This window comes from Crotalus tigris, unplaced genomic scaffold, assembly GCF_016545835.1.
Source record: "Crotalus tigris isolate CLP2741 ecotype Arizona unplaced genomic scaffold, ASM1654583v1 scf7180000019817.510193, whole genome shotgun sequence".
NCBI lineage: Eukaryota > Metazoa > Chordata > Lepidosauria > Squamata > Viperidae > Crotalus > Crotalus tigris.
Window position 1 is genome coordinate 392,402 of NW_024097726.1, and position 117,792 is coordinate 510,193.

Genomic DNA, 117,792 nt, shown 5'->3' on the forward strand with positions numbered 1-117,792 from the left:
TTGTAGTCTTGGATCTTCATGGATCACGGGTAATGCTTTGAAGGAAGCTTAAGTATAAGATGATAGTTATCAAAATCCAATTCAGAGCTCTTAAGAAGCTCAAGTCCTTATTGGATTTTGATAGTAGTTTCCAACTTTCTTTTGGAGGGTAGGTTATTGAGTAAATAGTGTAGATTCACTGTCAGAGCAGTCTAGGTGCATGGATGCATGGATGGTAAAAGTGAAGTTCATCCATTGGACATGCTCATAGCTGAACTTTGCTTTTATGGAAGTAATCCTCTCCACCTTGTATTTCTGGATCCTCAGTAATATAACTAATAGGATAGATATTTCAGAGACATTAAGCATAAGGCGATGATATTGCATTTATCTTCCTATTACCATTCTTTGATTTTTGATTTTTTTTTACTTTCTTTTCTGGGCCTAAAAATAGGAATCCAGATGAAGGATAAGCTATTGCGTTCTCCAATATTCACAACCAATCAAACTTAACAAAAATTGGTCCATTTTCACCATAACATTTCCTGAATCAAGAGTTTATCATTATTTTTTGTATAGTGCCTCTATGCTCGTGTAATGATCTCCATTTTTCAATGTTGATTGAAAATCTGTTGACTCCAGATGACTGCCTGGACATGTCTTCCTGTTTTCTTGGCAAGTTTTTAATTTTAATTTTGTGATCATGGAACTGCAATGAGCACAACTATGAGGATCTCTAAGAAGTACTGCTCCTTCAATAACATCATAACTTCAATTGGTCTTTTAAAGAGTGGATATTAAATGACACAATCCATAAAAAATTAAATATGTATTGATATTGCAGAATATTTAAATATCAAGAGATAAATGGAGAGAATTGTAGCTCAGAATTGTCACTTGTTGAGTTGCTACATGCATACCTTGATTATATTAGCATCTATCAGACAAAGTTGCTGTAATTTGTTCACAGATCCAGGGGGCCAATGCCTATGGAGCAGTCTGGCTTCGATATGTGAGAATAGTTTGAATCTATTGAGCCTGAGAAAACGGATCGGTCCTTATCCATCTCCTCTTTAGATCCGAGTGACTTTCAAAATCAACAAACATTCTACCCTTCTATATAAACTCAGGGGATCAGTGTTTTTTGCTGGTTTGGTTTCTTTCTCTGATTTACATTCCAGACTGTGGTGATTGGCAAAGAGATGTTGCCTTTGGCCCTCACTGTGTGATGTTCTCAGTACGAGGTATGATCAGTTCAAAAAAGTGGCATACTATGGTTCTTATTTTCTAGAAAGATGTATTTGATGGGTCCTAGAGGGTGGAAGGAAGGAAGGAAGGAAGGAAGGAAGGAAGGAAGGAAGGAAGGAAGGAAGGAAGGAAGGAAGGATTTAAATTTTATACATAAGTGAATTTCTTATTTTAGTATTTGTATATTATCATATTCTTCAATTTATTTGTCCATGTAGTGAAAGAAGTAATGGTAAAGAACAAATAAAAATAAATAATTTCAAGTGACCATTATTTCTTTACTACAAAGAAACTGATTCAGGTTATGTTTTTGTATTTGATAAAAGGAGCAACATTTGTAGCAGCAATCAAATTTCACAATTAATGAGGAAGGAGTCCTATGACTGGTAGATTATTATTTTTTTTTCATTTCCCATATACAACTGATAAAGAGATTTGTTGCAGGGCTGTAAAATATCAATGGTGGCTCATGTCACTCATCTAACCAGAGAAAAAATATATGGTTCACACCGTGTGACTTTGAGGATATGGAGTAAAAAATCATTTAAAATGAGTGAAAAGACCCAAGCTTATTTTATTTTATTTTGCAATAAAAACAGTATTGAAAAAAAATGTTTCCAATAGTATTCCTTTTGCATATTCACTTGACATTACACACTGTTCCCATCCCAAAGGACTCTGCACAGCTCACAGGCCTGCTTCCATTAGAAAGCTTAAAAAGAAATGTCATGATTTAATTATGTTGTTGTTACTTGCGAAGTCATGTCTGACCCATCGCAACCCCATGGACAATGTTCCTCCAGTCCTTTTAATTACTTTACAAATACAATAATCAAAGTTTTTAAAGACCTATCAAAAAGATAAATAAAGGTGGTCAGGATTCTATAACATTATGGGTCAATTTCCTTTTAGCTTTTTGGAAAGAAAATCATGCTTTAATGTACGCCCTAACAGGTCAAAGTCAGATAGTTGTTTTGTTCCAGAGAATGTAAAGTTTACAGCTACAGAACTAGCATTTGTTTATCTGAATTTTCATTATTTTTCTCTATCTCTTTTACAGTTTTCAGTTATGAGTTCTTTTTTTCCTAGCCCATACAAATCATCATTCTACTTTCTCCACAGTCTCCAAGGAATGTCACCAAACATTCACTGATTTCCCCTATAATTAGCCAAAGAATCTTACTAATGTGGTTTTTTTCTCTCAACTCTTTCAGGAATTCTCAGGCACAACACCAAAGAATAGCTCAAGATTGAAAGAGTCTGTTAATTGTGGGATCAGAATGTTAGAGACATAACAACCTTTTTTCTTAGAAAGAATATTTATTCTAATAAGTGAGAGTTTTTCCCCCTTATGTTTCATTCTTACAGATCGAACTGGTTCTTATGTAGTGAAAACTATTTTCTTGAAGAAGATGGAATTTTCCATGGTAGTGATGGCAATGTTGTCAATGTTACTGTCAGGAGCTACATGCTTTATTAAAACATGTTCTGTGGGGAAACTTCCCTTTATTAAGCACAAGTATTTTCTGCCAGGAGATTTCATAATGGCTGGGATACTCTCTCAGTTCTACATGATATCGGATCCAGTTGGTTTCACAAGGCACCCATCTGAAGAACTGGTTGATGAGCTCATGTAAAAACTTTCTCTTCTTAACTATAGCATATCTTTCTCTAATAGGTTGCCCTGGCAAATAAATACACAAACACACTTATGACAACTCTCCCACTGGTATTTTTCTTCAAATTCCATATTGAGATTTTCTTGTTTTTTTACGGTTAAATCAATCGTTAGTGATGTACTATCAAGATGCTGTACTATTTGTACTTAAATCTATGTTAATCATTTAATTCTTTCACTTAATATTAGGGAACAGTTGCATGCTTTGAATTATTTTCCAAACAGCTGTTGAGCATGCATGGAACACAGACTTAGAGCATCTCTGCCTTAATGAAACATCAGTGACTTTTATTGGGATAAGATCTATCATCTAAAAATATCAAAGATCTAAAAATATAACATTTGTTCTCAAGTTTACTCCAAACAAACTTTTCATGCCTATATCCGCCATAAAATATAACCAAGAAGAAGATGGAAATATAAGGATATAATATATATATCCTAGAACAGCGGTTCTCAACGTTTGTGTGACGGCGACCTCCGCCACACAAACGGTATGCACATGCGCGGCGGCGGCGCACATGGAGGCAGGGCCCCGCGCACAGCGCGCATGCGCGGCGCCACCCCACGCGCGGCGCGCATGCGCGGCGCCACCCCCGGAGGCGCGGCACCGCCCCCACGTGTGGCGCGCATGCGCGGCGGCGCCCCCGGAGGCGCGCCACCGCCCCTACGTGCGGCGCGCATGCGCTGCAGCGCCCCCCGGAGGCGCGCCGCCACCCCCACGCACGGCGCGCGTGCGCGGCACCGCCCCCCCGGAGGCGCGGCGCGCCCCCGGAGGGGACAAAATGGCGGATCGCCGCGTTTGGCGACCCCGCAAAAGAGGTCGATCGACCCCAAATGGGGTCGCGACCCATAGGTTGAGAACCGCTGTCCTAGAAGCATGAAGCCGAAAACACCAGCCTGAAGATGACGAAGGAGACTTCGTCGAAACATTGCTAAGACACTTCCAATTTGACACGGGAGAAAACCCGAATAACCAAAGATAGATAGATAGATAGATAGATAGATAGATAGATAGATAGATAGATAGATAGATAGATAGATAGATAGATAGATGAATTACATATGGGTTTTAAGACGATCATTTTTCTTCAAGCAATTTATCTGTTTCTAGTAAAAAATGTTCATGATGAATTAAAAGAATCATAACATCCTGCCTAGATCCACACAATATATCCTTTCTTGCAGATTTTTCCTGCAGAACTACCAACATATCTTGGCTTTGATTTTTGCTGTAAAGGAGATAAATGAGAATAAGCCTATATTAGCCAACATGACCTTGGGTATTGACATCTCTAACAGTTATTACATGGCGGGATTAACTTACTTGGCTTCAATGGAGCTTCTCTCAACACGTGGCAGATTCATCCCCAACTATAAATGTGATGCCAAAGACTGGACAGTATCTGTTATTGCAGGACCTAACTCTTACATCTGTCCCTTAGTGGCAAACATCTTGAATGTCTACAAGATGCCCCAGGTGAGATTTTTTTTCTTGGACTAAGTATACACTTTAAGAATCACCTTGAAAGGTGGGAAGAAGAACTGCAGTCCTATTTTTAAAAAGTCTAATAAAAGAACTTTGAGACTAAACCAGAAGTGTTCTTTGAGAAAGCATCTCAGGATTAACACCCAATCCTCCCCAATTCTCTGGAAAGTTAAGGCAGAGGAAGAGAAAGTGTTTTCCTACTTGCAAGGTTAATGTCATCCCTTCCAGATTGTCCAGGGTAGCAAACCAAAATCACACATATTAATAATTCTTTTATTGTAAGGTTACAATAACAGAGTCTTGCAAGTCTTAAACTACCTCCCACTTTTTTCTTTTACAAAGTAATGTTTACAAAAATACAACAAATAAGGCAACTTTTCTTTTTATTACTTTTTTGTGATTTGGAAATAAAGTGGCAATCCAAACAATGATGAACAACATACTATGTGTTTGCAGAAGAGATAGATAATTTTAGGTACTTTACTGGATTTATTCTTCAGTCTGAATCTATGATGAATGTCAGCTCTGGAAGATTGTCTAGATTAGAAAACAAAATAATGACTACTAATAGTTAAGTTATTGTAAGTTACAATAATCTTGCAACCCTGAATGAACTCACCTGTTTTTACTTTTATAAAGCCATGTTTAGAAAACAACAAATAATAATTTCTTTCCTTGAGTATTTTATTTTGGGATATGGAATTAAAGTGGCAATCCAAACTATGTGTTTGCAGATGATGAACAACATATCATGTGTTTGCAGAAGAGATAGATAATTTTAGGTACTTTACTTGATTTATTCTTCAATCTGAATCTACGATGAATGTCAGCTCTGGAAGATTGTCTAGACTAGAAAACAAAATCATGAATACTAGTAGTTATGTTATTGTAAGATACTGGCAGTCCAAACTATGTGTTTGCAGATGAGATGGATATTTTTTTGTACTTGGTTTATTCCATGGAATTTTCCATGGTAGTGATGGCAATGTTGTCAATGTTACTGTCAGGAGCTACATGCCGGCTGAGCATGCATGGAAAACAGATTTAGAGCCTCTCTGCCCTAATGAAACATCAGTGACTTTTATGGGGATAAGGTCTATCATTATCCCAGAAAAAAACATAATATATCTTTCATTGAAGATTTTTCCTTTATTTCATGGTTTGGAAATAAAGTGGCAAGAAGAGATAGATAATTTTAGGTACTTTACTTGATTTATTCTTAAATCTGAATCTACGATGAATGTCAGCTCTGAAAGATTGTCTAGCCTAGAAAACAAAATCATGAATACTAATAGTTATGTTATTGTAAGTTACAATAATCTTGCAACCCTGAATGAACTCACCTGTTTTTACTTTTATAAAGCCATGTTTAGAAAACAATGAATAATAATTTCTTTCCTTGAATATTTTATTTTGGGATGTGGAATTAAATTGGCAGTCCAAATTATGTGTTTCCAGATGAGATGGATATTTTTTCATACTTTACTTGCTTTATTTCTCAATCTGAATCATCTGAACAATTAATATACAATGATTCTTTGACATATTTGCAATACACTAAAGAGAAATGTCAACATATTGTCATGCATCCATTTTCCTACCATACATTAGTAAAAATATTAAGAATTCATGGACCTGATTGAGTAATAGTTACAGTATCTTGATCTTTCTACTGCACACTGGTCTTCCTTCCTTCCTTCTTTCCTTCCTTCCTTCCTTCCTTCCTTCCTTCCTTCCTTCCTTCCTTCCTTCCTTCCTGTCTATAAATGTTATTCATGGTAATTCAAATAATTTAAAAAACGAAGTTATGTAATACAAATGAATGAATGTATGCTATATCTATACTGATGTTCATTTTAACCTATACAATATCTCCTTGTTGGACTTTATACTTTGAAAACTTTTCTTTCCATTATACAAAAGAGATTTTGTCTTTGCCATCAAGAATATTTTTGTTTTTAAGGAAAAAAAGATAAAAATGATGGTACATTGGGTATGACAAGCTATGGATTTGGTTGATTTATTATAATAATAATAATAGTAGTAAAGTTGGAAGGGACCTTGGAGGTCATCTAGTCCAACCCCCTGCTCGGGCAGGAAACCTTACACCATTTCGGACAAATGGCTGTCCAGTCTCTTCTTAAAAACTTCCAGTGTTGGAGCATTTACTGCTTCTGGAGGCAGGCTGTTCCACTGATTAATTGTTCTCACTGTCAGGAAGTTTCTCCTTAGTTCTAGGTTGCTTCTCTCCTTGATTAGTTTCCACCCGTTGCTTCTTGTCCTGCCTTCAGGCGCTTTGGAAAATAGCTTAATTCCCTCTTCTTTATGGCAGCCCCTGAGATATTGGAATACTGCTATCATGTCCCCCCTTGTCCTTCTCTTCGTTAAACTAGACATACCCAATTCTAGCAACCGTTCCTTATATGTTTTAGCCTCCAGTCCCCTAATCATCTTTGTTGCTCTTCTCTGTACTCTTTCTAGAGTCTCAACATCTTTTTTACATCGTGGTGACCAAAACTGGATGCAGTATTCCAAGTGTGGCCTTACCAAGGCATTGAAGAGTGGTATTAATACTTCACGTGATCTTGATTCTATCCCTCTGTTAATGCAGCCTAGCACTGTGTTGGCCTTTTTGGCAGCTGCAGCACACTGCTGGCTGATATTTAAGTGATTGTCTACTAGGACTCCGAGGTCCCTCTCACAGTTACTACTATTGAGCATGGTGCCACCTATGCTGTACTTGTGCATTTGGTTTTTCTTGCCTAAATGTAGAACCTTGCTTTTTTCACCATTGAATTTCATTTTGTTAGTTAGTGCCCAGTGTTCAAGTCTGTCCAGATCCTTCTGTATCTGAAGCCTGTCTTCTGGAGTGTTGGCTATTCCTGCCAGCTTGGTGTCATCTGCAAATTTGATTAGTTCCCCATCTATCCCTTCATCCAAATCGTTGATGAAGATAATTGATAATTATTGCAGAGTCACATGGAGGTGTTAAGAGGATGAAAGAAGAAAGCCAGAGGATTTTTAGAGAGATGGGATGTTGGTTTTATTGTAGTGTTTTGTACAGAGGTAACTATCTATAGAACAATGGGATCAGAGTAGTTGATTAATATAGAAAGAAGCAAATTGCAACCTTTATGAACATGTACAGTTTTTAGAGGGCTTTTTTTTAAAAATGTACACTTTCCAGAGTCGCTCTATCAGTGAGGTAAGTGGGCAGTGGTTTGCTCTTCAAGCTTGTTTCAATTTAGTTTCCGAATGTAACATCATCAGCAGAATTTTCTTACCCTGTTTTTCTTAGCTTATAAATGTCTTATTCGCCAGTGAGGTCTGTTGCTTGTGTGATTGCCAAAATCTAAAACTTACTTGCCTAATAACCTAGTAGCCACATTCATAGCACCTCTACTCTCCAAGCTTTCTTCCAAGACAGCTCTACATACATCATGTTGTTGTAATCTGATTGCAACTGAGTCGATGTCATCAGATTATCATAGGGAGCATTGTATTTTCCATTTCTGTTCTAAAGGGAGGGGCAAGGAGACTCTACTCCCAAGTAATCTTGCCACTGTCTCTCATAGAGAATCAAATAATGTCATATCATATAATATCATCATATCTTGGACAGTAAGAAGAAGATATATTAGCAAAAGGTGGATTAAAATAAATCTAGAAAGAGTGCAACGAATGATTAGGGAACTGGAGGTTAAAACATACAAAGAATGGTTGCAGGAATTGGGTATGTCTAGTTTAATGAAAAGGACTAAGGGTGACTTGATAGCAGTTTTCCAATATATAAGGGGCCGCCACAATGAAGAAGGGGTCAAACTATTCTCCATAGCATATGAAGGCAGGACGAGAAGCAATGGATGGAAAGTAATAATAATAATAGTAGTAGTAAAGTTGGAAGGGACCTTGGAGGTCTCGGGCAGGAAACCCTACACCATTTCGGACAAATGGCTGTCCAGTCTCCTCTTAAAAACTTCCAGTGTTGGAGCATTTACTGCTTCTGGAGGTAAGCTGTTCCACTGATTAATTGTTCTCACTGTCAGGAAGTTTCTCCTTAGTTCTAGGTTGCTTCTCTCCTTGATTAGTTTCCACCCGTTGCTTCTTGTCCTGCCTTCAGGTGCTTTGGAAAATAGCTTAATTCCCTCTTCTTTATGGCAGCCCCTGAGATATTGGAATACTGCTATCATGTCCCCCCCCTTGTCCTTCTCTTCGTTAAACTAGACATACCCAATTCTAGCAACCGTTCCTTATATGTTTTAGCCTCCAGTCCCCTAATCATCTTTGTTGCTCTTCTCTGTACTCTTTCTAGAGTCTCAACATCTTTTTACATCGTGGTGACCAAAACTGGATGCAGTATTCCAAGTGTGGCCTTACCAAGGCATTGAAGAGTGGTATTAATACTTCATGTGATCTTGATTCTATCCCTCTGTTAATGCAGCCTAGCACTGTGTTGGCCTTTTGGCAGCTGCAGCACACTGCTGGCTCATATTTAGGTGATTGTCTACTAAGACTCCGAGGTCCCTCTCACAGTTACTACTATTGAGCATGGTGCCACCTATGCTGTACTTGTGCATTTGGTTTTTCTTGCCTAAATGTAGAACATTGCTTTTTTCACCATTGAATTTCATTTTGTTAGTTAGTGCCCAGTGTTCAAGTCTGTCCAGATCCTTCTGTATCTGAAGCCTGTCTTCTGGAGTGTTGGCTATTCCTGCCAGCTTGGTGTCGTCTGAAAATTTGATGAGTTCCCCATCTATCCCTTCATCCCAATCGTTGATGAAGATGTTGAAGAGTACTCGGCCCAGAACAGAGCCCTGGGGCACCCCACTACACACTTCCCTCCATATAGAGGCAGTTCCATTGAGGACCACTCGCTGAGTACGGCCGGTCAGCCAGCTACGGATCCATCTGGTGGTGGTTCTGTCTACCCCACATTTTTCTATCTTGTCAAGTAGTAGGTTGTGATCTACTTTATCAAATGCCTTACTGAAGTCAAGTAAATTATGTCCACAGCATTCCTCTGATCCACTAATTTTGTCACTTGGTCAAAGAATGCAATAAGATTTGTCTGGCATGATCTATTTTTGACAAACCCCTGTTGGCTTTTAGTAATGACTTTGTTTGCCTCTAGGTGTTCGGTGATTCGTTGTTTGATTATCTTTTCCAGGATCTTCCCAGGTATTGAGGTCAGGCTGATAGGTCTGTAATTTCCTGGATCCATTTTTTTTCCTTTTTTGAGGATGGGAACTACATCAGCTCTTTTCCAGTCCTCTGGTAGTTTCCCTGTGTTCCAGGATCTTTGAAAAATATAGTTCAGTGGCTCCGATACCACATCTGCCAGTTCCTTGAGAACTCTGGGGTGTAATCCATCTGGTCCTGGCGATTTGAACTCATCTAGGCTGGACAGGTGCTCCCTAACGATTTTCTTGCCTATCTTAACTTGTATTTCTGTTTTGTTTTTTATGGCACTATTTTTGATAGGTTGGTCTGTTTTTTCCCTTTGTGTAAAAACAGATGCAAAAAATGAGTTAAATAGTTCTGCTTTCTCCCTGTTGCTTGTCACCTTCTTGCCACTTCCACCCACTAATGGACCAATCATTTCCTTCACTTTTTTCTTGTTTTTTACATGTTGAAAGAAGCTTTTTTTGTTATTTTTGACTTTGGTCGCAAGCCTTAGTTCATTTTGAGCCTTGGCTTTCTTCACTTCATCTTTGCAGGCTCGGGATATTTGCTGATATTCTGACTTAGTTATGTTCCCCTCTTTCCACTTTCTATACTTGTCCTTTTTATCTTTCAATTTGTCAGAGAGTTCTTTATGCAGCCATGCTGGTTTCTTTTGAGAGCTGTTATTTTTCCTCTTTGTTGGTATTGTGCTAGACTGTGCTTTTATTATCTCATTTTTCAAAATTTCCCAAGCTTCTTGAGTTGTTTTCCCCTTGAGGATTCTCATTCATGGAATCCTTCCCAAGCCCTCTCTAAGTTTATTGAAATTAGCTCTCTTGAAGTCCGAGACTCTAGTTTGACTGTGTTCTATTGGTTGTGCTTCTATAATGTTGAATTCTAATATTGCATGATCACTTCCTTCCAGGGTTCCTATGGCTTCAACACCGTCTATCATTTCATCTCTGTTAGTGAGAATTAGATCCAAAATGGCTAATCCCCTAGTTCCCTTCTCTACTTTTTGGGAGACAAAGTTGTCTGCTAGGTTTGCCAGGAACCTGTTTGATCTTCCACTTGGTGTGGAGTTTGTCTCCCAGTTGATGTCAGGGTAGTTAAAGTCCCCCATTACTATTGTGATGTGCTTCCTACATACCTTAGTTAGCTGACTAGCAAAAAGTTCATCTATTTCCTCTGTTTGGTTGGGTGGTCTGTAGTATACACCTATGGCAATGTCATTTCCCCCCCCCTTTTATATTGACCCAAATGCATTCAAGACAGTTTTTATCATTGTTGTACTCTATTTCTGTGGAGATGTAGTTATTTCTTATATAATCAAGGAGAGAACCAACCTAGAATGAAGGAGAAATTTCCTGACAGAACAATTAATCAGTGGAATGATTTGCTTCCAGAATTTGTGGGTGCTCCATCCCTGGAACATTTTAAGAAGAGACTGGATAGTCACTTGTCTAGAATGGATGGGCTTCCTGTCCAAGCAGGGGGTTGGACTAGAAAATCTCCAAGGTCCCTTCCAACTGTGTTATTCTGTTATCCTTCTAAAGTTCAGGGATTACGGAATCAAATTACTGAATCAAATCTATGGCATTCAAATATTAAACTAAAGGAAAAACTGGTTTCTTTCTAGGTTACATTTTTCTTGGAGGAACACAATCTGTATCATAGAGTCTAATACCCAACTATTTTAAATTATTTTTCCTTAGCTTCTATATGGATCTGCTCCAATGAATGATAATAGTGAACACACAGTTTTCTTTTATCGTTTTTTCCCAAATGAGGACCTTCAGACTAAGGGGATTCTTCAGCTGCTGTTACATTTAAAGTGGGTATGGATAGGGCTGATTTCCCAACCTGATGAGAGTGGAGAGAGGTTTGTATGGAATGCCCTTACACTGTTTGTCCAGAAAGGTATTTGCTTTGACTTCATGGAAGAGTTGCCCAAAGACATTTATTCTAATCACATTGAATATGTATATAAAGATTATGTCACCATGTACAAGGTTGTCATGAACAGCACTGCCAATGTTGTGATCCTCTATGGTGAAAACCACATAATTGCCATTTTCAGAATGTTTCCCCATCTTTCAGAATATGAGGATATACCAGTAAAGAGAAAAGACAAAGTTTGGATCATGCCAGCCCAGATGGAGTTCACATCAATCCCTTTTCAAAAAATACTCCCTTTGAATTTTATTCATGGTGCCATATCTTTTGCAGTTTCTTCCAAGGAGGTGACTGGGTTCAAACCATTCTTGCAGATGAGAAGCTCTTCTTTAGAAGAAGAAGATCATTTAACAAGATTGTTCTGGGAGCAGGCATTTGAATGTTTTTTCCTTAAAGATAAATTAGATGAGAATGCTGGAGTGCTGTGCACTGGAGAGGAGAAGTTGGAGACTCTTCCTAATTCTGTCTTTGAGACCACCATGACTGGGCAGAGTTACAGCATTTATAATGCAATCTATGCTGTGGCACATGCCTTGAAAGCCATGTTTTCATCCAAATACAAACACAGAGCAAGGGCGGACCACGGAAGGCTGATGATTATCAAGGAAGAAACATGGCAGGTAATAATAAAAGAAATCACAATGACAGATTGATCAAGCAATCAATTTGTAAAATAAAATAAAATAAAATAAAATTGTAAGAATAAAATCTTCTCTGATGCCATCAGGTGATTTTATGATTGCAAAACATGTACATTTCAGGTTCAGTATCCACATAGTATACACAAATTCATGTTTCATGTTTCCTGACAACAGTGTGGAGGAACTATGTAAAAAAGATCCAATTCTAAATCAAGCTTCAAAATTCAGTTTGAAATTTCGTCAGACCATTTTATTTGGTGATAATATGTTTATTAATATTGGGGTTCACTTGCACAGTAGTATTAGGAACTTCTAAATGGTAGTTGTGTACATTTAGTGTGGATTTTTATTTCTCCAGATCAATTGCATTTATTTATTGAATTTATATGGCCGCCCATCTCATACATATAACACTGGACACCGTGCACAGTTAAAACACAAAGCTAAAAAATCAATATATTCATTCCATTTAGCTTCATCCTTACCTGAGAACAGTCTTATTTAACAACAGTGTTGGGGAAACAGTTTTCTTTAATGAAAAGGGGGAATTGGGAACTGGATTTGATATCATCAACTGGATCACATTCCCAAACAAAACATTTCTTAAAGTCAAAGTTGGAAAGATAGACCCATTGACTTCTCCAGAAGAGTCTTTCATGATTTCTGAAGAAAACATCATCTGGCCAACCATGTTCAACCAGGTATTTCCTACTGATATTTCAGGTTGTCTAAAATCCTCCTCCCTACCATATTCGGAAATCACTTTTATCATTTGAGTGACTCATTAGTAATAAAATTAAGGCAATAAAATATGATGAAAGAGCAGAGATCAGATTACACAGGGCTTCTGTTATTAAACTTGTCTTTCCAGAAATCTATGGGCATTCCTGAATGTACGCAATTACCAGCTATCATTCTCAGGTTGTCCTACATAGGAAACCATCTCTGAGTTATAAAAGCTGGAAATTATTTAACAATAAACAAGTGACATGCTGACATAATGTACTGGTTGAAATATCTTATTCCTGTCCATTGCTACCCTATAATTTTATTATGTTGAAACAGCACATTTTCTAAGACATATTTTAAAATCCCAACTATTATCTTTAGTTTTCTAAATTTAACCTGCAAATTTGTCACTAAAAAAACATGGTCTATTTCATAATTTCTACAAGACTGACTAGATGCAATTCGAACTCTGAATCCCATGAGTAAATTCTCTGTAATATTTCTTTTCAGGACCTATTTGGCAGAAAGGACTGGACTCAATGAAAATGGACTCAATTAAAATGCAGATAATTCCAAAGTTTAATTTCACCATTGACCTGGATGACTGAGAGTCCTCATAGATATTTACTGATCAGAATGACCAAAATGGAATTTGAGGGGAGTCCAGTTTGAACATTTAAGACTTCAGGAAACCTCTAAGGTTTTGTGAAAACATGGAAATACGTGGGAAATACATAGGATACATAGGAAATACATAGGAATATATAGGGAATACATGGTTATATGAGGACATATAGACAATGTCACATTATTATGGTGGCATTCATTAAATGTGCTTATCTAATAATACGTTGAATTGAATCCCATATATAGAATTTCTCCAAAAGCTATGCAGATTTGTCAGAATATCATATACACTTTGAAATATGAGTGTATAAAATATAAAACTCTCTCCGGGTTTCACTTCTGAATAGGCATTACCACTTTCTGTATGCAATGAAAATTGTTATCCAGGCTACCTGAAGAAAAAAATAGATGAGAAGCCCTTTTGCTGCTATGATTGTCTTCCTTGTGCAAAGGGGAAAATTTCAAACAGATCAGGTGAGATGTGCTTAATGAGAAGACTTATTAACTGTCACCAGCAATATTTTATACCTATCTGTGTTTACTCTGCATGGTATTATTCTCAAATGTAATCAATTATTCAGAATTTGGAATATTGACCTCATTGAAGAAAGATAATGCATTTGAATATTACTAGCTCAGGTTGGTAGTTGAGCTGTTAGTTTGATCTCCAAGTTTGGTGATTTGGCTGCAAATGTAACATCTCCATTCAGGGAAAAATCTTCAGTGCGCTTTGAATTGTGCTCGTGTGTCAGAACACAGACCTTTAAATTGGTGTGGGTGTTATTTGTCCAGATGTTTCTGAGTCATGGTCAGGATTCGGGCTGTTTGACTGACGGGTTTGTTGCTGTGAATTGAATATGATGCTATGTTAGTATAAAGAAGCAAGAAAATGAGCTTGTCCATGCTGGAGAGAAGCAGGCACATAAATAGATATGAAACATAAATATTGGTCCTTCTGCTGGTCTGATAATGAACTACAATCTTCATGGATCTTTCACCCTTATAAATAACTGGAATTCTTGCTAAAACATTTGTCACCTGAGCATGAAGAATATTCAAAATGAAAAAGCTTTTGAATTAAGAGAAATTTCTCCCAAAATTAGGTTATCTCTTTTTAAAGGTAGAGAAGTCACTTATTAAGAAGAAAAGTGACAGATTTTGACTCATTTTCCATAAAATACATCAGTCATTAAGTAAAATGTCCAACAAGATGAGCTCAAAAAGAAGTATCACACCCTTTCATTGGAAAATAGGCTAGGAAACTCTGACCTATTATAAAATTTTCTGTTGCACGATCCTTGCATCTTCCAAGATGACACTGAGATTGATACAAACAACACTCTTGGTGTCTATTTGACCAAACATATACAGGGTACTTTTCTGCATGTGGATGGTCCCATTCTTAATTTTTAATACTGTAATGCAAGTAAAATGGACATAATTAACTAGAAATAAATGGAGTTGCTTTCATAGCTTCTATGGGCCACAATGTTTTCTTTGAGCAGTCCTTGGTGCTCTCTGAACTTGGTGGTTTACTTGCAGATATTTCATTACCAAACTAGGTAACATCATCAGTTCAACTGTAATCATGTTGACTAGCACTGATGATGTTACCAAGTTTGATTATGAAATATCTGCAAGAAAACAACTGATCTCAGATAGCACCAAAGTTTCCTTATTTCAACTGTTATAAATAACTTCCTTATTATGACTGTAATCCCATAATTCGCAGTAGAGTCAGGGCAACTGGATGGAACTGAGCATTTACTGGCTGGATGCCTTTCCTGACACCAGGTGGAGTTGGCAGCAGATATTTTTTCTTTACACTCTAAGAGAAACATCTGCCGCTATTGAATTGTCAACCACCCAAGTGGGAGGTGAAGCATCTTAAGCACTAGGCCATGATTCAGCTCTGAAATTCTGATCAATAAACAGTCCTTTAATGTTTTCTTTTGCAGATGCAGTTGACTGTTTCCAATGTCCAGAAGATCAATATCCAAATGAAGCCCACAATCTTTGCATCGAAAAACATATAACTTTCTTGTCTTATGAAGAACCTTTGGGAATCACTTTGGCCACTGTAGCTGTCTTCTTTTTTGTAACTTCAGCTTTGGTGCTAAGGATCTTCATTAAAGAGTGGGAAACCCCCATAGTCAAAGCCAACAACAGGAATCTCACCTATACTCTTCTCATTGCTCTCCAGCTCTCTTTCCTCTGCAGTTTTCTTTTCATTGGACAACCTGATCAAGTCAAATGTCTCATGCGACAAACTGCATTTGGCATCATCTTCTCTGTAGCCATTTCTTGCATTTTGGGTAAAACAACCATAGTGGTTCTTGCTTTCATGGCCACCAAACCAGGATCCCAAATAAAGAAATGGGTGGGGAAAAGGCTGGCCAACTCCATTGTCCTTTCTTGCTCTCTGATACAAGTCACAATTTGTGTTGCATGGCTGGCAATTTCTCCTCCATTTCCAGATTCAGACACACATTCCATGGCTGAAGAAATTGTACTAGAATGTAACGAAGGATCAACCATCATGTTTTATACTGTTCTGCGCTTTATTGGGTTCTTAACTGCTATCAGTTTCACTGTAGCCTTCCTAGCTAGGAAGTTACCTGATAGCTTCAATGAAGCCAAATTCATTACCTTCAGCATGCTGGTGTTTTGCAGCATTTGGGTAACATTTGTTCCTACCTATCTGAGCACCAAGGGAAAGTACATGGTGGTGGTGGAGATCTTCTCCATTCTGGCTTCAGCAATGGGGTTGCTTGGCTGTATCTTTTCCCAAAATGCTATATTATTCTTCTGAGACCTGATTTAAACAGAAAGGACAAACTTATTAAAAACACTGAATTATGTTTCTGAACCTTATAGTGTAAACTCTCCTCACTGTTGTGTTTACTTTTTCTGCTAGTCTTTGCAGTTTGGGAAAACTGAGACAGATTTTTTTTTCAAAAATGCACAGAATAAATATTTGTCTAATGTTGGAATGTGCCTAGGTTTATAACCATGTCAACAAATAAAGTACAATTTCCTCCCATGACAATTTTGCCCAGCATTTTGCTTGCCATTTGCTCAGATTTGTTTAGTCTTGGGTCTTCATGGATCATGTGTAATGCTTTGAAGGAGGCTTAAGTATAAGATGATAGTTACCAAAATCCAATTCAGAGTTCTTAAGAAGCTCAATCCCTATTGGAATTTGATAGTAGTTTCCAACTTTCTTTTAGAAGGTAGGTTATTGAGTAAATAGTGTAGATTAATTGTCAGAGCAATCTAGGTGTATGGATGCATGGATGGGAAAGGCGAAGTTTATCCACTGGACATGCTCATAGATGAACTTTGGTTTTATGGAAGTAATGCTCTCCACCTATTCTCTTTATGGACCCTCACTAATACTTAATCTAACTAATAGAATAGATATTTCAGAGACATTAAGCATAAAGCAATGATGTTGCATTTATCTCCCTATTACCATCCTTTGAATTTTGATTTTTTTTTTACTTTCTTTTCTGGAAGTTAAAGTAGGAATCCAGATGAAGGATACACTATTGTGTTCTCCAATATTCACAACCAATCAGGCTTAACAGAAAATTGGTCCATTTTCACTATAACATTTCCTGAATCAAGAGTTTATCATTAATTTTTTGTATAGTGTCTCTATGCTCGTGTAATGATCTCCATTTTTCAACATTGGTTGAAAATTTTTTGACTCCAGATGACTGACTGGACATGTCTTCCTGTTTTCTTGGCAAGTTTTTAATTTTAATTTTGTGATCATGCAACTGCAGGGAGCAAAACTATGAGGATCTCTAAGAAGTACTGCTCCTTCAATAACATCATAATTTAAATTGGTCTTTTAAAGAGTGGATATTAAATGAGACAATCCATAAACAATTAAATATGTATTGATATTAAAGTGGTACCTGGAAAAATACTGATGGTCCGACAAAGAATATGGGTAAAAAGCAGATGGCCCACCAAAGAATGTGTATGAAAGGGAGGTTTGTTTTGCTTACAAGACAACTCTTAAATTTAGGATGGCCAGACATCCTGTTCCCAGCTCTGCACATGATATATTACTAACTGCTTGTCACATGGTGTATCTAAATTGCTTAACACTTGATATATTGCTGATTGCTAAAAACATTCCAATGTAAACGAGGAGCTATCGATTATAGATCTGTCTAGTAGTTTTTCTATGTTAGAATAAGGACCTATAGAATGTAATGTGACCTGAAAATAACCCCCGCCAGAAGGGTTATAAAAATGGTCATCAATGTACAATCTGGGTTCAGATTTCTTCAGCCAGGATGGCTCTCTGAACCTGCGCGCAATAAACTTCCCTTTCCTGAAAGAGCTGATTCAAGTTTTTCAATTTTACAACATTTTCTGGTGCATTGGCCGGGAAAAGCTTGAGTGAGGCGATATTTCGCTGAGGACGGCTGGACCCTTCGGACCTGCTGGTAAGCCATCTCTGAACAATTCTCCAGGCGCCATGGGGGTGTGTTTCCTCCAGGAGACAGCTGTGGCTTCTCAGCAGAGCCGACAGTACTGAAGGCCAGTCCAAGAACCCTTTGGGGAAAGGAAAGGAAGTCTGAACCAACTCCTGGCCAGGATGGGTGTAACTACAAGGCAGGCGAGTATGTGTTTAAAGTAATGGTACCTATCTCACTTGAAGATAGAAGAGGGGGCCTGATCACTCCCCTGGACTCGGGACGGCGATCCTAATGAAGTCCGTGTTAGGTTGTGTGGGTGGTTAAGCCAGTGCATTCCCTACTAGTGACCGCCGGCGCTGTAGGTCATTGGCAGTGTGTTAGGATGGGGGGGCGTAGTATGGATGTGGGGTGGCCCCCAGAGGGATCTTTTAAGAAAACTATCCTAACCAATTTCAGTATATAGATCAGTGGGGGGATGCAGTAGCAGGACGAGCTGATGAGTTATTGCAATGTCAGGCTGAAATGGTTCGTTTGTGTGTGGCTAGACCCAAAGGAAAAAAAAAAGATTCAAGTACAAACTAAAAGAGTGAAAGATGTGAAGATTTCAGAAACTAAGGTGTCAGATGCTAAGAAGGAGATAAGGATGGAGGTAGAGGAGTTGATTCTCAGACCTCCTCCCTACGTTCTACCTTTCTCCCCCTCCCCCCCAGTGCCGGCTGCGGCAGCAGGCGCTCTGCCGAGGAAGGGCTGATTGCCCCTGCTGTGTCCGAAGAAAGGCAGCCAGCTGTGAGACGAAAACAGAAAGGGGGAGGCTGTCAGCCCCCAAGGAGGAAGGGGATTTGGAAGGTCTCTCTGTAAATGTGAGGGGAGAAGCAAGTAAAGAGGACGTGGCAGAATATTTTGTTGACTCCCGAGGAAAGGGAGAAGTGGAAGGCTGCTGTTAGGCAGTGTTTGAAGGATAGGTTGCCGGCTGTATGGGATATACAGCCAGAGATGGAAGCCAGGGCACCAGAAAAGGACCCTGAATGGAAGGCACAAAATCCAGCACATATGACCTTGTTAAAGGAATATCAGAATTTAGTAGTAGAGACTCTTCGCAAGGCTGGAAAGCCTTCAGTGAATGTGTTAAAGCCGTCTTTTGTGATGCAGGAAGCAGATGGAAGTCCAGAGAGTTTTTTTGCAAAGGCTGATTGAGGCTTATGAGCTTTATACACAGGTGGATCCAAGGAGTGCAGACAATGTGCGAATGTTGAATGAGAGGTTCATAGCACAGAGTTATGAAGATATAAGAAAGAAGTTGCAGAGGTTAGAAGGAGCATTAGGAAAGAACACTACAGAATTGTTGGAGGTGGCTAGGAAAGTGTTTGTTAATAGGGATAAGGTGGAAAAACAGGAAAGAGATGCTAGAATGCATAAGAAAATTGAGTTGTTGGCGGTGGCATTGCAAGGAGGGATCATGCTGGGACCCAACCAGTGTGCTAATTGCAAGGAGGAAGGTCATTGGCAAAGAGAATGTCCAAGAAGGCAGATGCGAGGTAGAGGTTGGAGAGGAAGAGAAGGCAGAGGATGTGGAGGTATTGGCAGTGGGCCCCCCATGCACTCCCCCTTCATGGGTAGAGGGCAGAGAGGGGCTCCAAGGAATGTGAGAGATGGTCCAGGGAATGTAAGAGATGGTCTGAGGAATGGGAGACATTGGAATAGAGACAGGGAGATTGAGGGAATTGGCTTGGCAGGAACTAACGGGTCAGATTGACGAGGACCTGGCTTGAAGGAAGCCCCCCCTGAGCCATTGGTTACTTTAAATATAGGGGGCAAACAGACAACATTTTTGGTGGATACTGGAGCAGGAAGATCAGTTGTGGATTTGAAAGCAGAGTCTTTGTGTGTGAAGTAAATATGACTGTTACTAACCTCAAGAGAAAAGAAGATACCCAAAAAAAATAACCTCACTCTGTTTGTCTGGCAAACAAACAAAGTGAAGGAAGATGTGTTTGTTTATTTATTTATTTTTTCTCTCCCTCTTAAGAACAGCCCAAAGTTACCTGCTCAGGCAGGAAATCCTATACCATTTTCTTGCCTATGCTGCTCTCTCCCTTTTGCAAATGTTAGTGTGTTAATGCCTTTTCAAACTCTATCTGCAGACACAACCCCCTTTCCCCCCCCTGCTTTTTTCTGGCTGTGTTGCTTTGAGAAGGAGAGAGATAGAGAGAGAGGAGAAAGGGGAGGGGTTGATCTTTTTAACTTTTTCTCTGCTTAGAATTCAGGTTTGAGAAAGGTTGGGTGGCTGTGAAAATTTAATGCCCACTTTTGCAATTTTTTCTATTCAAAAGAGGAGTCAGTAATTGTTGGACACGGACAATTTTTTTGGGGAAATTTTTGAGTTTAAATTGTTTAATATCAACCAAAAGAGTTTGCTTAGATTTGTAAATGTTCTCCCTATTTAATGGAAATTTAATGGAAATCTGTTTCCATCTGAATGGAATTTGATTAAATTGGAATTTGACTAACTTTATATTAAAAGCAATACTAGAGTTTAGAAAAAAAAACTTTCAGTAACTCAGAATATCTTATTAAACTTGTTTATTTTTTTGTGTGAAGTTAAAACGAAGTTGAGAAAAATTTTGGGATTATAAATAGCTATGCTGTTTTGAGTAAAGATTTGTATGCAAAACTGTTAGAAAAAGAGCTTGTGTTAATAAATGCAAACAGGGTTTGGTGAGCTCTCCTTTGTTGGTTCTTTGCTAGGTAATTTATTTATAAACAAGGACAAAGGTTGGAGAAGGTTTTGACCCAGAAGTGTGTGCGTGGGGGGGGGGAAGGCAGCCAGTGGCATTTTTATCTAAAATTGACATTTGGGGACATCTTGGTGGTTAGCATTTCTTATCAAGTGTGGACAATGTTAATCAGGAAGCCTAAAGGAGGTATACACTTGTTCATAGCAAAGTGGTTTTCAGTTGTGGATTTGAAAGATGCTTTTTTCACGATTCCTATTCACAAGGCTAGCCAGCCGTTGTTTTCTTTTGAATGGGAGGGAGAACAAAAGAATGCCTTTAGGGAAGTGAAACGAGCCCTCACATCAGCTCCAGCTTTAGCCTTGCCTAACTTAGAAAAGCCTTTCAATTTGTATGTTGATACCAGGAAGAATGTTGCCTTGGGGGTGTTAACTCAACAATTAGGACAGTGGCAACGCCCGGTGGCTTACTTATCTAAGCAATTAGATGGGGTTGCCCAAGGCTGGCCACATTGCCTGAAGGTTCTTGCTGCTATAGCAGTCCTTTTACAGGACTGTAATAAATTGACCTTCTCATGTCCCATAAGTGTCCACACCCCTCATGCAGTTCATTCTATCTTGGATAATAAAGGGCATTTGTGGATCAGCAGTCAAAGGCTTTTTAAGTATCAGGCGATGATGATTGAAAATCCTCAAGTGAAATTAGTGGTGTCTAACCGGCTAAACCCTGCCACCCTATTGCCCACAGAAGTGGATTCAGAACACAACTGCTTGCTGCCCTGAATTGGTATACAGACGGCTCGAGTTACATGCAGGATGGGAGGAGGGTTTCTGGATATGCGATTGTGAATGATGAGGAAGTGGTGGAAAGCAGTCCGCTAGGAGCAAGCTGCAGTGCTCAAGTGGCAGAATTGTGGGCATTAATTAGGGCATTGGAAAGAGCTGAAGGGGAAACTTTAAATGTCTGGACAGATAGTAAATATGCTTTTTTGACTCTGCATGCTCATGGGGCTGTGTATAAGGAAAGGGGATTCAGGGATTCTGCGGGCAAACATGTGTTGCATGGACATTTGATCAAGCGACTTCTCGATGCTGTGCAGAAACCAGCAAAAGTTTCTGTGATGCATTGCAAAGGACATCAGCAAGGGGTGGATCGGGTGGCTCAGGGGAATAGAAGAGCTGACTTGGAAGCTAAGAAAGTGGCAATGAAAACAGGGCCCATTCCTGATCTGTCAATATGTGTGGCAATAGACATAGGGGACTTGCCTCCTATCATTAAACCAACATACTCTCAGCAGGAGTGTGTGAAAGCAGTGAATGATCTCAAAGCTACTATTAGGGATGGGTGATATCTTTTGCCTGATGGACGTATTTTTGTCCCTCAATCTTCAGCATGGGCTTTACTTCAGGCAGCACATGAAACAACACACATGGGGAAAACTGGATTGGATGCTGCTATTGGGAGGGATTACTATGTACATGGGTCGGCTGGGATAGCTGCTCGAGTGGTTTCACAATGTGGCATCTGTGCTAAGGTCAATCCTCGACAAGGGCCCCTACTACCACCTGGAACCATACCTGTCTCTTACTTTCCTATGGACTCTGTCATGGTTGACTTTACAGACATGCCAAGATGTGGACTATACAAAGCTTTATTGGTATTTGTGGATAAATACACTGGCTGGCCAGAGGCTTTCCCTACAAAGACTAAACAAGCCAGGGAAGTGGCAAGACTATTGTTAAAAGAACTAATACCTCGTTTTGGTTGCCCGTCTTTTATTTCCTCTGATAATGGTCCTGAGTTTGTTCATCAAGTCAATCAAGCAGTGGCTTCTGCTGTGGGATCCAAATGGCGGTTTCATTGTGCTTTTCATCCTCAGTCCGGTTCGAATTCTGAACGAATGAATCGCACACTGAAAGAGAAAATTACTAAGATCTGTGCTGAAAGTCACCTGAAATGGCCTGATGCATTGCCCTTAGCTCTCTACGCTGTGAGATGTGCTCCACGTAGACAATACAACCTATCCCCATATGAGCTGATGTTTGGGCGTCCTCCTACGCTGCTGAGAAGAAGTTTGGCTGGATGGCCTGATTTGGGCCATCAGGGGGGAGTATGGGCTCTGAAAATGGTGCAGGAACTGAATAAGCAAGTGGAAAAACTTAGGAATTATGTTGTTGAACAAACACCTCCTAAACTAATAACAAGATGTCATCCCTTTAAACCAGGGGATAAGGTGTGGGTAAAACATTGGAAACATGAACAACTGGAGGGGAGATGGAAAGGACCTTATGAAGTAATAATGGCCTCCCCTTTAGCAATAAAGATTGCAGAATCTAAATCTTGGATTCACTGGACCAGAATTAAAGCAGCTGCAGAACCTCTGTGGACAGTGAACAGGGACCCCAAGGTTCCCACCAAACTCACTCTTAAACATGTTTAGTATGTTTAATGAATATTTTATTGTTTGTAAACCAGATATTGTATTAGCACAAGTGTATCCTGCACATATATCTACGGCTGTCTGGCTGAAATTCAACCCCCTGCTAAGCCACACCCGGAAGCTGGCTTTCTACGCACGGGAGAAGAAAGGATGAAAGGCTTCCTTCTGCTTTTATATAGTACTATTGTTGCATGTAATAATGTTTGTCTTTCTAATTTAGGCCAATGGAGCAAGCCAGAAGAAGCTCCATGCCTTATCCAATCTTATGCTATAGGCACGGGCACTTGTAAAGGTCACCCCCTATTGGATTTTCCCCAGAATGCTGGAATGGTATCTGGCCTCATCCTTGTCAATTTCCCCAAGCATTTGACAGAATAGTTAAAGAAGCCTGTATGACCTGTCAATCCCGAAGCCTGTCAGTATGTTGGGTATATTCTTAGGAAAGGCATATGTGTAAAGGCCCCATATAAGAAGCCTCCTCCTCCTGTTACTCTGGAGTGTGGGCCTCCCTTATTCTGGGGATGGGAGCGGGTCACCCTAGTCTCGCAGTTGAAGACGGGATGGAAGGGGACTTGCATCGTACATGTAATCCCGGGGGAATTAGGAGTTACTATCCAACGACCCCCGAGGAAGCGCCCAGAGAGAAAACGAAGCAGAAGGTCCCATCAGAATAAGGATATGCCCCATCCATTGGAGTCAAGGATGCAATATAATTTGTGGGTCCAATTGGCTAAACTAGCCAACACAACTGATTTTTGCCTTTCTGAAGCATATGACATGGAGAATCTGCTGTCCACATGTTTAATACCCGTATGTGTTCCTGTCACAGCAGCCAAGGAGTTCAGTCACCACGAGTTTAAAGAACATATAGGCTATGAAACAATGTACAGCTGGGGTCACATTTCCAAGTTTCTACCCACTGATGCTTTAGCTTTACATACTCCTAACGTAGCCATTCCAGAAGACTTACAATGTGCACATATCACGGGGTGTGAGCAGAATACACCTTCACCTCATTGCCTGAAAGTGAGCCAAGAAAAGCTAAATTGCACATCTTTCCAAACAGTGTCTTTTGGGTATGCAAACATATGGTTACCTAAAGGGTGGTTCTTCACATGTGGGAATTCCAGAGACAAGAGTATAACAACATACATACATCAGACCCAAGTGTTATGGAATGAAACTTATCTGCATAGATGAGATAAGTCTCATCAGGGGGGAATAAAGTGGTACCTGGAAAAATACTGATGGTCCGACAAAGAATATGGGTAAAAAGCAGATGGCCCACCAAAGAATGTGTATGAAAGGGAGGTTTGTTTTGCTTACAAGACAACTCTTAAATTTAGGATGGCCAGACATCCTGTTCCCAGCTCTGCACATGATATATTACTAACTGCTTGTCACATGGTGTATCTAAATTGCTTAACACTTGATATATTGCTGATTGCTAAAAACATTCCAATGTAAACGAGGAGCTATCGATTATAGATCTGTCTAGTAGTTTTTCTATGTTAGAATAAGGACCTATAGAATGTAATGTGACCTGAAAATAACCCCCACCAGAAGGGTTATAAAAATGGTCATCAATGTACAATCTGGGTTCAGATTTCTTCAGCCAGGATGGCTCTCTGAACCTGCGCGCAATAAACTTCCCTTTCCTGAAAGAGCTGATTCAAGTTTTTCAATTCTACAACAATATTGCAGAATATTTAAATATCAAGAGATGAATGGAGAGAATTGTAGCTCAGGCTTGTCACTTGTTGAGTTGCTACATGCATCCCTTGATTATATTAGCATCTATCAGACAAAGTTGCTGTAATTTGTTCACAGATACCTATGGAGCAGTCTGGCTTTGATATGTGGGAATAGTTTGAATCTATTGAGCCTGAGAAAATGGATCGGTCCCTATCCATCTCCTCTTTAGATCCGAGTGGCTTTCAAAACCAACAAACATTCTACCCTTCTGTATAAACTCAGGGGATCAGTGTTTTTTGCTGGTTTGACTACTTTCTCTGATTGACATTCCAGACAGTGGTGATTGGTAAAGAGATGTTGCCTTTGGCCCTCACTGTGTGATATTCTCAGTAAGAGGTATCACCAGTTCAAAAAAGTGGCATACTATGGGTCTTATTTGCTAGAAAGATGTATTTGATGGATCCTAGAGGAAGGAAGGAAAGAAGGAAGGAAGGACGGAAGGAAGGAAGGAAGGAAGGAAGGAAGGAAGGATTTAACTTTTATAAATAAGTGAATTTCTTATTTTAGTATTTGTATATTATGTTATTCTTCAATTTATTTGTCCATGTAGTGAAAGAAGTAATGATAAAGGACAAATAAAAATAAATAATTTCAAGTGACCATTATTTCTTTACTACAACGAAACTGATTCAGGTTATGTTTTTTTATTTGATAAAAGGAGCAACATTTGTAGCAGCAATCAAATTTCACAATTAATGAGGAAGGAGTCCTGTGACTGGTAGATTATTATTTTTTCATTTCCCATATATGATTGACAAAGAGATTTGTTGCAGGGCTGTAAAATATCAATGGTGGATAAATGGATTGGTGGTGGCTCATGTCATTCATCAAGCCAGACAAAAAATATATGGTTCACACCGTGTGACTTTGAGGATATGGAGTAAAAAATCATTTAAAATGAGTGAAAAGAGCCAAGCTATATTTTTATTTTGCAATAAAAACAGTGCTGAAAAATATGTTTCCAATGGTATTCATTTATTATTTGCATATTCACTTGGCATTACACACTGTTCCCATCCCAAAGGACTCTGCACAGCTCACATGCCTGCTTCCATTAGAAAGCATAAAAAGAAATGTCATGATTTAATTACATTGTTGTTGTTAGTTGCGAAGTCGTGTCCGACCCATCACGACCCCATGGACAACGTTCCTTCAAGCCTTTTAATTACATTACAAATACAATAATCAAAGTGTTTAAAGACCTATCAAAAAGATAAATAAAGGTGGGCGGGATTCTATAACATTATGGGTCAATTTCTTTTTAGCTCTTTGGGGAAAAAAATCATGCTTTAATGTACGCCCTAACAGGTCAAAGTCAGATAGTTGTATTGTTCCAGAGAATGTAAAGTTTACAGCTACAGAACTAGCATTTGTTTATCTGAATTTTCATTATTTTTCTCTATCTCTTTTACAGTTTTCAGTTATGAGTTCTTTTTTTCCTAGCCCATACATATCATCATTCTACTTTCTCCACAGTCTCCAAGGAGCGTCACCAAACATTCACTGATTTCCCCTATAATTACCCAAAGAATCTTACTAATGTGGTTTTTTTCTCTCAACTCTTTCAGGAATTCTCAGGCACAGCACCAAAGGATAGCTCAAGATTGAAAGGGTCTGTTAATTGTGGGATCAGAATGTTAGAGACGTAACAACCTTTTTTCTTAGAAAGAATATTTATTCTAATAAGTGAGAGTTTTTCCCCCTTATGTTTCATTCTTACAGATAGAAGTGGTTCATATGTAGTGAAAAGTGTTTTCTTGAAGAAGATGGAATTTTCCATGGTAGTGATGGCAATGTTGTCACTGTTTCTGTCAGGAGCTACATGCCATATTCTGCCTACTAAAACATGTTCTGTGGGGAAACTTCCCTTTGTTAAGCATAAGTATTTTCTGCCAGGTGATTTCATAATGGCTGGGATACTAGCTCAGTTCTCCATGATATGGGATCCAGTTGGTTTCACAAGGCACCCATCTGAAGAAATGATTGATGACCTCATGTAAAGACTTTCTCTTCTTAACTATAGCATATCTTAAACCATAAATCTTTCTCTAATAGGTTGTCCTGTACTATTTGTAGCTAAATCTATGTTAATCATTTAATTATTTCACTTAATATTAGGGAACAGTTGCATGCTTTGAATTATTTTCCAAACAGCTATTGAGCATGCATGGAACACAGACTTAGAGCATCTCTGCCTTAATGAAACATCAGTGACTTTTATTGGGATAAGGTCTATCATTATCCCAGAAAAAATATAATATATAATATTTGTCCTCAAGTTTACTCCAAACACATTTTTCATGCCTATATCCACCATAAAACAGACCCAAGAAGAAGATAAAAATATAAGGCTACATATGGGTTTTAATACAATCATTTTTCTTCAAGCTATTTATCTGTTTCTAGTAAAAAATATTTGTGATGAATTAAAAGAATCATAACATCCTGCCTAGATCCACACAATATATCTTTCATTGCAGATTTTTCCTGCAGAACTACCAACATATCCTGGCCTTGGTTTTTGCTGTAAAGGAGATAAATGAAAATAAGCACATATTATCCAACATGAGCTTGGGTACTGACATTTCTAACAGTTATCCCATGGCAGGATTGACTTACTTGGCTTCCATGGAGCTTCTCTCAACACGTGGCAGATTCATCCCCAACTATAAGTGTGATGCCAAAGACTGGGCAGCATCTGTTATTGCAGGACCTAACTCTTACATCTGTCCCTTCGTGGCAAACATCTTGAATGTCTACAAGATGCCCCAGGTGAGATTTTTTTTCTTGGACTAAGTATACACTGTAAGAATAACCTTGAAAGGCAAGAGGAAGAACTGCAGTCCTATTTAAAAAAAAGTCTGATAAAAGAAATTTGAGACTAAACCAGAAGTGTTCTTTGAGAAAGCATCTCAAGATTAACACCCACTCCTCCCCAATTCTCTGGAAAGTTAAGGCAGGGGAAGAGAAAGTGTTTTCCTACTTTCAAGGTTAATGTCATCCCTTACAGATTGTCCAGGGTAGCAAACCAAAATCACACATACTAATAATTCTTTTATTGTAAGGTTACAATAACAGAGTCTTCCAAGTCTTCAACTACCTCCCATTTGTTTCTTTTACAAAGTAATGTTTACAAAAATACAACAAATAAACCAACTTTTCTTTTTATGACTTTTTTGTGGTTTGGAAATAAAGTGATAATCCATACAATGATGAATAACATACCATGTGTTTGCAGAAGAGATAGAAAATTTTAGGTACTAAGCAATGGATGGAAAGTAATCAAGGAGAGAACCAACCTAGAATGAAGGAGAAATTTCATGACAGAACAATGATTTGCTTCCAGAATTTGTGGGTGCTCCATCCCTGGAACATTTTAAGAAGAGACTGGATAGTGACTTGACTAGAATGGACGGGCTTCCTGTCCAAGCAGGGGGTTGGACTAGAAAATCTACAAGGTCCCTTCCAAATGTGTTATTCTGTTATCCTGTTAAAGTTCAGGGATTACTGAATCAAATTACTGAATCAAATCTATGGCATTCAAATATTAAATTAAAGGAAAAACTGGTTTCTTGAAGTTGGTGAGGAACACAATCTGTATCATAGCTTCTAATACCCAACTATTTTAAATCATTTTTCCCTAGCTTCTATATGGATCTGCTCCAATGAAAGATAATAGCGAAGACACAGTTTTCTTTCATCGTTTTTTCCCAAACGAGGACCTTCAGACGAAGGGGGTTCTTCAGCTGCTGTTGCATTTAAAGTGGGTATGGATAGGGCTGATTTCCCAACCTGATGAGGGTGGACGGAGTTTTGTACGGAATGCCCTTACACTGTTTGTCCAGAAAGGTATTTGCTTTGACTTTATGCAAGAGTTGCCCAAAGAAACTTTTTCTAATCACATTGAATATATATTTAAAGATTTTATTGCCATGTACAAGGTTGTCATGAACAGCACTGCCAATGTTGTGATCCTCTATGGTGAAAACCACGTCATTGGCATTTTCAGAATATTTCCCCATCTTTCAGAATATGAGGATATACCAGTAAAGAGAAAAGACAAAGTTTGGATCATGCCAGCCCAGATGGAGTTCACATCAGTCCCTTTTCAAAAAATACTCCCTTTGGACTTTATTCATGGTGCCATATCTTTTGCGGTTTCTTCCAAGGAGGTGACTGGGTTCAAACCATTCCTGCAGATGAGAAGCCCTTCTTTAGAAGAAGAAGATCATTTAACAAAATTGTTCTGGGAGCAGGCATTTGAATGTTTTTTCCTTAAAGATAAGTTAGATGAGGATGCTGGAGTGCTGTGCACTGGAGAGGAGAAGTTGGAGACTCTTCCTAATTCTGTGTTTGAGACCACCATGACTGGACAGAGTTACAGCATTTATAATGCAGTCTATGCTGTGGCACATGCCTTGAAAGCCATGTTTTCATCCAAATACAAACACAGAGCAAGGGCGGACCACGGAAGGCTGATGATTATCAAGGAAGAAAGATGGCAGGTAATAATAAAAGAAATCCCAATGACAAATTGATGAAGCCTCTCTGATGCCATCAGGTGTTTTTTATGACTACAAAATATGTACATTTCAGGTGCAGTATCCACATAGTTTACACAAATTCATGGTTTATGTTTCTGGACAACATACTGTGTAGAAACTATGTAAAAAAGATCCAATTCAAAAATTTGATTAAATCAAGCTTCATAATTCAGTTTGAAATTTTGTCAAACCATTTTACTTGGTAATAATATGGTTATTAATATTATGGTTCACTTGCACAGTAGTATTAGCAACTTCTAAATGTACATTTAGTGTGGATATTTATTTCTCCAGATCAATTCCATTTATTTATTGAATTTATATGGCCACCCATCTCATAAATGTAACACTGGACACCATGCACAGTTAAAACACAAAGCTAAATTATCAACATAATTCGAACACAAATATTTGTGCTTGATTTGCTTCCATTTAGCTCCATCCCTACCTGAGAACAGTCTTATTTAACAACAGTGTTGGGGAAACAGTTTTTTTTAATGAAAAGGGGGAATTGGGAACTGGATTTGATATCATCAACTGGATCACATTCCCAAACAAAACTTTTCTTAAAGTCAAAATTGGAAAGATAGATCCACTGACTTCTCCAGAAGAGTCTTTCATGATTTCTGAAGAAAACATCATCTGGCCGACCATGTTCAACCAGGTATTTCCTACTGATGTTTCAGGTTGTATAAAATCCTCCCCCCTACCATATTCAGAAATTACTTTTATCATTTGAGTGACTCATTAGTAATAAAATTAAGGCAATAAAATATGATGAAAAATGAAAGAGCAGAGATCAGATTACACAGGTGTTCCATTATTAAACTTGTCTTTCCAGAAATCTATGGGCATTCCTGAATGTACGTAATTACCAGCTGTCATTTTCAGGTTGTCCTACATAGGGAACCATCTTTGAATTATAAAAGCAGGAAATTATTTAATAATAAACAAGCGACATGCTGAGATACTGTACTAGTTGAAATATCTTATTCCTGTCCATTGCTACCTTATAATTTGATTATATTCCAACAGCATATTGTCTAAGACTCTGTATCCCATGAGTAAGTTCTCTGCAGTATTTCTTTTCAGGACCTATTTGGCAGAAAGGACTGGACCCAATGAAAATGCAGATAATTCCAAAGTTTAATTTCACCAACAAAGTGGAATAGATTACCAATCAGATTCCCCTCAAAGGTGCTTTTCAAAGGCAACTGGACTTTTACCGATCAGATTGACCAAAATGGAGTTCGAGGGGAGTCCAGTTTGAACAATTAAGCCTTCAGGAAACCTCTAAGGTCCCATGGAAATATATGGGAAATACATAGGAAATACATGGTTCCATGAGGACATATAGACAATGTCACATTATTATGGTGGCATTCATTAAATGTGCCTATCTAATAATACATTGAATTGAATCCTATATATAGAATTTCTCCAAAAGCTATGCAGATTTTTCAGAATATCATATACACTTTGAAATATGAGTGTATGAAGTACAATTATTGAACTCTCTCCGGGTTTCACTTCTGAATAGGCATTACCACTTTCTGTATGCAATGAAAATTGTTATCCAGGCTACCTGAAGAAAAAAATAGATGAGAAGCCCTTTTGCTGCTATGATTGTCTTCCTTGTGCAAAAGGGAAAATTTCAAACAGATTAGGTAAGATGTGCCATGTATATAATTGAGAAGACTTATTCATTCTCACCAGCAATGTTGTATACCTCTCTGTGTTTAATCTGCACGGTATTGTTCTCAAATGTAATCAGTTATTCAGAATTTGGAGTATTGGCCTCATTGAAGCAAGATAACCTCAGTATTAGATGAGATGTATTTGAATATTACTAGCTTGATGAAAAGTTTTGCTAAGGCTTTTGCGGTGGGAATCTTTTGGCAAGGGATAAAGTGCACCTGTTTGGAAAAGAAGTCCGTGACCATCCAGACAACAGTATTCTCATTGCTTTCTGGCAATTCCACTATAAAATCCATAGCTATTTCTCTCCAGGAGGCTGAGGGATTTGCCACTGTTCGCAATAGTCCTGGCGATTTCCCTTGCAACCTCTTTACAGTCGCACATTTTGGGCAACTGGCTACATAACTTTCTATGTCCTTTTTTATTGATGATGACCAAAATTGCCGTTTAATTAAGTGTAAAGTTTTTACAAATCCAAAATACCCTGCTGATTTTGTGTCATGGCAAAGCTGCATGAAAGTGACTCTTTGGGTTGTTGGTATATATAAGTTTTCCCCTACCCAAGGCAACCCGTCTCTCATTGTGCACACATTTTTGTTTTTCTGGAACCATTCATCTGTTTCCAAACTTTTTGGGAATTCAATTCCAGTTTGGCTGTCCCGTTGTAGTTTTAATTTAGCTTGGGTTCTGGTGGTTACTGGTGCTACCAGTTGTGACTCTGCCATCATCGGTTTAGCGTCTGTGGCTCGTGTGCTGTTACATTGGGGCATGCGAGATAGTGTATCTGCCAGGAAGTTCTTTCTCCCTGGTAAATGTTTGAGTTTAAATTGGAACTGGTGAAAATGCTGGGACCAGCGGGCTTGTTTGGGATTGAGTTTCCTGGGCGTTTTCAGAGCTTCCAAATTTTTGTGATCAGTCCACACCTGGAAGGGGATTTTGTTGCCTTCCAGGAACTGTCGTCACGTGACTAATGCCCAACGTATCCCGTATGCCTCCTTCTCCCATACGGGCCAGCACTGTTCTGTTTCTGTGAGTTTCTTGGATGTATATGCACAGGGTTGCAATACTCCATCATCGTTTTCTTCTAATAGAATAGCCCCCACTGCCACATCACTTGCATCTGCCTGTATTACGAAGGGCTTATCCATGTCTGGGTGCCTTAGTACTGGTTCGGCAGAAAAAAGACTCTTTAGTCTCTCAAACGCTGCTTGGCGCTCCATTGTCCATGTTAGTGGCTGGCTAGGTTTTACTGAGGATGCTCCCTTCATTTTTAGTAAGTTAGTGAGGGGCAAGGCTATCTGGGCAAATGAGGGGATGAATTGGCGGTAAAAGTTTGCAAAGCCCAGGAAACTTTGTTGTTGCTTTCTTGTGCGGGGTGGTGCCCAATCTAATACTGCTCTGACCTTCTCTGGGTCCATTTCAATGCCCTGGGGCGATATGCAATAACCGAGGTAGTCTATCCTTTCCTGGTGGAATTCGCATTTTGAGAGTTTGGCATATAAGTGGGTGGCTCGCAGTTTCTTTAAAACCGCTCTGACAAGGTTGACATGTTCCTCTTTAGTTTCGGTGAAGATAAGAATGTTGTCCAAGTAAACAAGGACCCCCTTAAACAGGTGCTCCCTTAGAACATCATTGATTAATTGCATAAAGACTGCAGGGCCCCCTTATAATCCAAATGGCAAGACTTTGAATTGATAGCGCCCCATGGGGCAGTTAAATGCGGTCTTCCATTCGTCCCCTTCCTTAATTCTCATGTGATAGTAAGCTTCCCTTAGGTCTAGTTTAGAAAAAAAATTTCCCTTTAGAGAGATGTGACAGCATGTCTTTCATGAGGGGCAGAGGGTATAGGTTGCTTTCACTGATTGTATTCAGGGCCCTATAATCCACGCCTCAGCGTAAAGAGCCGTCCTTCTTCTCACTAAAGAGGACCGGGGCAGCCACTCTGGTATTTCTGTTAGTCCCTTTTCCTCTCCCATGGATGCTTTTTCTATTCTTGATTCTGGTAGTCCCCCTTGGGATTTTAAGTCCATAGGGTCCCCCTTCAGGAATTTGATTTCTGTTGTCCTCCAATTTACCCAGGGGCTCCATTTTTTTAACCATTCCATCTCTAAGATCATTGGGCATCCATGCCTGGGGTCACCACAAACATTATGTCCTCCTCATGTTTGCCCAGGGAGAGGTGTATTGGTAGAGTGGCTAGGGTAGCTGGCACCCCCCTCCGCTATGGATCAATCTAACTGGCCAAATGAGATTGGTTGTTCCAGTCTCCTTGATGGAATGCCCAGGTTCCTCACTAGTGTTGGACTAATGAGGCAGCGGGTGCAGCCAGAGTCTATTAAGGCTTTCATCTTCACGGCTTCGGGCATGGAGGGAATTAATATAGTCACTGTCTTGAAGATGGGTGCGATGCATCCACGTACCAGGGGTTCGCCCTCCGAGCTGTCATCTGAGGCGTCCACACGCCCTGCGGTGTAGGCTGGAGTTCTTTCCCCCTGATGAGCAGAGGTGGGGGGTTCCGCAATTTCCATCATTCTCATGGCAGTTTCTTTTGGCTTAGCTGAAGACTTTCCAGATGTGCTGATTGGGGATCTGTCTGGGTTGCGCTGGGGTGCTTTGGAGCGGCATTCTACAGCTCAATGCCCTTCTCTTCTGCATTTGAAACACCCCATTTGCTTCTTGGCTGTAGCCAATGGTTTCACTGGTTCGTGTGTCAACTCAGGCGGGGAGCGAATCCATTGTTTTCCTCGATGGTGTCTCTTCAATATGTCGATCTCTGCTTCCTCTGCCAAGATGTACCATTCCTAAAGTTGATGTGGGTCCTCTCGGGGAAGGCATGCGTCATATAGGTCATAATTTAGTCTGTCTTTGAAATGGCTAAGTAGGATGTCTTCTGGCCAGTTCAATTTGCTGGCAATGGCCCGGAATTCTTGTGTATATTTAGCCACCGGGCGTTTGCCTTGCCTCATCCAGCCACGGGATCTTCAAATCATCTTCTCAGAGAGGACATGAAACGGTTGAAGTCATTGAGTTCTGGGGCATTGGAGTCATGCAAGTTCACCACCCAATCTGCAGCCGGTCCGTCCAGGGCAGATTACACGATCTGGATGCGGGCTTTGTCACTGGGGATGTCCCGCCTGTATTCCTCCATGAAGCTGAGGACTTGGGTTAGGAAAAACCCCAAGCGTGTTGGCTCCCATTTGAATTTCACCTCCAACGGTGGACGTCTTGGAATGGATCGGTGCCTCCATTGTTGGTGGTAGTGTCTTCCATTCAGATCGCCTCTGTGGTTCGGTAGGGGGTGGGGACTACTGGATCAGCAGATGTCCCCGGGGCTGCAGGTTCCACTTCCCCCTTGGTGTCTCTCCCTTTGCGGCTCCAGGCGCTGGGGCGGCCGTAGGGCTCAGGATTCTCCTCTCCTAGGGAGCTGAGAGTTCTCTTCATCAGGTCAATAGCTTTCTCTAGGATCCAGTCTAAGTACGGTGCCCAGCTTTCTCCCTCTTCACTTGCGTGCAGGGATTTCTCCATCTCCTGCTTCCATTCTGGTTGCTTGGCCCCCCCGTCTCAGGGTCACCTTTCTTGATTCCTTTCCCCACTCGCTTTTCTTTCCAACGCCCATTGACCAGTGAGGCTTGTGTCCCGTGTCTCCACCACTTCTTCTCCTGAGGAATCTGACCTCTCGGATCCCAACATCTGGCAAGGTTCCAATTGGTTCAGCTGCTCTTTTTCAGAGAGTTTCCCCCTTTCTTGCTCCATTGTCTGACATGGTAATTTTTTGCAAAATCCCCCGGCAAGGGTCTCCCTTCCAGGTGGATTAATTTTGCAAGTCCTGTCTAATGTAAGAACCCACCCCACTTTGCATCTTAAGAAGACAGAACTCTTGGAATAATTTTTCCAACAGGCATCCTTTATTAAGAGAATATGGTTGCAGGCGTTCTAGACAGGACATGGGGTCCAAGCTCTCCCATTCAAGGTTTTAAGGGGTTTCTCAGTAGCCCCACCCAATCATCCCCTACTTCCAGCGACAGTCTCAAGCATTACAATCCCACCCCCTTTTCCTTACTGCCGGCTGGATGGAGACTTCAGAGAAAACTACATGAAAGGTAATAGTCCCCTTTGTTATGATTAGGCCTTTTGGTGCTATCCTTTGAAGTGTACTGAAGGAAGTGAGGGCCATAAAGCCCCTTTGTTCACCACCTTCCCTTCATCGTATGACAGAATCCCGAGAAGGCAGAAATGGGGTTTTTTATAGTTGATAATTAGAGATGAAATATAATTGGATTCTGACACTCAGGTTGGTAGTTGAACTGTTAATTTGATCTCCAAGCGTGGCGATTTGGCTGCAAATGTTTCATCTCCATTCAGGGAGATATCTTCAGTGTCCTTTGAATAGTGCTCTTGTGTCAGAACACTGATCTTTAAATTGGTGTGGGTGTTATTTGTCCAGACGTTTTTGAGTCATGGTCAGGATTCGGGCTGTTTGACTGACGGGTTTGTTGTTGTGAATTGAATATGATGTGTAAAGAAGCAAGAAAAATGAGCTTGTCCTTGCTGGAGAGAAGCAAGCACATAAATAGATATGAAACATAAATATTGGTCCTTCTGCTGGTCTGATAATGAACTACAATCTTCATGGATCTTTCACCCTTATAAATAACTAAAATTCTTGCTAAAATATTTGTCACCTGAGCATGAAGAATATTCAAAATGAAAAAGCTTTTGAATTAAGAGAAATTTCTCCCAAAATTAGGTTATCTCTTTTTAAAGGTAGAGAAGTCACTTATTAAGGAGAAAAGTGATATATTTTGACTTATTTTCCATAAAATACATCAGTCATTAAGTAAAATGTCGAAACAGATGAGCTCAAAAAGAAGTATCACACCCTTTCATTGGAAAATACACTAGGAAACTCTGACCTATTATAAAATTTTCTGTTGCACTATCCTCCCATCCTCCAAGATGACACTGAGATTGATACAAACAACACTCTTGGTGTCTATTTGACCAAACATATACAGGGTACTTTTCTGCATGCGGATGGTCCCATTCTTAATTTTTAATACTGTAATGCAAGTAAAATGGACATAATTAACTAGAAATAAATGGAGTTGCTTTCATATGGGCCACAATGTTTTCTTCAAAGAGTCCTTTGTGCTCTCTGAACTTGGTGGTTTACTTGCAGATATTTCATTACCAAACTAAGTAACATCATCATGTTACCAAGTTTGATTATGAAATGTCTGCAAGAAAACAACTGATCTCAGATAGCACCAAAGTTTCCTCATTTCAACTCTGAGTTATAAATAACTTCCCTTATTATGACTGAAATCCCATAATTCGCAGTAGAGTCAGGGCAACTGGATGGAACTGAGCATTTATTGGCTGGATGCTTTTCCTGACACCATGTGGAGTTGGCAGCAGATATTTTCTGCCACTATTGAATTGTCAACCACCCAAGTGGGAGACGAGCATCTTAAGCACTAGGCCATGATTCAGCTCTGAAATTCTGATCAATAAACAGTCCTTTAATGTTTTCTTTTGCAGATGCAGTTGACTGTTTCCAATGTCCAGAAGATCAATATCCAAATGAAGCTCACAATCTTTGCATCGAAAAACATATAACTTTCTTGTCTTATGAAGAACCTTTGGGAATCACTTTGGCCACTGTAGCTGTCTTCTTTTTTATAACTTCAGCTTTGGTGCTAAGGATCTTCATTAAAGAGTGGGAAACCCCCATAGTCAAAGCCAACAACAGGAATCTCACCTATACTCTTCTCATTGCTCTCCAGCTCTCTTTCCTCTGCAGTTTTCTTTTCATTGGACAACCTGGTCAAGTCAGATGTCTCATGCGACAAACTGCATTTGGCATCATCTTCTCTGTAGCCATTTCTTGCATTTTGGGTAAAACAACCATAGTGGTTCTTGCTTTCATGGCCACCAAACCAGGATCCCAAATGAAGAAATGGGTGGGGAAAAGGCTGGCCAACTCCATTGTCCTTTCTTGCTCTCTGATACAAGTCACAATTTGTGTTGCATGGCTGGCAATTTCTCCTCCATTTCCAGATTCAGACACACATTCCATGGCTGAAGAAATTGTACTAGAATGTAACGAAGGATCAACCATCATGTTTTATACTGTTCTGGGCTTTATGGGGTTCTTAACTGCTATCAGTTTCACAGTAGCCTTCCTAGCTAGGAAGTTACCTGATAGCTTCAATGAAGCCAAATTCATTACCTTCAGCATGCGGGTGTTTTGCAGCGTTTGGGTAACATTTGTTCCTACCTATCTGAGCACCAAGGGAAAGTACATGGTGGTGGTGGAGATCTTCTCCATTCTGGCTTCAGCAATGGGGTTGCTTGGCTGTATCTTTTTCCCAAAATGCTATATTATTCTTCTGAGACCTGATTTAAACAGAAAGGACAAACTTATTAAAAAACACTGAATAATGTTTCTGAACCTTATACTGTAAACTCGCCTCACTGTTGTGTTTCCTTTTTCTGCTAGTCGTTGCAGTTTGGGAAAACTGGGTCAGATGCACAAATGCACAGAATAAATATTTGTCTAATGTTGGAATGTGCCTAGGTATATAACCATGTCAACAAATAAAGTGCAATTTCTTCCCTTGGCAATTTTGCCCAGCATTTTGCTTGCCATTTGCTCAGATTTGTTGTAGTCTTGGATCTTCATGTATCATGGGTAATGCTGTGAAGGAGGCCTAAATATAAGATGATAGTTACCAAAATCCAATTCAGAGCTCTTAAGAAGCTAAGTCCTTATTGGAATATGATAGTAGTTTCGAACTTTCTTTTGGAGGGTAGGTTATTGAGTAAATAGTGTAGATTCACTGTCAGACCAGTCTAGGTCCATGGATGCATGGATGGTAAAGGCAAAGTTCATCCATTGGATATGCTCATAGATGAACTTTGGTTTTATAGAAGTAATCCTCTCCACCTAGTCTTTCTATGCCCTCAGTAATACTTAATATAACTAATAGGATAGATATTTCAGAGACATTAAGCATAAGGCGATGATGTTGCATTTATCTTCCTATTACCATCCTTTGATTTTTGATTTTTTTTTACTTTCTTTTCTGGAAGTTAAAAGAGGAATCCAGATGAAGTATAAGCTTTTGCATTCTCCAATATTCAGAACCAATCAGACTTAACAAAAATTGGTCCATTTTCACTATAACATTTCCTAAATCAAGAGTTTATAATTAATTTTTTGTATACTGCCTCTATGCTCGTGTAATGATCTCCATTTTTAGATGTTGGTTGAAATTTTGTTGAATCCAGATGGCTGCCTGGACATGTCTTCCTGTTTTCTTGGCAAGTTTTTAATTTTAATTTTGTGATCATGGAACTGCAATGAGCACAACTATGAGGATATCTAAGAAGTACTGCTCCTTCAGTAACATCATAACTTCAATTGGTCTTTTAAAGAGTGGATATTAGATGAGACAATCCATAAAAAATTAAATATGTATTGAATTTGCAGAATATTTAAATATCAAGAGATAAATGGAGAGAATTGTAGCTCAGAGTTGTCACTTGTTGAGTTGCTACATGCATCCCTTGATTATATTATCATCTATCAGACAAAGTTGCTGTAATTTGTTTGCAGATCCAGGGGGCCAATACCTATGGAGCAGTCTGGCTTCAATATCTGGGAATAGTTTGAATCTATTGAGCCTGAGAAAATGGATTGGTCCTTATCCATCTCCTCTTTAGATCCGAGTGACTTTCAAAACCAACAAACATTTTACCCTTCTATATAAACTCATTGGATCAGTGTTTTTTGCTGCTTTGGTTTCTTTCTCTGAATGACATTCCAGACAGTGGTGATTGGCAAAGAGATGTTGCCCTTGGCCCTCACTGTGTGATGTTCTCAGTACGAGGTATCATCAGTTCAAAAAACTGGCATACTATGGCTCTTATTTTCTAGAAAGGTATATTTGATGGGTCCTAGAGGGTGGAAGGAAGGAAGGAAGGAAGGAAGGAAGGAAGGAAGGAAGGAAGGAAGGAAGGAAGGAAGGAAGGAAGGAAGGATTTAAATTTAAATTTTTTAATTTTTTTACGGTTAAATCAATCGTTAGTGATGTACTATCAAGGTATTGTTTTTTTTTCATTTCCCATATACAATTGATAAAGAGATTTGTTTCAGGGCTGTAAAATATCAATGGTGGATAAATGGTGGTTGCTCATGTCACTCATCAAGCCAGACAAAAAATATATGGTTCACACCATGTGACTTTGAGGATATGGAGTAAAAAATCATTGAAAATGAGTGAAAAGAGCCAAGCTATATTTATTTTGCAATAAAAACAGTATTGAAAAAATTTTTTCCAATGGTATTCCTTTTGCATATTCACTTGACATTACACACTGTTCCCATCCCAAAGGACTCTGCACAGCTCACAGGCCTGCTTCCATTAGAAAGCTTAAAAAGAAATGTCATGATTTAATTATATTGTTCTTGTTAGTGGCAAAGTCATGAATGACCCATCGCAACCCCATGGACAATGTTCCTCCAGGCCTTTTAATTACATTACAAATACAATAATCAAAGTGTTTAAAGACCTATCAAAAAGATAAATAAAGGTGGTCGGGATTCTATAACATTATGGGTCAATGCTTTAATGTACGCCCTAACAGGTCAAAGTCAGAAAGTTGTATTGTTCCAGAGAATGTAAAGTTTACAACTACAGAACTAGCATTTGTTTCTCAGAATTTTCATCATGTTTCTCTATCTCTTTTACAGTTTTCAGTTATGAGTTCTTTTTTTCCTAGCCCATACATATCATCATTCTACTTTCTCCACAGTCTCCAAGGAGCGTCACCAAACATTCATTGATTTCCCCTATAATTACCCAAAGAATCTTACTAATCTGGTTTTTTTCTCTCAACTCTTTCAGGAATTCTCAGGCACAGCACCAAAGAATAGCTCAAGATTGAAAGGGTCTGTTAATTGTTGGATCAGAATGTTAGAGATGTAACAACCTTTTTTCTTAGAAAGAATATTTATTCTAATAAGTGAGAGTTTTCCCCCCTTATGTTTCATTCTTATAGATAGAACTGGTTCATTTCTAGTGAAAAGTGCTTTCTTGAAGAAGATGGAATTTTCCATGGTAGTGATGGCAATGTTGTCACTGTTACTGTCAGGAGCTACATGCCATATTCTGCGTACTAAAACATGTTCTGTGGGGAAACTTCCCTTTATTAAGCACAAGTATTTTCTGCCAGGTGATTTAATAATGGCTGGGATACTCTCTCAGTTCTACATGGTATCGGATCCAGTTGGTTTCACAAGGCACCCATCTGAAGAACTGGTTGATGAGCTCATGTAAAGACTTTCTCTTCTTAACTATAGCATATCTTAAACCATATATCTTTCTCTAATAGTTTGCCCTGGCAAATAAATACCCAAACACACTTATGACAACTCTCCCACTGGTGGTTTTATTCAAATTCCATATTGGGATTTTCTTGTTTTCTTACTGTTAAATGAATCGTTAGTGATGTACTAGCAAGGTGCTGTACTATTTGTAGCTAAATCTATGTTAATCATTTAATTCGTTCACTTAATATTAGGGAACAGTTGCATGCTTTGAATTATTTTCCAAACAGCTGTTGAGCATGCATGGAACACAGACCTAGAGTATCTCTGCCTTAATAAAACATCAGTGACTTTTATTGGAATAAGATCTATCATCTAAAAATATGTAAAATATCTAAGATCAAAAATATAACATTGGTTCTCAAGTTTACTCCAAACAAACTTTTCATACCTATATCCGCCATAAAACATAACCCAGAAGAAGATGAAAATATAAGGATATATATGTTTTTGCGGGTGTTTGTATGTAGGTCTTTGGTTATTCAGGTTTTCTCCCATGTCCAATTGGAAGTGCTCCTAGAAGCACGAAGCCAAAAACACCAGCCTGAAGATGACGAATGAGACTTCGTCGAAACGTCGCCAAAACACTTCCAATTTGATGCGGGAGAAAACCCGAATAACCAAAGACCTATATACATATACATATAGATATACATGTATGTGTGTGTGTGTGTGTGAGTGAGAGAGAGAGAGAGAGAGAGAGTAAGTGAATTACATATGGGTTTTAATATGATCATTTTTCTTCAAGCAATTTATCTGTTTCTAGTAAAAATTGTTTATGATGAATTAAAAGAATCATAACATCCTGCCTAGATCCACACAATATATCTTTTCTTCCAGATTTTTCCTGCAGAACTACCAACATATCCTGGCCTTGGTTTTTGCTGTAAATGAGATAAATGAAAATATGGCTATATTATCCAACATGAGCTTGGGTATTGACATCTCTAACAGTTATTTGATGGCGAGATTGACTTCCTTGGCTTCAATGGAGCTTCTCTCAACACGTGGCAGATTCATCCCCAACTATAAGTGTGATGCCAAGGACGGGGTAGTATCTGTTATTGCAGGACCTAACTCTTACATCTGTCCCTTCATGGCAACCATCTTGAATGTCTACAAGATGCCCCAGGTGAGATTTTTTTTCTTGGACTAAGTATACACTGTAAGAATAACCTTGAAAGATGGGAAGAAGAACGGCAGTCCTATTTAAAAAAAAGACTGATAAAAGAAATTTGAGACTAAACCAGAGGGTTTTTTTGAGAAAGCATCTCAGGATTGACACCCCCTCCGCCCCAATTCTCTGGAAACTTAAGGCAGGGGAGGGAAAGTGTTTTCCTACTTGCAAGGTTAATGTCATCCCTTTCAGATTGTCCAGGGTAGGAGACCAAAATCACTCATATTAATAATTCTTTTATTGTAAGGTTACAATAACAGAGTCTTGCAAGTCTTAAAGTACCTCCCATTTGTTTCTTTTACAAAGTAATGTTTACAAAAAAAATAAACCAACTTTTCTTTTTATTAGTTTTTTGTGATTTGGAAATAAAGTGGCAATCCATACAATGATGAACAACGTATCATTTGTTTGCAGAAGAGATAGATAATTTTAGGTACTTTACTTGATTTATTCCTCAATCTGAATCTACGATGAATGTAAGCTCTGGAGATTGTCTAGACTAGAAAACAAAATCATGAATACTAGTAGTTATGTTATTGTAAGTTACAATAATCTTGCAACCCTGAATGAACTCACCTTTTTTTTTTATAAAGCCATATTTAGAAAACAAGAAATAATAATTTCTTTCCTTGAATATTATATTTTGTGGTGTGGAATTAAAATGGCAGTCCAAACTATGTGTTTGCAGATGAGATAGATATTTTTTCATACTTCTTTTATTCCTCAATCCAAATCATCTGAACAATTAATATACAATGATTCTTTGACATATTTACAAATATACTGAAGAGAAATGTCAATATACTGTATTGTCATGCATCCATTTTCCTACCATGCTTTAGTAAAAATATTAAGAATTCATGAACCTGATTGAGTAATAGTTATCTTCATCTTTGTACTGCACACTGGTCTTCCTTCCTTACTTCCTTCCTTCCTTCCTTCCTTCCCTCCCTCCTTCCTTCCCTCGCCCCTCACAACCTCCCTCCTTCCTGCCTATAAATGTTATTCATGGTAATTCAAATAATTTAAAAAAGCAATGGATGGAAAGTAATCAAGGAGATTTATAAATCTAGAAAGAGTCTAGCGAATATTAGGGAACTGGAGGTTAGAACATACAAAGAATGTTTGCAGGAATTGGATATGTCTAATTTAATGAAAAGGACTAAGGGTGACTTGATAGCAGTTTTCAAATATCGAAGGGGCTGCCACAATGAAGAAGGGGTCAAACTATTCTCCATAGCATATGAAGGCAGGATGAGAAGCAATGGATGGAAAGTAATCAAGGAGAGAACCAACCTAGAATAAAGGAGAAATTTCCTGACAGAACAATTAATCAGTGGAATGACTTGCTTCTAGAATTTGTGGGTGCTTCATTCCTGGAACATTTTAAGAAGAGACTGGATAGTCACTTTTCTAGAATGGATGGGTTTCCTGTCCAAGCAGGGGGTTGGACTAGAAAACCTCCAAGGTCCCTTCCAACTGTGTTATTCTGTTATCCTATTAAGGTTCAGGGATTACTGAATCAAAAGATTGTCAAATCTATGGCATTCGAATATTAAATTAAAGGAAACACTGATTTCTTTCTAGAATATATTTTTCTTGAAGCTGGTGAGGAACACAGTCTGAATCATAGATTCTAATACCCAACTATTTTAAATCATTTTTCCCTGGCTTCTATATGGATCTGCTCCAATGAAAGATAATAGCGAAGACACAGTTTTCTTTCATCCTTTTTTCCCAAATGAGGAGCTTCAGACGAAGGGGATTCTTCAGCTGCTGTTGCATTTAAAGTGGGTATGGATAGGGCTGCTTTCTCAACCTGATGAGAGTGCACGGAGTTTTGTACGGAATGCACTTACACTGTTTGTCCAGAAAGGTATTTGCTTTGACTTCATGCAAGAGTTGCCCAAAGAAATTTTTTCTAATCACATTGAATATATATTTAAATATTATGTTGCCATATACAAGGTTGTCATGAACAGCACTGCCAATGTTGTGATCCTCTTCTGTGGAAACCACATAATTGCCATTTTCAGAATATTTCCCCATCTTTCAGAATATGAGGATATACCAGTAAAGAGAAAAGACAAAGTCTGGATCATGCCAGCCCAGATGGAGTTCACATCAGTCCCTTTTCAAAAAATACTCCCTTTGGACTTTTTTGATGGTGCCATATCTTTTGCAGTTTCTTCCAAGGAGGTGACTGGGTTCAAACCATTCTTGCAGATGAGAAGCCCTACTTCAGAAGAAGGAGATCATTTAACAAGATTGTTCTGGGAGCAGGCATTTGAATGTTTTTTCTTTAAAGATAAGTTAGATGAGAATGCTGGAGTGCTGTGCACTGGAGAGGAGAAGTTGGAGACTCTTCCTAATTCTGTGTTTGAGACCACCATGACTGGGCAGAGTTACAGCGTTTATAATGCAATCTATGCTGTGGCACATGCCTTGAAAGCCATGTTTTCATCCAAATACAAACACAGAGCAAGGGCGGATCACGGAAGGCTGATGATTATCAAGGAAGAAACGTGGCAGGTAATAATGAAAGAAATCACAATGACAGATTGATCAAGCAATCAATTTGTAAAATAAAATAAAATAAAATAAAATTGTAAGAATAAAATCTTCTCTGATGCCATCAGGTGATTTTATGATTGCAAAACATGTACATTTCAGGTTCAGTATCCACATAGTTTACACAAATTCATGTTTCATGTTTCCTGACAACAGCTTCATAATTCAGTTTAAAATTTTGTCAAACAATTTTACTTGGAGATAATATGCTTATTAATATTCTGGTTCACTTGCACAGTAATATTAGGAATTTCTAAATGGTAGTTGTGTACAATTGGTTTGGTATACAATTGGTATTTATTTCTCCAGATAAATTGCATTTATTTATTGAATTTATGTGGCTGCCCATCTCATTCATATAACACTGGACACTGTGCACAGTTAAAACACAAAGCTAAATTATCAACATAATTCAAACACAAATATTTGTGCTTGATTTGCTTCCATTTAGCTCCATCCTTACCTGAGAACAGTCTTATTTAACAACAGTGTTGGGGAAACAGTTTTCTTTAATGAAAAGGGGGAATTGGGAACTGGATTTGATATCATCAACTGGATCACATTCCCAAACAAAACATTTCTTAAAGTCAAAGTTGGAAAGGTAGACCCATTGACTTCTTCAAAAGAGTATTTCATGATTTCTGAAGAAAACATCATCTGGCCGACCATGTTCAACCAGGTATTTCCTACTCATGTTTCAGGTTGTCTCAAATCCTCCCATATTCAAAAATCACTTTTATCATTTAAGTGACTCATTTATAATAAAATTAAGGCAATAAAATATGACAAAAAATGAAAGAGCAGAGATCAGAGTACACAGGTGTTCCATTATTAAACTTGTCTTTCCAGAAATCTATGGGCATTCCTGAATGTACACAATTACCAGCTGTCATTTTCAGGTTGTCCTACATAGGGAGCCATCTTTGAATTATAAAAGCTGAAAATCATTTAATAATAAACAAGCGCCATGCTGAGATACTGTACTAGTTGAAATATCTTATTCCTGTCCATTGCTACCTTATAATTTGATTATATTCCAACGGCATATTGTCTAAGACATATTTTAAAATCCCAACTATTTTCTTTAGTTTTCTAAATTTAACTTGCAAATTTATCACCATTAAAACATGGTCTATTTCATAATTTCTACAAGACTGACTAGATGCAACTGGAACTCTGTATCCCATGAGTAAATTCTCTGCAGTATTTCTTTTCAGGACCTCTTTGGCAGAAAGGACTGGACTCAATGAAAATGCACATAATTCCAAAGTTTAATTTCACCTACAAAGTGTGGGATAAATTACCAATCAGATTAAACTCAAAGATGCTTTTCAAAGGCAACTGGACTTTTATTTTCTTGAAAATATTTTGCTTCTGATCCAAGAAGCTTCTTCACTTCTCAAGGAATTGAATGTTTCTCAAACATTTTCAAGGAAAAAGCCACGAAAGTTCGTTGACTTTTGAAAAGCACCTTTGGGACAACCATGACCTGGATGATTGAGAATCCTCATAGATATTTACCAATCAGATTGACCAAAAGGGAATTTGAGGGGAGTCCAGTTTGAACAATTAAGGAAACCTCTAAAGTCCCATGGAAATACATGGGAAATGCATAGGATACATAGGAAAAACATAGCAATGCATAGGAAATACATAGCGTGTCGGGCCGTGCTGCAACCAACTGCTGAACCTACCTGCGGCAGCAAGGCACTCGCCACTCTGTGTGACGTCCGGTCGGCCCGACATCGTTCCGGTGGCCACGCATGCGCAGAAGCCGGCCCGGCATGCAATCATAATTTCTAGAACCGCGCATGCGTGAAGGACAGGACAGGCAATCCGACGCATGCGTACCCAATAGCGGCCACGGGACATCTTCAAAGAGTCGGAAGACGACGGCAGAAGCTTCGGGAAGAGATCGAAGCAACGGGAAGCGGCCGGGTCGTCGGGAAGCGTTCAGTCATCATGATGCAGCAAGTTTTGAGGTGTGGGGCGGTCCGTAGGTGGGTGGCGGTGTATGGGCGGTGACAGGGGTGTGGGCTAGGAAGGGTTCCAGCCTATGTATAAAAACACTTAGGGTTAACAGCTAGTCAATGCTGACTTTATTCCGTTTACGTTTGTGAAATAAACTGGATGTTTTCCGTTCTTGACGAAGTGCCTCGTTTTTGGTTACGTGTGTCAAAGACGGGCTAACAGTAAGTCAGCATTCATCTTAGGCTCCTTTATTGGCTTTACCGTGGAGCTGACTACAGGCAGCATGGCCGAAGGTGTTCAGGAGATTGGGGTGTCGGAGGAGGTCCTTGAGCAGTCGGAGGAACCTGGCTCGTCAGTGGACCCAGGGGCAGCCGCGGAAGGACCAGTTGTTCGTCCAAAGGAGAAGAGTGTTCCGCTGCTGGGGGATGTGGACCCTGGGGTTAAGCAGAGGCCGGTATTACCAGAGGCGGCTGGCTGGGGACTGAGTTCCACGTCCCACCGAAAGGGCACCGAGCGTCGGTCCATACAGGATAACGGGGGCTCTGCGATGGGCTGGAGAGAGAGGAGAGTGGTCGGCGACGATGGAGATGACTGGAGTTACTCTACCACTCCAGGGCAGTATACCCTCGATGTCTTAAAGGCTAGGTTTGGGGAGCCAGGGTTCCTTCCCAGACAGGGGGTGGCCGCTCATCGCCCTGAGGAGTCATCTGGATTCCGTCTGGGTAGCCCACAGTTGCGGGGGTCAACGGTGCCGTTGCAACAAGGAGGACATGGAGGTGTGCGAATGGGACCCATAGCTACCACCCCTGTGTCTTTACCCTTGGGTCCCGGGGACCTTGGCCGGCATTCTACTGGCACGGGCCCTCAGCAGGGTGGCCAGCAGGCTGTAGCCTGGCCCACGGGTATACCATGGACCCCTCCAGCAATTGGGATTCTTTTTGATGGGGATCCGGACAAACTGGCCATGTTTTTAGGGCATGTGCTGAATCATTTGGACCGTTTCGCAGGATATTACTCCTCCCAATGGGCTATGGTGGTAGCGGTGACCGCTAGCTTACAAGGTGAGGCGGCTGCATGGGCGGCCGACCTGTTCGGAGAGCACGCCAGTGAGTTGGCCGACATAGGTGCCTTCCTGGAGGCTCTGAGATTGCGGTTTGAGGACTCCACCAGGGCGCAGAGAGCGGAGGCGGAAATAGTGACACTGAGGCAGGCAGGGAGGCCGGTGAGAGAGTTTATTAAGGACTTCCAGAGGGTAGCAGGCCGACTACGATCTTGGCCTGAGAAGCTACTGGTACATCATTTCAGGCATGGCCTCGATGTGGAACTCCAACAAGCTTGCCTGATGAGAGGTGTGCCAACTCGGTTGTCTGATTGGTACAGGACAGTGACCGAACTCTATGCAGGGTTACAGGAAATCAGACCGGTAACAGCCATCTCTCCTCCGGTGCCGCCTCAGCAAACAACCAACAAACCAGGTCTGTCGGGAGTTCCAGTTCAACCAGTTCCGCCCGGGGCACCAAGAGGGACGTTCCGTTGTTTTAGGTGCAATAAACCGGGTCATCGGGCGGCCCAGTGCCCAACTAGACCTGGACGAGGTTCAACTCCGGAACAGACAGCTTCAGGAATGAGAAGGCAGGAGGTTACCCCGTTCCGAGGAAAAGATCAATTGAGGGCCTTGCGGGATGAAGGCGGCACCCCTTATAAGGCTATACCTGTAGTGGCGGTTGCCACCCCGGAGGTAGTTCCCGAGAGGTGTGACCAAGAGGATCCGGAACAAGATCCCATGGTAAGTAATCCGGTGGTTCCATTCACCGTGCCAATCCGCCTAGGGGATTGTAAGTCTAAACAACGCATAGAATGTCAAGCATTAATAGATTCAGGGTGTACCCGATGTTTGATCAATAGAAAAGTGGCGGATGCGTTAGGACTTCGATTGATTAAATTATCTCGACCCATCAATTTTGAACAAGTGGATGGGTCCTTACTAGGTGGGGCACCGGCATCCTATGTAACGGAACTGGTGCGCTTAGAGATGCAGGAACACTGGGAATTGCTGCGTTTTATAGTCATCCCCTCAATGACCGAGGACGTGATCCTGGGGTTGGCATGGCTTGACAGATGGCAACCAGTTATCTGGTGGGCAGGGGGATGTCGCCGTATAAGGTTAGCAGTAGGTCCTCGACCCCCAGGCAGTGAGGGTGAGGAACCGCAGGTACAATCCCCACAAGGTAGCCTACGGCTGGAGGAAAGAATCAGAGTAGCGGTGGACACTGGTGGAGGTACCCGGTTTTTTCCTGTGGAATATGAGGATTTACAGGACGTGTTTAGTGAGCGAGAGTGTGATGCGTTGCCGCCCCATCGTCCTACCGACTGCGCTATAGATATCATACCTGGGGCAAAAATGCCAAAGCCTCGGATGTACCCCATGTCCCCTAAGGAGTTAGAGGAGCTACGAAAATATATCGATAAAAATTTAGAGCGGGGGTTTATACAGCCGGCCCGATCACGGATTGCCGCTCCGGTGTTATTTCAAGGGAAAAAGGACGGAGGATTACGGCTTTGCGTGGATTTCAGGGGGTTGAATGCGGTAAGCACAGAAAACATGTATCCATTGCCCCTGCTGAAGGACATGCTGTCTCATTTATCCCAAGGGAGGGTGTTTACGAAGCTGGATTTAAGGGAGGCATATTATCGCATTCGAATAAAACCAGGGGATGAGTGGAAGACCGCATTTAACTGCCCTTTAGGGAGCTTTCAGTTTACCGTCATGCCGTTTGGGCTCAAAGGAGCGCCGGCGGTATTTATGCAGACCATTAATGCGGTGTTGCATCAACATTTATATAGAGGGGTGTTAGTTTATTTAGACGATATTTTGATTTATTCTAAAACCATGGCGGAACATATACAATTGGTTAGAGAGGTGTTACGCAAACTCCTCCAGGCTCAGCTGTTCGTGAAGCTCTCGAAATGCGAATTCCATAAAACCTGTATCGAATATTTGGGGTATAAGATATCTGCTGCGGGAATAGAAATGGATCCAGGAAAGGTAAAAGCAGTACTTGGGTGGCAGGCGCCTCGGACGAGACGCCAGTTACAGAGCTTTTTAGGATTCGCGAATTTCTACAGGCAGTTTGTTCCTCATTTTGCCCGCGTCGCTTTGCCACTCACAGAGTTGTTGAAAACACGGAACTCCCCAACAAAGGTACGGCCTGGTCAACCATTAGCGTGGTCTAAGGAAAGTCAAGCTGCATTTGAACATTTAAAGGCGTTATTTGCCAAAGAGCCCATTTTACTACATCCCGATCCCGAGAAACAGTATATTGTCCAGGCAGATGCAAGTGATGTGGCGGTGGGGGCTGTATTGTTACAACGAAATCTTAAGGGTGAGCTACAGCCCTGCGCTTATACATCGCGCAAGTTATCAGAAACTGAGAGAAGATGGGCTATATGGGAGAAGGAGGCCTTTGCTATTAAGTGGGCTTTGGCAACATGGCGGCACTTTCTGGAAGGGGCTAAACATGAGATCGAAATATGGACGGACCATAAAAACCTGTCGCCCCGACGGTTAGCCCCTAAACACGTCCGTTGGGCACAATACTTTCAGCGGTTCACCTTCCAACTTAAATATGTACCTGGGGGCCGAAATTTCCTGGCGGACGCCTTGTCTAGGTTACCTCAATATGAGAGTCAAAGGGAAGAAATAGTACAAGCTATACTGCCACCATATACCCAGGGAGTGGGTAAACTACGGTCCCGTCCTAATTCCAGGGATCTGGAGTCGGAGTTGAAGGCGGCATTGCCCCAAGATTCGTGGTTTCAGAGTCACCGTACCCTGTTAACTCAGAGAGACGGTTTGGTATGGTTCGGAGGGAAGTTATATGTTCCATCGGTGTTACGAGCTAAAGTTCTTCAGAGATGTCATGACTCACAGTTAGCAGGGCATTTTGGGTTCATCAAGACGTTACACCTAATTAGACGCCAATTTTGGTGGCCTACGTTAAGAAAAGATGTCGAACACTATGTAAAGGCATGTACAGTATGTGCCACCTGTAAAACTCAGCCAGGAAGGCCAGTGGGACAATTACAGTCGGTGGCGAACCCTGAGCATCCATGGCAAGATATTGCCATGGATTTTATAGTAGATTTGCCGAACAGTAGAGGATATACGATTATTTGGACAATAATCGATCTGTTCTCGAAACAGGCACATTTTGTTCCATGTCGAAAGTTACCCACTGCTCGGAAGTTAGCATACATGTTTCTGACTCATATATACCGGATCCATGGAGCCCCTCGGCGAATAATATCTGACCGGGGGGTTCAATTTACTGCAAAGTTCTGGAAGGGCTTTACCACGTTACTAGGGACGTCCCAGGGGCTCAGTACGGCGTACCACCCTGCCACCAATGGGGCTGCTGAGCGGGCAAATGCAGCTGTTGAAAGGTATCTGAGGAGTTATGTATCCTATCAGCAAACCAACTGGGCAGACCTACTGGTATTTGCGGAAGTGGCGTATAATAACGCAGTACATACCAGTACGGGGTTTGCGCCTTTTAAGGTGGTTTCAGGGAAGGAGTTCGTTCCCATACCTGAGTGTGAGGATTCGGGGGCACAATCATATCTGCCAAGAGAGTGGATCCAATGGGTGTCAGGAGCATGGAAGGCCGCAAGAACGGCATTAATAGAATATGGACGAAGGATGAGGTCACAAGCAGACAAAAAACGACAGCCCTGCAAACCATATATGTTGGGTCAGCTAGTGTATCTGTCCACCAAATACCTGAAATTAAGAATCCCGTGTAAAAAACTGGGCCCTAAATATATTGGCCCGTTCAAAATTGTAAAGATTATTAATCCTGTAACCGTACAACTGCAATTACCCCGACTGCTAGGAAAGGTGCACCCAGTATTTCATTGTAGTTTGCTTAAACCAGTCCATTCATACCAAATGGACACTAGACCAGGCCCTATTAAAGATGACCATTATGAAGTGCAGAAGATACTCGATTCCCGTAATCAGAGAGGCAAGTTATATTATTTAATTAAGTGGAAGGGCTATCCTTTGGCAGAAGCTACATGGGTACGGGCAGATGATGTACAAGCCCCTAAATTAATCAATCAGTTCTATGTGGAAAACCCAGAAAAGCCGGGACTATGTGGGGTAGCGGGAGTGGACAAAAAGGGGTAAAGATACGGGTATAACATATTCGTTTGTTTCCCAGGGGGAACCGTGGTGAAAGGGGGGCAGTATGTCGGGCCGTGCTGCAACCAACTGCTGAACCTACCTGCGGCAGCAAGGCACTCGCCACTCTGTGTGACGTCCGGTCGGCCCGACATCGTTCCGGTGGCCACGCATGCGCAGAAGCCGGCCCGGCATGCAATCATAATTTCTAGAACCGCGCATGCGTGAAGGACAGGACAGGCAATCTGACGCATGCGTACCCAATAGCGGCCACGGGACATCTTCAAAGAGTCGGAAGACGACGGCAGAAGCTTCGGGAAGAGATCGAAGCAACGGGAAGCGGCCGGGTCGTCGGGAAGCGTTCAGTCATCATGATGCAGCAAGTTTTGAGGTGTGGGGCGGTCCGTAGGTGGGTGGCGGTGTATGGGCGGTGACAGGGGTGTGGGCTAGGAAGGGTTCCAGCCTATGTATAAAAACACTTAGGGTTAACAGCTAGTCAATGCTGACTTTATTCCGTTTACGTTTGTGAAATAAACTGGATGTTTTCCGTTCTTGACGAAGTGCCTCGTTTTTGGTTACATGTGTCAAAGACGGGCTAACATAGCGAATACATGGTTCCATGAGGACATATAGACAATGTCACATTATTATGGTGGCATTCATTAAATGTGCCTATCTAATAATACATTGAATTGAATCCCATACAGTATAAAGAATTTCTCGAAAAGCTATGCAGATTTGTCAGAATATCATATACAGAGTGAAATATGAGTGTATAAAGTACAACTATTGAACTCTCTCCTGATGTCATTTCTGAATAGGCATTACCACTTTCTGTATGCAACGAAAATTGTTATCCAGGCTACCTCAAGAAAAAAATAGATGAGAAGCCCTTTTGCTGCTATGATTGTCTTCCTTGTGCAAAGGGGAAAATTTCAAACAGATCAGGTAAGATGTGCTTAATGAGAAGACTTATTAATTGTCACCAGCAATATTGTATATCTATCTGTGTTTACTCTGCATGGTATTGTTCTCAAATGTAATCAATTATTCAGAATTTGGAGTGTTGACCTCATTGAAGCAAGATAACCTCAGTATAAGATAAGATTCGTTTGAATATTACTTGCTCAGGTTGAAAGTTGAGCTGTTAGTTTGCTCTCCAAACTTGGCGATTTGGCTGCAAATGTTTCATCTCCATTCAGGGAAACACCTTCAGTGCGCTTTGAATTGTGCTCATGTGCTCATTTAAATTGGTGTGGGTGTTATTTGTCCAGATGTGTCTGAGTCATGGTCAGGATTCGGACAGTTTGATTGACTGATTTGTTGTTGTGAATTGAATATGATGTGTAAAGAAGCAAGAAAATGAGCTTGTCCTTGCTGGAGAGAAGCAAGCACATAAATAGATATGAAACATAAATATTGGTCCTTCTGTTGATCTGATAATGAACTACAATCTTCATGGATCTTTAACCCTTATAAATAACTGGAATTCTTGCTAAAACATTTGTCACCTGAGCATGAAGAATATTCAAAATGAAAAAGCTTTTGAATTAAGAGAAATTTCTCCAAAAATTAGGTTATTTCTTTTTAAAGGTAGAGAACTCACTTATTAAGAAGAAAAGTGATAGATTTTGACTTATTTTCCATAACATACATCAGTCATTAAGTAAAATGTCCAGATGAGCTCAAAAATAAGTATCACATGGTTTCTCTGGAAAATAAACTAGGAAACTCTGACCCATTACAAAATTTTCTGTTGCACTTTCCTTCCATCTTCCAACATGACACTGAGATTGATACAAACAACACTCTTGGTGTCTGTTTAACCAAACATATACAGGGTACTTTTCTGCATGTGGATGGTCCCATTCTTAATTTTTAATACTGTAATGCAAGTAAAATGGACATAATTAACTAGAAATAAATGGAGTTGCTTTCATAGCTTCTATGGGCCACAATGTTTTCTTTGAGCAGTCCTTGGTGCTCTCTGAACTTGGTGGTTTTCTTGCAGATATTTCATTACCAAACTAGGTAACATCATCAGTTCAACAGTAATGATGTTGACTAGCACTGATGATGTTACCATTATGAAATGTCTGCAAGAAAACAACGGATCTCAGATAGCACCAAAGTTTCCTCATTTCAACTCTGAGTTATAAATAACTTCCTTATTATGACTGTAATCCCATAATTCGCAGTAGAGTCAGGGCAACTGGATGGAACTGAGCATTTACTGGCTGATGCCTTTCCTGACACCATGTGGAGTTGGCAGCAGATATTTTTTCTTTACACTCTAAGAGAAACATCTCCCGCTATTGAATTGTCAACCACCCAAGTGGGAGACGAGCATCTTAACCACTAGGCCATGATACAGTTCTGAAATTCTGATCAATAAACAGTCCTTTAATGTTTTCCTTTGCAGATGCAGTTGACTGTTTCCAATGTCCAAAAGATCAATATCCAAATGAAGCTCACAATCTTTGCATCAAAAAACATATAACTTTCTTGTCTTATGAAGAACCTTTGGGAATCACTTTGGCCACTGTAGCTGTCTTCTTTTTTATAACTTCAGCCTTGGTGCTGAGGATCTTCATTAAAGAGTGGGAAACCCCCATAGTCAAAGCCAACAACAGGAATCTCACCTATATTCTTCTCATTGCTCTCCAGCTCTCTTTCCTCTGCAGTTTTCTTTTCATTGGACAACCTGATCAAGTCAAATGTCTCTTGCGACAAACTGCATTTGGCATCATCTTCTCTGTAGCCATTTCTTGCATTTTGGGTAAAACAACCATAGTGGTTCTTGCTTTCATGGCCACCAAACCAGGATCCCAAATAAAGAAATGGGTGGGGAAAAGACTGGCCAACTCCATAGTCCTTTCTTGCTCTCTGATACAAGTCACAATTTGTGTTGCATGGCTGGCAATTTCTCCCCCATTTCCAGATTCAGACGTGCACTCCATGGCTGAAGAAATTGTACTAGAATGTAACGAAGCATCAACCATCATGTTTTATACTGTTCTGGGCTTTATGGGGTTCTTAACTGCTATCAGTTTCACGGTAGCCTTCCTAGCTAGGAAGTTACCTGATAGCTTCAATGAAGCCAAATTCATTACCTTCAGCATGCTGGTGTTTTGCAGCGTTTGGGTAACATTTGTTCCTACCTATCTGAGCACCAAGGGAAAGTACATGGTGGTGGTGGAAATCTTCTCCATTCTGGCTTCAGCAATGGGGTTGCTTGGCTGTATCTTTTTCCCAAAATGCTATATTATTCTTCTGAGACCTGATCTAAACAAAAAGGACAAACTTATTAAAAAACACTGAATTATGTTTCCAAACCTTATACTGTAAACTCTCCTCACTGTAGTGTTTCCTTTTTCTGCTAGTCTTTGCAGTTTGGGAAAACTGAGACAGATTCACAAATGCACAAAATAAATATTTGTCTAATGTTGGAATGTGCCTAGGTTTATAACCATGCCAAGAAATAAAGTACATTATCTTCCCATAGCAATTTTGCCCAGCATTTTGCTTGCCATTTGCTCAGATTTGTTGTAGTCTTGGGTCTTCATGGATCATGGGTAATGCTTTGAAGGAGGCTTAAATATAAGATGATAGTTACCAAAATCCAATTCAGAGCTCTTAAGAAGCTAAGTCCTTATTGGAATATGATAGTTTCAAACTTTCTTTTGGAGGGTAGGTTATTGAGTAAATAGTGTAGATTCACTGTCAGACCAGTCTAGGTGCATGGATGCATGGATGGTAAAGGCAAAGTTCATCCATTGGACATGCTCATAGATGAACTTTGGTTTTATAGAAGTAATCCTCTCCACCTAGTCTTTCTGTGCCCTCAGTAATACTTAATATAACTAATAGGATAGATATTTCAGAGACATTAAGCATAAAGCAATGATGTTGCATTTATCTTACTATTACCATCCTTTTTGATTTTTGATTTTTTTTTTTACTTTCTTTTCTGGAAGTTAAAATAGGAATCCAGATGAAGGATAAGCTTTTGCATTCTCCAATATTCAGAACCAATCAGACTTAACAGAAAATTGGTCCATTTTCACTATAACATTTCCTAAATCAAGAGTTTATAATTAATTGTTTGTATACTGCCTCTATGCTCGTTAATCATCTCCATTTTTAGATGTTGGTTGAAAATTTGTTGACTCTAGATGACTGCCTGGACACGTCTTCCTGTTTTCTTGGCAAGTTTTTAATTTTAATTTTGTGATCATGGAACTGCAATGAGCACAACTATGAGGATCTCTAAGAAGTACTGCTCCTTCAATAACATCATAACTTCAATTGGTCTTTTAAAGAGTGGATATTAAATGAGACAATCCATAAAAAATTAAATATGTATTGATATTGCAGAATATTTAAATATCAAGAGATAAATAAAGAGAATTGTAGCTCAGAGTTGTCACTTGTTGAGTTGCTGCATGCATCCCTTGATTATATTAGCATTCTCAGACAAAGTTGCTGTAATTTGTTCGCAGATCCAGGGGGCCAATGCCTATAGAGCAGTCTGGCTTCAATATCTGGGAATAGTTTGAATCTATTGAGCCTGAGAAAATGGATCGGTCCTTATCCATCTCCTCTTTAGATCCAAGTGACTTTCAAAACCAACAAACATTCTACCCTTCTATATAAACTAATTGGATCAGTGTTTTTTGCTGGTTTGCTTTCTTTCTCTGATTTACATTCCAGACAGTGGTGATTGGCAAAGAGATGTTGCCTTTGGCCCTCACTGTGTGATGTTCTCAGTACGAGGTATCATCAGTTCAAAAAAGTGGCATACTATGGCTCTTATTTTCCAAAAAGATGTATTTGATGGGTCCTAGAGGAAGGAAGGAAGGAAGGAAGGAAGGAAGGAAGGAAGGAAGGAAGGAAGGAAGGAAGGAAGGAAGGAAGGAAGCATTTAAATTTTATAAATAAGTGAATTTCTTATTTTAGCATTTGTATATTATCATATTCTTCAATTTATTTGTCCATGTAGTGAAAGAAGTAATGGTAAAGGACAAATAGAAATAAATAATTTCAAGTGACCATTATTTCTTTACTACAAAGAAACTGATTCAGGTTATGTTTTTGTATATGATAAAAGGAGCAACATTTGTAGCCAGCAATCAAATTTCACAATTAATGAGGAAGGAGTCCTGTGACTGGTAGATTTTTTTTTTTTTCATTTCTCATATACGATTGATAAAGAGATTTGTTGCAGGGCTGTAAAATATCAATGGTGGATAAATGGATTGGTGGTGGCTCATGTCACTCATCAAGCCAGACAAAAAATATATGGTTCACACCGTGTGACTTTGAGGATATGGAGTAAAAAATCATTTAAAATGAGTGAAAAGAGCCAAGCTATATTTTTATTTTGCAATAAAAACAGTACTGAAAAAAATGTTTCCAATGGTATTCCTTTTGCATATTCACTTGACATTACACACTGTTCCCATCCCAAAGGACTCTGCACAGCTCATAGGCCTGCTTCCATTAGAAAGCTTAAAAAGAAATGTCATGATTTAATTATATTGTTGTTGTTAGTTGCGAAGTCATGTCTGACCCATCGCAACCCCATGGACAATGTTCCTCCAGTCCTTTTAATTACATTACAAATACAATAATCAAAGTGTTTAAAGACCTATCAAAAAGATAAATAAAGGTGGTCGGGATTCTATAATATTATGGGTCAATTTCCTTTTAGCTCTTTGGAAAGAAAATCATGCTTTAATGTGCGCCCTAACAGGTCAAAGTCAGATAGTTGTTTTGTTCCAGAGAATGTAAAGTTTACAGCTACAGAACTAGCATTTGTTTATCTGAATTTTCATTATTTTTCTCTATCTCTTTTACAGTTTTCAGTTATGAGTTCTTTTTTTCCTAGCCCATACAAATCATCATTCTACTTTCTCCACAGTCTCCAAGGAGCGTCACCAAACATTCACTGATTTCCCCTATAATTACCCAAAGAATCTTACTAATGTGGTTTTTTTCTCTCAACTCTTTCAGGAATTCTCAGGCACAACACCAAAGAATAGCTCAAGATTGAAAGGGTATGTTAATTGTCGGATCAGAATGTTAGAGACGTAACAACCTTTTTTCTTAGAAAGAATATTTATTCTAATAAGTGAGAGTTTTTTCCCCTTATGTTTCATTCTTACAGATAGAACTGGTTCTTATGTAATGAGAAGTGTTTTCTTGAAGAAGATGGAATTTTCCATGGTAGTGATGGCAATGTTGTCAATGTTACTGTCAGGAGCTACATGCCTTATTAAAACATGTTCTGTGGGGAAACTTCCCTTTATTAAGCACAAGTATTTTCTGCCAGGAGATTTCATAATGGCTGGGATACTCTCTCAGTTCTACATGATATCGGATCCAGTTGGTTTCACAAGGCACCCATCTGAAGAACTGGTTGATGAGCTCATGTAAAGACTTTCTCTTCTTAACTATAGCATATCTTAAACCATATATCTTTCTCTAATAGGTTGCCCTGGCAAATAAATACACAAACACACTTATGACAACTCTCCTGCTTGTGTTTTTATTCAAATTCCATATTGAGATTTTAATTTTTTTACTGTTAAATGAATTGTTAGTGATGTACTATCAAGGTGCTGTACTATTTGTAGCTAAATCTATGTTAATCATTTAATTCTTTTACTAAATATTATAATGCTTTGAATTATTTTCCAAACAGCTGTTGAGCATGCATGGAACACAGACTTAGAGCATCTCTGCCTTAATTTAACATCAGTGCTTTTATTGGGATAAGATCTATCATCTAAAAATATCTAAAATATCTCAGATCTAAAAATATAACATTTGTTCTCAAGTTTACTCCAAACAAACTTTTCATGCCTATATCCGCCATAAAACATAACCAAGAAGAAGATGAAAATATAAGAATATTATATTATAATATTATATTATTATATATCTATCTTTGGTTATTCGGGTTTTTTCCCATGTCAAATTGGAAGTGTCTTGGCGACGTTTCGACGAAGTCTCATTCGTCACCTTCAGGCTGGTGCTTTCGGCTTCGTGCTTCCAGGAGCATATATTTGTTTTCTGAGGTTTTCGCGGGTGTTTGTATGTAGGTCTTTGGTTATTTGGGTTTTCTCCCGCGTCAAATTGGAAGTGCTCCTAGAAGCATGAAGCCGAAAAAATCAGCCTGAAGATGATGAATGAGATTTCATCAAAACGTATGGGTTTTAATACGATCATTTTTCTTCAAGCAATTTATCTGTTTCCAGTAAAAATTGTTTATGATGAATTAAAAGAATCATAACATCCTGCCTAGATCCACACAATATATCCTTTCTTGCAGATTTTTCCTGCAGAACTACCAACATATCCTGGCCTTGGTTTTTGCTGTAAAGGAGATAAATGAAAATATGCATATATTATCCAACATGAGCTTGGGTATTGATATCTCTAACAGTTATTACATGGCGGGATTGATTTACTTAGCTTCAATGGAGCTTCTCTCAACACGTGGCAGATTCATCCCCAATTATAAATGTGATGCCAAGGACTGGACAGTATCTGCTATTGCAGGACCTAACTCTTACATCTGTCCCTTCATGGCAAACATCTTGAATGTCTACAAGATGCCCCAGGTGAGATTTTTTTTCTTGGACTAAGTATACACTTTAAGAATCACCTTGAAAGGTGGGAAGAAGAACTGCAGTCCTATTTTTAAAAAGTCTAATAAAAGAACTTTGAGACTAAACCAGAAGTGTTCTTTGAGAAAGCATCTCAGGATTAACACCCAATCCTCCCCAATTCTCTGGAAAGTTAAGGCAGAGGAAGAGAAAGTGTTTTCCTACTTGCAAGGTTAATGTCATCCCTTCCAGATTGTCCAGGATAGGAAACCAAAATCACACATATTAATAATTCTTTTATTGTAAGGTTACAATAACAGAGTCTTGCAAGTCTTAAACTACCTCCTACCTTTTTCTTTTACAAAGTAATGTTTACAAAAATACAACAAATAAGGCAACTTTTCTTTTTATTACTTTTTTGTGGTTTGGAAATAAAGTGGCAATCCAAACAATGATGAACAACATACTATGTGTTTGCAGAAGAGATAGATAATTTTAGGTACTTTACTTGATTTATTCTTCAATCTGAATCTATGATGAATGTCAGCTCTGGAAGATTGTCTAGACTAGAAAAAAAAAATCATGACTACTAATAGTTATGTTATTGTAAGTTACAATAATCTTACAACCCTGAATGAACTCACCTTTTTTTTTTTACTTTTATAAAGCCATGTTTAGAAAACAACAAATAATAATTTCTTTCCTTGAGTATTTTATTTTGGGATGTGGAATTAAAATGGCAATCCAAACTATGTATTCCCAGATGAGATAGATATTTTTTCATACTTTACTTGCTTTATTTCTCAATCTGAATCATCTGAACAATTAATATACAATGATTCTTTGACATATTTACAAATACACTGAAGAGAAATGTCAATATATTGTCATGCATCCATTTTCCTACCATGCATTAGTAAAAATACTAAGAATTCATGGACCTGATTGAGTAATAGTAACAGTATCTTGATCTTTGTACTGCACACTGGTCTTCCTTCCTTCCTTCCTTCCTTCCTTCCTTCCTTCCTTCCTTCCTTCCTTCCTTCCTCTCTATAAATGTTATTCATGGTAGTTCAAATAATTTAAAAAATGAAGTTATGTAATACAAATGAATGAATGTACGCTATATCTATACTGATGTTCAATTTAACCTATACAAGATCTCCTTGTTGGACTTTATACTTTGAAAACTTTTCTTTCCATTATATAAAAGAGATTTTGTCTTTGCAATCAAGAATATTTTTCTTTTTAAGGAAAAAAGATAAAAATGATGGTCCATTGGGTATGACAAGCTATGGATTTGGTTGATTTGATTATTATTGCAGAGTCACATGGAGGTGTTAAGAGGGTGAAAGAAGAAAGCCAGAGGATTTTTAGAGAGATGGGATGTTGGTTTTATTGTACTGTTTTGTACAGAGGTAACTATCTATAGAACAATGGAATCGGAGTAGTTGATTAATATAGAAAGAAGCAAATTGCAACCTTTATGAACATATACAGTTTTTAGAGGGCTTTTTTTAAAAAATGTACACTTTCCAGAGTCGCTCTATCAGTGAGGTAAGTGGGCAGTGGTTTGCTCTTCAAGCTTGTTTCAATTTAGTTTCTGAACATAACATCATCAGCAGAATTTTCTTATCCGGTTTTCCTTAGCTTAAAATGTCTTATTCGCCAGTGAGGTCTGTTGGTTGTGTGATTGCCAAAATCTAAAACTTACTTGCCTAATAACCTAGCAGCCACATTCATAGTCCCTCTACTCTCCAAGCTTTCTTCCAAGACAGCTCTATATACATCAATTTGCTGTAATCTGATTGCAACTGAGTCGATGTCATCAGATTATCATAGGGAGCTTTGTATTTTCCATTTCTGTTTTAAAGGGTGGGGCAAGGAGACTCTACTTCCAAGTAATCTTGCCACTGTCTCTCATAGAGTATCAAATAATGTCATATCATATAATATCATCATATCTTGGACAGTAAGAAGAAGACATATTAGCAAAAGATGGATTAAAATAAATCTAGAAAGAGTGCAGAGAATGATTAGGGAACTAGAGGTTAAAACATACAAAGAATGGTTGCAGGAATTGGGTATGTCTAGTTTAATGAAAAGGACTAAGGGTGACTTGATAGCAGTTTTCCAATATCTAAGGGGCTGCCACAATGAAGAAGGGGTCAAACTATTCTCCATAGCATATGAAGGCAGGACGAGAAGCAATGAATGGAAAGTAATCAAGGAGAGAACCAACCTAGAATGAAGGAGAAATTTCCTGACAGAACAATTAATCAGTGGAACGATTTGCTTCCAGAATTTCTGGGTGCTCCATCCCTGGAATATTTTAAGAAGAGACTGGATAGTGACTTGACTAGAATGGACGGGCTTTCTGCCCAAGCAGAGGGTTGGATTAGAAAACCTCCAAGGTCCCTTCCAAATGTGTTATTCTGTTACCCTGTTAAAGGTCAGGGATTACTGAATCGAATCTCTGGCATTCAAATATTAAATTAAAGGAAAAACTGGTTTCTTTCTAGGTTATATTTTTCTTGAAGGAACACAATCTGTATCATAGACTCTAATACCCAACTATTTTAAATTATTTTTCCCTAGCTTCTATATGGATCTGCTCCAATGAATGATAATAGTGAACACACAGTTTTCTTTCATCGTTTTTTCCCAAACGAGGAGATTCAGACGAAGGGGATTCTTCAGCTGCTGTTGCATTTAAAGTGGGTATGGATAGGGCTGATTTCTCAACCTGATGAGAGTGGAGAGAGGTTTGTACGGAATGCCCTTACACTGTTTGTCCAGAAAGGTATTTGCTTTGACTTCATGCAAGAGTTGCCCAAAGAAATTTATTCTAATCACATTGAATATGTATTTAAAGATTATGTCGCCATATACAAGGTTGTCATGAACAGCACTGCCAATGTTGTGATCCTCTACTGTGGAAATCACATAATTGCCATTTTCAGAATATTTCCCTATATTTCAGAATATGAAGATATACCTGTAACAAGAAAAGACAAAGTTTGGATCATGCCAGCCCAGATGGAGTTCACATCAATCCCTTTTCAAAAAATACTCCCTTTGGACTTTATTCATGGTGCCATATCTTTTGCAGTTTCTTCCAAGGAGGTGACTGGGTTCAAACCATTCTTGCAGATGAGAAGCCCTACTTCAGAAGAAGGAGATCATTTAACAAGATTGTTCTGGGAGCAGGCATTTGAATGTTTTTTCCTTAAAGATAAGTTAGATGAGGATGCTGGAGTGCTGTGCACTGGAGAGGAGAAGTTGGAGACTCTTCCTAATTCTGTCTTTGAGACCACCATGACTGGGCAGAGTTACAGCATTTATAATGCAGTCTATGCTGTGGCACATGCCTTGAAAGCCATGCTTTCATCCAAATACAAACACAGAGCAAGGGCGGATCACAGAAGGCTGATGATTATCAAGGAAGAAAGATGGCAGGTAATAATAAAAGAAATCACAATGACAAATTGATCCAGCAATCAATTTGTAAAATAAAATAAAATTGTAAGAATAAAATCTTCTCTGATGCCATCAGGTAATTTTATGATTGCAAAACATGTACATTTCAGGTTCCGTATCCACACAGTTTACACAAATTCATGTTTCATGTTTCCTAACAACAGTGTGGAGGAACTATGTAAAAAAGATTCAATTCAAAAAATTTGATTAAATCACAGCTTCATAATTCAGTTTGAAATTTTGTCAAACCATTTTACTTGGAGATAATATGTTTATTAATATTCTGGTTCACTTGCACAGTAATATTAGGAATTTCTAAATGGTAGTTGTGTACAATTGGTTTGGTATACAATTGGTATTTATTTCTCCAGATCAATTGCATTTATTTATTCAATTTATATGTCTGCCCATCTCATTCATATAACACTGGACACCGTGCACAGTTAAAACACAAAGCTAAAAAATCAATATAATTCAAACACAAACATTTGTGTTTGATTTGCTTCCATTTAGCTCCATCCTTACCTGAGAAAAGTCTTATTTAACAACAGTGTTGGGGAAACAGTTTTCTTTAATGAAAAGGGGGAATTGGGAACTGGATTTGATATCATCAACTGGATCACATTCCCAAACAAAACATTTCTTAAAGTCAAAGTTGGAAAGATAGACCCATTGATTTCTCCAGAAGAGTCTTTCATGATTTCTGAAGAAAACATCATCTGGCCAACCATGTTCAACCAGGTATTTCCTACTGATGTTCCAAGTTGTCTCAAATCCTCCCCCCTACCATATTCAAAAATCACTTTTATCATTTGAGTGACTCATCAGTAATAAAATTAAGGCAATAAAATATTATGAAAAATGAAAGAGCAGAGATCAGATTACACAGGTGTTCCGTTATTAAACTTGTCTTTCCAGAAATCTATGGGCATTCCTGAATGTACACAATTACCAGCTGTCATTTTCAGGTTGTCCTAAATAGGGAGCCATCATTGAATTATAAAAGCTGAAAAATATTTAACAATAAACAAGCAATATTCTGGTTGAAATATCTTATTCCTGTCCATTGCTACCTTATAATTTTATTTTATTCTAATAAGACATTATCTAAGACAGTGGTTCTCAACCTGTGGGTCGGGACCCCATTTGGGGTCAAATGATGATTTCACAGGGGTCGCCAAACAAGGCTGTCCGCCATTTTTCCCCTCTTTTCTTTGTCCATGCCCCTGGCACCCAGTGATGTATAAGTGGTTGGGGATCACCACAACATGGGGAACTGTATTATGGGCTCGCGGCATTAGAACGGTTGAGAACCACTGATCTAAGACATTTTAAAATCCCAGCTATTTTCTTTAGTTTTCTAAATTTAACCTGCAACTTTGTCACTATTAAAACATGGTCTATTTCATAATTTCTACAAGACTGACTAGATGCAACTGGAACTCTGAATCCCATGAGTAAATTCTCTGCAGTATTTATTTTCAGGACCTCTTTGGCAGAAAGGACTGGACTCAATGAAAATGCAGATAATTCCAAAGTTTAATTTCACCTACAAAGTGTGGGATAAATTACCAATCAGATTCAACTCAAAGGTGCTTTTCAAAGGCAACTGGACTTTTTTTCTTGAAAATGTTTTGCTTCTCATCCAAGAAGCTTCTTCAGTTCTCAAGGAATTGAATGTTTCTCAAACATTTTCAAGGAAAAAGCCACGAAAGTTCATTGACTTTTGAAAAGCATCTTTGGGACAACCATGACCTGGATGATTGAGAATCCTCATAGATATTTACCAATCAGATTGACCAAAATGGAATTTGAGGGGAGTCCAGTTTGAACAATTAAGACTTCAGGAAACCTCTAAGGTTATGTGAAAACATGGAAATACATGGGAAATACATAGGAAATACATAGTTCCATGAGGACATCGAACTATGTATTTCCTATGTATTTCCCATGTATATGAGGACATATAGACAATGTCACATTATTATGGTGGCATTCATTAAATATGCCTATCTAATAATATGTTAAATTGAATCCCATATATAGAATGTCTCCAAAAGCTATGCAGATTTGTCAGAATATCATAAAACAGTGAAATATGAGTGTATGAAGTACAACTATTCAACTCTCTCCTGATTTCATTTCTGAATAGGCATTACCACTTTCTGTATGCAATGAAAATTGTTATCCAGGCTACCTGAAGAAAAAAATAGATGAGAAGCCCTTTTGCTGCTATGATTGTCTTCCTTGTGCAAAAGGGAAAATTTCAAACAGATTAGGTAAGATGTGCCATGTATATAATTGAGAAGACTTATTCATTCTCACCAGCAATATTGTATACCTATCTGTGTTTAATCTGCACGGTATTGTTCTCAAATGTAATCAGTTTTTCAGAATTTGGAGGGTTGGCCTCATTGAAGCAAGGTATTAGATGAGATGCATTTGAATATTAGTAGCTCAGGTTGGTAGTTGAGCTGTTAGTTCGATCTCCAACCTTGGCAATTTGACTGCAAACGATTCATCTCTATTTTGGGAGACATCTTCAGTGCACTTTGAATTGTGCTCGTGTGTCAGAACACTGACCTTTAAATTGGTATGAATGTTACTTGTCCAGATGTTTCTGAGTCATGGTCTGGATTCGGGCTGTTTGACTGACTGGTTTGTTGTTGTGAATTAAATATGATGCTATGTTAGTATCATATGGATGCATCCTTCCATCTTCAAAGATGACACTGAGATTGATACAAACAACACTCTTGGTGTCTATTTGACCAAACATATACAGGGTACTTTTCTGCATGTGGATGGTCCCATTCTTAATTTGTAATACTGTAATGCAAGTAAAATGGACATAATTAACTAGAAATAAATGGAGTTGCTTTCATAGCTTCTATGGGCCACAATGTTTTCTTTGAGCAGTCCTTTGTGCTCTCTGAACTTGGTGGTTTTCTTGCAGATATTTCATTACCAAACTAAGTAACATCATCAGTTCAACAGTAATGATGTTGACTAGCACTGATGGTGTTACCAAGTTTGATTATGAAATATCTGCAAGAAAACAACTGATCTCAGATAGCACCAAAGTTTCCTCATTTCAACTCTGAGTTATAAATAACTTTCTTATTATGACTGTAATCCCATAATTCGCAGTAGAGGCAGGGCAACTGGATGAAATTGAGCATTTACTGGCTGGATGCCTTTCCTGACACCGTGTGGAGTTGGCAGCAGATATTTTTTCTTTACACTCTAAGAGAAACATCTGCCGCTATTGAATTGTCAACCACCCAAGTGGGAGACGAGCATCTTAATCACTAGGCCACGATACAGCTCTGAAATTCTGATCAATAAACAGTCCTTTAATGTTTTCTTTGGCAGATGCAGTTGACTGTTTCCAATGTCCAGAAGATCAATATCCAAATGAAGCTCACAATCTTTGCATCGAAAAACATATAACGTTCTTGTCTTATGAAGAACCTTTGGGAATCACTTTGGCCACTGTAGCTGTCTTCTTTTTTGTAACTTCAGCTTTGGTGCTGAGGATCTTCATTAAAGAGTGGGAAACCCCCATAGTCAAAGCCAACAACAGGAATCTCACCTATACTCTTCTCATTGCTCTCCAGCTCTCTTTCCTCTGCAGTTTTCTTTTCATTGGACAACCTGATCAAGTCAAATGTCTCATGCGACAAACTGCATTTGGCATCATCTTCTCTGTAGCCATTTCTTGCATTTTGGGTAAAACAACCATAGTGGTTCTTGCTTTCATGGCCACCAAACCAGGATCCCAAATAAAGAAATGGGTGGGGAAAAGGCTGGCCAACTCCATTGTCCTTTCTTGCTCTCTGATACAAGTCACAATTTGTGTTGCATGGCTGGCAATTTCTCCCCCATTTCCAGATTCGGACACGCACTCCATGGCTGAAGAAATTGTACTAGAATGTAACGAAGGATCAGCCATCATGTTTTATACTGTTCTGGGCTTTATGGGGTTCTTAACTGCTATCAGTTTCACAGTAGCCTTCCTAGCTAGGAAGTTACCTGATAGCTTCAATGAAGCCAAATTCATTACCTTCAGCATGCTGGTGTTTTGCAGCGTTTGGGTAACATTTGTTCCTACCTATTTGAGCACCAAGGGAAAGTACATGGTGGTGGTGGAGATCTTCTCCATTCTGGCTTCAGCAATGGGGTTGCTTGGCTGTATCTTTTTCCCAAAATGCTATATTATTCTTCTGAGACCTGATTTAAATAGAAAGGACAAACTTATTAAAAAACACTGAATTATGTTTCTGAACTTTATACTGTAAACTCTCCTCACTGTTGTGTTTCCTTTTTCTGCTAGTCTTTGCAGTTTGGGAAAACTGAGACAGATGCACAAATGCACAAAATAAATATTTGTCTAATGTTGGAATGTGCCTAGGTTTATAACCATGTCAACAAATAAAGTACAATTTCCTCCCATGGCAATTTTGCCCAGCATTTTGCTTGCCATTTGCTCAGATTTGTTGTAGTCTTGGGTCTTCGTGGATCATGGGTAATACTTTGAAGGAGGCTTAAGTATAAGATGATAGTTACCAAAATCCAATTCAGAGCTCTTAAGAAGCTACGTCCTTACTGGATTTTGATAGTAGTTTCCAACTTTCTTTTGGAGGGTAGGTTATTGAGTAAATAGTGTAGATTCACTGTCAGAGCAGTCTAGGTCAGTGATTGTGAACCTTTTAGATACTGAGTGCCCCCAAACTGCCCCCTCTCCACCCTTCTGCCCCTTTCCCATTCCTGCTCTGCCCTCCACTCACAGGACCACCCACCACGTCCACGGCCTGTCACAGCAGATTGCTCAGGTGGCTGAAGAGCACCATGGTGGTCTGCCCTTCGTCGTCACCCCGCAGCATCATCTGCACATAATGGGGCATGAGGGCAGAGTCTTATCCCAACTGCCAGGCTGCCATGTCCTTGGCCGCGCTGCTCCATGTGGGCCACACCCTGGGGCGATTCTCCTCCGGAGCGGCTGCTGGTGAGGAGGGGGCTGTGGGGAGAGACAGGGCTGAGGTGATGGCACACATGCCCGCAGAGGGGGCTCTGAGTGCTCCCTCTGGCACCCATGCCATAGGTTTTGCCATCACTGGTCTAGGTGGATCATTTTCAGTCAGAATTTATTCATGGATGGTAAAGGCCAAGTACATGCATTGGCCATGCTAATGGATGAACTTTGATTTCATGGAAGTAATCCCCTCCACCTAGTCTTTCTGTGCCCTCAGTAATATTTAATTTAACTAATAAAATAGGTATTTCAGAGACATTAAGCATAAGGCAATGATGTTGCATTTATCTTCCTATTACCATCCTTTGATTTTTATTTTTATTTTACTTTCTTTCCTGGGCCTAAAAATGGGAAGCCAGATGAAGAATAAGCTGTTGTGTTCTCCAACATTCAGAACCAATCAGACTTAATAAAAATTGGTCCATTTTCACTATAACATTTCCTGAATCAAGAGTTTAGAATTAATTTTTTGAATACTGCCTATACGCTCGTGTAATGATCTCCATTTTTAGATGTTGGTTGAAAATCTGTTGACTCCAGATGACTGCCTGGACATGTCCCTGCAGTTTTCTTGGCCAGATTTTCCAGAAGTAGCTTGCCATTTCTTGCTTTCTAGGACTGAGAGACAGTGACTGCCCCAATTGGCTTTCATGGCTAAGGCAGAACTAGAATTCATGGTATCCTGGTTTCTAGCTTGGTGCTTTAACCACACTAAGAAACTGGCTCTTTATCTATCTTTAATGACTTCCAAGGCAAGGATCAATACCAAAATATAACCTCATTTTGAAATGATGAAGACATGACGGCTTTAGCCAACACTCCCCACTCCAGATAGGGAGAAAACTGGAGCAGCAGCAGAAGTTGGAAGAATGCTACCCCTTCACTTACAGATGGATCAGTAGTGAAGAGTCCAAGAGAATTCTCAGCTGAGAAATTCACAAACTCTCATAGGGAAGGTTATCTCAAAGGGAAGGTATTATCCAGCTTAATACTGCAGCTGAATGGATAAATAGGAAACCTGATTTTCTTGGATTTATCCTCAGTTCTCTTCATTGTATCCAGCTTCTCATAGGCTTTAGATCAGGGGTGTCAAACTGCCAGCCCGTGGGCTGGACACATCATTCGGAAGCCGCGCCCACCCCGTTGCCAGCAATGGCAAAACTGTCTCGATATGTTGCACGATGTCACGTGACGTCGCGAGTTTGACATGTCTGCTTTAGATCCTGGGTCACAAGGTAGGCTTTTGTTTGGCATAAAAGTCAGCTGAATAACATAGATAGCAATAGTAATAGCACTTAGACCTACATACTGCTCCACCGTCCTTTACAGCACTCTCTGAGCAGTTTACAAGGTCAGCATATTGTCCCCAACAATCTGGGTTCTTTATTTTACTAATCTTAGAAGGACGGAAGGCTGAGTCAACCTTGAGCCAGTCAGGATCGAATGCCTGGCAGTGGGCAGAGTTACCCTTCAATGCTGCATTCTAACCACTGCATCACCACTGAGCCACTCATTCCCACTTGGGCCCATGAAGAAGACAATGGCAAGCTCCTTCTGAACATGTTGCCAGTGGAACAATTCTATGGAATTGTAAATCCCGCAAGTCAAGTTTGACTCAATCAATTTAAACAACAACAATACTGAGCAGAAGTTTTGTCAAATGAACACACTTTATTATCATTATTTAAAAGATTGTTGGCCAGAGAAGATTAACAAACTCTTGGTAATCTAAAACCATGGATGTTTTGTGACAGATAATAAAACTTTTTGTTTGAATTTTGACATTTAATTAAAATTAATTATGATGTCATGCTGTCTGTACCAGTACAGGTACAGATCAAACAGGTTCTTGATAGTTTATCCTATGGGAATGTAAAAAAGGGAAGTAAAGTGACAATCTAGAACAGTGGTTCTCAACCTTTCTAATGCCGCGACCCCATAATACAGTTCCCCATGTTGTGGTGACCCCCAACCACTTATACATCACTGGGTGCCAGGGGCGTGGCCAAAGAAAAGGGGGAAAAATGGCGGACAGCCTTGTTTGGCGACCCCCATGAAATGGTCGTTCGACCCCAAATGGGGTCCCGACCCACAGGTTGAGAACCACTGATCTAGAAATTAGGAGAAATGTTCTATGAGAACAATCAGTGGAATATCTTGACTCCTAAAGTTGTGGGTGATCCATTGCTGGAGGCTTTCAAAAAAAGATTGGACAACCATTTGACTAAAATGGTATAAGATCTCCTACTTTGAGAAGAGTATTGGACTAGAGGACCCCTGAGGTCCCCACCAGTCCTATCATTCTATGAAATGAAGTGCCACACCAGATAATATCTCCAATACTTTCTAATTATTGTATAGAGCTACATCCAAACTGTTTCTACCTTTCACCTCTCTGGATTAACTGAAGAAAAAGGAAAAAATGTTTTTTTGAAAAATATATGCTGTGAGACTTTATACTTAGCTTAGTACAAGCAAAAAACAGAAACAACAACAAAAAATCACCAACTAAAATGAACACTGAGATGTGTTTGAATATTAGTAGCTTGGATTAACACCCACACCAATTTACATCACTGAAAAAGATATTTTGACAACATTGGCAACCGAATCGCCAAGCTCAGAGATCAAATCAACAGCCCTAAAATGAGCACTGATTAAAGTTTATCATTTTCCTCCTACGCTTCCTAGTTGATGGACATTCGAGTGCTTTTTTTCCGAACTTCAGGAGTCACTTATTCACTTTTTACACTATTATTCACACAACTGAATCAGAGGCTTTGCTCTGTCGAGCACAATCAAGTTAGGCTGTACAAAATTTGCCAGCTCACTGATTCTCAAATGGCTTATGACCTGCAAAAATGGGTGGAAGAACTTTTGATTTTCTTGTGAATTATTTTTAATATTATTTAATTATTCCTGAATTTTATTTCATTTTTTTTTACTAGGAGTAGGAGTAATAGCAAAATACTCCATCCTCCCCCCCACAAATAAATCCTGTAAATTATTTGCCATTTATAATTCCCCCATCATCATGAAAAGCAGACACATTTTGAATATACAGTAGTTCATTTTAACTGATTAAAGCAGGCTGAATAACCAAACTCATTTTTTAATCTCCAAATCTTTCATCCAAAACAATAAAATGACTCAAATTCTATACCTGCTTGAAATATTTGGGCCACACAATTAAATGTTCATGAATTGCAAATTCATTTTCTTCAAGGGCTTTGGGATCCATTTTTCTGATTTTGACTTTATGGCTTTACAATAGTCTTCCCACTCTCCTTAGTTGATGGGCTTTGTAGTGCTCAACCATAACATTAGGAGTCAGCTACTCACTTTTTTAATACTATCTTTTCTACAGCTGTCAGAAGCTTCACAGAATTCCCCATCTTTCCACATTTGCCAATTATAATTCCCCCAGAGTAGGAAAAACAGCCAAACTCATCTCCAAATCTATCATCCAAAATCATAAAATATCTCAAAATCCATACCCTCTTAAAATCTTACCTGTGGGATTTTATAAGACTTATGATATCTGACATGAAGAATGTGAGATCAGCACCAAATCCCCCAATAATGGCCACAACGAGATTCTCCTTGGTATCACATCTGTAGTTGACAACCAACTGATCAGATCGGAAGAGCAGCTCCAAAGTGGAATGGTAAGTCAAGTAAAAATCAAAATAGTTGTCACAGATGAAAAATCCCAGGGTAACATTAGACAAGAATGTTGGGTTTGAATTGATTTGCTGCACAGCAAATGCCAAGCTCAGGAAATGCTGATAAAACTTTAAAATAGCTCTGAAAACATAATTCAGGATAAGTGAAATATTAAGGATTGAGGCAAGATGAATTTATTATGTGAAGCAACAATAACAACCACAATAAAACTTTCACATTGCGATAAGAATCAGATATAAAGACTGCTGAGAAACATTTAGTAGATCATGAAACTGAGTCAACAACTGGACTAGCTTGCCAGAAACTGTGGTGTGGAATCCATTTGTAGAGATGGAAAAGAAGGGAGAAAGGAGAGGAGGAGGAGGAAGAGGAGGAGGAGGAGGAGGAGGAGGAGGAAAGAAGGAGAAGGAGGAGAAGGAGAAGAAAGAAGAAAGAAGAAAGAAAGAAGAAAGAAGAAGAAAGAAGAAGAATTATTAATGCAAGATCCAGGTGAAGACTGGTTGAATTCTTTGAGTTCATTCTTACAGTACATTATTTATTCCTACTAAATCTTGCCTCTTGTTCCTATTTCTCCTTATATAATATTCATTATATTGATTTCCATTCTTGCAGTTTTTAAATCTAATTATGTAGATTTCACATCTGCTGATACTTTTAGTGAGCATCTGTGACAAGTCAAACAAATCCACTTACTTTAGATTGGCCATGCTGCTCAGAGTTTCTTTTATGTAAGGAGAAATATTCAAATCTCAACAGTCCCAATGCAGATTTAGAATAATTTGATTCCATGATTTTATGCTAAAATCGATTTCCATTAAGATATCTTAGAGCAGACTACTTCCATAAAGATGCTAAGGAAGCTGTCGGGTTGATTTTTTTTTATTGCTTTCTCCTACCAGATATCTCTTTTAAGGATTGGCATTGCAACTTATTTTGTTCCACTGGCAATCTCAGAACATCTGCATAGAAGTTTTTTGTTAATTTTATACAAGATTCAGTGGCCAGGAAGTCACTATCACTTTCCAATGCCACACACAAGATATCTAAATGCTAGGAATCACATTCATCAACAGATTGTTGATTGTATAAGATGTATAAGATTATATAGATCAGTCAACTTAACCCACAAAAACATATGCAATAATAAAATTGGTGATGCTTGAAATTTCAAAGCTCTTTCAGGCTGAAATATTACTTGTGCTCCAGAAATTCTGATTACAAAGAGCTGGTAAAGTATTGTCTGTAACCTGCAATATTCTCTGCTTAATTTACAAAAACACCTTTGAGACTTTTTTTTCCTCTGCAGTTTCAAATGACATATAGAGAAGGAAGAAAAGGAAAAGAGAATTTCTTACAATGGTGGCCTAGATGATTTCTGTGAAGGATGCTCATCAAAGGATAGTTCCTCTAGTACATATACAACCTGAGCTATGATCCCGCCAATCAGGAGGTTTCCTGGCTTATACCATTCATGAAGGATAGGAGAGGGATCACTTCTAGGGCAAGATATTGCATCAGTCTGATATTTCAGGTCAACCAGCAATCATGGTATGATTATTACCCTCAACTTTTTATTTAGATGAGCCTTTTGTAAACCTATTCACAATCCCAACAAAGCATGGACTATTTTCCATCAGCTACAAAATCTGGGAATACGTTCAGTTCAGTAACACACAAAAGTATATTGTTTCTCTCATTCCACTGGTTGGCATCAACAAGGTTAGCAATCCACGCCCTGATGAGCAAGCACTCTGTGTCAATGGAAATCACCACCAGAATCCAAAGGGGCAAGATTCTGACTTCCTCTGTCCCCTCAACTGCAGAAGTGAAAGTTTTTATAAATTCCTCCAGATTGACATTTGAATTATTTCTCTGTACTTTTGGGAAAACTACTGGAGCTGTGACGTAAAGCATCAATGAAAATCATTTAGGTTAATTGCCAATAAATAGTCACCTATCCTTAATGGGACCTCCTGGGTTTGCAGAGCTATTATTTCACCACGTTACACATTTGGAGACAACATCTGTTTAATTTTTTAAAGAGATACCACAGAAAAGAATTATATATTATGGGGGTGCCTAATTTTTTTTGTACAAACGTTGATATGAAGTGCACGATAAGTCCATGGGCAATATTTGCTTATCCTGACTGACTCTTCACTTGGCATATCTGGTGAGTTTTTTTTTCTTGAAGATCTACCACAGCTTTCCTCTTTGAAGGAGCTTTCATTGTGTTCTACCTCCATTTGAAATCTATTAATCTTGTGGAGAAGTACTTATTAGTACTTCTTTTTGTAAGTACTTAGTAATAAGTACTTACGTATTTTATAAGTACTTTTATTTTATAAGTACTTTTATTTATTAAGCACTAATAAATGCTTACTTATTTTTAGTAAGTACTTACTAATTTGTACTTATTTATACTTATGAAGAATGGTTGCTGGAATTGGAATTTATACTTATGAAGAATGGTTGCTGGAATTGGAATTTATACTTATGAAGAATAGTTGCTGGAATATGTCTAGTCTAGTGAAAAGAAGGACTAGGGGAGACATAATAATGGTGTTCCAATATTTGAGAGGCTACCACAAAGAAGAGGGGGGTCAATCTATTTTCCAAAGCACCGGAAGACAAGACAAGAAACAGTGGGTGGAAACTGATCAAGGAGAGAAGCAACCTCCAAAATTTCTAAGGAGAACAATTAACCAGTGGAATGCCTTCCCTTCAGAAGTTATGGATGCCCCATTGCTGGAGGCTTTTAAAAAGAGACTGGACAGTCACTTGTCTGAAATGGTATAAGATCTTCTGCTTGAGCAGGGGGTTGGACTAGAAGATCTCCAAGGTCCCTCCCAACTCTGTTATTCTACATTCTATATTCTAGTCAATCAGTAAGCCTTAAGATGGACTTGAACCTGCATTTCCTTTACCCTAGTTAGATTAAAGGGAACAGGTTTAATCTTATGGCTTCAAGCAGGAAATCATATACTATTTCAGAGAAATGATTGCCCAATCTCTTCTTAAAAACCTCCAGTGTTGGAATACCCATAACTTCGGGAGACAAGCCATGCTACTGATTAATTGTTCTCACTGTTAGGAAATTTCTCCTTAGTTCTAAGTTGGCGCTTTCCTTGCTATGTTTTCATCTGTTAACTTTCTATTGTTGTTGTTGTTAATTGCAAAGTCGTGTCCGACCCATCGCGACCCCATGGACAATGTTCCTCCAGGTCTTCCTGTCCTCTACCATCTTCTGGAGTCCATTTAAGTTCATGCCTACTGCTTCAGTGACTCCATCCAGCCATCTCATTCTCTGTCGTCCCCTTCTTCTATTGCCCTCAATCTTTCCCAGCATTAGGCCCTTCTCCAGTGTGTCCTTCCTTCTCATTAGGTGGCCAAAGTATTTGAGTTTCAACTTCAGGGTTTGACCTTCTAAAGAGCAGTTGGGGTCGATCTCTCCAGAACTGACTGGTTGAATCGCCTTGCAGTCCAGGGGACTCTCAGGAGTCTTCTCCATAGTTCAAAGGCCTCAATTCTTTTGCGCTCAGCCTTTCTTATGGTCCAAATTTCACATCCATACATTGCAACTGGGAAAACCATGGCCCTGACTATACGCACTTTTGTTGGCAGGGTGATGTCTCTGCTTTTTAGTATGCTGTCTAGATTTGCCATAGCTTTCCTCCCCAAGAGCAAGCATCTTTTAATTTCTTGGCTGCAGTCCCCATCTGAGGTGATCTTGGAGCCCAGGAAAATAAAATCTGTCACTACCTCCATTTCTTCTCCATCTATTTGCCAGGAATTAAGAGGGCCAGATGTCATGATTTTGGTTTTCTTAATGTTGAGTTTCAAGCCAACTTTTGCACTCTCCTTCTTCACCCGCATCAAGAAGCTCTTTAGTTCCTCTTCACTTTCTGCCATTAGAGTGGTATCATCTGCATATCTTAGGTTGTTGATATTTCTCCCGGCAATCTTAATTCCAACTTTTGATTCATCTAGCCCTGCCTTTCTCATGATGTGCTCTGCATATGAGTTAAATAGGCAGGGTGACAGATAGACTCCTTTCCCAATTTTGAACCAATCAGTGGTTCCATGTCCAGTTCTCACTGTTGCTTCTTGACCCGCATATAGGTTTCTCAAGAGACAAATAAGATGGTCTGGTACTCCCATCTCTTTAAGAACTTGCCACAATTTGTTGTAATCCACACAATCAAAGGCTTTAGCATAGTCAATGAAGCAGAAGTAAATGTTTTTCTGGAACTCCCTAGCTTTCTCCATGATCCAGCGTATGTTGGCAACTTTCTATTACAATCCATTAACTCATTAATATAGTCCTGTTAAAAAAAATCCAGATTTCCTCTGTTCTATTGATCTGTCATAACAAAAAACTCCCAATCTTTTAAAAGATAAAAGAATATTTCAGTAAAAATATCATCTTTTAAAAAAATATGGTGTTTTCTCATATTTAGTCTAGTGGCCAAAGAAAATAATTATAGTTTCTCAAAAAGAATAAATAGGAGGAATAGATGGAAAGCTCCACCAATTACGTTTGTTGTTAGATACAAACCAATTAGCTAAGATAAAAACACAGCAAGGCTCCAACAAAAAAAGAAAATCTAGAAAGAGGAAAATCAACCTTGGATATCACAGGTGCAGATTCTTTGAAAAGTAAATTTTAATCTTTCAATTAAAAAAGAATACATTGCCAAACAAGTTTCAATATCCAAACCTTCATCTTTTTATTCTATAATTTAAATCCAAGTGCCAGATAATTTTAAAGAAACCCAAAATAACTTTGAAATATTGAACACTACCAAAAGAGACACAAGCCTGTAAGAGAGAAAAGACTCTCTTCAATTTAAGATTACTAAGATAATTAAAGTATTTAAGAAATAGGGAGACCAGATCCAGATACATCTATAATTTAGATATTCTGATATCTTCTGAGCTTTGTTGTTTTCTTGCAGATGTTTCATTATCAGACTAGGCAACATCATTAATGCCCCAGCAAAGTCTGCAAGGAAACAACAAAGCTCAGTGAGCAGTAAGGACCCTTCATTTCACCTGAGCTCCAAATATTCTTCTTTATAGATTCTGGTATCTTTTTAGTTCAATGACTTAAAGTAGAACCAAGGATTATTTCCTTTTGCTGCTTCATTTTAATAAGATCAAAACTGTATTACTCAGATATTTCATAAATATTAATAGTTAACATACAGCATCTTTTTAAAGAAAACCTAATTGTTCTCTCCATTAAATAGGTGATATAAATAATCAGAACTAAAAAAAAATACTTTATTAAAAGCAGAGTCACAGTGAAAGATTTTATTTTCCATTTCCATTGATAAAATTTGGTACACAATCTTATATATTCAAAGGATATACAATATCAATAAAATCAGCAGAAATAATAAAAAGCCCCATTTTTATTCATAGAAAATGAATACTTATTGAGTTTCACAGCAGAAATGCATCAATAATTTTACAGTTAGAAATGCTTTCTGTTTACAAGTTGCTGTTTGCTGTTGAGGTCAGGCCTCAGTAAAATAATGTAGCATTTAGGGAAAAAGATACATCCCAATAACCCAGCACTAGAAGCTGAGATGGAGAAGATCTCCACAGCTACCATATACTTTCTTTTGGTGCTCAACTATGTTGGAACAAAAGACAACCAAACACTGCAAAACATCAGCATGCTAAAAGTGATGAATTTGGCTTCATTGAATGTGTCGGGCAGGTTCCTAGCTAGGAAAGCCACCAGGAAGCTGACCAGAGACAAAAACCCCATATAGCCCAAGACAAGATAAAACATCACAACAGACCCTTCATTACATTCTGCTATGATCTCTTCAGTCATTGATTGCATGTTAAATTCTGGAAAGAGTGGAGAAGTGATCATCCATGCCAGACAAATGCCTGCTTGAATGAAGGAGCAGAAAAAGATAATTAAAATGGACAGTCTTTTGCCCAACCATTTCCTCATGCTGGATCCTGGTTTGGTAGCCATGAATGCTGCAACAACCATGATGGTTTTGGCCAACACAGAAGAAACAGCCACAGAGAAGATGATGCCAAATGCAGATTGTCGGAGGAAGCAAATCAGTTTGAGAGGTTTTCCAATGAAAAGAAAAGAGCAGAGAAAGCAAAGCAGAAGGGAGATGAGAAGAGTGTAGGTAAGGTCCTTGTTGTTAGCTTTCACAACAGGTGTGTCTTTATAGTTAATAAATATTGCAAGTATAAATATGGTAATGGTTGAAAATAAAATAGTAATCACAACTAAGCTGATCCCTAAAGGTTCTTCAAAAGTTAGAAATGTTATTGCTTTGGGGATGCATCGAACTTTGTCTTTACTTGTAAATTGATCTTCTGGACATTCAGAACAGGCAATTGTGTCTGCAAATAAGAGACATACTATAAAGCATGAGATCTAACCATAAAAATTGATGTAGCACCAAATCAAATTTATATTAGATTATATCAGTGTTTTTCAAAATTTGCCACTTTAAGAAGTCTGGAATTCAATTCTCAGAATTGTATCTGGGGAATTCTGGGAGTTAAGATTCACAGATCTTAAAGTTGCTAAATTTGAATAACAATTTATTAAATCATGACAAACATTTCTTTGTTTGTATGTACACTGAGAACTTATGCACCAGAGACAAATTCCTTGTGTGTACAATCGCACTTGGCCAATAAAGAATATTTCTCTTCCTATCGTTAGATGAGATCTAAAAATAATGTATTGAGGTGGGAATCTTCTTTGTTAGTGCTAATCATAGTTAGGAAGCATCAATCTTTTTATTCTGGTAAAATACTTTTTAATAAAATTTATCTATCTGAAAACTTTGCCTTAATTCCATTTCATAAACCAAGTGGACAAGCTCTCAATCCCAGGGAACCTGTCCATTCTCTTTGATCCAACAGGTTCAAAACAGGCATGAATCTTCCCAGAAATCTCCTCTGGACCTACAACAAGATGAGTGTCTACTTGGTGACTTTATCTGACAAATTCTGTGCAATTGCCTTTGTATGGCCTTATAACATGTTCATCATGCCTTCCTACCAAGGATGGTGGAGACCTTCTGTGACTGCATTAGGGGCAAAGACATACTGGTGTCTCCCCACCTTTAGCATCACAAGATAGGTCTTAATAGAAGCATTAATCCATGCTTGGTCAACTTTGTTCTTGGCAAAGTGTCTTCTATGTTCAAGATCTCTTCTTCCCAATTTTATTTCCCCCAGCTCCTCTGTAACCCAAGCAGACTCCTGGATTCCTCAAAAGAGAGAGATTTCATGAGCATGATGCAATCCATTGCCTTTATCAAACATTCTTTTTCTTCCTTTTAGGAATTATTTGAAAGCTTTGCACTTTGGTTTTATTCAATTTTATGTGTACACCTTGTGAAATATTTAAATATGTGGATCAGTATTGGAATAAAATAAATGAAACAGAGAAATCAGATATACATTTAAATAAAAGTAATTTATTATCTGGTCAATTAAGCAGTGAAAAAGTCTAATATATCACAGAATAAAGTAGAATAAGATGTATGGTATAGTAGAGTAGAGTAGAGTAGAGTAGAATAGAGTAGAGTAGAGTAGAGTAGAGTAGAGTAGAGTAGAGTAGAGTAGAGTAGAGTAGAGTATGAGTAGAGTAGAGTAGAGTAGAGTAGAGTAGAGTAGAGTAGAGTAGAGTAGGGTAGGGTAGGGTAGGGTAGGGTAGGGTAGGGTAGGGTAGGGTAGGGTAGGGTAGGGTAGAGTAGAGTAGAGTAGAGTAGAGAATAATTTACCTGACACGTTTGACATCTTCCCATCAGAACATGGATCACAATCATAGCAGCAAAATTTCTTGCCTTCTTTCTTTTTCTTCTGATAGCAAGCAGGACAGGGATCATTACACACTGAACGAGGCAAGATCTGTTGATAAACCAGGATGTTTCATAACCATGACATTAGGAGTCAGTTACTCACTTTGTACAGTATTGTACATACAGAAGCTTTAGTGTTTCAACCCCAGTGAAGCCAGGATATATAATATTAGCCAGCTCACTGATTCTTGAGCTTTTTATAACCTGTCAAAGGTGGGTGGTAGTACTTTTTATTTTATTTTCAAATATTTTAAAATGTCTATTTTTTTTCATCTATTCCTGAATCTGATTTCTCTTTCTCTCCATCTCTCTCTCTCTCTCTCTCTCTCTCTCTCTCTCTCTCTCTCTCTCTCTCTCTCTCTCTCTCTCCCTCCCTCCCTCCCTCTCTCTCTCTCTCTCTCTCTTTCGCAGCTAGGGTAGTAGCAAAATTCCCCATCTCCCTGAGGAAAAAAAAATCTTCTGCAAATTTGTCAAATATAGCAGAAAAAAACCCAGCCATAGTTGGAATACAAATAGTTAATTTTAACTCATTTAAGGATATGAAAGTAGGCTGTACAATCAAACTCATTGCTGATCTCCAAATCTTTCACCCAGAATAATGTAATATCTCAAAAATCTGTACCTGCTTAAAATTAATTAAATTAAATCTTCATGAATCACAAATTTGTTTCCTTCAAGAGCTTTGGGATCAATTTTTCCAATTTTCACTTTATGGTAGGAATTGTTTGGAAACATGACCACATTTGTAATATCAAATCCAGAAAGCACTTCTCCATGATGGTTGATGGACACAGTGAATTATTAAATGAAAGGCCTTGAAGAAACCAGTGAAGCTAAATTAAAAGATCAGGAAACAAATAATACTTCTTCCAAACCCAAAGTAAAGAAATTCTTAAAATATGGGACTTAAAATCCCTATCAGCCTTTTTATTATAAATTAAATAGGCATGCCAACCATATAGTAAATCCCAACCCTCCAAAGGGAGTATATCTACATTTGTTAAATTAACCCAATCACTAATTAATGTTAAAACCACAGCATCATAATACAATTTCAAATTCGGTACCTTGAGTCCACCTCTCTCTCGTACATCTTGTATAATTTCGAATTTTACTCTTGGTTTTTTCCCTGCACAGATGAATTTATTGATACCTTTCTGCCATTCATCTAGATTTGCTTCTTTCTTTAAAATAGGTATCATTTGAAATAGAAAGAGAAACTTTGGCAAGACATTCATTTTAATCGCTCCTATTCTCCCCAATAGGGACAATTGCAGCTTTTTCCAGTTATCTAAGTCCTTTTGTATTTTAAGCCACAGCCTTTCATAATTATTTTTATACAATTTTGCATTGGAAGCAGATAAAATAACCCCCAAATATTTTACCTTATTAACAACCTCAAAACCTGTCAATCTAGCTAAAGTCTCCTTATCCAAGTTGGTCATGTTTTTTGACAATATTTTAGTCTTATTGTTATTAATCTTAAAACCTGACACTTGTCCAAACTGATTTATCAATTGTAACAACTCCATTACAGAATCAGTTGGTTGGGACAAAGTGACAACCAGATCATCTGCAAAAGCCCTTAATTTATAATCATTTTTATTAATTTCTATTCCTTTTATTTTAGGTGATTCACGAATTTTGATCAGCAAAATTTCCAAAAACAAACAGCAAAGGTGACAATGGACAACTCTGTCTAGTCCCCTTTTCAATTAGAAACACCTCTGATAAGCCTCTATTAACTATAAGTTGTGCCGTTTGTTTTTGATAAATGGCTCGAAAAGCCTGTAAAATTTTATCTCCAAAATTCATTTCCTCAACCAATCTTAACATAAATTGCCAATTTAACTGATCAAAAGCTTTTTCAGCATCTAGAAATATCAATCCTGCAGAAATTTGGTTGTTCTTATCCAAATATTCTATTAAATTAATAATTTGTCTAACATTGTTCTTCATATATCTTCCAATTATAAATCCAGTTTGATCCATATGTATTAGTTGATTCAACACAGTCATAAGTCTGTTAGCTAGAATTTTCGAAAAAATCTTGTAATCTACATTCAAAAGAGATATAGGTCTATAATTTTTGGGTAGAGTAAGATCTTGGTCCTCTTTTGGGATCAAGGATATAAAATCTCTACCCCAAGACAAGGGGGTCTCTGATCCCTGTAATATATTATTAAAAAGTTCCCTTAAAGGTTCTATCATCTCATCTATCAAAGTCTTATAATAAATTGATGTCAATCCGTCAGTACCCGGTGCTTTACCTACTTTTAATTGTTTAATTGCTGTAGCAATTTCCTCTGTAGTAACCAATCCATTAATTTCTTGTTTCTGATCTTCTGTTAACTTAGGAAAATGAGCATCTTGTAAATATTTATCTATATCTAAAGCCTGTACTTTCCTACCCATATATAATTTTGTATAATAATCTAGAAAAGATTTCTTAATCAATTCCTTCTGATATACCAATTTACCATTATAATTTATTTTATCTATAATTCTCAATTTCTGTTTCTTTCGCAATTGATAAGCCAACTATCTCCCTGGCTTATTAGCATTACAAAATGTATTATGTTTCATATAAAGTAGGTTGGTTGCAGTCTGATCCGCCATTAACATATTAAACTGCGTTTTAAGCAAGTTTATAGATTCCTTAACCTTCTCATCTGTAGGATTTAAAATTAAAACTTTTTCTTTTAATTTAATCTCATCTTCCAACTCCTTACATTTTTGCACCTGTTTCTGTCTATGAACCTTATTCCTTTGTATCAGAACCCCACGCATATAAGCTTTACTTGCATCCCATACCATTGCCATTGAAGTTCCCTTATACATATTTAAAACAAAATATTCCTTTAAATACTCTTTAAGTTTCTGAACATTCATTTCTTGTCTAAATAAATTTTCATTCAACCTCCAAGATCTCCTCTCCTCTTTTTCAGTAGCCAGTTTCATCCACACTGGGCTGTGATCTGTCAATGTCCTTGGAAATATCTTTACATTCTTTACCCTAAAATATAGGTCCGTGGTAATAAAAAAAAAGTCAATTCTTGAAAAAGATTGATGTCTATCCGAAAAAAAGCTGAAGTCTCTCTCTTCCATGTTATGTTCTCGCCAATGATCTCGCAACTCCCAGTCCTCTTTCAAATCAAAAAAGGCCTTAGGTAATTTGGCCTGTTTAAAAGAAGTAGAAAATCCTTTTTTGTCTCTATAAGTGTCTAAAACTCCAATCCAATCTCCCATTAATATAACAGATCTATAATCCAATAAAGTCAGTTTTTGATGTAACAACCTGTAAAATTGTTCTTGTTGTTGATTTGGGGCATACAAACCTACTATAAGTATTTTCTTGCCATACAATCCCACTTCAATCATTACATATCTCCCTTGTGGATCAGAGTCTACTAAACAAACTGATAAATTTTGCTTAACATAAATAACTACACCCCCTTTTTTCCCAAGAGCAAAGGATACAAAATGAGATCCCAATCGAGCATTAGCTAAATATTTTTGATCCTTAGAAATAATATGAGTTTCCTGCAGGCAAACAATGTCATTATTATATTGCTTCAAATAGTGAAATATCTTCTTTCTCTTCTGAGGGGAACAGTTGCCTCTTGAAAAAGAATCTTTGGGACAACCAGGCACTGGATAACTGAGAATCTCAATAAACAATCAGACAGATGTTTAAAACAGGATTTGCCATTTTTATCGACATATCAATTCTTTCCAAGGACCTGGGAATAGGTAGATCTTATTGTATGGTGATAGTTAAAAGTATTGTGGCAGGAAGGAAGTTGTTCTACTAAAACTGCTTTTTTTTTCAATGGACTGGTGCTGATTTTGTCAGTGGCGATATTGTTCAAGTGGTGCTCCAGTGGTTTTAGGATTGCACCTAAGACACCTATTATATTGGTTCTACCTTTGCTTTCTTTTGCCCCAGTCGTTTTATTTCTATTTGTAAGTCTTCACATTTTGCTACCTTCTGCAGTTATTTCTCTTCTATTCTGCTGTTTCCAAACACTCCCATGTCTATTACCCAAACTGTTTTGTTTTTGTTATTGACAGTTGCTAAGTCTGGAATGTTTCGTGGAAGGTACTTATATGTTCAAATACTAAAGTCCCAGGGAACTTTGGCTTCTTCATTTTCTGCTACTTTGTCTATTTTGTGGTCCCAACAATTGTTGTCTTTGGGAAAATGGTATTTTTTGCAAATATTCCAGTGATATTCCAAATATTGCAGTAATGATGATGCAAGGTCTAGTTGAAGCCTGATTGAATTTTTTAAGTTCATTCTTACATTGTGTTATTTATTTCTACTAAGTCTTGCTACCTTTTCTACCTTATCCATAAGCAGCAGTAGGGTGAACACACCAAAACACTCCCACTACTATGTTTGCATACATAGTTTGTGAGAAAGAGGGCTGGGAGCATTTGGGGGGGGCTGTTATAACTGGTCTCTTCACTCCCCTCTGCTGCTTCCATATATAGCTTTCATTAAATTGGTTTATCATTCTTGCAATTCTTAAATGTAATTACTTAATTCTCACTTCTGCAAGTGAAAGAAACCCCCACTTACCTTAGACTGACTATATGCTCAGAGTTTCTTCTACTTAAGAAGAAACGTAAATCTTCAGTTCTCAGATATTCCAATGGAGATTTAAAATATTTTGATCCCATAATTTTAGGCTAATATTTACTTATTTATTAAATGTTGAAGCAGAACCATCTCCCTCCTAGATAAAATAGATTTTTATCAAGAAAACTCAGGGCTGTAGACTAGACTGGGAAGTCAAACATTACTCTAGATTAAAGTAGTGGGATTTGAGTACAAGGAAGGAACTGGAGATTTCCTGGGGAGACACATAGAGAATAATAATAATAATAATAATAATAATAATAATAATAATAATAATAATAATAATAATAATAATAAAGTTGGACGGGGCCTTGGAGGTCATCTAGTCCAACCCCCTGCTCAGGCAGGAAACCCTATACCATTTTGGACAAATGGCTGTCCAGTCTCTTCTTAAAAACTTCCAGTGTTGGAGCATTCAGGAAGTTTCTCCTTAGTTCTAGGTTGCTTCTCTCTTTGATGAGTTTCCACCCGTTGCTTCTTGTCCTGCCTTCAGGTGCTTTGGAAAATAGCTTGACTCCCTCTTCTTTGTGGCAGCCCCTGAGATATTGGAACACTGCTATCGTGTCCCCCCTCATCCTTCTCTTCATTAAACTAGACTAGCAACCATTCCTTATATGCTTTAGTTTCCAGTCCCCTAATCATCTTTGTTGCTCTTCTCTGTACTCTTTCTAGAGTCTCAACATCTTTTTTACATTGTGGTGACCAAAACTGGATGCAGTATTCCAAGTGTGGCCTTACCCACACGTTGTAAAGTGGTATTAATACTTCATGTGATCTTGATTCTATCCCTCTGTTAATGCAGCCCAGCACTGTGTTGGCTTTTTTGACAGCTGCAGCACACAGCTGGCTCATATTTAAGTGATTGTCCACTAGGACTCCGAGATGCCTCTCACAGTTACTGCTATTGAGCAAGGTACCCCCTATACTATACCTGCACATTTGGTTTTTCTTGCCTAAATGTAGAAACTTACTTTTTTCACCATTGAATTTCATTTTGTTAGACAGCACCCAGTGTTCAGGTCTACTAAAAAGACTCTGCTTTGTACTTGCAATATTGTCTGAAGTGCATAGAGGTTTATATTTATTCATAATATAAATATTGCATCCAGTTTTGGTCACCATGATATAAAAATGATGTTTAGATTCTAAAAAGAAAGCAGAGAAGAGCAACAAATATGATTAGCAGACTGGAGGCTAAAACACATGAAGAATGGTTGCAGGGATTGGGTGTGTCTAGTTTAAATGATCCTGAAGTTGAAACTCAAGTACTTTGGCCACCTAATGAGAAGGAAGGATTCACTGGAGAAGAGCCTAATGCTGGGAAAGATGGAGGGCAAGAGAAGAAGGGGACGACAGAGAATGAGATGGCTGGATGGAGTCACTGAAGCAGTAGGTGTGAATTTAAATGGACTCCAGAAGATGGTAGAGGACAGGAAGACCTGGAGGAACATTGTACATGGGGTCGCGATGGGTCGGACACGACTTCGCAATTAACAACAACAACAAAGTTTAAATGAAAAGGACTAGGAGTGACATGATAGTAGTGTTACAGTATTTGAGGGGCTGCCCCAAAGAAGAGGGAGTCAAGCTATTTTCCAAAGCACCTGAAGGCAGGACAAGAAGCAACGGATGGAAACTAATCAAGGAGAAAATCAACCTAGAACTAAGCAGAAACTTCCTGACAGTTAGAACAATGAACCAGTGGAACAACTTGCCTCCAGAAGTTGTGGGTGCTCCAACACTGGAGGTATTCAAGAAGCGATTGGACAACCATTTCTCTGGCATGGTATAGGATTTCCTGCTTGAGCAGGGGGTCAGATTAGAAGACCTCCAGGGTCTCTTCCAACTCTGTTATTCTGTTATGCATTTGCTGATTTAGCAACCATCCAGCCATTATCACTACCCAATAGCAAATAACCCCTTTATGGATTACTGCCTTGTCGTGGCGAAGGGGCTTGCGTAACTCAATGAAGCTATAAGCTATGCCGTGCAGGGCCACCCAAGACGGACAGGTTATAGCAGAGAGTTCTGACAAAATGTGATCCACTGGAGAAGGAAATGGCAAACCACTCCAGTATCTTTGCCATGAAAACCCCATGGACAGTACTAAAAGGAAAAAGATATGACGTTGGAAGATGAGCCCCTCAGGTCGGAAGGTGTCCAATATGCTACTGGGGAAGAGCAGAGGGCTAGTACTAGTAGCGCCAGAAAGAATGAAGCGACTGGGCCAAAGCCGAAAGGACGCTCAGCTGTGGATATATCTGGTGGTGAAAGGAAAGTCCGATGCTGTAAAGATTTTTTCTCCATAGAACCTGGAATGTAAGATCCATGAATCAAGGCAAGCTAGACGTAGTCAAAAAAGAGATGACAAGAATGAACATCGACATCTTAGGAATCAGCGAACTAAAATGGACAGGAATGGGTGAATTTAACTCAGATGACCATCAGGTATACTACTATGGGCAAGAATCCCTCAGAAGAAATGGAGTAGCCTTCATAGTCACTAAAAGAATAGGAAAAGCAATACTGGGATACAATCCTCAAAATGACAGAATGATCTCAATTCGAGTCCAAGGCAAACCATTCAATATCACAGTAGTCCAAATCTATGCCCCAACCACTGGTGCTGAAGAGGATGAAATTGACCGGTTCTATGAAGCCCTACAGCACCTTATAGAATTAACACCCAAAAATGATGTCCTTATCATCATGTGGGATTGGAATGCTAAGGTAGGAAGCCAAAAGATAACCGGAATAACAGGCAAGTTTGGCCTTGGAGTACAAAACGAAGCAGGGCACAGGCTAATAGAATTTTGTCAAGAGAATACGATGGTCATAACAAACACTCTTTTCCAACAACCCAAGAGACGACTCTACACATGGACATCACCAGACGGTCAATATAGAAATCAGATTGACTATGTGCTCTGCAGCCCAAGATGGAGAAGCTCTATACAGTCAGTAAAAACAAGACCAGGAGCTGACTGTGGCTCAGATCATGAGCTTCTCGTTGCAAAATTTAGGCTTAAATTGAAAAAGTAGGGAAAAGCACTAGGCCACTCAGGTATGAACTAAATCATATTCCTGATGAATATACAGTAGAGGTGACAACTAGATTTAAGGAACTGGATCTGATAGACAGAGTGCCTGAAGAACTATGGATGGAAGTTCGCAACATTGTACAAGAGGTAGCAACTAAAACCATCCCAAAGAAAAAGAAATGCCAGAAAGCAAAATGGCTGTCTGAGGAAGCTTTGCAAATAGCTGAGGAAAGAAGGGAAGCGAAAGGCAAAGGAGAAAGAGAAAGATACACCCAATTGAATGCAGAATTCCAGAGAATAGCTAGAAGAGATAAGAATGCCTTCTTAAATGAACAGTGCAAAGAAATAGAAGAAAACAACAGAATAGGGAGGACCAGAGATCTCTTCAAGAAAATTGGAGATATGAAGGGAACGTTTCATGCAAAGATGGGCATGATAAAGGACCAAAATGGCAGAGACCTAACAGAGGCAGAAGAGATTAAGAAGAGATGGCAAAACTACACAGAAGAACTATACAAGAATGAGCTTAACATCCCAGATAACCACAATGAGATGGTCACTGACCTCGAACCAGACATCCTAGAATGTGAAGTGAAATGGGCCTTAGAAAATCTGAGCAACAACAAAGCTAGTGGAGGTGACAGTATTCCAGCTGAGCTATTCAAAATCTTAAAAGACGATGCAGTAAAAGTGCTACACTCAATTTGCCAGCAAATTTGGAAAACTCAACAGTGGCCACAGATTGGAAAAGGTCAGTTTACATTCCAATTCCAAAGAAAGGCAATGCCAAAGAATGTTCAAACTATCGCACCATTGCACTCATTTCACATGCTAGTAACGTTATGCTTAAAATCCTACAAGCTAGACTCCAGCAGTATGTGGATCGAGAACTACCAGAAGTACAGGCCGGATTTCGAAGAGGCAGAGGAACTAGAGATCAAATTGCCAACATACGCTGGATCATGGAGAAAGCTAGGGAGTTCCAGAAAAACATCTACTTCTGCTTCATTGACTATGCAAAAGCCTTTGATTGTGTGGATCACAACAAATTGTGGCAAGTTCTTAAAGAGATGGGAGTACCAGACCATCTCATTTGTCTCTTGAGAAACCTATATGCGGGTCAAGAAGCAACAGTGAGAACCGAACACGGAACCACTGATTGGTTCAAAATTGGAAAAGGAGTCCGGCAAGGCTGTATACTGTCACCCTGCCTATTTAACTTATATGCAGAGCACATCATGAGAAAGGCAGGGCTAGATGAATCAAAAGTTGGAATTAAGATTGCCGGGAGAAATATCAACAACCTAAGATATGCAGATGATACCACTCTAATGGCAGAAAGTGAAGAGGACCTAAAGAGCCTCTTGATGCGGGTGAAGAAGGAGAGTGCAAAAGTTGGCTTGAAACTCAACATTAAGAAAACCAAAATCATGGCATCCGGCCCTCTCAATTCCTGGCAAATAGATGGGGAAGAAATGGAGGTAGTGACAGATTTTATTTTTCTGGGCTCAAAGATCACCTCAGATGGGGACTGCAGCCAAGAAATTAAAAGACGCTTGCTCCTGGGGAGGAAAGCTATGGCAAATCTAGACAGCATTCTAAAAAGCAGAGACATCACCCTGCCAACAAAAGTGCGTATAGTCCAGGCCATGGTTTTCCCAGTTGCAATGTATGGCTGTGAAAGCTGGACCATAAGAAAGGCTGAGCGCAAAAGAATTGAGGCCTTTGAACTATGGTGCTGGAGAAGAGTCCTGCGAGTCCCTTGGACTGCAAGGCGTTCAAACCGGTCAGTCCTAGAAGAGATCAACCCCGACTGCTCTTTAGAAGGCCAGATCCTGAAGTTGAAACTCAAGTACTTTGGCCACCTAATGAGAAGGAAGGACTCACTGGAGAAGGGCCTAATGCTGGGAAAGATTGAGGGCAATAGAAGAAGGGGACGACAGAGAATGAGATGGCTGGATGGAGTCACTGAAGCAGTAGGTGTGAATTTGAATGGACTCCAGAAGATGGTAGAGGACAGGAAGACCTGGAGGAACGTTGTCCATGGGGTCGCGATGGGTCGGACATGACTTCGCGAGTAACAACAACAACAATAGCAAATAAAAAAAAATCTAATGCCCTTGATCAAGTGAATTAGAGACAAATTCTTTCTTTTTCTTTTTTTATTTTTTCTGCAGTTTCAAGTGACACATGGAAAGGAAGGAAAAGGAAAAGAGAATTACTTACAGAGGTGGCCTAGATGATTTCTGTGAAGGATGCTCATCAAAGGGAAGTTCCTCAAATACATATACAATCTGAGTTGTGATCCCACCAATAAGGAGGTTTCCTGGTTTATACCATTCATGAAGAATAGCAGAGGGTTCACTTCTTGGGCAAGTTATGGCATCAGTCCAGCAGTTCATGTCAACCAGCAACCATAGTATGATCTCTGTTTTCAACATTTTCTCTAGAAGATTATTATTTGTACCCAGTCACTGCATATGATGAGGCTATTTTGCATCAACTATAAAAATCAAGGAACATGTTCAGCTAACAGATGCAATTTTGTCAGTTCTCTTGTCCAATGGGTTGACATCAACAAGGTTAGCAAATCAACATACAAGCACGCTCCAGTAAATGGAAATCACCACGAGAATTCAAAGGGACAAAGGGACAAAGAATTCAAAGGGATTTTATAACCTCTTCCAGACTGACTCATGAATTTTTTTTTTCAGTATTTCCTGGAAAGTTGTTGCAGCTATGTCATAAAGCAGTGGTTCTCAACCTTTTTAATGCCGCGACCCCCAACTGGTCGTAAGTCGAGGACTACTCAACCGGTTGTATGTCGAGGACTACTCAACTGGTGCAGCACCGTTTGCAGAAAGGGACTTTTGGCGGGCTCAGCAGGACAGAGACAGCCTGGACAATTCCTATTGGCTTTTGAAAGCCAATAGAATTAGACTCTATTCAAGAGAGTCTATTCTATTGGCTTTCAAAGCCAATAGAATAAAAGGGAGTAGCACAGCTAAGGAAAAGGGGGGGGGGGAAATGGTGGACTGCGTTGTTTGGCGACCCCCGTGAAATGGTCGTTCGACCCCAAATGGGGTCCCGACCCACAGGTTGAGAACCACTGTCATAAAGCATCAATGATAGTCCTTGCTTTAGCAATAATAGTAATTACTATTAAAGAGTCATCTCTGTGAATGGAACCCCCTGGGTTTGGAGAGCTATTATTTCATTTCCACATTACAGCTTTGTGTAACTATTTTCTTAGATTTTTTTTCTTAAGAGATTCCACATAAAACACTTATATACTTCTGTAAATTATTTCTGTAAATTTAATCATTGTTCATGAGATTCTTCCTAAACCAAATATTTATGGCTGAATTCTCTACCTTTTCCAAATATATCTCTTTAGGAAACCAATGAGCACAATAAACCTCACAAGAGTCACTGAGAACAATACTCTACAAATTTTTCATTCTTTCAAGAAATCATTTATATAATTGCATTTTTTTTCTTGAAGACCTATTCCAGCTTTCCTTCTGAAGGCATTTTCATGGTGCTCTCCCTTAATTTGAATTATATTAAGTCACACAGTTAGCCTTAAGGTGGACCTGAACCTGTGTTTTCTTGATCCTAGTTACAGTTAGGAAGTCATGCATAATCCCATAACTTCATGTCCTAAAAAAAGCATAGCATTCATCCACTCAATTCCTCTTTTCTCAATCTTGAAACATTCCTTTGAAGATCAACCATATTTTCTCTGATAACAAATACTTTCTTGTGAACTTTCCTTCTATAAATAAAATATTTCATATAATAAATCTGGGGTTTTAACATTTCTCATTAGATGATTTCAATACAATATACTAAGTTCTTAAGTTAAAACATATTGGACCCAAGAATCAACATAAAAGGCTCTATCTGTTCTCAAACACTTTCTTTATATATTCACCACATATTTTGGTGAAATCTTTCTTTCCATCATTCTACTACCCCTGTTCTTCATAAACCTAATCTGTTAAGGAAAACAATATTCAACATTGCTTGGATGTCTTTATTATATGGAAATGTAATCTCTTCCAGAGAAGCTATATCTCCATACTTTGTAGAATTTTGATCGTTCAGAGGTACTGTATATAAATGACTGGCATGGTGGCCTGTTGGTGAAGATGCTAGCTTCCCACTTGGAAGATTGAGAATTCAATCCTAGGTAGTGGCAGATGTTTCTCTCCTAAGGCACAAACAAAAAATATGTGCTGCAAACTCTCTCAGCTCCATCCAGTTGCCCCAACTCTGACTCAAATTAAGGGATTACAGGGTCATAAACAAAGGGAGAGGTATATTCCTCTGAAATAGTTAAGCATCTGGCTGTTCAAATTTATAATGCAATATTTCAGAGTGTTATCCTTATTTTTTTAAAGATAGTGTCTAACACCCAGAGCTGGAAGCCCCATGAAATGGTGAATTTTTCCTTTGTGGAATTCTTCTAATAAAAGACTGATAGTCATTCACCAGAAATGTTTTGGTGAACCATATATTAAGCAGAAGCTTGGGCAAATTGGTCATAGACTGCTTTTCATTCTGTGATTCTAAATTAATGAAAGAGTGGGAGCAAACCCAGTCAGATGATGGGTTATGTCATAAAAGATGACTTCCACATAGGTGGCAAGAAACATAGAATAGAATTCTTTATTGACCAAGTGTGATTGGAGACACAAGGAATTTGTCTCCAGTGCATAAGCTCTCAGTGTACCTAAAAACAATAAAGTGATAAGTCACAGATCATAAATCATAAGATACAAACAACAAGTGATAAATCATAAGATACCAATAGGAGAAGATAGTAAGAAAAATGAGAAGATGAGAAATGAGAAGATGAGAAAGATGATAGGAGCAATACATGCTGTACGAGTTAGGTGTTTAGCAGAGTGATGGCACAGGGGGAAAAAGACTATCTTTGGGTTTAGTTGTTTTGGCATGCAATGCCCCATAGCCGTGGTGGTGAACCTATGGCATGCATGCCAGACTGGGCACGCAGAGCCCTTTCTGTCAGCATGCACGTCAGAGGGATGCTCCCCTCCCCCTGTCCATGTGCGCCTGACTAATGGGAACTGGAGAGGACAGGGAAACCAAATCCAGCAGTGCTCTCATAGGAATAGCTGCAAGAGCTGGGTGGGGAGAAGGGGACCTATAAAAGCAGATTTTGGTGGGAGTGCAGCGAGAGAGTGAATGAGCAAGCAGACGGCCTTTGGAAGCGATGGTGGCTGTGAGTTTGGAGAAGACAAGTACGATGCGGTGTCTGTTTGCGCTTTGCAGAAGGCTAGCGGGGGAAGGAGGACACATAAGTTTGGACTTTGGAGAAAGAGAGGGAGGGAGGGAGGGAGGGAGGGAGGAAGGAAGGAAGGAAGGAAGGAAGGAAGGAAGGAAGGAAGGAAGGAAGGAAGGAAGGAAGGAAGGAAGGAAGGAAGGCTGGGCCTGCCAGTGCCGCTGGGCAGATGTGTTGCCAGGCCTGCCCAGGTGACGCTGAAGCCAGCCAGCCCTTCTGCAGGAGCACAGGGGGAGGGGGAGCAGCTACCCCCAAGCACCATGCCTGCCTCCCTTCAGGCTCCCTCGACCTCTCCCACCCTCTAGGCTGGGGCTGGTCAGATTCCCCCTGTGGGTAGTGCTGCGCCTGTCCCTGGCCAACCCTCCTCCTCCATCCTCCTCCTCCTTATGTGAGCAGACCATGGGTAACCTAGCTGAGTGGCACCTCTCCCCACATGTGTCCTCAGGTGGAGGAGCTGGGCAGCCATGGCTCGCACTTCCTTCCAGCCTCCATCTGCTCGAGGCTCAAGCTCAGTGTGCCCAGCTGGCCGGCAATGGGCTGGAGAGCACAGGATGGTGGCAGCTGCCCCGGGATGAGGGGTAGGTGGGGTGCGCACTCCCAATGTCTGCAGGAGAAGACATGGCATGGAGGCTCCGCACCCAGACCAGACAAGCCCCAGCATGGCATGGAAAGTGAGGCAGCAGCTCCACATGCATCCCCGTGCATAAGTGCGCCCCCCCTTGCTAGGCTAGTGGAGCCACAGCAGCTGCCCACCTGCATTCTTCTTTGGCAGATGCCACGACTCCACTTGCCTGGCAGGATGGGGGTGCACTCGCGCATGGGGATGCACATGGGGCTACTGCCTCACTTTCCGTGCCATTCTGGGGCTGGGCTGGACTGGGTGCGGAGCCTCCATGCCACCCACATCACCTATAGCAACGTCCTGAGGGGTCTGTAGATATTTTCTCAGCCCTCTTTCTAGTGGAAAACCTGGAAAACGTTTAGCAAGTTACTGTTTGCTATTTGTCCTTGGATGAAGTCCTTGGATGAAGTCCTTGGATGAAGTCCAGGCCAGGCATGACTTGTCAGTAGTGGGGGGGGAAATGTACCAAATGTAAGCTGGGGTCCTAGAGCCAAATATGAATGTCAAATATGTGGAGTGGGGATAATCAAAGTGCCCAAGCACACACATCTTCAGCATATGACCCCAGAGTGCTGCAATGACTATAACTTCAAGCATCAGTTGTAAGTCATTTTATTCAATACTGTTAAAATTTAGAACAGTCACCAGATGAATAATGGTAAGCTGAGGATCAGGTGTATGTTCCATCTTAAAGAGAGAATTGTATGTTGGATATTTACAATATAAATGTACTTACAAAAAAGATTGGTCTTCTCCAAATTCAGAAAGTTGGAAATTCACCAAAGAGGACATAAGAATAAATTAATCTTTGGGAAAAACAAATTAGATACATTTCTAATTGCCAAATACTCTGACATCATTTTAGCTCATTTATTTAAAGTAAAATCCAGGGATTTTTTTTTTTTTTTTTTGCTGTGCTGTTTGACCATCATAAGACCAAATCTGTGCTACCCATATATTAGATCATTGTTAATTCTTATCAAAGAGCATATCTCTTTTGAAAAAGACCTACTTTTTTCTGGTCATTATATAGGTTGTGTCAATAATCAAAACTAATGAAAACACTTTATTAAATGCAGAGTAACTTATTATGCAGAGAAAGATTTTATTTTCCATTTCCATTCATAAAAAAATGACACACATTGTTATACATGCCAAGGATATTCTATATCAATAAATTTGGCAGAGATAATAAACAAGCCCAGTTTTAATTCTTAGACGAGGATTATTCATTCCATTTCACCATAGAAATATATATAGCCGCAATTTAATAGTCAGAAATGTTTTCTCTTTACAAGTAGCTCTTTGCTATTGAGCTCAGGCCTCAGCAAAATAATGTAGCATTTAGGGAAAAAGATACATCCCAATAACCCAGCACTAGAAGCTAAAATGGAGAAGATCTCCACAGCTACCATATATTTTCCTTTGGTACTCATATAGGTTGGAACAAAAGTTAACCAAACACTACAAAACATTAACATACTAAAGGTGATGAACTTGGCTTCATTGAAGGTGTCTGGCAAGTTTCTAGCTAGGAAAGCCACCATGAAGCTGACCAAAGATAGAAACCCCATATAGCTCAAGACAAGATAAAACATCACAACAGATCCTTCATTACATTCTGCTATGATCTCTTCAGTCATTGATAGCATGTTAAGTTCTGGAAAGGGGGGAGAGATGACGATCCATGCTACACAAATGACTGCTTGAATGAAGGAACAGAAAAGAACAATTAAGATGACAATCTTTTCCCCAACCATTTTCTCATGCCGGACCCTGGTTTGGTGGCCATGAATGCAGCAATGACCATGATAGTTTTGGCCAATACAGAGGAAACAGCCACAGAGAAGATGATACCAAAGACTGATTGTCGGAAGAAGCAAATCAGTTTGAGGGGGTTTCCAATGAAAAGAAAAGAGCAGAGGAAGCTAAGCAGAAGAGCGATGAGGAGCGTGTAGGTGAGATCCTTGTTGTTAGCTTTAACAATAGGGGTGTCTTTATACTTAATAAATATTCCAAGTGTGAACATGGTAATGATTGAAAATAAAAAAGCAATCATAGCTAAACTAATTCCTAAAGGTTCTACATATGTTAGGAAAGTTATGGTTTTTTGGATGCATCGAACTTTATCCTTGCTTGGATATTGATCTTCTGGACATTCAGAACAGACAATCACATCTGAAAATAAGAGCAGAAATGAGAAAGAGAGGGGGAGGGAGGGAGGGAGGGAGGGAGGGAGAGAGAGAGAGAGAGAGAGAGAGAGAGAGAGAGACCATGAGGCATTGAATCTAATTGTCATGATTGCTCTAGCAGCAAGTAAAATATATAATTAAATTAGATTATGTCAGTATTCTTTTAACTTGTCCACTTTAAGAAGTATAGACTTCAAATCTCAGAATTATCACTATGGAATTTGGGAACTGAGGTCCACAGGTATTAAAGTTGCTATGCTTGGAAAACACTGGATTAGATCATTAGACAAGAACCAAAATTAACTTATTGAAGTGGGAATCTTCTTTGTTGGTTATAATTGTAATCAGATAATACCACATTTAAAATATGGCATAAGCGTCCTAAAGTTCCTTCCTTTCAAGCTTTCCTTGTCCAGTTTTTAGGTATTAATCCATATGAGCAATAGGAACTAGCAGTGTTCCAAAAAATCAAGTTGATGGACATAACTGTTTGACTGAATCTGTCCCATTTTTAACTGTGAGATGAAGTCCTGCCCATTTTTAACCAAGTGTCTCATGTATTACATTAATGTGAAAAAAATGATTTGACTTCAATCATATGGTCAAATATGGTCTTTTTTCCTCCTTTGGGCACTAATATAAAGACTATTTTATGGATTTATTGATTTATTTGTATGTTTATCAAATTTATATAGCTACTGAGCTATTTCAATAAGTATCAACAATAGAACTGCGGTAAGCATGCACCCCCCCCCCCGATCCTTTTTTACTATGCTCTCCAAATCACAAGAATAAACTCAGGAAAAGAAATACAGAAACAATGTTTCACTCATGAAGTTTCTTCTCCGGTACCGGGGGTACACCAGGACTGATATAATAAACAGCTCTTGGGGTCTTTTCAGAATACCAAAAGGGATGGAGTAAATCTAATTTTAGGGGGAAGAATGTTCTGTATGTTGGCTCTATAGCAGAGAAGGGATGTCTCCTGGGACCCAGCAAGTATAGCACCCTAGCTGAGGGTATCTGTAGTATACTTCTTCTCCAGATCTAGTGGGATTCAAACATGTGAACAACCAGTTCTCTGCATGGATGCTGCTTCCGGAAGTCCGTTCTGGGCCTGGGCCTCCAAGACCCAGAATGGACTTTTGGAAGCAGCATCCACACACTTCCGGCAGGCCGTTCTGGGCCTGGGAGGGCTCTTCCAGGCCTATAAGGCCCAGAACAGACTTCTGAAAGTGGCATCCATGCACTTCCGGAAGGCCATTCTGGGCCTTGAAAAAAAGGGCTAGGGCTTCAGTGGGCACCATCCAGTGGTGGGATTCAGCTGGTTTGCCAAAATAGCTACTGGTTCTACTGAACTGGTGCAAACCGGCTGAATCCCATCACTAGGCACGTTGATAAAATCTAGAAGGACTTCTCCAATAAATGGAGGAGAGATACTGAACAAAAAATTATCAGATGGGTTCTTGAGGAGGTGATGAATAAGGTCTCTTTAAGAAGTAAAGGAACAACTTCTTCACTCAAATAAAAATTAACCTATTCAATCCATCAAACATCACCTCTCAGGTTGCTTTAATGAGATAAGATGGTCATGGATAGAGCAGGTAACCAAGCTCATAATCCCAAGGACCCTGTCCACTTCCTCAGCTCCAACAGGTTCAAACTTTTCCCAAATAATTAGACATTCTTCCCAGAAATCTCCTCTGCATGTGTGACAAGGCCAGTATCCAACTGAAAACAAAGAAGCAACTTTATCTGTTGCGCAATTTTTTCTCCATGCTTCCTTACGCAGGACAATCTGTTCATTGTAAGACCAGAACTAAATTGTATTGTCCACATATCATATATATACATACATAGACTGTGGAAAACTACTGGCACTTCACTCCCTTAGTGTCACAAGGTTGGCCTTAATAGCAGCTGTAAAACCCCTGTTTGGTTGGGTTCATTCTTGTTGAGAACTAGATGTCTTTCTCCCATCATCACATCCATAAAACACATGGACTGCTGAGATCCTTGAAAGGAGAGAGTTTACATATGTATGACTTGTTTTAGGACCTTTCTCGTTTTATTCATTTTAAGAATTATTTGAAAGGTTTTCATTGTCATATTACCTAATTTTATGTATACCACCTTACAAACTGTTCCATTATGAGAATTGTTATTAGAATCAATAAAGCAAGCAAATCAGCAACCTATTTAAATTAATTTACTAATTTTGCAATGAAAAAAATTAATATGTCACAGAGTTGAGTAGCCTTGAATAGTCTAGACTATATTACAGTAAAACATAGAGTAATTTACCCGACATGTTTGACATCTTCCCATCAGAACATGGATCACAATCATAGCAACAAAATTTATGCCCTTCTTTTTTTTTCTTCTGAAAGCCTGCAGGACAGGGATCATTACACACTGAGCGGGGCAAGACCTGTTGACAAACCAGAATGGAATCCAAGATTTAAGAATAATATAGGACAATCATTCTCTCATCTCCCTGCATAAATAGAGTAACAAGTAGGATCATGAAATTAAGTGCCACACCTGGAAATCTCCCCAACACTTTCTAAATATTTCACGATTGCATCCAAGCTATTCCTACCTTTCCCCTCTCTGGATTAACTGAAGAAGGAGAAATAATTTAAAAAAAAAACACCTGCAGTGATATTTAATAGCAAACTCAATGCAAGCAGACAACACATAAAAATTCGCCCCCATGCCCCCCCAAGCATGCTTCTCAGTATTAAGGGATTAAACTTTACAATAGTTTTCCAACTCTTCCTAGTTGATGGACTCTGTACTGGTCAACCATAATATTAGGAGTCAGTTACTCATTTTTTTAACAGTATCTTTTGTACAACTAAGTCAGAAGGTTCTCAAAATTGCCCGTCTTCCCACATTTGCCAATTATAATTCCCCCAGAATAGGAAAAATAGTCAAACTCATCTCTGATTTCCAGATCCTTCATTTTAAATAATAAAATACCTCAAAATCCATACCCTCTTAAAATATTTGGGCCACATAATTAAATCTTCATGAATCACAAATTCATCTCCATCAAGTGCTTTGGGATCCATCTTTCCAATTTTCACCTTACGGTAGGAATTGTTTGGAAACATGACCACATTTGTAATATCAAATCCAGAAAGCACTTCTCCATGATGGTTGATGGACACAGTTTCTCCAAATGCATTATTGAATGAAAGCCCTTGAAGAAACGAGTAAAGCTAATTAAAAATGAGAGGGAACATATCAGTTGAAACTGTACAGTGGATTATATCAAACATCCTGAAATCTATCTCTATGAAAATCAAAGTTGCATTACTTAAGTCCCACTGATTTCTGTCAGTCAATTTAAATTTCAACCATCATTAAGCCACGGCAGGTTGCACGAGTCACAAGAAAGACAGAAATGTTACTTTGTTAACATCATTATGGATGTATTGAATACCTGTATTCCTTAAAACTAGGTTCAAAAGCAAAATAAGCAATGCCATGGCTTAGCATGACCAGCAGAGTTAGATACTATCAAAATCCAATCCATTTGAAGACATTATATTGGGATTAAGAAGCAAGCATTTTGCTGCTTATTTTGTCATCAAACCCATCCTAAAATACATATGTTTTGGCAGTGGAAAAGTTAATTTCCTTTAAGTTCAAAATGGAGGAAGAAATGTAGTTTTATAGAAGAAGCTACTCAGTTAATAACATTCTCGTGGTTCCCTCAGGTGTCATGGAGAATAAACTCACACTCTCTTCTGGGTGTCAGCTCTTCAATTTCTGCAAAACTGTTATTATATCTCTCCTTAGCTTTCTCTTTTTTTTGATAAATGCACAGTTTATGTATTTTCATAAGATTTAAACTCCTAGCCTCTCATCAACTTGTCGCTCTTTTTTGTGAAAGCTGCTTTGTAAAGCAATGACCTTGTAAGGGAGAAATGAAGCACTCTTAATGTTTCATGTTCCTCCTTTTAACCATCCATCTCAACCTTCTTTTGCACAAGTCTTTGGCATCTAGAAGACCTCCATCAGATTGGTGACCACTAGGGACATACTGAAGTCATTCTAATCTGGGTCAACAGATAGGCATTTCCACATTTGTGTCAACGCCTCGCAATACTGAAGATTTGCAACCAGTATGCTGGAGAGGGCTGAGAAGAGACTTCTGCAGCATCTGGTCCATGATTCAGGACAATGTGAATTGCTTTTTGCTAGTGAATCATCACTGCCTTAGTTGAATGAAGAGAATCAACAGTCAATATCAACATATTTGTAGAAGCCAATAAATCACTTTTCACAGGACTTGTATACCCTACTACAAGGGGTCCCCAACCCTTGGTCCCTGGACCATCACCAGTCTGTGGAATGCCAGCAACCTGTCCATACAAACAAGCAAAGCTCCATCACGGGATGCAGGCAGCATGCAAAACCACATCCCTTCCAGTCTGTGGAAAAACCTTTCTCCACAGAACCAGTCCCTGGTACCCAAAAGGTTGGGTGCCACTGCTCTACTACATCATTACTAATCTGAGAATGTGGAAGAAACTCAGTATACATTTCCATAGTACTAATTTGCTCCTTGAGAAGGAAGGATTCACTGGAGAAGAGCCTAATGCTGGGAAAGATTGAGGGCAATAGAAGAAGGGGACGACAGAGAATGAGATGGCTGGATGGAGTCACTGAAGCAGTAGGTGTGAACTTAAATGGACTCCAGAAGATGGTAGAGGACAGGAAGACCTGGAGGAACGTTGTGCATGGGGTCGCGATGGGTCGGACACGACTTCGCAGTTAACAACAACAACAAAAAATTGCTCCTGGCATTGAAGGTGTTTCATTCCAAGTTATTACCTTCCAGGTACCTTGATATTGATGTTCATCTCTTCTACTTTGTGTTACTCTTTTGCATTTAGATCTAAGTAAGTTCATGTTGTGAATAGCATGTGCTACAGCATAGACTGCACTGTAGATACTGTAACTGTGGCCAGTCATCTCAAATAAATGCCTGGGAAGATTTCTTAGATCTTCCTTCCCAGTACATGCTTCATCATTGTCCACTGGCTTATTGCTGCCTGAAAAGCCACAATCAAAACCTTGTTCCCAGAATTCTTTCAACAAACTATCTCGCTGGGTCCAAAATGGTTTTATTTCACCAAGGAATTCATTGAACCCTGGCAGTTCATTAGAATGAATAGCAAAGGATATTGCTCCATCAAACATTTGCAGATCTGATGGTCGATGAAGACTTGTTAATGTTAAGTCCATTTGAGCTGTCGGAATCCACATTTTTCCACAGGTTATGACTAGAAACTTCATGAACAGAAAGAGAAGCATGGCTGTGGTGTTTTCCCCATAAAAGATGAATGTATTGGCTATGGGGTGATTCAAATAAATATTTACCATTTGCATTAAATCACCTTGAAACATAAAAAAGAATGCTTGTTTAGGCAGTCTCTCCAGAAAGGCAGAGCAGATCCTGTTCTTGGAAAGAAGAGGCTCCAGGGCTTGAAGGAAATTGTCTCCACTGTCATCATCCAGAATAAAAAGGCCAATCCACGTCCATCCAAAATGCTTCAGCAAATAAATAATCCCAACAGTCTGAAGGGTTTCTTTGGGACCCATGTGATAAAAGGAAGCAGCCATCTTTGTCCCATGCTTCTTTGGAGCAAATGACCCATAAGACAGCTAAAATACAATGTGCATTTTGTTGGCTATGGTTGGAATGTCCAGAATCATATGAGAATGATAATTTTTTTCTTAAAGAACATGCAGATACATATGTTTTTCCAAGCTCTTTCCTTGCATGGGCTTCCATTTTCAATTATAAAGAAAGCTCTGATCATTATGTCTATGGATATTCTCAGTCATCCATGTCATAGTTATTCTGAAGGTGCTTTTCATGAGGCAACTGTACTTCCTTTTTTTCTTTGAGCCTGTTTCACTTCTTCAGCTCTGGTGTTGAAAAAAATCAATGACCTTTCTCTTGTAACTGCTGGTGGGATCTCTCTTCAGAGTCTCATATGTGGCAGTGTCCTTCAGAAGACTGTTCACCTTAGCCTTGTAGTCATCTGTGTTCAGGATGACTGTGCATCTTCCTTTATCAGCTGGCAGGATGGTGATGTTTGGGTCTCTTCCTAGGGATGTCACTGCTCTCCTTTCTTGAATTGTCAGGTTGGAAGGGGGTGTTTTGGCACTGGCAAGGGCTGCAATTACCTTCGTCCTTAATTGTTCTGCCTCTGGTTCTACCTGTTTATTGTTTCTGATGGCTGACCCTGTGACTGTAAGGAGATCTACAATTGGTAGCTGTTCTGGTGTTACTGCAAAATCCAGTCTGAAGAAGCTTCTTGGATGAGAAGTGAAACATTGTCAAAGAAAACAAGAAAGTCCAGTTGCCTCCTGAAAAGGCACATTTGGGATAACTCTGGTCATTATGATTGCTATTCACCAAATGGTAATAAATGGAACACTACCTTATTTCTTTGCTAGAGTCACATCCTGCCTTTTCTTCATGCACAAGCTTATCAACTGTAAGCAACCCCTAGGCTTGACTCAGTGAGGGTGATGGACACAGTCAACCATGAGCTTCTATAGCTGAGGATGAACTTACTCCTATATTAGCAACTCTCGGCTTCTGCTCCCTTTTTTTGGATACCATTTTTAACAGACTGTGTTCAGTCTTGTGCATCAGATATGGTGTAATTGGAACTCCCAAATCAGGCCTTTTAAGAGCATTGGTGGTGCAGTGATTAGAATGCAGTATTGCAGGCTAATTCTGCTGATGGTTGACTGCCAGCAGTTGGCAGTTCAATTCTGACTGGCTCAGGGTTGACTCAGCCTTCCATCCTTCCAAAATCAGTAAAATGCTGACTCTGTAAACTGCTTAGAGAGTGCATAAATCATTATGAAGCAGTATATAAGTACTATTGCTATTGCAATTGTTGAAAGAAAAACCTTCATCAGGCTCCAGTCCAAGCTGGGAATAAACAAAATGGAGACTGCTTTAGAAAGAAGGTTGTAGTTTATTGAAGAGCAGAGCCAGACAGAAATGTGGCTCTGGGAAAGCTGACTACATGTAGCTGGGAGTGGTGGGTTTTTATATCTTCTTGGGCTTTTGTGTTTAGAGTTGTTTCCTGTTCCTGTGGCATGAACTTTGACCTGAGCTTTTGAGTGTGTCCTTTTTGGTATTCTGATGGTGGTGGGTTAATCCTATTATGTCCTAAAGGTCATGATTTTAGAGTTTGGGTGGGGGATGTAGATTTTAGGAGTCTTTGTCTTTCTAATCCCATCAGCTCTAAGCATCCTGGCTCCGATCTTTCTGAAAGGATCATTAGATCTGCATTTCTATAGACCTGGTTTCTGCTTGGGGCAGAGAGACTTGGGGAGCAGTTTCTGTCTTTGAGATCCTTTGGGAAAATATAATGTTCTGCCTTTTTATTATTCCCAAAAATATTTCCTTCTCTGGGTGGGTACTGTCTTCCCGCACTATTGATGCATGATTGAAGCAGAATTTAACCCCTATTTGGAATAGAATTTCCCCCTTCCCTTCAATTTTGTCACATGGATGAGTTTTCATATATTTCATATTTCATACATCTGTCTTACCTGTGGGATTTTATAAAGACTTACGAGATCTGACATGAAGAAAGAGATATCAGCACCAAATCCACCAATAAGGGCCACAATGAGATTCTCCTTGATATCACATCTATAGTTGACAATCAATTGATCTGCTCGGAAGAGCAGCTCCAAAGTGGAACGGTAAGTCAGCCGGGCATCAAAATAGTTGTCACATATGAAAAATCCCAGGGTAACGTTAGACAACAAAGTTGGGTTTGAGTTAATCTGTTTCACAGCAAACGCCAAACTCAGGGAATGCTGATACAACTTTAAAACAGCACTGAAAAGATATATGAGGGATAACAGAAATACAGATGAATTGAAGAGAGAGGAATTTGTTCAGTGAAGCAAGAATCATAGCCCCAAACAAACTTGGACATTGGGGTAAGCATTAGATATAAATACCTATGAGGAACATTTTGTGCATTATGAAACAGAGGTCTACAATAGGACCAGCTTGCAGAAAATATGTTCTGCAGTTTAATTATGAAGCTAAAAAGCAAGAAGATTCTTATTATGTTTGGTTCCACAGCAGTAGCTATGCTGGCTTCCTTCACTGCCACCTTCTCCTGGTTTAACTTTCCTCTGTCAAGACTTTGATTTCTTTGCCCTGGGCTGACTTTTGCAATTCTTTCAATTCTGTTTCTGTATTCTTTGAATAGATTATTTCGTATTATAAATTATAATCCTATCCTATAATCCCTATCCAACAAAATGAGTTTCAATATGGAGAAAAGCAAAGTTTTATATTTAGGCAGGAAAAATCAAAGGTACAAGTACAAATTGGGAAAGACCTGGTTTAAAAACAGTAACTGTGAGATGGTCCTTGGAGTCTAGTGGATGATCACTTGACTATGAGCCAGCAGTGTGCAGCAACAGCCAAAAAAGCTAATACAACCCTGGATTGTATAAACAGAGGCATAGAATCAAGATCACGCAAAGTATTTGTACTGTTTTATAAAACTCTAGTAAGACCACACCTGGAATACTGCAGCCAATTTTGGTCACCATATCACAAAAAAGATGTTGAGAGTTTGGAAAAAATTCAGAGAAGAGCAACTAAGATGATCAAAGGCCTGGGAACTAAAACATATGAAGAACAGCTGCAGGATTGGGTTTGGCTAGTCTAAAGAAAAGAAGAAATAGGGGAGACATGATAGCAGTGTTCCAGTATTTGAGGGGCTGCCACAAAGAAGAGTGGGTCACATTATTCACCAAGACACCAGAGAGTAGGACAAGAAACAATGATTGGAAACTGATCAAAGAAGGAAGAAACTTCCTGACAGTGAGTACAATTAACCAATGGAACAGCTTGCTTCCAGAAATCATGAGTGCTCCATCCCTGGAGATTCTTAAGAGGCTAGACAGTCACTTATCTGAGATGGCATAGGTTCTCCTGCTTGGGCAGGGGGCTGGACTAGAAGACCTCCAAGGTCCCTTCCAGCTCTATTCTATTCTATTCTATTCTATTCTATTCTATTCTATTCTATTCTATTCTATTCTATTCTATTTACTTGCTAACCTCTGTTTTGTTATTTCTGGTTCTGGATGTTGTTCTTTCCAGAGCTGGTGAATTCATTTCAAATCTCCTCTTTTTTGTTGGATTTCATTTCTAATAACAGATTCTTATGTCTCTGTTTTCTATCTCTGTATATTTACAAATACCTTCTCTTCCAGTACTTCTGCAACTGCTGGTCCTGATTGCTCAACCAGCAGCCTTGTGTCCTGCAGCTCATTTTTCACCAGATATCCAAGAACTGCAACATCTAGCATGATCCTTGTTGACCCAGGCATTGACTGATCTAGAAGGAGTGTCTGTAAATTATACCTGATCATATTTTTTTATGGGAGAGACACTCTTTATGTACCTCCTCTGATGAGACGTATCCAGTATGTTTCAATCTCTGGCATAGGTCTTTCTCTGAACACCTAAGCCCCACAACCACATGGTGGTTGGTCATATAATCATACAGATGTTTAGACTGGATTTGGCATTTTTGTCTACTTATCAAATTCTTCCCAAGGACCTGAAATAGGCATATGTTGATGTCTGATGTTGTTAAAGGTATTGTTGTAGGATATAAGCTGTTCCAAGTAAAGATTCCTTTTGTAACTGACTGATGGTGATTTTTGTCAGTGTCCATGATATTCAAATTGTGCTCCATTTGTTTGATGTTTGCACTGGAGGCACCTATTATTAATTGGTACTGCCTTTGCTTTCTTTTGCCACAGATGTTCTACAATATTTCTGTTTGCAGATCTTACTTTTTGTGATTTTCTCCAATTTTTTCTCTTCTATTCTGCTATCACCTGGTATTGCAATGCTCACCAGCCAGACTTTTTTTTTTGTCTTTCCTATTGACAATTGTTAACTGTGGTGCATTATGTGGCAGGTGCCTATCTGTTTGAATTCTAAAACTCCAGAGCAATTTAGCTTCTTCATTTTCTATTATATTTTTCTATTTTGGGATCCCATCAATTCTTACTTGCAAGCAAAAATCTTCCAATTATTAATGCAAGATCCAGTTGCAGCCTAGCTGAACTTTCTGAGTTCATTCTTACAGTGTATTATTTATTCCTTCCAAATTTTGTTTCCCTTTCTCCAGAAATAATATTTATTATGCTGCCTTTCTTGCAATCCTTATATATAATTACATATATTACATCACCACTGCAGACACTTTTGGTGAACATCCAGATCTGTGACAACTCAAGCAAACTCACTTTGTTTGTTCAGAGAGCACCAAGGACCCCTCAAATCCACTTTCTTTCTTTCTTTCTTTCTTTCTTTCTTTATTTATTTATTTATTTATTTATTTATGAGACTTATATACCACTTTAAGTGCAAGCACTCTCTAAGCGGTGTACACCAGTAAGCAATTGCCCCCAACAATCTGGGTCCTCATTTTACCTACCCCGGAAGGATGGAAGGCTGAGTCAACCTTGAGCCGGTGAGATTTGAACCGCTGACCTGCTGAACACAGTCAGCTAAAGTGACTTGCAGTACTACACTCTAACTGCTGTGCCACTTCGGCTCAGACTTTAATTTAAATTTAAACTTTCTTTAAATTGTCTATGCTGCTCAGAGTTTCTTCTGTTTAAGGAGAAACCTTCAGATCTCAGCTGTCCCAATGTGGATTTAGAATATTTTTATTCCATGATTTGATGCTGAAATAGATTTTTATCAAGAAATCTGAGAACTGTAGACTAGACTGAGAAGTCAAAGCTTATCTTAGATTAAGGCTATGTTGGAAACTTCCTTAAACATGCCAAGTAAGCTACATGATCGATTCTTTACTTTTTTCTTTCTCCAACCTGATAACTGCTTTAAGGATTAAGATTGCAACTCCCTTAGTCATACTGGCAATCTCAAAACATCTGGAGGATAACTGATGCTTTTTAAAACTGCTGTATTACATTAAATGTTAAATAAGAAGAGAAACATAGATTTTCTGAAATGCAAGATGACCTCTGCAGATGTCATGCAGGAGCTTAGGTGTGACTCCCTAAAGAAATAAAGATGGAGTCCGGATTTGTTTTGATAAGCCAAACACATTTATTCAGCTGAATAAGGATGGGTCCTCCCGAAAAGTGGAAAAACCCTGGACACAGTATAAGGCAGATATTTATACAGAGGAAGGAAGGAACTGAGGGCTCCATGGGAAGATACGTTGAAGCACTACCCCAATATTATCTAAAGTGCAGAGAAAGGGGTTTTTTTTTTGTAATTTTATGCAATTTGATGATTCAACAGCCAGGTAATATCACTTTCCAATAGTCTGTATCATATTCATGAAAAAAGGCTCTTGTGGCCTAGCTATTACAATATTGTATTTGATTTTGTAGATCAGTCAATTTGATCCACAAAAGCATATGCAATAATAAAACCTAAGGTCTCACAGGGAGTCTGACTGAAACATTGTCTATGCTTTGGAAACTCTGATTACAAATAGAACTGATAAGAAAACTGGTCAAATTTTGCAATATTCTCTGTATAAAATTTACAGGAATATCAATGAGACTTTTTTTTCAGTCTCCAATGACATGAACAGGAAAAGGAAAAGAGAATTACTTACAGAGGTGGCATAAATGACTTCTGTAAAGGATCCTCATCAAAAGAATGTTCCTCTAGTACATATACAGTCTGAGCTGTGATCCCACCAATCAATAGGCTTCCTGGCTGATACCATTCATGATGGATAGGAGAGGGATCAATTCTGGGGCAAGGTGTGGCATCTATCTGGCACTTCATGTCAACCAACAGCCACAGCATGATCACTATTTTCAACATTTTCTTTAGAGTAGGCTTTTTGTATCTATTCACAATCCCACCACTGAATATGGTGAGACTATTTTCTGTCAGATATAAAATCTGGGAACATGATGCAAGACTATTTTTTTTTTATTGAAAATTTTTAAATTTTACAAAACAATACAGTTCCCTTCCCCGAGCCCCCCCAACCCTCCCATACCCTCCCCCGACCTTCCCAGAGCTGAATAGAGGCTTAATTAAAAAATTTTCAAAAAGTCTTAAAACAGATATAAACCATAAACAAATCTAAATACATTAATTAAACAAGTTGTGAAATAGTCAACAATAGTATATGTATAAAAAGACAAAAATACAAGGAAATACAAGAAAATAGGAAGAAAGAAAAAGAAAAGAAAGAAAAAGAAAGAAAAAAAGAAAAATCTATAAAGTCTATAAAATATCTTAAATTTTAAATATAAGTTATTGAAAAGCTAAATAATATTTTTTTATATCCAACTTATATTGTATAAAGTCTATCCATTTTTTCCATACCAAAAAATACTTCTCTTGCGATTGGTCTTTCAAGAAAGCCGAAATCTTTGCCATTTCCGCCAAATAAGAAACTTTAAAAAACCACTCTTGCAAGGTAGGCAAAGATTCCTTCTTCCAACATTGCCCTACTAACAACGATGCAAGACTATTTTGCATCAACTACAAAATCAAGCAACAGGTTAATGATTCTGTCAGTTCTCTCATCCAGTGCATTGACATCAACAAGGTTAGCAAGGCAACATGACCTAATGGACAAGCACACTCTAGTGAATGGAAATCATCAACAGAATCCAAAGGGATAAGATCCTGCCTCTTTCGTTTCCCTTAACTGCAGAAATGAAAGATTTTATAACCTCTTCTAGACTGACTTATGAATTTTTTCTCAGTATTTCCCAGAAAGCTGTTGCAGCTGTGTCATAAAGCATCAATGATAATCATTTGGGTTAATTGCTAATAAACAGTTACCTATGTGAAAGGAACCTCCTGGGTTTGGAAAGGTATTGTTTCACTTCCATATTATAACTTTGGAAATAACCATCTTCTCAACTTTTTAAGGAGATACCTCATAAAAGAATTAGGTATGATTATTTCTGCAAATTTAATCATGACCCAGGGGGTACTACTTCCCAACCCAGCTACTTATGGCTGAAATTTCTACCTTTTCCAAATATATCTCTGTAAGCCACCACTGAGCATAATAATGATCAAAGTTATCATTGAGGATACACTAGGAACATCTTATTCTTTTGTAATATTGATATTAACTGCAAACTAAGCTCATAGGCAGTACAATAATCCTGGTTTACCCTTCATTTGGCATATTATTTTTTCCTTGAAGACTTATCCCAACTTTCCTCCAAGGGCTTGAAGGAGTTTTCCCGTTGCTCTCTTTTCATTTGAATTCTATTAGGTCACTCAATTTCAAGCTGGATTTGAATCTGTGTTTTCTTGATTTTAGTTAGAATTAGGAAACATGTATAATTCTATAGCTTCAACTATAGAAAAATGCAGAGCACTCATCTACCCAATTCCCCTATTCCACAATTGAGTAGTGATCTTTGAACATTCCTTGATGAACAATTGTATTTTCTCATATATTCTCTTCTAAATACTTCTTAGTGAACCTTTTTTTTAAAGAGTCAGTTTGGTGTAGTAATTAAGGAACCAGGCTAGAAACCCAGAGATATTGTGAGTTCTAGTACCTCCTTAGCAGTGGTGGGATTCAAATATGTGAACAACTAGTTCTCTATGTGGATGCTGCTTCCAGAGGTCCATTCTGGGCCTGGGCAACAAAAAATTTGCTACCGGTTCTGCCAAAGTAGTGTGAACCAGCTGAATCCCACCACTGTTCCTTAGCCATAAAATCCAGCTTGGTGACCTTGGACCTGTCCTTCTCTCTTAGCCCAACTCTACTCACTGTGTTATTGTAGGAAAAAATAGGATGAGAAAGTGTATTGGATATCTTTGCCATTTTGAGTTATTTTAAAAAATAATAAAAGTGAGATATAAATACATAGATAGTTATAAAATATTTGATGTTTTTAACATACCTCATCTGATAATTCTCATTCAATAAATTAAGTTATTAAGTTAGAACCTATTAGATCCAAAATTAAACACAAACAGGTTAAATGTCCTCAGACATTTCCTTTATAAAAGTCTATTTGTCTTCACATTATAGTGGACTCCTCATTTTCATCAGTCTATTTCCCACTTTCTTCAAAACTCTGATGTTTTTCAAGATTGCTTGAATGTCTTTTCCTTAGAAATGTATAACTCTTTTCAAGAGAAGTATATTTACCTCCTGCAATACTTTGGTCCTTTTGGGGCATATCCCTCTGAAATGGTTAAATAGCTGAATGTTCAGAATTATTGTGCAATATTACCAGGAGGAAATGCAAAGCTATATATGAGGGACTAAAGGGAGAGCCACAATTTAATAATCAGAAATGCTTTTTCTTTACAAGTTGCCCTTTGCTGTTGAGTTCAGGCCTCAGCAAAATAATGTAGCATTTTGGAAAAAAGATACATCCCAATAATCCAGCACTAGAAGCTAAGATGGAGAAGATCTCCACAGCAACCATATACTTTCCTTTGGTGCTCAAATACGTTGGAACAAAAGACAACCAAACACTGCAAAATACCAACATGCTAAAAGTGATGAACTTGGCTTCATTGAATGTGTCTGGCAGGTTCCTAGCTAGGAAAGCCACCATGAAGCTGACCAAAGACAGAAACCCCATATAGCCCAAGACAAGATAAAACATCACAACAGATCCTTCATTACATTCTGCTATGATCTCTTCAGTCACTGATTGCATGTTAAGTTTTGGAAAAGGGGGAGAGCTGATCATCCATACCAGACAAATGCCTGCTTGAAGGAATGAACAGAAAAGAACAATTAAGATGGACAGCCTTTTGCCCAACCATTTTCTCCTGTCAGACCCTGGTTTGGTGGCCATGAATGCTGCAATGACCATGACAGTTTTGGCTAACACAGAAGAAATAGACATAGAGAAGGTAATCGCAAACATAGATTGTTGGAGAAAGCAAATCAATTTAAGAGGTTTTCCAAGGAAGAGAAAAGAGCAGAGGAAGCAAAGCAGAAGGGAGATGAGGAGAATGTAGGTGAGGTCCTTGTTGTTAGCTTTAACAATAGGGGTGTCTTTATATTTAATAAATATTCCAACTATGAGCATGGTAATGATTGAAAATAAAACAGCAATCACAACTAAACTGATTCCTAATGGTTCTTCATAAGTTAGATATGTTATGGTTTTGGGGATGCATTGAACTTTGTCCTTACTTGGATATTGATCTTCTGGACATTCAGAACAGGCAATCGTGTCTGCAAATTAGAAAAAAAACCATGAAACATGGAATCTAACCTTCATGACTGACAGAGCCTCAAGTTATATATAACTTATAAATTTATATTAGATTATATAAATGTTTTTCAAACTTGGCCACTTTAAGAACTTTGGACTTCAATTCCCAGCATTTTGGCTAGCAATTTGAGAATTGACATCCACACCTCTTAACATGGCTAAGCTTGAAAAAGGCCTGATTAGATCATTATATGATACCTAAAACTTTCTAAAGACCCATCCCTTCAGGCTTTCCTTGTCCATGTCTTATGCATGGATGCATATAAGTATTCAAAAACCAAGAAGGTGGTCACTACTGTGTGACCAAACCCTTGCCCATTTTTTACTGTGTCTGAAGCCCTGCACTTTTTAAACAACTGTCACATATATTTCATATATTTAAAACAGGGGATTGGGCTTCCGTCATATGGTCAAACCTGGTTCATACCTATTGTCACAAATGGATGTAGGGAATTATCTATTTATCTAATTTATTTATCAAATTTGCATAGCAGCCTATCTCACTAAAACGACTCTGGTCAGTACACAACTATGAGATAAAACAGCAATGTAAATAACCCCAGATATTAAATCTTAAAATTCTTATTAATAAATATGTTAAAATCTAAATATACAGTACAAACTCTAACTAATGAGAGGGATAAAAATAGCTACCATAATAATAAAGCCATCTCAGTGAGGTTCCGATACTTGGGAACCCCAGGCCTAATAAAATAACCAGGTCTTGAGATCCTTTAATAAGATCAAAAGGAATGGAATTAATTTAATTTCAGGGGGAACATTTTTCCATAAGATGGGTACCATAATATAGAAAGCATTGATGCCTGATAGACTGGATGTGCTCATCCAGTGGCTTCATGCAGGTGTTAAAAAAATGAGGAGAATGCTTAGTAAGGCCTGAGGGCAGGACCTATTCTTCCCAAGGACATCTGAAGTTTATCATGGTTAATAGTACTGACAACTGTCCAGAGGTCAAGTAGGACAAAGGTGCTTGCATTACCCCCATCTTGACCAAGTCAGAGGTCTTCCATACCCTGGACTTCTGTATAATTCCAGAGGTGAGTTACTCGATGAAAATTGTCCAATAGAATAAGATTCTAAACACTGTGCCACCAAAACTCAGGATACAGAGAGCAGCCAAGCTCACAGTCCTGAGGACTTTGTGCACAAATCAGTCGCAGATAATCAGGCAAAAGATTTTTAAGAAGAGACCGGAGAGCCATTTGTCCAAAATGGTATAGGGTTTCCTGCCTGAGCAGGGGATTGGACTAGTTGACCTCCAAGGTACCTTCCAACTTTTTATTATTATTATTATTATTATTATTATTATTATTATTATTATTATTATTATTATTATTATTATTATTATTATTATTATTATTATCGATCATCGCACAGTCAGCCAGATGTTCAGACTGGATTTGGCATTTTGTCTACCTATCGAGTCCTTACCCAGGACCTGGGATAGGCAGATGTGGATGTTTGATGGTATTACAGATATCGTCGCAGGATGGAAGCAGTTCCTAATAAGGCCGCCTTTTGCAATTGACTAATAGCGAATTTGTCAATGCCAATGGTGTTCAAGTGGTGCTCCAGTTGTTTTTGGGATTGCACCCAAGGAGCCTATGACTATTGGTACTACCCTTGCTTGCTTTTGCCACAGTCTTTCTCTTTCTATTTGTAGGTCTTTGTATTTTGTTATCTTCTCCAGTTCTTTCTCTTCTATTCTGCTATCTCCAGGCACTGGCCACGTCCACTATCCAGACTTTTTGGTCTTTCTTATCGACAATTGTTAAGTCTGGGGTGTTATGTTGCAGGTGCTTGTCTGTTTGAATTCTGAAGTCCCAGAGCAGTTTAATTTTATCATTTTCTATGACTTTCTCTATTTTATGATCCCACCAGTTTTTTGCTTACAGGCAAATGATATTTTTTGCAGATCTTCCAATGCACCATTGTTGCTACTTTGTCATGCCGCTGCTTGTAGTCAGTCTGTGCAATCTTCTTGCAACAGCTTACCAAGTGGTCCACTGTTTCTTCAGCTTCTTTGCATAGGCGGCACTTACTGTCTGTTGCTGTCTTCTCAATTTTGACTTTGTATGCATTTGTCCTTAAGGCTTGGTCTGTGCAGCCAGAATTAGTCCCTCGGTCTCTTTCTTCAATTTTCCTGCTCTTAGCCATTGCCAGGTTTTATTATTATCTGCTTTCCAGCTATTTTTTTTAATGTATTGCCATGTAGTGCTTTGTCTTCCATGCCTCTATTCTGTTCTTCATTTGGTCTTTCTTGTAGGCCAGTTTTGGTCTCTCCAGTAGTTAGTAAGCCTTCCTGATATACTAATTTCAGTGCATCTTCATCATTGTTCTTCAGATATTCTTCCAAAGCCATTTTTTCTTCTTCAACCATCTGATGTACTTGTAGCATTCCACGCCCACCTATTTGCCTTGGTAGATAAAGTCTATCAATGTCACTGCGTGGATGAAGGGCATGATTCATTGTCATTATTTTTCTGGTCTGCCTATCCATTGCTTTTAGTTCTGCTTGAGTCCAGTCCACTATTCCAGCTGTGTACCTAATGACTGGAATTGCCCAGGTGTTGATTGCCTTTATGGTATTTCCTCCATTGAGTTTGGACTTTAAGATCTTCTTCACTCTCTTGATGTATTCACCTCTAATCTTTTTCTTGACTTCAGTGTGCTTGATGTTGTCAGCTTGAAGGATACCCAAGTATTTGTAGTAATCTTCCTCATCCAGACTCTTAATGTTATTTTCCTGGGGCATCTTGATTCCTTCAGTTTTCACTACTTTTCCTTGTTTGATAGTAAGTGTGGCACATTTGTCCAAGCCAAACTCCATTACAATATCTTGGCTATATATAGGACAGTGTTGAGCAGCGATTCTATTTTCAGATGATGTTTTCCATACAGCTTCAGATCATCCATGTAAGGAGGTGGGATAGTCTAGCAGATGTTTTTGATGTTTGATAACCATGTCCTGAGTTATTCAGTATTGTTGACAGAGGAAACAGTGCAATACAAATAGTAATGGTGATAATGAATCTCCTTGAAATATTCCTCTCTTGATATTAGACCTCTCCCAGCTTTCACCATTGATCTGCAACTGTGTCTTCCATTGTGCCATCGATCTTTGCACAAATTTTCATGATGTTTCTACTACTCCTGTTATTTCTAGGCACTTGATTATCCAATCATGTGGCAGAGAGTCAAATGCCTTTTTGTAGTCAATCCATGCCACATTCAGGTTGGTCTTCCTTCTCTTGCAGTTTTCCAAGATCATTTTGTCTATTAGGAGTTGATCTTTTGTTCCTCTGCTATTGGGGCGGTTTCCTTTCTGCTCAGGTGGAAAGAGATTGTTTTTCAACAAGATGCTGTTGTACTGCATCAGCTACCACACCAGTTAGTAATTTGAAGTTGTTGTAAGCAGGTAATTGGGCCTGTAGTTACCTGGTGTTGCCCCTTTTGCTGGATTTTTCATTATTAGGTAGGTTTTCCCAGTTGTTAGCCACTTTTCAATTTCTCCTCCTTGTAGTATATTGTTGAACTGCTTGGCAATGAGTGGGTGTATAACAGTTAGATGTTTCAACCAAAACCCATGCAGTTCATCTTCACCTGGTGCTGACCAGTTTTTGATTTTCTTTGCTCTTTTTTCTACCATTTTTGTTGTTATTACTAGTTCTTTCATTTCAACTTCTGTTTTATTTGCATCCACCTCTTTTAACCAAGCCGCATCCTTGTTGTATTTCTTTGGGTTATCCCATATCTGCTTCCAGAACTGCACTGTTTCTTCCTTGTCAGGTACTGACTGATTCCTTGCAGTTTCTCCATTGATGGATTGGTAGAAACGTTTCTGATTGGATTGAAATTGGAGGTTCTGCCTATAGTTTGCAATTCGAGCTTCATATCTACTGATTTTCCTGGCTATAGCTTTTATTTGTTGCTTTATTATTTCCAGTGCGTCCTTGATCTTCCTTGTTTCTAAGTGGTATTTCTTGATTAGGTATTCTTTGGTCTTCTTGTTCTTCAGCTTCTTTTCTTTCATCTGTTCTAGCTTGCTTGCATGTGATCTTAACTTGCTGATCTTATTTTCTAGTCTAACCTTCCATTTTTGTGGTGCACTGTTTGTTTGTTTTTCTTTTTTGTTGATTTTATATCCCGGGTATTCTGTTATAACTGCAGCTGTGCTATACATTAGTTGGTTTGTTTCTTGCAGTGAATTGGTGCTTATACTTGCTATTGCAGTATTTGCATCTTTTAATGCTTGTACTAGCTGTTTCTTTGGAACAAGCTTCAGTGCAGGCAGCCTTATTCTTTTGTTTTTGTGCTGTTCTAGATGCTCAATTATTCTTTGTTTCAATTCTTTTATTTCTTTAGTTAGAGGGTTTTGTTCTTCCTGAGGAAGAGTTGCCTGGTTTCCAAATGAGAACAGTTGTATATCTCTGCTGGATTCCTTCACTGCCAACTCCCCCTGGTTTGCCTCTACATTCTGAATTACTTCTGGTAAGGCTTTGATTTCTTGGCCCTGGGTAAACCTTTGCAGTTCGTCCAATTCTGTTTCTGTGAATACTTTATTTCGTGTTATAAATCGGCGTTGATCTGCTATCTCTGTTCTGTTATTTCTGATTCTGGATGTTGTTCTTTCCAGAACTGGTGCATTCGTTTTAGATATCCTCTTCTTGTTGGACTTGATCTGTAGTAACAGATCATTATTTCTTTGTTTTCAATCACTGTGTATCTGCGACGGGTAGACACCTTTTCTTCGAGTAGTTCTGCAGCTGCGGGCCTTGGTTGCTCAGCCAACAGTCCTGAGTCCTGTAACTCATTTTTCACCAGATATCCAGGAAATCCAAGTATCTAGGCCACCTTGTTAACGACCGGGCGACGTCCTAGCCGTATGGCTTCCTGAATTTCGTCTCACCATATTTTTATGGTAAGACACTCTTTTCTGACTCCTCTGGATAACCTTCCCAGTATGGGTTGAACCTCTGGCATAGCTCTCATCTTTCTCAGAGTACACATATTATTATTATTATAATTATTATTATTGATCATCGCACAGTCAGCCAGATGTTCAGACTGGATTTGGCATTTTGTCTACCTATCGAGTCCTTACCCAGGACCTGGGATAGGCAGATGTGGATGTTTGATGGTATTACAGATATCGTCGCAGGATGGAATCAGTTCCTAATAAGGCCTCCTTTTGCAATTGACTAATAGCGAATTTGTCAATGCCAATGGTGTTCAAGTGGTGCTCCAGTTGTTTTGGGATTGCACCCAAGGAGCCTATGACTATTGGTACTACCCTTGCTTGCTTTTGCCACAGTCTTTCGATTTCTATTTGTAGGTCTTTGTATTTTGTTATCTTCTCCAGTTCTTTCTCTTCTATTCTGCTATCTCCAGGCCCTGCCACGTCCACTATCCAGACTTTTTTGTCTTTCTTATCGACAATTGTTAAGTCTGGGGTGTTATGTTGCAGGTGCTTGTCTGTTGAATTCTGAAGTCCCAGAGCAGTTTAATTTTATCATTTTCTATGACTTTCTCTATTTTATGATCCCACCAGTTTTTGCTTACAGGCAAATGATATTTTTTGCAGATCTTCCAATGCACCATTGTTGCTACTTTGTCCTGCCGCTGCTTGTAATCAGTCTGTGCAATCTTCTTGCAACAGCTTACCAAGTGGTCCACTGTTTCGTCAGCTTCTTTGCATAGGCGGCACTTACTGTCTGTTGCTGTCTTCTCAATTTGACTTTGTATGCATTTGTCCTTAAGGCTTGGTCTTGTGCAGCCAGAATTAGTCCCTCGGTCTCTTTCTTCAATTTTCCTGCTCTTAGCCATTGCCAGGTTTTATTATTATCTGCTTTCCCAGCTATTTTTTTCATGTATTGGCCATGTAGTGCTTTGTCTTCCCACGCCTCTATTCTGTTCTTCATTTGGTCTTTCTTGTAGGCCACTTTGGTCTCTCCAGTAGTTAGTAAACCTTCCTGATATACTACTTTCAGTGCATCTTCATCATTGTTTCTTCAGATATTCTCAAGCTTTAAAGTTTCTTACTCAACCATCTGATGTACTGTAGCCCTTCCACCGCCCACTGCTATCTTCCTTGGTAGAATAAAGTCTATCAATGTCACTGCATGATGAAGCATGATTCATTGCCCCATTATTTTCTGTCTGGCCTTATCCTTGCTTTAGTTCTGCTTGACCATCCACTATTACCAGCTGTTTATCCTACTGACATGGGGATTGGCCCAGGTGTTGACTGCTTTATGGTCATTTCCTCTATTGTTTGGGCAATTTTAAGATCTTCTTCACGCTCTTGATGTATTCACCTCTAATCTTTTTCTTGACTTCAGTGTGCTTGATGTTGTCAGCTTGAAGGATACCCAAGTATTTGTAGTAATCTTCCTCATCCAGACTCTTAATGTTATTTTCGTGGGGCATCTTGATTCCTTCAGTTTTCACTATTTTTCCTTGTTTGATAGTAAGTGTGGCACATTTGTCCAAGCCAAACTCCATTACAATATCTTGTCTATATATACGGACAGTGTTGAACAGCGATTCTATTTCAGATGATGTTTTTCCATACAGCTTCAGATCATCCATATAAAGGAGTGGGATAAGTGCTGTCAGATGTTTTTGATGTTGATAGCCATGTCCTGATTTATTCAGTATTTTGACAGAGAACAGTGCAATAACAAATAGTAATGTGTATAATGAATTCTCCTTGAATATTCCTCTCATTGATATTTGACCTCGTTCCCAGCTCCTCACGCATTGCTCTGCGACTCGTGTCTTCATTGTGCCACGCATCTTGGCCCAAATTTTCTGATGTATTCTACTGACTACCCCTGTTATTTCTAGTGCCCTTTATTATCCAATCATTTGCAGAGAGTCAAATGCCTTTTTGTATCAATTCCGCTGCACATTCAGATTGGTCTTCCTGTCCTTGCAGTTTTCCAAGATCATTTTGTCTATTTAGGAGTTGATCTTTTGTTCCTCTGCTATTGGGGCAGTTTCCTTTCTGCTCAGGTGGAGAGAGATTGTTTTCAACTAGATGCTGTTGTACTGCATCAGCTACCACACCAGTTAGTAATTTGAAAGTTGTTGGTAAGCAGGTAATTGGCCTGTAGTTACCTGTGTTGCCCCTTTTGCTGGATTTTTCATTATTAGGTAGGTTTTCCCAGTTGTTAGCCACTTTTCAATTTCTCCTCCTTGTAGTATATTGTTGAACTGCTTGGAAATGAGTGGGTGTATAACAGTTAGATGTTTCAACCAAAACCCATGCAGTTCATCTTCACCTGGTGCTGACCCATTTTTGATTTTCTTTGCTCTTTTTTCTACCCTTTTTGTTGTTATTACTAGTTCTTTCATTTCAACTTCTGTTTTATTTGCATCCACCTCTTTTAACAAAGCCTCATCCTTGTTGTATTTCTTTGGGTTATCCCATATCTGCTTCCAGAACTGCACTGTTTCTTCCTTGTCAGGTACTGACTGATTCATTGCAGTTTCTCCATTGATGGATTGGTAGAAAACGTTTCTGATTGGATTGAAATTGGAGGTTTTGCTTATAGTTTGCAAT

The 117,792-nt window shown here is 39.0% G+C and overlaps 4 protein-coding genes and 1 pseudogene across 4 annotated transcripts; 4 read left to right on the forward strand and 1 right to left on the reverse strand.

The window, feature by feature from the left end:
- The first annotated feature begins 4,214 nt into the window (after positions 1–4,214).
- On the forward strand, positions 4,215–16,322 carry LOC120317745 (extracellular calcium-sensing receptor-like). The gene is made up of 4 exons (XM_039364589.1): positions 4,215–4,385; positions 11,273–12,133; positions 13,858–13,984; positions 15,469–16,322. Exons 1-4 carry the CDS (start codon positions 4,215–4,217, stop codon positions 16,320–16,322), a joined length of 2,013 nt encoding a protein of 670 aa, XP_039220523.1.
- A 5,788-nt stretch (positions 16,323–22,110) lies between these two features.
- On the forward strand, positions 22,111–37,558 carry LOC120317768 (vomeronasal type-2 receptor 26-like). The gene is made up of 7 exons (XM_039364608.1): positions 22,111–22,753; positions 26,599–26,872; positions 27,357–27,648; positions 28,521–29,381; positions 29,857–30,084; positions 30,961–31,087; positions 36,660–37,558. Exons 1-7 carry the CDS (start codon positions 22,111–22,113, stop codon positions 37,556–37,558), a joined length of 3,324 nt encoding a protein of 1,107 aa, XP_039220542.1.
- Positions 37,559–41,473: 3,915 nt separating this feature from the next.
- LOC120317770 (extracellular calcium-sensing receptor-like) lies at positions 41,474–54,734 on the forward strand. The gene is made up of 4 exons (XM_039364609.1): positions 41,474–41,643; positions 43,360–44,221; positions 52,235–52,361; positions 53,836–54,734. The coding sequence occupies exons 1-4, from the start codon at positions 41,474–41,476 to the stop codon at positions 54,732–54,734; spliced, it is 2,058 nt and encodes a 685-aa protein (XP_039220543.1).
- Positions 54,735–57,758: 3,024 nt separating this feature from the next.
- On the forward strand, positions 57,759–66,780 carry LOC120317771 (vomeronasal type-2 receptor 26-like). The gene is made up of 6 exons (XM_039364610.1): positions 57,759–57,847; positions 58,750–59,041; positions 61,625–62,485; positions 63,020–63,247; positions 64,659–64,785; positions 65,882–66,780. The coding sequence occupies exons 1-6, from the start codon at positions 57,759–57,761 to the stop codon at positions 66,778–66,780; spliced, it is 2,496 nt and encodes an 831-aa protein (XP_039220544.1).
- A 2,598-nt stretch (positions 66,781–69,378) lies between these two features.
- On the reverse strand, positions 69,379–100,538 carry LOC120317772 (annotated as a pseudogene).
- Between the last annotated feature and the right edge of the window lie 17,254 nt (positions 100,539–117,792).

Coding starts and splice junctions, on each gene's coding strand:
- LOC120317745 (XM_039364589.1), top strand. CDS start 4,215: ATGGCGGGATTAACTTACTTGGCTTCAATGGAGCTTCTCTCAACACGT. Junction 4,386..11,272: donor ATGTCTACAAGATGCCCCAG/GTGAGATTTTTT, acceptor ATTTTTCCTTAG/CTTCTATATGGATCTGCTCC. Junction 12,134..13,857: donor TCAAGGAAGAAACATGGCAG/GTAATAATAAAA, acceptor ACTTCTGAATAG/GCATTACCACTTTCTGTATG.
- LOC120317768 (XM_039364608.1), top strand. CDS start 22,111: ATGGGGAAAACTGGATTGGATGCTGCTATTGGGAGGGATTACTATGTA. Junction 22,754..26,598: donor TCCTACGCTGCTGAGAAGAA/GTTTGGCTGGAT, acceptor TCATTCTTACAG/ATAGAAGTGGTTCATATGTA. Junction 27,649..28,520: donor ATGTCTACAAGATGCCCCAG/GTGAGATTTTTT, acceptor ATTTTTCCCTAG/CTTCTATATGGATCTGCTCC.
- LOC120317770 (XM_039364609.1), top strand. CDS start 41,474: ATGGCGAGATTGACTTCCTTGGCTTCAATGGAGCTTCTCTCAACACGT. Junction 44,222..52,234: donor TCAAGGAAGAAACGTGGCAG/GTAATAATGAAA, acceptor ATTTCTGAATAG/GCATTACCACTTTCTGTATG. Junction 52,362..53,835: donor GAAAATTTCAAACAGATCAG/GTAAGATGTGCT, acceptor TTTCCTTTGCAG/ATGCAGTTGACTGTTTCCAA.
- LOC120317771 (XM_039364610.1), top strand. CDS start 57,759: ATGGCTGGGATACTCTCTCAGTTCTACATGATATCGGATCCAGTTGGT. Junction 59,042..61,624: donor ATGTCTACAAGATGCCCCAG/GTGAGATTTTTT, acceptor ATTTTTCCCTAG/CTTCTATATGGATCTGCTCC. Junction 63,248..64,658: donor GGCCAACCATGTTCAACCAG/GTATTTCCTACT, acceptor ATTTCTGAATAG/GCATTACCACTTTCTGTATG.